The 144179-nt window shown below is 38.8% G+C and overlaps 3 protein-coding genes and 1 non-coding gene across 9 annotated transcripts in view; 3 read left to right on the plus strand and 1 right to left on the minus strand.

The window, feature by feature from the left end:
- Positions 1-7873, plus strand: part of SLC39A6 (solute carrier family 39 member 6) — a 19793-nt gene extending 11920 nt beyond the window's left edge. For all 4 annotated transcript variants that reach the window (XM_028098372.2, XM_028098375.2, XM_028098378.2 and 1 more), the window contains 5 exons: positions 213-318; positions 2579-2956; positions 4194-4274; positions 5372-5562; positions 6656-7873. In XM_028098372.2, the coding sequence (XP_027954173.1) occupies positions 213-318; positions 2579-2956; positions 4194-4274; positions 5372-5562; positions 6656-6808 (909 nt within the window). In that variant the 3' untranslated portion in view covers positions 6809-7873. The remainder of the gene's footprint in view (positions 1-212; positions 319-2578; positions 2957-4193; positions 4275-5371; positions 5563-6655) is intronic.
- A 19879-nt stretch (positions 7874-27752) lies between these two features.
- Positions 27753-100021, plus strand: RPRD1A (regulation of nuclear pre-mRNA domain containing 1A). Of its 3 annotated transcripts, XM_028098357.2 has the most exons (8): positions 27753-28037; positions 55371-55500; positions 58833-58939; positions 59019-59116; positions 62039-62165; positions 62276-62451; positions 96555-96752; positions 99270-100021. In XM_028098357.2, the coding sequence occupies exons 1-7, from the start codon at positions 27887-27889 to the stop codon at positions 96702-96704; spliced, it is 939 nt and encodes a 312-aa protein (XP_027954158.1). In that variant the 5' UTR covers positions 27753-27886; the 3' UTR covers positions 96705-96752; positions 99270-100021. The 3 variants fall into 3 exon arrangements, with proteins under 3 accessions (XP_027954158.1, XP_027954157.1, XP_027954159.1); XM_028098356.2 differs by having other exon boundaries at positions 96555-100021; XM_028098358.2 differs by lacking the exons at positions 96555-96752; positions 99270-100021 and adding an exon at positions 63734-63958.
- Positions 100022-109896: 9875 nt separating this feature from the next.
- On the minus strand, positions 109897-115650 carry RMP24 (ribonuclease MRP subunit p24). The gene is made up of 5 exons (XM_028098408.2): positions 115446-115650; positions 115343-115365; positions 113566-113765; positions 112229-112425; positions 109897-110324 (listed from the first exon to the last, which is right to left on the minus strand). The coding sequence occupies exons 1-5, from the start codon at positions 115520-115522 to the stop codon at positions 110171-110173; spliced, it is 651 nt and encodes a 216-aa protein (XP_027954209.1). The 5' UTR covers positions 115523-115650; the 3' UTR covers positions 109897-110170.
- Positions 115651-118471: 2821 nt separating this feature from the next.
- Positions 118472-118578, plus strand: LOC114205129 (U6 spliceosomal RNA). The gene has a single exon (XR_003608328.2). It is a non-coding gene; the product is annotated as a U6 spliceosomal RNA (small nuclear RNA).
- Positions 118579-144179: the final 25601 nt, after the last annotated feature.

Genomic DNA, 144179 nt, shown 5'->3' on the forward strand with positions numbered 1-144179 from the left:
TCACCTTCCTGAGCAGTTGTTATGCCTAAAACACACAACTAGGTGCTGTGTAAGTTAACTACAGGCCCTGCCTGCCCTTGGAGGAATTTTATCCCAGTAAAGGTCCTTTACTCTGTTGTCTTTCTCTGAGTCTTTTGCATAACTGTTTGTTTATAATTGTACACATAAGCGCATCAATGGTTTTAAAGTGTTGCTTTCCCTTGCCATTTTAGAATCAGAAAAAACCTGAAACTGATGATGATGTGGAGATTAAGAAGCAGCTGTCCAAGTATGAATCTCAACTTTCAACAAATGAGGAGAAAGCAGACGCAGATGATCGTAAGTCTTAACAAATCTGAGGGCTGGGGGAAGTTTATTATTCTGTGATTTGCAGGCAGTTTGGACTATCTGAGAGAGAGGGGACCATGTCCCTCTTTTTATTTTTTTTACTTTTGAAATATTTAATGCCTTTTCTTTTTAATTGCCAGTGAGTAAGTTGTTTATATTATATTTACATTTTTTTCTAATTTTTTATTTTGAAGGAATTCAGAATACAGAAAAGTTTCAAGAGTAGTACAAAGAGGGGTACCAGGGTGGCTCAGACGTTTAAGCATCTGCTTTCAGCTCAGGTCATGATCCCAGGGTCCTGGGAACGAGCCCTGCATCAGGCTCCCTGCTCGGCAGGAAGTCTGCTTCTCCCTCTCCCTCTACTGCTCCCCCTGCTTGTGCTCTCTCGCTCTCTCTGTGTCAAATAAATAAATAAAATCTTAAAAAAAAAAAAGAGTAATACAAAGAATTTGTGTATCTTTCATACAACCCCCAGTTATTTTACTTCCCTTATCATTCTGTTTCTCTCTGAGTACACATACACACACTTTTCTGCTAAACCATTTGAAAGTAAGTTACAGATGAGATGTCTCTTTATCCCTAAATACTCAGTATATGTTTCCTAAGAAAAAAGACATTGTCTTATATAACCAGGGTTCAGTTATTGAAATCAGGAAATTAATGCTGATACCATGTCATTATCTAGTGTCTAGACCTCACTCATGTTTTTCCAGTTGTCTTAATGATTCCTTTATATTTTCCCCCCAGCAAAAGAGAAAATTGGTCCAGAGCATAGCCCAGGATCAAGTTGCGCCTCATTTGGGCTGTTTCTAATCTTTTTTAGGACTAGATTGATCATTTGGGGCAGAAGTACCACAATGTGGTATAGTATCCTCTACAGTGGCGTCATGTGCCACTTGACATGATGCTCTACTGTAAAGTTACTATTTTTCCTGTAGCTTGACTATTAACTTGGCATTGGACGGATTGAGTTAAGATTAAAATTTTAAATCAAACTCCTCACCATGACCTTCATGGTCCGACCCTGCCCTCCACTCTCTCCCACTATTCATTATGTCCAGTCTCACTGGCCTTCTTTTCATCCTGCGAGCACACCAGGTTTATCTCCGAGCCTTGCATGTCTCTGCTCGGAAGCCTCCTATTAGATCTTCACACAAATTCCTGCTCCCATCATTTGGGCTCAGAGGCCTTCCCTGATCACCCAAAGACAAAGGTCTCCCAGTTACTGTCCTTCTCATTACCCTTTTCTGGTTTTCCCCATGCTTTCCAGTACCTCACATGACCTTATTTACACTTGTGTTTCCTTATTACATGTGGCTGTCGCCCCATAAGAACATAACTTGGTTGAAGTTAGAGACTTTGTCATGCTCCCAGGGTACCTGGCCAGAGTAAGTGCTCACGAGATAGTTCCCAGCTAACAAGGGAGAAAAACTGCCTAGTTGCTACTGCCTATCTGTACGCTTTCCTGCCCACCTTTTGTTTTTTGTCCTGCTTTTTTTTCTAAAAAGTAAGTAAAATATTCTTGCTCTTCTTGTGTCTATTCTTTCTTCAACTTTTCTAACAGAGTCCAGTTAAATACTTAACAGTGAGAGGGAACGGCTGCCCTGGGACTAGACCACAGTGTCAGGAATGTGCCCGAGAAAAGTGTGATCAGTGCACAGGACAAAGGGAAAAACAAAACTTTATTGTTGCAATTTACTTTTCTTTGCTTAAGTAGTAGATAATAAATTGTCCTTGGTGATCACTGTATTTCAAATGCTTGTTTTTCCTTGAACTTTACCCTCAAAAAAGAAGTTGGACAACGGGATTATGCGTGTTTTTTGTTTTCAGTATTTTTCTTAAATGTTTTTCTAAAGTAAGCATGTGCTGCTTTTATAATCAGGGGGAAAAGTTATCTTTTAAAATCTAAGGAGGCAGATATTACACTGCATGTTAGCTAAATGGAATTTAAATGAAAACTTGAAAAAGAAAAAAATGTAAGAAGGCAGAGGAAATAAAGGGAGACTCTGGGGGCTAACCTTATTGGAGGTTAAAGTTTAAAATCCATTCTTAATATGTGAGACCATTTAATTTCTAAAATTCATTAAAACCTCCTGATGTTTTGCATCAGCAATACTCTGTTTAGTTCTGTATGTGAGAGACTTACCATGCTCTAAGATCTCTTTTGACTTTGTCAGTGGGAATGTTGAAATGTATCCAAGCACATTAACAAAGCCTTCTGACTTTGACCCAGGGTCCTTTATGTTTGCAGGACCTGAAGGCTATTTACGAACAGACTCCCAGGAGCCCTCCCACTTTGATTCTCAACAGCCAGCAATCTTGGAAGAAGAAGAGGTCATGATAGCTCATGCTCATCCACAAGAAGTCTATAATGAATATGTCCCCCGAGGGTGCAAGAATAAATGCCATTCGCATTTTCATGATACGCTTGGCCAGTCAGACGATCTCATTCACCACCATCATGACTACCATCATATTCTGCATCACCACCACCACCAAAACCACCACCCCCACAGTCACAGTCAGCGCTACTCTCGGGAGGAGCTGAAGGACGCGGGCATCGCCACACTGGCCTGGATGGTGATCATGGGCGACGGCCTGCACAATTTCAGTGATGGCCTTGCAATTGGTACACATCTACGTGTTTGCTTCTTGTTGGCTGACTCTGAAAATGTCACGTTAAACCACCAGTCCCCTCTTAACTAAGAATAGGGTGATTTTGATAAAGCTAATAACTTCTAAGGTTATCAAAATGTTATTTCTTCTGTAGCTACCTCGACAATGAAGTACTTAATGAATGTTACATAAGATTAAGTGCTACAAACTGCCTACCCTATTACCTAAGTGGTAACTCTCAAAAGTTGTTTTAATTTGTAGAGTCTTAAAATCAAACTCTAACGGGGAATGGAGCATGTGTTTTCGTTTTTTTGTTGTTGTTGTTTTTACATTAGAGTTCCCTTATCTGCCATATAAACAATATTAAGGTACAAACACTTTTTTTCATCATCTTTTATACTGAAGGAATCTTGGCATACCTGATAAGTTCAGTTACCAAAAAATTTAGAGAGTTTTTGCTATTAAATTGTTCTGTCATGATCGAGAGATAACAGAACACTTAAAATTTATAGTAACTTGGTTGGAAGGAGCAGTGGAAATCATTACAAGTTAGGCAGTGGAGGCCTGGCCAGGCGAACCACTTGCCCAAGGAGGCAGTACTGTTCTATAATCAGGCGGAGAAGAGCCCAGGCCTTGGCACCCTGGAAACCTGGTGCGCTTCCTCCTCTACGTACTATGCACAGCAGAAGCAACAAAGGAGGACATGCACATGTTCGGTCACACTTTATAAGTGATCCGTCGTATATAGTGTTAGCTTTTAAAATGGGGGGAGCTGTTTGTCTTAGACTTTCCTTATTAGACAGTGAAAGAATGAATGTAAACAAATCTAATTACTTAGTGAATTCTTCTGAGGCCAGTGAAACGTACATAGTTGTACTCTTGGACTGCTGCGTTTTCTTCTAAACCTTTTAAGTCAGTTTATTTTTTACATAAATGTTCTATGTGATAACAGTTACTTCTCAGATCTGTGCTAAGATCCTCTAATCACTCTGAAACATAGTGGAACTTTCCCTTCTTGGTTGTACCTGCTTATGCTCCACTGGGAAATTTAAACCTAATTGAATGTAATCTAAAACTACTTGTAAAGATGCAGAGTGCAGCTGGGAAAGTTCTGTTAATTCATGACCAGGATATAGTTTACTTCTTTTACCTCATTTTGTATGCTGATAAGATTTTTTTTAAAAAGCGCCATTTTTTAAAAAAAGCCATTTTTTAAAAATGTAGCCAAACTTTCTCTGATTTTTACCCAGGCGCTGCTTTTACTGAAGGTTTGTCGAGTGGTTTAAGTACTTCTGTTGCTGTGTTTTGTCACGAGTTGCCTCATGAATTAGGTAAGAGAACCACATAAACAGTATTTTCCAGGGGGATGAAGTATCCTAGTGTCACTGGCATTTGCTATTGATAGTTCCAGCAAGCTTCCTTGTAACTTTCCTGCCTTCTACTAACCTAGCTAGCTTTCTTTTCTGACTGAGTGTAAGTTTGTTTCCAGCCAGAACTCTGACCCTGTGAGTATGATTACACAATTGCCTCTGTGGGATTGCCAGAGAGACACCTGGGCCGCCTCTCTTGTCCTATTACCCTACCAAATGCCTTCTTATACCAGCATACTGGTGACATCAGTGATCATTATCTTCATACCTATAATATGAATAAGACCACGGGATTCAAAGAAATCATCTTCCATTAACAGAAAGAAATTGGCAAAGAGACTCTCATTGGAGCTAAAGAAAAGGGAAGTTGATGAATTGTGCCTTGAATATTTTTCTCCTCTGTCACCAGGATTTAAAAAACCTTCCTAGAGTTGTTCTGGATCCCAGTTCATGTCCTTGTTTTTCTTCTTATAGATTGATATTTGCAACATACCTGTGATGCCATTTTCAATTTTGTTCCTTGGCATGTGTTCTGCCATTCAAAAGGCCTCCCATCTGCCTGCTGGATGCTTATAATCCTCAGCATCTGGTTTATGTTCCACATTCTAGATCCTTCATATTCCATGATGCCTCCCTTAGCTATTCCGATCTTAATTTCTCTTTTTGTCCTTTTATAACTAGAACCTTAGACTCTTTAGCTCTTAATTACAAATTGCCTTTATCATTTGATGATCATTTTATGTGTGTTCTCCACTCTCTTCTTTGTGCCCAGTTACAAGCTTGTTGAAGACCGTGCAAGAGCACAAGTTTAAGTTAATGGCATTTATCATTCACTGACAGTGTGGAAGCCTTAAGAAAAACTTTGGATAAAAAAATACCTTAATTTATAGAGCTATTAGGGTGATTTACACTAACACTGTTACCCCTGGAAATTCTTTGCTGCTTTCTTTTTCCTTCAAAAAAATGAGAGAATTTCCTAAATTGAGAAGCTTCTTAGGTATATGTCTGAAAAGTGATTTCTTTCATTACTTTGTCCCCTTTTTTGTTTTCTGTTAAAGGTGACTTTGCTGTTTTACTAAAGGCTGGCATGACTGTTAAGCAGGCTGTTCTTTATAACGCTTTGTCAGCCATGCTGGCTTATCTTGGAATGGCAACGGGAATCTTCATTGGTCATTATGCTGAAAATGTTTCTATGTGGATATTTGCACTTACTGCTGGCTTATTCATGTATGTTGCTCTGGTTGATATGGTAAGTTTTTAAGAAGTCTAATTACAGTGTTGACTAACAATAAAATAAAGAAAATGTTCAGTGAAACCTCTTAAAAAAAAAAAAAGATTTATTTATTTGAGACAGAGAGTCCCAGGGTGGGGGGAGGAGCAGAAGGAGAGAGAGAATCTCAAGCAGATTCCGAGCCAACATGGGGCTCAATCCCAGGACCCTGAGATCACAACCTTAGCCAAAACCAAGAGTCGGATGATTAACCAACTGAGCCACCCAGGCACCCCCATGAAACCTCATTTCTAAAAGGCTTTAGTTTAGGGGGTGCCTGGCTGGCTCAGTCAGTAGAGCATGTGACTCTTGATCTCAGGGTTGTGAGTTCAAGCCCCACGTTGGGCATAGAGCTTACTTTTTAAATAAATAAATAAATTTTTAAAAGGCTTTAGAGTAAATGCAGTAATAAGTGAGTCTATACTTTATAAGGTAGCATAGAAAATACAGGTTCTTTAGAGTTTATCTTTTTAGATTGTTGATCACAAGCACACCTTATCCTGCCTAATTACAGATACACAGAAATATCTACCCCTTTCTGATGTGTCGTTTTGAGAGTAGACGCTCAGTAATCAGGCATGCAACTGTGCATTGATTTGTTGGAAACCCAGCACAAGCCACATGTTGTTGGCATACTGGGTATACTTCAGAATGCTCATAATTTCCTTATTAATGGACAAAGGAGTTGCTTCTTTTTGTCACCAAAGTCCTCATAACAATCCCAACCAGTCGGATTGCTAAAATTTTATTTTATATGTGAATTTCCATATCTCCGAACTTAGGTAAGCCACATGTTATGTTTGGTTCAGCTACAGGCAGTAACTAAAGCAGAGTAATCAGTATAGCTCTTCGTTTCATAGTGGAGCAAACCGAATAATCATTGTGAATTAAACTGCTGGGAAATGCTGTGTGACATTATTAGCTAGAGTCAGTGTGTATATGGTCCTGTTTTAAGGAGTTGGCTCAGTATATCCAGCTACCTATAAAGCTAATATTACTGCCCTGTAAATTATTCTAAAAACTAATCTGTGGTTCTGAAAACTTAAACATTGCTCTTATTTTTTTCTTTAAGGTACCTGAGATGCTGCACAATGATGCTAGTGACCATGGATGTAGCCGCTGGGGATATTTCTTTTTACAGAATGCTGGGATACTTTTGGGTTTTGGAATTATGTTGCTTATTTCCATATTTGAACATAAAATTGTGTTTCGTATAAATTTCTAATTAGGGCATAAATGCTAGAATAGCTTAAAAAAGTATTGCTGTCTGTAGTTATGAATAGGTCATAGGAAGATGAGAGTTCATATGCTGTGATATGCAGCCTTTACGGTTAGTGGATTTTGTGATTTTTTTTTTATTGAATAGTTCCATTTGTTATGCTCATAAGGTCAGTTATGGTGGTAACACAAAGGTACATTTTAATATTTAAGTTATTCTATTTTGGAATATGAGCTATATGTGCAGTTTACCAATTTTACCAGTTTATTGTATAAACAAGAGATTTGGCATGACATATTCTGTATATTTCAGGAAAAATGTCTTTAATGCTTTTTCTAGAACTAATTTAACACAGCAAGCCCCATGCTGGATTCCAGGCCTCTGAAGAACGGTTGGCATTTAGGAGTAGGGATACACACAAAGCCTGAGATACCAATAAAGCTCATACTGAAGTTTAGCTAAGAAATAAAGAGAAAAAAAGAAGAATCTGTAAGAATTAAGAAGGCACAGATTTCTTACCAAAAAAAAAGTCACAAAACTGGTTACAAAACAGAAGAAAAAATTTAAATTAAAAAGGCAATTTTAGTATAGAGTACCTTCATAAAACATTTTTGTCAGAGTAGAATAAACCACAGTGAGCACTTTTTACTAATTTAGTTGTACATTTAACTTTGTATAATAGAGAAGTCTAAGTATATTTAATGAATTCAAGCAATATATAGCTTAACCAAGAAATTGGAATGTTAAAATATTTGTGTGGAGTTTTACCAGATGAGTATGAGTAAGTCTATGTATGGCCAGAAAACTTGGGTGTTGAATGTTCTGGTTATCTGGTTTACCAAATGTCAGCCTATTAGAGCTTTGAGATAGGCAAGGACATGAAAACCATACTGAGTAAAATCTGGCTCCTTGGATTCAGAAAATACTTTGGTATCTTTCAGTGCTTCAGTGTTGTCGTTATGAGCAATTATCATTTATATGTAGTACTTTAGACATACTAGGGCTGTCTGTGGCATTCTCTAGATGTTGCTTTTCTACAAAATAAATTTCCCATGTCAGCTTGATATCAGATATCCGATTTTCTTTTCTTTTCTTTTTTTTTTTTACATAACTACATAACATAAATAAATAGTTAAGCATACAGCTCATTAGTTTTAAGTATATTCACATTGTTGTGCCATGGATCTCCAGAGCTTTTTCATCTTGCGGAACTGGATCTCTATACCCATTAAACAATGACTCCTCATTTCCTCCTCCCACAGCCCCTTGTAACCACCACTCTACTTTCTGTCTCTGAATTTGAGATGTCTGATTTTCTTAAGTACCATCCAGATTATAGTATACTTACTAATTCACCTGTATTATTGGGTGGTCTTACTCGGTTTTAAATTCTTTACCACAAAGACACTTCAAAAAATATTAATCCACAGTTTGTTCCAAGCTGCCCCTAATTGTTCTTTTATAACAACCTTAAAACTTGAGAAGAAGCATTGATACCCTATATTCTAAAGAGAATTTAAAAAATAAAATGGACAAGACCCTAGACCCCACTGAGGGCCTACCGAGAGTCAACTGGACCAGCACTTCTATTCCCCAAGCCAAGTGAAAGGGATGGATATGGGTAACAAGAGAATGACTTGGATTGAGGGTGCCTCAAAGGATGACCTGACACATCTCCAGATGAACGATGACTCTGCTTCAGAATTCTGCCCACAGACCAACCTTACTGCGGCTAGATCAGTGCAAGATGAGGAAGCTCTGGAAGAGCTGAAATGTTCCTTGAGTTTGGGGAGCACAGACTTGACTTCTCACAGATTCTGAAGGTGGAAGATGTGCTGGACCAACCCACAAAACAGAATGAACTGGAAAGATAGTTCCCACTCCAGGCTGAACTCCATAGTGGACACATTGAAGATTTAAGTAGTTAGTTTACATGGCTTTATATAGGGAGAGACTGGAGATTAGTAGGAGAAAGTGCAGGAGCTGCAGAATATGAACCAAAAGCTGATCTCTAGGAGGGGGAAGAAAACTTAAAAGACTGATAGAAAAAATGCACAACTAATAACTTAGAAGAAAAAAACCTATAGATAGAGGGGCGCCTTGGTGGCTCAGTCGGTTAGGCGTCTGCCTTGGGCTCAGGTAAAGATCCCAGAGTTCTGGGAAGGAGACCTACATCGGGCTCCCTTCAGTGGGGAATCTGCTTCCCCCACTCCTCCCTCTGCCCTGCCCTCTCCCACCGCTCGTGCTTTTTCTCAAATAAATAAAATCTTAAAAAGACCTAGAGATAGAGTAGATGATGTATACTTGAGAACTGTATGGATTAATATTCTGAAAAATATATTTACTAAGAAAAAATAGAAAGTCAATTACTGTTAAAATAATCACATCAAAATTCTTCCCATTCTCTTCCCAAACAAGACACTGTTTGCTGTGTTTTACCAAAACCAAGCAGCACATAAATACCTAGCTTATTTAAATAGTTTCTGGGATTAGAAAAAAAAGAATGTTCATCATGTTAATTGAGGGTAGTGTGATCTTGAAACAAAACCATGCTGGGAAAGGCAATCTACCTCCGACCCTAAGACTCCCTATACATTCTTGCTAGCTATGTCAACAGTGGAGGGCCCTGACCACTCTTTGCTCAGGCCATTTATTAGTCAACAACCTTGAAGGATGAGGTCTGTGACAAATACGAGGCCTTGTGTAAGAGGCGAATTCCCCAAGCTCCGCTGCTGCACAAATTCGCAGCATGTGCAGCACCCACCTGAGACCTTTCACTTTGCTACCGTGGGATTAGGGTCCAGGGGTACTATGCACATGCTGCTCATGCTCCTTGCTGTAGCCTGAGCAATCAAGTCCTTCATATCCCAGGAGCCTCATGTCCTCAGCCATTATCCATGAAACGTAACAGGCTAACTTGCAGCTTCTAAATTGGGTAAAATTTCAGGCCCTCCCAAAAACCTCACAGGATCGCGTAGGAAAAGCAGAAGTGAATACAGATACAAGAATCCTAAATAGCAAGTCAAACTCAGTATATAATATAATCAGGTAAGGTGATCCTAGGAATGCAAGCATGGTTTACCAGAAAACCGATTCCTATAATATACTATGTTAGCCAATTAAAGAGAAAAAAAAGTCATGACTGAATCAAAAATTGAATAATTTGGGATTAAAGGAAAACATTTTAGCATTTTAAAAGTACAACAAACTTTAGAATTCAGGAAGTCTTCTTTTAAAAACTTAGCTCCTTTGTGGTATCCCCACCCTATGAAGTCAAGGGCTTAAGAAAGAGCAGGAGAGGAGGGGAGGGGAAATGTGCAGAGAGGAGGAATTAATGTAGTCCAGAAAGAGAGAAACCACAATTCCATGTAGAACTTGAACTTCCCATATAAAGTGTGATGAAAATTAAAGGAGGTAGCAAATTACAATTTCATAGCTGTCATCATAAGCTCTATGTTATTGATAACCAGATTTTTTCCTTTTAAGAAAAATTGTGGTAAAACATACATAACATAAAATGTACTCTTTTAACCATTTTTAAAGGTACCATTCAGTGGCATTACATGCGTTCGCACGTTGTACAACCATCACCACCATCCGTCTTCAGAATTCTTTCATCATCCCATACTGAATGTCTGTACTTTTTAAACAATAATTCTCCATGCTCCTTCCAGCCCCTAGTAACCACTGGTCCAACTTTTTGTCTCTGTGTTTCTGACTATTCTAGGTATACCATATAAGTGAAATCATACAATTTGTCCTTTTGAGTCTAGCTTATTTCACTGAGAATGTCTTCAAGTTTCATTCATGTTGTAGCATGTGCCAGAATTTCCTTCCTTTTTAAGGCTATTACTTCATTGCATGTATATACCACATTTCATTAATTCATTTATCCATCATTGGACATTTGAGTCGTTTCCACCTTTTGGCTGTTGCAAGTACGTCGCTAGGAACAGGAGTACAAATATCTTTTCTCCTACTCTCAGTTCTTTGGGAGTGTATGCCCAGAAGTGGAATTGCTTGATTGTGTGGGAATTCTAGGTTTAATTTTCTGAGGAACTGCCGTAACACTTTCCACAGCAACTGCACAATTTCACTATTCAACTATCAAGGTACAAGAGTTCCACTTTCTCCACATCCTTACCAACGTTTGTCTTCTGTTTTGTTTGTTTGTTCGTTGTTGCTAATAGCCATCCTCATGGGTGTGAAGTGGTGTCTCACTGTGGTTTTGACTTGCACTTCTCTACTGACTAATCATGAGCATCTTTTTGTGGCTTTTTAGCCATTTGTTTATCTTCTTTGGAGAATGGTCTGTTCAAGTTCTTTGCCCCTGTTTTAATCAGGTTGTTTGGTTTTTGTTCTTGTTGAGTTGTAGATATTGGATATTGACCTCTTATCAGATATGTAATTTCCAAATACTTTCCTCCATCCTATGAGTTTATTACTCTTCATATTGTCCTACAATGCACAAAAATTTTCAATTTTAAGTCCAATTTGTCTATTTTTTCTTTTGTTGTCTGTACCTTTGGTGTCATATCTAGGAAATCATTGCCAAATCCAGTGTCACAAGACTTTTCCTCTGTGCTTTCTTCTGAGAGTTTTATAGTTTTAGCTCTTATTTCTTTGATCCAGTTAATTTTTGTATATGGCATTAGGTAAGGGTACAACTTCATTCTTTCAAATGTGGATGGATATCCAGTTTTGCTAGCACCATTTGTTGAAAAGAGTGTCCTTTCCCCATTGAATAATCTTGAACCTTGTTGAAAATCATTTGACCATATACTCAAGGGTTTGTGTCTGGGCTCTATTCTATTCCATTGGTCTATCCATCTGTCTTTATGCAGTACCACACTGTTTTGACTACTGTAACTTTCTGGCTATATTTATTTGAATCTATTACTGAAGTTTCTATTCTGTCTTGATTACTGAGTTTTCTTTTTTAAGTTTATTTATTTACATAATCTCTACACCCAACGTGGGGCTTGAACTCACAAAATCAAGAGTCTTTTCCTCTTCTGACTGAACCAGACAGGCACCCCTGAATTTTTATAAGTTTGAGATTAGCAAGTCTTGAAATAATGAGATCTCCAATTTTGCTTACTCTTTTCAAAAATATTTAGGATTAAAAAAATGTTTAGGATATTCTAGTCCTTATTTTTCCATAAAGATTTTAGAATCACTTTTTCAATATCCAAAAATATTGTGCTTGGATTTTGATTAGGATCAGGTTAAAACTATAGATAAATTTAGGAAGAATTGACAGCTTAATATTGAGTCTTCTAATCAATGAACAGCAGTACTTATTTATCCACTTATTTAAGTCCTTAAATTTTTCTTTCATCAATGCATAGTGTTTAGCATGCATAATCCTCCACATATTTTGTTAGATTTATGCCTAAGTATTTGACATTTTTGGTGCCATTATGAATCATCCTGGTTTTTTATTTTAATTTCCAATTTATTTCCTAATATACAGAAATGAAATTGATTTTCTGTGTGTTAACCTTATATCCTGCAACCTTGCTAAACTCATTTATTCTAAGAGGTTTTTTTTAAGATTTTTTTTATTTTTCAGTAATCTCCACACCCAACATAGGGCTCAAACTCACAATCCTGAGACCGAGAGTTGCATGCTCCACCAACAAAGCCAGCCAGGCACCCCTATTCTAAGAAATCTTTGTAGATAGTTTGGGATTTTCTATATAATAATGTCACCTATGAGAAGAGCTCATTTTATTCCTTTCTAATCTGTATGCCTTATATTTCTTTTCCCTTTATTATTACACTGGCTAGGACTTCCTGTATGGTGTTGAATAGAGTGGTGAAAATGGACATCGTTGCTTTGGTCTGATCTTAGTGGGAGAGGCATTCAGTGTTTTACCATTAGATATAGTGTTAGTTGTAATTTTTTGTAGATTCCCTTTATCAGATTGAGGAAATCCCTTCTAGTGTGCTAAGAATTTTTATGAATGAATATTGAATTTTGTCAAATGCTTTTTTGGCATCAATTGATATGATCATGTGGTTTTAATATGGTAGATTACATTAATTAATTTTAAATGGTGAACCAGCCTTGCATCCTTAAAATAAATCTCATTGTACATATCTTTTTTGTACATTGCTAGATTCAATATGCTAATAGTTTATTGAATATTTTTGTTTCTATATTTGTTCATGATAGATATTGGTCTATAGCTTTCTTGCACTGTCCTTGTCTGGTGTTAGAATAATGCTGGCTGCATAAAATGAGTAGGAAAGTGTTTTCTCCTCTTTTATTTTCTGGAAGTGATTGTTTTAGAAATGGTATTGGTATTGTTAGAATTCACTGCTGAAATAATCTGAGCCTGGAGTTTTTAATGTCTGTATTCAATTTCTTTAATAGATATAAGAATATTCAGATTATATATTTCATCTTGAGTGAGTTTTGGTACTTTGTGTCTTTCAAGGAATTAGTCCATTTCATCTAAGTTGCAAAATTTATAGGCATAGAGTTGTTCATAGTATTTGCTTATCCTCCTAATAACAGCAGTAGGTTCTGTAGTGATACCATTTCTACTATTGGTAATGTGTCGTTTTTCTCTTTTTTTCTTGATCAGTCTGACTAAGGATTTATCAATCTTAGTGATTTTCACAAAGAATACACTTTTTTGTTTCATTGAGTCTCTATCTTTTCAATTGCATTAATTTCTGTACTTATTTTTATAAGTTTTGGGTTCATTTTGTTCTTTGTTTCCTAATTTATTTAAGTAGAAGCTTAGATTATTGATTTGAAATCTTCTCATCTTCATTTAACCCTACAAATTGCCCTCTAAATACTGCTCTAGCTGCATCCTACAAATTTTAATATGTTGCATTTTCATTTTCAGTTCAAAATAAAAGGATAAAAGAAAACTATATTCACAAAAATTTGGCAACTTAGAACAAATATTTGAACCAATTCCTCAAAAACTACAAATTACCAAATTCGCCCAAGACGAATAAGCAACCTATATAATACCATAACTATTAAAGAAATTGAATTTGTAGTTAAAATCTTCTGAAAACAAATTTTCCAGGCTGAGATCACTTAATTGATGAATTCTCCCAAATATTTAAAGAAGAATAATACCAACAGTAAATGATCTCTCTTAGAAAATAGGAGGGAGGGGCGCCTGGGTGTCTCAGTCGTTAAGTGGCTGCCTTTGGCTCAGGTCATGATCCCAGAGTCCCGGGATCGAGCCCCACGTCGGGCTCCCTGCTCCGCGGGAAGCCTGCTTCTCCCTCTCCCACTCTCCCTGCTTGTGTTCCCTCTCTCACTGTGTCTCTCTCTGTCAAATAAATAAAATCTTTAAAAAAAATAAAAAAAATACTGGCAATATCAATTACTGGCAAAGATACAGAACAACTGGAACTCTGATACATTGCTGGTGGGTAATGCAAAATGGTACAGTCATTATGAAAAACCCTCTAGCAATTGCTTTGAAAGTAAACATGCACCTACATTATGACCCAGCAATCCCTCTCCTGTGTATTTATCTTAGAGTAATTGAAACTTACATTCCACAAAAAGCTGTATGGCAGTTCTATTCATAACTGCAAGAAACTGAAAACCACCCTAATGTCCCTCAAGAGTTGAATGAAAAAACAATACTGTGGTGTTCAATGCAATACTACTCAGTATTAAAAAGAATGAACAATTGATATAGGCAACCACTTCCATGACTTTGAAAGGCATTATGCTAAGCAGAAAAAGAAAGATACAGAAGGTTACATATTGGATGTTACCATTTACATGACGTTCTAGAAAAGAGAGATAAGGAGAAGAGATCAATAGTTTCCCAAAGTTAGTGTTGTGGGGAGGATGTGACTCTGGGGTGGTAGCACAGAGATTTTTGAAGGGACAGAACCGGTCTCTAGTGTGATTCTTGTGGTAGCTACACAAAACTATATATGTATTAAAATTCATAGAATTTTGAAAATTTTAAAAGTAAATTTTCCTGTATGCTAAACATTTTTTTTGTAAAGATTTTATTTTTAAGTAATCTCTACACCCAAGGTGGAGCTCGAGCCTACAATTCAGAGATCAAGAGTTGCACGCTCCACCGACTGAGCCACCCAGGTGCCCCCCCAATTTTTTTTTCCAAAACAAGGAGGAGGTAGACTTTTCTCTCTTGATTTAGTTATATAATTTAAAATATCAAGTTATTTATTTACACAAGGTTGCAGATGTACATTTACAGATTTTGGAAGTACATACAGTAAAGTGGGAATTTTAGTATTCTTTATAAATTTCTCTATTTGTATTTAACTTTCTTTACCATGTCTTTTTTTAATTTGTGGTAAAATATACATAATATAAATTGTACCACCTCAACCATTTTTATGTGGACGGTTCAGTGCCATTAAATACATTCCCACTGTTGTGCAGTCATCACCACTATCTGTCTCCAGAACTTTTTCATCATCCCAAACTGAATGTCTGTACTCACTAAACAATAATTCCCCAGTCACCCTCCCCCAGCCACTGGTAACCACTGTCCTACTTTCTGTGTCTACGTAGTTAACTATTTTAGATATACCGTATGAAGGGAAATCATGTAATATTGGTCCTTTTGAGTCTGGCTTATTTCACTTAGTATGGTGTCTTTAAGGTTCATCTGTGTTGTAGAGTATGTCAGAATTCCCTTCCTTTTTAAGGCTGAATAATATTCCATTGTGTGTGTATACCACATTCTACATTCTACTGATCCATTCATTCACTGATATAGGAGGGTTGCTTCCACATTTTGACACTGTGAATAATGCTGCTAGGAACATGGGTGTACAAATAACTGTTTGGGTCTCTGCCTCATTTCTTTTCACATATATCCAGAAGTGGAATTTTTGAATCATGTCATTAGATGTTCAATATTTTGAAGAGCTGTCATACCTTTTTCTGCAACAACGGCACCATTTTAAATCCCCACCGCCATGGGGTTTTTTTTTAAGCCAAGAGTAAAGATATTTGCACTTGGGCAGAATTATGTAAGTAAATAAACTATGTCTTATGTTTGGTTTAAATGTAAAATTCTATGATTCTGTTACACCTAATTTAATGGTAAGGTTTGTGAACTGATTTATAAAATTAAGCATCATTTGTAAAGTTGTCTCTGGGAGAAAATACCTTCATGGATTCCCTATGTTGGCTTAAAAAAGTTGTTTTATACTTGGGGATGCCAATACTGGGAATAGCTAGAATGTATTTAAATCAGTGCAGTAAGCCCTGTTTAGTGGAACCAGTATGCCACCTTGTGGAATTTTAATGCAACTTACATTTTACAAATTGCAAGGACGACTGTTAACTTAGAAATGATGCTACCTATATTCAACTATTGGGTTTTTTCCCTGTGTCATTTGAAAGAACCAGGTTTATTTAACATATCTGTGCAAGATCTATGTGAAAATAACTTAAAATTCTGCTAATGGAACAAATATTTGAATAAACTTAAAGGAGGAAGGCACAAACACATGACATGAATTGTGGGCTCACAGGAAAAGATTCAAATCATTCTTCATCATATAAAAAATTATATATTGCAAAATTTCTCACTCATGAGGAAAAATACAACTCAAAAATATAACTGTCTACAACATGATGAACCATAATGAAAACATTATGCAAAGTGAAATAAGCCAGACACAAAAGGACACATATCCTTTTTTAACTATATGGTGTTACCATAAAAAAATAAGCTCTCTACTTCCACTTTATCATAGCTGAAAACACTTGGCAAATGGGAAGGGGTTATGAAGTAAAAATGACAGCATTTATCAAAGTCTGTTGTAAGCTTATACATAATTCTCTGAATCCTTATGACAACTCTGCAATATAGACCTGGTGAGTTACAAGTCACAGATGAAGAAGATGAAGTTCAGTTAAAATCACTGGTTTGATGAAAGTCTCAGTGCTACTTAATGCCACAGACTTAAACTCCTATTAGTCTCCAAAGTTGAAGAATTTGGGAGTTTCAGGATGGGCACCCCTATCCTAAAAGAGATTTCCCAATCTGATATCCAATGTCTTTTTTTCTCCATTGCCTTTGAAACGTGTAATTCCATTATTAGAGATGAGGCACACATCCTGAGCTCTATGAAGTTGGCTGGTTGTGGGCTTTTTTTTCTTCAGTTCAGTGGATGTACATGGTGCTGGATAGGGAGGCATGAAATAGCAAGGTAATTGCCTGCCAAACAGGCTGAGCTTACTGGGCTGCACCATAAAATGCAGGCTTTGAACAAAAGAGAACCAGCTTAGTATTTTAGGACTTGCCTAGAACATACTCTAATAGTTCTAGAGAAACATTGCCAAACAAGCATGTTCATAAATGTCAGACCAACATAGCGATGGATCCGAAAACCATTCATTCAACAAATATTTATTGAGCTCCTGCTATGACCGGATGTTGTTCGACGCAGTATTTTGTTAATTAGAAAAACAGATAAAAATCCCCACCCTAATAAAACTTTTATTCTAGTAAGAATAGACAGACAATAAGATAAATAGGCAACGTATACATAGTGTATTAGAAAGTGATATTTTGGGGCACCTGGCTGGCTCATTCAGTGGAGCGTGTGACTCCTGATCTCAGGGTCGTGAGTTCAGGCCCCATGTTGGGTGTAGACCTTACTTAAAAAAAAAGTGATATTTTACCCCCCCCAAAAAAGGGTGGGATAATAGAATCAGATATTCTCATGAAAAGAAAAGAACCCAGGAAGATATTGCTAAATGTAAGAGTCAATTCTCATCCTCATCTTGGTCCATTAGCCACATTTGACATGTGATCATTCCCTCTTTCAAATGCATTATTCGGGGTTTCTAGGATTCCACACTACCAGTGTCCTACTCTCTCAATGGTATTCCTTTGGATATGTTTAGCTTATTTCTTCTCCATTTCCCCACTTCTAAATACTGGTGTGCCCTGAGTTCAGCCTTCACCTTCTCCCACTGGGTTATAACAAGTGCATGGTCTCCCTGCTTGCCCCCACCCCTCACCCAGCCTCTCCTCAACACAGCAGGTAGAGTGGGGTGGTGATTTGTTGTTGTTGTTGTTGTTGTTGTTGTTTTTCATTAAAATGTAAGTTAAGATCATGTCATTTTTCTGCTCAACATTTTCCAGCAATTTTCCATCTCGGAGTGAAAGCTGAAGTCCCTGCGGTGGTCTACAAGGCGCTGTATGCTCGTTCTTCCCTCCTTGGATCTCGGCTTACTCTCTGCCTCCTATTACACTGCTCTCTGATCACTGCCTCCAGCCACAGGAGTTCTTGCTGTTTCTTGAGCCACAGCAGGCACGCTCCTGGCCTAGGGCCTCTGCATTTGCTATTCCCTCTGCTGGGAACACTCTGAAATAGCTGCCTGACTCATTCATGCTTCCTTTCCTTCAGATCTCAAAATATCATCTTAGTAAGGCTTTCCCGGGCTGAGCAATTTAAAAATTCTAACATAAATAAATAAATAAATAAATAAATACAAATTTAAATTTATTAAATTATTTATTGTGATATCTTTGTATTTGAATAATTAATGTATTAATTAATTAGTTAATTAATTAAAATTCTAACACACACTACCCCCACCACCCCCAACCAATTACTTTTGCTCATGGCCCTTACCCCAGCATGCCGTGTATTTACACTTACATACATGGTTCATTCCTTACCTCCATGTAAGCTCTATGAGGGGCAGAGGTTTTTGTCTCTTTCGTTCATTGCTGTATTCCTAGTGCCTGGCTTATATTAGGTGTTCCATCTTTCAATGTCCTCCAGTCGAAGACCAGGAGGAACACGCCAGTAGTTCAAGTTAGGTTTTTGGCTGTTGCAATGAGGGAGATTGTACACTAGGGGGAACCATGGAGCGGTTCAGTTAAGGGATGTTAAGAAGGACTTAACACGTTCCGATTTTTATTAGGTGATTTGGGGGGATGGTTTCAAGGAAGTGAGGCTCTTCTCTTGTTCAAGTATGTGTATTTTTGAATGATTTAATGAATGAATATAATGGTGGTCTTCGTATACCTGAAGGGCTGTCATATGAAACTGACTGAAATTAGGCTCATTTTAAAAGATTTCAGAGGGCGGAGTTGGGACATAAAGTAACAGAGTGAGCAAGTGCCGTAAGAATTTTAACAAAATCAGTCCCTCTGCAGGAAGATGAATCCCAATAATCTGACTTCTCGACAGAGGCTGGAGGAATAATGGACTAAGATATTGTAGAAGTAACTAAGGCACTGAACAGAAGGCTGGACCCAATGGCCTCAGATTTTTGTGAAGTTCTGTGAAGATCTGCCAAAGCTCACGCGGCCTCCCGGCTTTCTTCCTATGACGTTCCCAGGAAGAATCCAACACTGGCAGGGCGCCTGGGTGACACAGTCGGTTAAGTGTCTGACTCTTGGTTTTGGCTTGGGTCAGGATCTCAGGGTCGTGAGATTGAGCCCTGGCAATGGGCTCCACGCTCAATGCACAGTCTGCTTGAGATTCTCTCTCTCCCTCTCCTTCTCCCTCCCCCCCACTCTCTCTCTCTCTCTCTCTCTAAAATAAATAAATCTAAAATAAATAAATAAATCTTTAAAAAAAAAAAAAGAATCAGACACTGGCTACCCTAAGATGAAAAAGAAGCTCTCTATGTTCATTAGGATTTCACAGTTTAGAAGTGAAGACATATATGAAAACAAACATAGGCAATGTAGTTCTTAAGGGCAGTTCTGAAGAGGTTGTTCCCACTGGGGGCAAAGCTGCCCCCATGGGACTTTTGGCAATGTATGGAAACATTTTTGGTTGTCACAAAGGGGAGGGGGGTACTACTTGTATCTAGAAGGAGAGGCCATGGATGATGCTAAGCATCCTGTAATGTACAGGACAGCCCCCACATCAGAAGATTATCTATCTCAAAATATCAATAGTGCCAGTGTTGAGAAACCCTGTTGTAGAGGGAGGGGCAGGGAGTCATAGACACACAGGAGGGGGAAGGGGTCTTGCTAGCTCTAGGAGACATGGAGAAAGGCTTTACAGAGGAGATGATATCTGAGCTGGGTTTTGAGGGAAGAATAGGAATTCCTTGGTAAAGAAATAAGTTATTTTAGAGGAACAGTCTAAATATGTATTGATATTTATTATATCAATAAATATATTTATATATATTATTATGAAATAATCTAATGTCTGGAATTTGCTGCAAAATAATTCAGTGTGTGTGTGGTGGGGGAAGGGTATGAGAAAGGGTAGAAGTTTGGCCAGGAGTTGATAATTGTTGAAACTGTTGATGGGTACATGGAGGTTCATTATAATTTTCCTCTTAATTTTTGTATATTCCTGAAATTTTGTATAATAAAAATTCAAATCAAATTCTTTTCTTTTCTTAGGGTAAAATATACATTATATAAAATTCACAATTTAAAAAAATATTTTATTTATTTATTTAGAGAGAGAGTGCTTGTACAATTGGGGGCGGTGCAGAGGGAGAGAGAGAATCTCAAGCTGACTCTGCACTGAGCATGGAGCCAGACTCAGGGGTAGGGGGCTCAATCCCATGACCCTGGGATCATGACCTGAGCCAAAATCAAGAGTCAGATGCTTAACTGACTGAGCCACCCAGGTGCCCCGTAAAATTTACCATTTTAACCATTTCTTTGGGTATAATTCAGTGGCATCATGTATATTTACAATATTGTGCAACTATCACCACTATTTCCTGAGCTTTTTAATCATCTCAAACAGAAATTCTGTACCCATTAGACAATAACTCCCCATTCCTTCCTCTGCACAGCCCCTGGTAACTTCTATTCTTTTTGTCTCTATGGATTTGCCTACTCTAGGTACCTACTATAAGTGGAATCAGATAGTATTTGTCCTTTTGCGTCTGGCTTATTTCACTTAGCATAGGGTTTCCAAAGTTCACCTGTGTTGTAACATGTATCAGGATTTAATTTCTTTTTATTGGTGAACAATATCCCAGTGTATGTATATACTGCCTTTTGTTTGTACATTCACCTGTTGATTCAATTTTTAAAAGGAAGTTCTTTATTGGGGAAAAGGCAGGCAGTTGCAGGAAGGATATTGTTTGCATGTTTAAATGGATAGAAGGCAGTGGAAAATGGAATTGCATAGGATTTGGGAAATAAATTTGGCACTGCTAGAGGCTCAAGAACATAGAGAAGCTGTGAGCAATGGAGCTTCTGGGAATAGTGGACTCAATTAATCTGAACCTTGTACACGTACTAAGGATAATGATCTTTTTCTTATTGGCAAGGGGAACCAGTGGAGGTCCTTCTCTGGCCCCAATCAACTATATTTCTTCTTTTTCTCGATCCATGCTTGTGGTCAAAAACTCAACCCATACTGAAATATATACATTGTAAAGAAGAAATTACCTGTTTTCTTACCCATAGAGCTAACCACTAATTCACAGTTTGATGTATATCCTATATTAGAGCTCACCAGCTGAAAGACCATAAGAACTACCTGAAGTTAAAGTTGGGGGGGGGGTTGGTAACTTTTTCTTTTTCTTTTTTCCTTTTTTTTGTTTTTTAAAGTAATCTCTACACCCAACATGGGGCTCACACTCATGACCCCAAGATCAAGAGTGGTGTGCTCTCCCGACTAAGCCACCTGCTAAATTTAGGTTTATTTAATTTGCTGCAGCAAGGAAGAGCACTCATCAGAGAAACTGTCGGTGTGTCTTAAGAAAAGAATTGGGAAGGGCTTACTAGAAGGTTTGAGCTTGTGTTGGCCGATTCTGTGGTGGTTTCAGGGAAAGCGGGGGTGTGTCAGGAAGCAGGGGCAATTTGGTGAGTGGGTAGATCTTTGGTAATTTTTATCTACAATGCCAAAGGGTTAAGGTGGGGTTAGAGCTATCAATGGTAAAGGACTTGTAATCAGTTATGTTCGTTATAAGAGGAAGATGTTAGCAATTTCTGTGGTTTCAAAGTGGCCTCCACTCTGTTTTGTTCCACTAAAGTTACAGAATGGCTTTGTCTGATTATTATTTATATCCTGTGAGGGTAGTTGATGATTGGTTAGGAACACTACAGCCTAGCTATCCACTTGCAGGGTTATCTTTTTCCTTTCTCACTTCCCCATTTTAGCAGGGGGCAGATGAAGTCAGCCTGCAGGATATATTGTTCTCTGAAGTTCAGATCCATTGTTAAGATTCCATTCATTGGAAGGTTATTTGGAGAACATCATCTGCTGTTGAACTCAAGTCAGTACTTCACGTTCCTTTGGTTAGAAGATGAGCTGTTGAATCATCTGAAGAGACAATGGCTGTATGGCAGTATTTACACATACGGGAAAATCAGCCGAAGTACCTGATCTCCTAATTTATTTGTTTCCTGGAATAGTTTAGTAATACTAAAGATTTCAGAGAAGTCTGTAGGGATCTAAGTATAGTAGACTCTGAACAAGGCGGGGTTTAAGGGTGCCAAACTCCCTGCACAGTCAAAAATCCATGTATAACTTTTGACTCCCCTAAAACTTAACTACTAATAGCTTACTATTGACTGAGCTTAACCAACAACATAAACAGTTGACTAACACATATTTTGTATGTTATATGTATTATATACTGTATTCTTACAATAAAGTAAGCTAGAGAAAAGAAAATGTTATTACGAAAATCATAAGGAAGGGTCACCTGGGTGGCACAGTTGGTTAAGTATCTGCCTTTGGCTCAGGTCATGATCCCAGAGTCCTGGGATCAAGCCCCACGTCAGGGGCGGGGGGGGGGGTCCCTGCTTAGCGGGGAGCCTGCTTTTCCCTCTCCCTCTGCCTGCAGCTCCCCCTGCTTGTGCATGCGCTCTCTCTCTGTTAAATGAATAAATAAAATCTTAAAAAAAAAAGAAAAAGAAAATCGTAAGGAAGAGAAAATATATTTACAGTACTGTACTATAAAAAAATCCAAGCATAAGTGGACCCATGCAGTTCAAACCCATGTTGCTAAAGGGTCAGCTGTACATTTTTCTTTCTTTTTTTTATTAACATAAAATGTATTATTTGTTTCAGGGGTACATTTTTCTTTTAAGATAGTACATATTGCACCTTGAGAGTCTAATATATCCGGAGCTGCTCTATTTTGATCATTGCCTATCCAAGTTTATGAACTTTTGAGAGGGGTTCTAAGACTTTAGTGGCTTACCATTACCTTTGCTGCTATTTCCTTACCTTACCATGTAAGATCCCCTCCCCCTCAACACACACACACACACACTTTTTGTTGGAGACAGGATTGTCCCTTCATAGTATGACATGATAGGGATTATAGACTTTTGAATATTTTGCCTGTTGTGGTGTAAGCTGTATAAAGACTTGTTAGTGGGGCACCTGGCTGGCTTAGTCGGTAGAGCATGCTATTCTTGATCTTGGGGTCGTGAGTTCAAGCCTCATGTTGGGGGGTAGAGATTACTTAAAAGAAAAAAAAAATGTTAGTAATTGAAGCTAATTAACCAGGAAATCAACTGAATTTTTACAAGGAAAGACACTGGTGGGAACTCAAAGGCAGCCTTTGAGGTGACCCTCAAAGGAAAGTGGATACAAACACAGCAGCCAGCTGGGTGCCAGGGTGGCTAAGTTGGTTAAGCAATTGCCTTCGGCTCAGGTCATGATTCTGGAGTCCCGGGATCGAGTCCTGCATCGGGCTCCCTACTCAGCAGGGAGTCTGCTTCTCCCTCTGACCCTCCCCCCCTCATGTGCTCTCTCTCTCTCTTTCAAATTAATAAATAAATCTTTAAAAAAAAACATAGCAGCTGGTTTTATTATATGTTTTAGCTAAATCATAAAAAATCACACTAGGTATTAGACTCAATACCAATGACTAGAGATAAAAAGAACTGGGGCGCCTGGGTGGCTCAGTCAGTTAAGCGTCCAACTCTTGATTTCGGCTCAGGTCATGATCTCAGGGTCATGAGATCGAGCCATGCATCAGGCTCTTTGCTGGCCATGGAGCCTGCTTAAGATTCTCTCTCTCTCCCTCTGCCCCTCCCCCCCATTCGTTCATGCGTGCGCATATGCACACGCACACACACAGACACACACACACACACTCTCTCTCAAAAAAGAAAAAAAGAAAAAAAGGTAACAATATTAAGAATAGGGCCTTATAGGGGTTGTGCTCAAGAGGTATCAGGTGTCTTAAACCAAAAGAGAAGAAGAAAAATAACTAAAAAATAAAGAACGGGGCACCTGGCTGGCTCAGTCGGTAGAGTATTTGACTCTTGGATTTCAGGGTCATGACTTCGAGCCCCACATTAAGTGGATTGCATTGAAATTGAAGATTGCTTTGAGTAATAATTGCCATATTAACAATACAAGTCTTTCAATCGATGAACAAGGTATATCTATCCATTTATTTAGGTCTTCTTTGATTTCTTTCAATAATATTTTGTAGTTTTCAGTATATACTTGAAAATCTCCTTGGTTACATTTATTCCAAAGTATTTTATTATTTTTCATGTTATTGTAAATGGGGTTATTTTACTAATTTCATTTTCAAATTGTTCATTGCTAGTATGTAGAACTACAACTGATTTTTGTGTATTTATCTGGTATCCTGTTATTTTGCTGAATTAATTTATTAACTCTAGTGCTTTTGTGGATTCCTTAGGATTTCTTTTTTAGGATTTTTTAATGTATAAGATCATGTCTTCTGCAAATAGAGATCATTTTACCTCCTCCTTTCTAATTTGGATACCTTGAATTTCTTTTTATTACCTAATTGCTATGGCTAGAACTTCCAGTATAATGTTCAATAGAAGTGGCAAAGATATATATGCTTGTCTTGTTCCTGATCTTAGGAAGAAAGCCTTCAGTTTTAAATCATTGAATATAATGTTAGCTACGGGCCTTCCCATACACTTTTTTAAAAAATATTTTATTTATTTATTTGACAGAAAGAGAGAGCACAAGCAGAGGGAGTGGCAGGCAGAGGGACAAGGAGAAGCAAGCTTTCTGCCGAACAGGGAGCCCAATGTGGGGCTCGATCTCAGGACCCTGGGACCATGACCTGAGCTGAAGGCAGACACTTAACCAACTGAGCCACCTAGGTGCCTTCCCATACACTTAATATGTTCAAAAAGTTTCCTTTCATTCCTACTTTGGTGAGGGTTTTTTTTTTTTTTATCATGAAATGGTGCTAGATTTTTCTTCATCATTTGAAATGATCATGTGTTTTTTCCTTCATTCTATTAATATGGCATATAATATTGATTGAATTTTGTATTTGAACCACCCTTGCATTCTTGAGATAAATCCCACTTGGTCATGATGCATAATCCTCTTAATAGGAGGCTGGATTGGGTTTGCTAGTATTTTGCTCAGGATTTTTGCATCCATATTCATAAACAATATTGACCTATAGTCTCTTCTTGTAATAGGCTTTTTTTAAGTTGAAGGAGCACATCTCTTTGTTACTTAGTGGTTATTCCAGGAAAGCCAAAGATAGTTTATGGAAAAAATGCATTATTCTGAATTAGAGACCTGTATTTTGAAAGACAAAATCAAGAAGTATAGTCAGAGGATATTATGAAAATAAGTCATAATTATCTAAGGGCAAGGGTGCCAGGGTGGCTCAGTCGGTTAAGCATCTACCTTCGACGCCGGCCATGATCTCAGGGTTCTGGGATTGAGTCCTGCCTTGGGCTCCCTGCTCAGCAGGGAGTCTGCTTCTCCCTCTCCCTCTACCCCTCCCCCTGGCTCATGCGATCTCTCTCTCTTTCTTGAATAAACAAATAAAATCTTTTAAAAAATTATCTAAGGGCATATGCAGTTACAACCAATATTTTGAAAACACAGCAATAATTAACAATGTCAATAAATATAAATCGAACCGTTCCATGTGGAAAGCTGTGTTACACACAAGTACAGAATACTGTGTTAAGTCCATAGCAGGAGCAGACAAATCAGACTGAGGACTAAAACAAACAGAAGAGTTGATGCTTTGGCTGAGTCATTGAGAGCAAAACCTATCTGGGGAGAGAATATATAAACTATATAATTATAAATAACACAGATTAGTAGTGTAAGTGCTAAATAAGGCATTCAAATCAGTAAATGATACAGGAAGAAACTTTTTACATACATTGGACTGGTTGGGAAAGAAAAGGAGGTGGAATTTATGGTGGTCTTTAAATTTCAGGTAGAATTGAGGTAGAGAAGAAGGGAGTGTGAAGAACTGGAATCTTAGGTGAAATTTAGCAATTTTGGTCGCTGCAGGGTTCACGGAAGGGAATAGTGTTGAAGATACATTGAGGTCTCAGAAGACAGATAAGTTAAACTCTAAGTTCAGGCCCAAAACTGGACTAAACAGTTTGGAAAAACAAAAGGATGTACAATAGGGAAGAAGCATGAGGAGACAGGAATAGATATTGGAGGGAGAGGAAGAGAGAGGAGAGTTATTTCACCTCTTGAGATATGCTCTGAACCTCATAGTAACATTAAAAATTGGAATGATAAACTATAATTATAATCAAACAAAAAAACATATTTGCTGCCTACTTGGTGCAAAGTTCTTGAACAGTGCTTCTCAAAAGGTAAGAATTCCTGTGGTTTTTTTATTTATCTTTCTTGAAGTTTATATTAATATTTGGAATGTGACAGTATCTACCTTTCTGCTTCCTTTGTGAACTCATAGTACTATGTTAAAATGTATGGATTTGTCATACATCGTAAGTCATTTGTCACATGTCAAAATGTTGGATTTTTTTAAAAGATCATTTATTTATTTGAGAGAGAAAGAGAGAGCAGAATGGGGTGGGTGGGGGGAGGGGCAGAGGGAAAAGCAGCCTCCCCAGCAAGCAGAGAGCCCTAGGTGGGGCTCGATCCCAGGACAGGATCATGACCTGAGCCAAAGACAGACGCTTAACCAAATGAGCCACCCAGGCACCCAAAATGCTGGATTAATTAGGAGATTTCTGAAATTAATTTTTAATTATATAAGAAATACATGAACCCACTCTTGTAAAAAATAAAAACAATATAAACACGGGTTAAGGGCTCCAATTCTGATCCTGTCTTTGACACCACTATTAAAGTAGTGTGTATTCTTCCAAACTTTTTGCCATGCATTTACATACTTATGAATTCATATACAATATATACTTTTATTTTCTTAAAGATTTTATTTATTTATTTAGAGAGAGAGAGAACATGAGCAGGGAGAGGGGGAGAGGCAGAGGGATTGGGAGAAAAAGAATCCCAAGCCGACTCCTTACTAAGCAGGTAGCCCAGTGGGGAGGCTCAATCCCACAACCCTGAGATCAGGACCTGAGCCAAAATTAAGAGTCTGAGGCTTAACCGACTGAGCCACCCAGGTGCCCCACAATATATACTTTCATAAAACAAATGTTATAACTGTATTTTTCACTCTGAAACTTAAAAAAATCCTCCAACCCACCACTGGATTTATTAATCTTTTGAACTGCTACATATATTCTATAATATGCAGTATCACAATTAATCTAGCATTTACCTTCTGTGAATGTCCCAACTCTTAGGGTTAGTGAGCCAGACCTAACAGCTAGCATACAGCTCCTTGCGCAAACATGCTGCTGTTCCCCTAGCACTGATGGCAGTTAGCCAAATTGCAGGGACATAGGGAAGGTGCAATTTTAAAATGTAATATATCACGCCAAATAGTCTCCCAAATTGGCTGTACCAATTTACACGCCAATGTAGAGATTTTTTTTTTTTTTTTTTTTAGCCAATGTAGAGATTTTTAATCACTCCTTTTTCAGCAGATAGTTTTACCCTAGAAGGCGTCCAGGCTGGGTAAACCCCACCCCTCCCCTGGCCAAAACCCCGGCGGCACGCCCCCATGTGCCTTCCATGCGCCAGTTTTGGCCCCGTCCTTTCGCTCTGAGGTCCCGCCGCTTGGCCTCGCCTCTTCCGAGGGCGGGGCGATGCTGGGTCCTGACGTCACTGCCGGCCAGACGCCATCTTGCTGGTTTGCGGCCGGTCTTGGATGTGGCGGCAGCGGTGGTGAAGGCGTGGGGAAGGGTGGGGTGAGGGGGCGAGGCCGCGGCGCGGGCGGCTAAACTCTCCTCCCCTCAGCCCCACCGCGTGGGACGGCGTGAACGCGGTATCGGAGGGATGTCAGCCTTCTCTGAGGCGGCGCTGGAGAAGAAGCTGTCGGAGTTGAGCAACTCGCAGCAGAGCGTGCAGACCTTGTCCCTGTGGCTCATCCATCACCGCAAGCACTCGCGGCCCATAGTCACCGTGTGGGAGCGGGAGCTGCGTAAAGGTGAGTCGCCCCGCCACCCGGCCTGTTCCCTGGTGCCGCCGGGCCCCCCTCCCTGCCAGCCCCATTCCCCCCGCGACCCCAGCTCCCTGCTGCCCGGCACCGCCCTGCCCGGCGCCCGCCGCGCCCCCGGCTCCCTGGCGTCGGTGGTCCGCGGGCTAGGAGGAGCGGCGTCCACCGCGCTTCCCGCAGAATCTGCGCTTCGTAGGTATTATTGCATAGGGAATGAAGGATTAAAAACAACAAAAACAAAAATAAAAAACCCTTCTGGTTTAACACAGAGGCAGTAGTCAGGGGCTCAGGACTCTGTCCCTGTTTAGAGCCAGAAATTCAGGCAGTCAGGTATTTTTTTACATTCTGTAGATCATAATGGAGGATAGGGGTGGAAAAGGGAAGTGGAAAGGAAAAAAAAAAAGATTGGTGTGGGGATGGGAGTTAATTCCATCATTTCTATAATACATCAACTCAGTCTTGTAAAATTAATAGCGGAATCAGAGTTTTGGAATTGGGGAATCTAAAATTGCATCCATGCATGATGCAATGGAAGAACCCTGAATTTGTAGATTTTAGAGGACTAGGATTCGGCGAATTTGTTAGCAGTTGCCTCACCTCAAAATGAAGTTCGATTGAGTGATCTAAAGTCCTTTCTTGCTGAGTGATTATATACTTCTAGGGCCGCGTGCTTGTTTTGCAAAACATTAGCGCTCCTGTAAATGAAGTTAACTTTTAAGAGCAGTATGTGCTCTCACTAAAATATTTGGAATCATTTCACTTCTGCAGAGCAACTGTATCTGTAAGAACTGATTGTGTGTTAGTGTGACTAAAAATAAAAAAAAATTTCATTTGCTTAGAGTCTGGGTTTGCACCTTAATTCTTCAATTCATTGGGGAGAGAGAATGGGCACTTGTTATTGTTTCAGACATCCTGATGTATCGATATGATGGTTATTTGTTAATTAGGGGTTTTACCAGCTGTTATTAATCAAAATAGATGCTTGTTTTACTGACCCATATGAAATCTCTATGTGTATGAATATGAGAGCTAAAATGTGGCGTTGGCTATAGGGAATGGAGAACTGTGCTTGTGTATTTGCTTGTGGTTAATCTCTTAGGAGAAATTGACTTAGAGTCCTGTTTTTCAGTTCATGTATAAAGTGTATGTGTATTGGCACTCAAGGAGGAATTCTGACCTTCTGAATGGTCAGAAAGGTTTGAGAAACCTAGGTATAAAGGTCTGGAAAATAGCTGTGAACTTTGAAAAGGCAGAGATTGTCTTTGCTCCTCCTATACTTTATTAGATTTCGAAATAAGCAAAAGGCTTATACTTTGGGGTGGAGGGAATTTTAGAAACACATATAATCAATAAAGGATTGGTACCCAGACTATCTTAAGAACTACTACAAATCAATAGAAAAATAGCAATGCTGTTAAAGGCATTTCACATGAGAGAAATACTGAAAGGCCAATAAATGATACTTAATCTTAATAATCAGGAAAAAATAAACCAGTGAGGTACCCCTTCATACCCTTCGGTTTGCAAAAGTAAAAAAGTATGACAATACCAAGAATCAGTGAGGATGAGGAGAAAAATGCAACACTCTTACTTAGTGATCTCTAATGAAGTTGAAGGTACATAGTCTTTCACCTAGCAGTTCTTCTAGGAATGTATCCTAGAAACTAGTACCTGTGCTCAAGAAATTATATTTATTGCAACTTCTTAGTAACAAAATTAGAAAGCGTTTAAACATCTCATTAGTTGGGAGTATGGACAAATATATTGTAATATTCATAGAATATAATACTGACCGACAGTTGTCATGAAACAACATGACTGAATTAAAAAACAACAAACAAGCAAAATGTTGAGCTAAGAAAGCAAGGTGCCATTTGGTAAAGTTTGAAAACATGCAAAAACAATATTCTATTTTGTTCACAGATACCTGTAGTTACAGTTAAAATATGCATAGTGATGATTAACATCATATTGCAAGACAGTGGTTACCATAAGGGAGAGAGGAAGTGAAAATGGATCTGTGTTATCTTATATTTCATACGTTTTTGAAAAATTTGATACACGTGGGAAAATGATAGGATGTTCTGTTTACCGGGTTTGGGGATATTTCCATACATTTAAGTGCTTCATAATTAGAAAAAATTAAAGGCATACAAATAGATGCTTTAGGAGGAGCGTGGTGTTGGGTGATGATGGTGATGGTGGAAGTAGTGGTGGTGATGATCATGCTGCTGCTGCGATTTTGTTTGGTCTTGAATTATCTAACAAAAGTTTCTTTTCCTTGACATAAATGTACCTATGTAGGGCACAGTCTTTGTGTCCCCCCCACCCCCACCTCTACAGTTTTGCTCCTCAACTTTAGGATCCTGCATTACCTGTAGCATAATGATAATGAGAATAATTTACTGAATATCAGGGATTGTTTTAGCCATTTTATGTGATATCGTGAATCTTCACATTATCTCTACAAAATAAGTGTTTATAAAACAAATTGATCAAACTTGAAATAAAGAAGTAAATGAATAAAATAAGTTGAACATTTTATATTAAGCTTGGCCTTCTTTAGTTTCTTGAAATGTTTAAAGAAGACAAAAATGTGACACTAGTAGGAAAAATTACTGTTCAAAATATAAGAATGAGTAGGTAAAATGATAATGTCACATACGGTAATCATTCAGTTTTGAAGATTTCCTTTCTTGTTCTACCTTCCTTGTTTTTGCCTCCTTTAAAGAAAGAGAATTTCTGGAGTGGGGACAAGAAAAAGAGAATTTCTGTTTAGAGGGATATACCCCAAGGCCTTTATGAAGACTAAAGTAGCTATAATTTCCCTGAGAAATGCAATAGAGTGTAACCAAAAACGTGAGGATTTTGTTGTTTTGTAACAGCTTTAAAAAAAAATTTTTTTTTTAAGATTTTATTTATTTGAGAGAGAGATCAGGAGCAGGGGGGAAAGGGCAGAGGGAGAAGCAGACTCACTTGAGCAGGGAGCCCTATGTGGGCCTCAATCCCAGGACCCTGGGATCATGACCTGACCTGAAGGCAGATGCTTAACCAACTGAGCCACCTAGGCACCCTGTAACAGCTTTATTGAGATATAATTAACATATCACACAATCCACTCATTTAAAGTATACAGTTAAGTGGTTTTTAGTGTATCATATAGTTGTGAGTCTGCCACCACAATTTTAGAATGTTTTCATCACCCAAAAAGAAACTGCCTTTAAGCCATCATCCCCCAACCCCTTCCACCTTCCCCAGCCCTAGGCAACCATTAATTTACTTTGTCTCTATAGATTTGCCTATTCTTAGCAATTCATTAAATGGAAGCATGCAGTATGACATCTTTTGTGATTGACTTCCTTTGGTTAGGATGTTTTCCAGGCTCATCCATGTTGTAGCATTTATCAATACTTCATTCCTTTTTTAATATTTATTTATTTTAGAGAGAGAGTGTGGATGGGAGGGGCAGAGGGGGAGAGAGAGAGAGAGAGACAGTCTTAAGCAGACTCCCAGCTGAGTATGGCACCTGATACCGGGCTGGATCTCATGACCTTGAGATCACAACCTGAGCCAAGACCAGGAATCTGACGCTTAACAGACTGTGCCACTCAGGTGCCCCAGTATTTCATTCCTTTTTATGGCCAAACAGTAATCCATTATGTGAATTTTTTTAATCATCAGTTGATAGACATTTGGGTTGTTTCCATGTTTTGCTATAATGAATAGTAGTGCTATGAACATTTGCGTACAAGTTTTTGTGTGGCTGTGTTTTCATATTTTTTGGAAATATACCTATGGGTAGAATTGCTAGGTCATATAGGAACTCTGTGTTTAACCTTTTGAAGAACTGCCAGACTGCTTTCCACAGTGACTATCATACATTCCTACAAGCAGTGTATGAGGATCCAATTTTTCTGCATCTCTGCCAAGACTTATAATCTGTCTTTTTGATTATAGCTACCCTATTGGGTGTAAATTGGTGTATGATTGTGAATTTTATTTGCATTTCCCTGTTAGCAAGAATGTTGAGCACATTTTCATGTGCTTATTGGCCATTTGTATGTTGTCTTTGGAGAAATGTATGTTCAAACCCCCTTCCCCCCTTTTTTGAAGTAGGCTCCACACCCAGCCTGAAGCCCAATGCAGAGCTTGAACTCACCATCCTGAGATCAAGACCTGAGCTGGGATCAAGAGTTGGACACTTAACCAACTGAGCTACCTGGGCGCCCTGATCCTTACCCATTTTCAAATTGGGTTGTCTTTTTATTAATTGAGTTATAAGTGTTCTTTATGTATTCTGGATATGAGTCCCTTATCAGATCCATAACTTGCAAATGTTTTCTCTCATTCAGTGGTTGTTTCTTCACTCTCTTACCTACTGTCTTTTGAATGCAGTTATTTTAATCTCTGACTCAAGTTTGGGGCTGAATTATAAAACTATTAACATATATCACTTATTAAGTTATATTTTACAGTCATTGCTATGGAAATAATGACCATGAACATTACCAGAATTTACAAAACAACACTGATATTTGGGCTCTTTTCTACACACAGAAACAACAAAATTGGGCTCAGTTGGTTAAGCGTTTGACTCTTGGTTTTGGCTGAGGTCATGATCTTGCCATCATGGGATAGAACTCCACATTGGGCTCTGCCCCCAGTGCCGAGTCTGCTTCAGCTTCTCTCTCCCTCTTTTTTTTTTTTTTTTAAGATCTTATTTATTTGACAGAGAGAGAGAAAGCACAAGGAGGCAGAGCAGCAGGCAGAGGGAGAGGGAAAAGCAGGCTCTCCACTGAGCAGGGAGCCAGACGTGGGGCTTGATCCCAGGCCCCGGGATCATGACCTGAGCTGAAGGCAGCCGCTTAACGGACTGAGCCACCCAGGCGCCCCTTCTCTCTCCCTCTTATTCCTGCTCACACTCACTCTCTCTAAAAATAAATAAAATCTTTATTTTTTTAAGATTTTATTTATTTGACAGGGAGACAGTGTACAAACGGGGAGCAGCAGAGGGAGAGGGAGAAGTAGGCTCCCTGATGAGCAGGGAGCCCGATGCGGGACTCCATCCCAGGACCCTGGGATCACGACCTGAGCTGAAGGCAGACACTTAATGGATTGAGCCACCCAGGTGCCCCAAAATAAAAACATTTATTTTTATTTATTTGAGAGAGAGAATGAGAGAGAGAGCGCACAGATGGGGGGGGAGGGTCAGAGAGAGAAGCCGACTCCCCACCTAGCAGGGAGCCCGATGCAGGACTTGATCCTGGGATTCCAGGATCATGACCTGAGCTGAAGGCAGCCGCCCAACCAACTGAGCCACTCAGGCACCCCCCAAAACGAAAACATTTAAAGTATTTACTTAATAATTACTTATTTTAAAACTACAATGCTAAATTGATTTCATGTTAATGTAAAGTAACATAATGAAAGATAACTATTTTCTAAAAATATTAGGGAAAGGAGTGACTTATATTTTTGCAGATCTTCATGTCTGTCTTAACTGAAGCCAGCTGGATTCTCATGTCTGCCTTTGCATTTAGTCTTGCTCTATTGTATATCACATGACCTCTGGAATACACCACTCTACACGTGTGAGAGAACTAGAATGAAAAAGGCAAATAGTGTAAAAAAATAAATGTGAAAATAGTTCTGACTTCATGGACTCTCTGAAAACATCTGGAGGACCCCCAGGCATGCACAAACCATACACTGAGAACTAGACCATTTCCTGTAAATTGGTAGTTAGATCAAATGTCTAGGGGCGCCTGAGTGGCTCATTCGGTTAAGCATCTGCCTTCGCCTCAGGTCATGATTCCCGCGTCCTGGGATCAAGCCCCGCTTCCCGCTCAGTGGGGAGCCTGCTTCTCACGGGGAGCCTGCTTCTCCCTCTCTCTCTGCCTACCTGTGATCTCCCTCTCTCTCTCTGTCAGATAGATAGATAGATAGATAGATAGATAGATAGATAGATAGATAGATAGATAGAAAGAATGAGTCTAGGTTACATTGCATTACCTAAAGCAGACACTGCTTTGCCTTAAGCAGACATATTCTCAGGGCGCCTGGGTGGCTCAGTTGGTTAAGCAGACATATTCTCTCCAAGATATTAATTCCTGTCCTACTCAATGTGAACTTTAACTTAATTTATGAAATTTCCCTTTGTCTTGTAATTTTTTTAGGTTCTCTTTCCTATGACATAAGCTTTTTAAAAAAAATTGTTCATGTGATATTTTTGCTGTTGCAAAATTTTAAGCAAATTACCCTTAAATTTCTTTTTTTTTTTAAATATTTATTCATGAGCGACAGAGAGGCAGAGGGAGAGGCAGGCTCCCCAAGGAGCAGGGAGCCTGATGCGGGACTCTGGGATCATCACCTGAGTTGAAGGCAGACGCTTAACCGACTGAGCCACCCAGGCGCCCTACCCTTAAATTTCTAATAAAAATAAAGGTGTGCTTCAAGATTAAACAAACATAGTATGATAATCCATAATTTTACAGGTGTGTTTTGGATAAAATGAATTTTTGATTTGAAATGTATCAGTAAGTTAATTGTATTGGTTGCCTTTATTCCTCAAATACTTATTAAAGGATCTCCTGCTCTGTTGCTAGACCAAGGATGATTCAGCAGATAAGAGACACATAGCTGTCTTCATGGAACTTACATACCAGTCAGGGAAATGGACTCTACTAAATTAAATTAGTACCAGAACAGTGATACAAAGAAGAAATATAACTGGGAAGCTAGTCTAATTTAGGCAATCAGAGAAAGCGTCTTTGATTTGAGATTTAAAATATGAATAGAATTTGCCAGGAGTTTACAAAATATATAGACAATTTTTACTGTTGCTTTAGTCATTTAAATGTGGTTTTATGTAGAACAAATGTTATTTGACATTGTAACTATAACATTTCAATTCATGATTCCTTTTTGGAATTAGGCAGGATAATAAAGTAAACATTTTAGATAAATTTTTAATGTTCTATGTCACAAAGAACTTTAAGTGATTTAAGATATTTTAAATCTTTTTGTTTGTAAAAGGCATTAAAAAGATTATAATGACTATTTAGTCACCTTGCTGTGATCTAGGTTTTTTGGGCATTTTTTGTTCTGTAGCATAACTTGGCTGCTATCAGGCACCTATTAGTCTTATTCTTCTTTTTATAGCTTTTCCCTAGTCCCTTCTCTAATAACTGAGAAATTAAGTAAAAACTTTACTGCGCTTATGTTAATTGCTTGGACTTCCCAGGTGTATTAAAAAATACACAGCTGTATCTTAGTAATAACATGCCCATAAAGTAAAATTCAAAAGGGAAAAAGGCTATAAAGAGAGTAGGACTCCTTCCCATTATTTTTCCCTACCTTACCTACACATTTTCCCCACCTAGAATCAATTCGTTAATTTATATATTCTTACAGAATTTTCTATGTATAGTCATATATATGTTATAATTTCATTCTCTTGTTTGGACAGATAGTAGAGTATTATATAGACTAACATATAGACTTCTCTGTGCTTTGCTTTTTTCCCTTTTGATATATTTCAGATTGTTACATATTTTTGTATATGGTGTTACCTCATTTAAAAAAATTACAGCAATGGGGTTGCCTGGGTGGCTCTGTTGGTTATGTGTCTGACTCTTGATTTCATTTCAGGTCATAATCTCAGGGTCAGCGTTGAGCCCTGCATGGCTCCACACTCTGTTTGAGGGTTCTCCCCCCACCATCTCTCAAATAAATAAATCTTTTTAAAAAATTACTGCATGTATTCTGTTTTATGGGTGCACCAAAATTTATATAACCATTACTTTATTGATGAACATTTACGATGGGTCTGTTTTTAATCTTAAAATTTATAAATATTCATGTTACTGAGTATTCTAGTTTTTTTTCTTAGTGGTTTCAGCTGACTTAAGAGACCATGATAGAAGTGATAGGCATTAGTGTATCACGCCATTTTTTAAGTTCATTTTTATCCCCACATATTTGAAATGTCTCTTTTATCATAAATTAAGTTTCTATCTGTATTTGGTATATTTCTAGACTGTCATTCTGTTTCATTGGTGTGTCTGTTTATGTACCACTATCACGTATGTTTTCATGTCTGGTAGGACATCTCCCCACCCCTGTCCTTTCTGCCCTGCCCCCTGCAAGTTGTTCTTCTCCCCACCCCAGTTTTCCTGTGTATTCTTACAAGTTGTATGCCCATCAACAGACTTATAATTATTGTTTTATGCATTTGTCTTTTAAATCATATAGGAAACAAAGAGTTAAAAACCAAAACATAAGTTAATACTGGTTTTTATATTTACTTACATAGTTACCTTTATTGATGATCTTTCTATGGCTTCTAGTTATTATCTAATGTCCTTTCATTTCAGCCTTCAGGAGTCCCTTTAGGATTTCTTGTAGGACAAGTCTACTAGTGACAAACTCCCTTAGCTTTTGTTTAGCTTAAAATGTCTTAATTTCTTCAGTATTGAAGGACAGTTTTGCCAGGTTTCTTGCAGTTTTTTGTTTTGTTTTAATATGGCATCCCACTTCCTTTTGGCCTCTATAGTTTTTTTTTTAATTTTTTTAAATTTATTGTTATGTTAATCACCATACATTACATCATTAGTTCTTGATGTAGTGTTCCATGATTCATTGTTTGTGCATAACACCCAGTGCTCCACGCAGAACGTGCCCTCTTTAATACCCATCTCCAGGCTAACCCATCCCCCCATCCCCCTCCCCTCCAGAACCCTCAGTTGGTTTTTCAGAGTCCGTCGTCTCTCACGGTTCGTGGCCTCTATAGTTTTTGATCAGAAGTTGGCTTTTAGTCTTATTGAGCTTTCTTTTGCAAGACAGTGAGTCGTTTCTTGCTTTCAAAATTCTTTGGCTTCTGAAAGTTTTTTTATAATATGTCTCAGTGTGGGTCTCTTTGAGTTTATCCTACTTAAGAGTTCGTTGAGATGCTTGGATTTGTTGATTCATGTCTTTCCTAGATTTGGGGGCATTTTTGGCCATTGTTTCCTCAAATATTCCTTATGCACCTTCCTCTCTTCTGGGATTCCTATAATGTTTATGTTTGTTGTATTGGTGGTGTGCCACAGAGTCCTTTTCTTTATTCTTTTTCTTTCTGCTCTCCAGACTCCATTTCAGTAGTCGTACCTTTAAATTTGCTGAGTCTTTCAACTCTGACATAGTCTGTGGCGTCACCTCCCAAGTACTTTATACTGCTATTGTTATAGCACTTACCATCCAGTATTTTAATGGTTCTGTGTTGAGTTTCTTTCTACTGGAGGACTGAACCTATTCCTTTTTTGCCTCAGAATCTAGCACAAGGTAGATACTCAGGAAATATGTGTTGAATGAGTTAATGAATGAATGTTGGAAAGTATGTAGCATCTGAGACTTTTAGAGCTGGAAGGAGTATTGCAGAATGTTTTGCTGTTTCTTTTAAAGACAGTGCCTGATTTAGGAACTTCTGACATCTTAAGGCAAATAATGAATTCCAGTTACAAACATCTCCCTTATTGAGAAAGACTTGGAAAATTTCCAGCTTTTTCAGTCTGTCATATTGTTCTGTTCTTCCTGTATTTATCAATTCTTAGAGTAGTGTTCTTAAAGTATAGCTGGTGGGTCACCAAGATTCTTTTAGGGAGTGTATGAGTCCACAAGGTGAAAATTACTTTTGTAATACTTCTAAGACATTTTCCCCCTTTTAACTGTTGACATATGCTTTGATAGTGTAAAAGCCAATGTTGAGTGAAAACTGGTAGTACCTAAATATTAGTCAAGGCAGAGGATTCATTGTGTTTGTCACACCACATTCACAACTAAAAATATATCACATTCCTGACTGCTAATCAAAGCAGTTCACATTACTAATTTGTTACATCTTGATCCTTGAGTGCATATCTCTGTGTGTGTGTGTGTGTGTGTGTGTGTGTGTGTGTCTGTGTGTGCGTGTGTGCACGGTGCACCTTTCTTTATTGTAAAGTATATGTGACATAAAATTTAACATTTTAACCTTTTTCCTTGGTCTTTATTGTAGTAAGCTATACGTAATATAAATTTACCATTTTAATCATTTTTAAAATGTGCAGTTCAGTGGCATTATGTACTTTCACATTATTTTGCAACTGGGATCACCATCCATCTCCAGACCTCTTTTCATTTCCCAAACTGAAACTCCATATCCATTAAAAAATAACTCCCCATTCTCTCCTCTCCTGGCCCCTGGTAACCACCCTTCTACACTCTGTGAATTTGACTACTGTAGGTACTTCATATAAGTGAAATCGTGTAATTTAGTGTGTGTGTGTGTGTGTGTGTGTGTGACTGGCTTATTTAACTTCATATGTCTGCAAGTTTCATTCATGTTGTAGCATATGCCAAAATATCTTATCTTTTTAAAGCTGAATAATATTCCATTTTATGTATATAAAATTTTATTTATTTTATGTATATGTACATTTTATTTATTCATCTGTTGATGACATCTGTTGCTTCCGCCTTGTGGCTATTGTGTATAATGGTGTTATGAACATGGGTGTACAAATATCTGTTTCAAAAGCTTCTTTATTTCTCTTTAGTATGTATCCAGAAGTGGAATTGCTAGGTCATACCATAATTCTGTGTTTAATTGTTTGAGGAACCACTATACTGTTTTCCACAGCAACTGCACCATTTTACATTCCCACTTGCAGTGAACCATGGTTCTAACTTCTTTTCCTTTTTTTTTTTTTAAGATGTTACCTATTAGCACAAGGAGGGGAAGTAACAGGCAGAGGGAGAGGCAGACTCCCTGCTGAGCAAGGAGCCCAGTGCAGGACTTGATTCCAGGACCCCGGGATCATGACCTGAGCCGGAGGCAGGTGCTTAACGACTGAGGCACCCAGGCATCCCTCATGGTTCTAATTTTTGCACATCCTTGCCAAAGTTTATTATTTTTTGTGTTGTTTTGTTTGGTTTTGTTTTTGAAAATAATCCTAATGAATGTGGAGTAGTATCTGCTTGGGGTTTTATCTATTTTTTTTTTAATTTTACTTATTTATTTGACAGAGAGAGTGAGCACAAGCAGGGGGAGCAGCAGAGGGAGAGGGAGAAGCAGGCTCCCTGCTGATGCGGGGCTCGATCCCAGGACCCTGGGATCATGACCTGAGCCGAAGGCAGACACTTAACGACTGAGCTACCCAGGTGCTCCTGCTTGGGATTTTAATTTGTATTTCCATAATAATTAGTGATTATTCTATGCATGAGGGTTTATTTCTGGGCTATTTTGTTCCTTTGATTTATTTGCCTGTATTTATGCCTGTACAGTACTATTCCAATTAGTGTAGCTTTCTCGTAAGTTTTGCAGTCAGGATGTACAAGTGTTCCAACTTTGATTTCTTTTCTAAGATTCTTTTGGCCATTTGATATCACTTGAAAATATATATGAGTTTTAGGATGGGTTTTTTATTTCTGCAAAAATGCTGTGGAGAGTTTAATAGGGTTTCCATTTAATCTGTAGGTCACTTTGAGAGGTATTATCTTATCAGTAGTAAGTCTTCCAACCTGTGGACATGGGATCTATTTGAATTTATTTATGTCTTCTTTCATTTCCTTCAGCAATGTTTTGTAGTTTTCAGTGTACAAGTCTTACACCTCCTTGGTTAAATTATTTGTAAGTTATTGTTTTTATCTGATTATAAATGGAATTGTCTTTAGTTTCCTTTTTGGGTTTATTATAATTTATAGAAACTGAATTTTGAGTGCTGATTTTGTATGCTGCAACTTTGCTAAATAGGTTTGTTTTTTGTGGAATCTTTAGGGTTTTCTACAAGTAAAATCATGTCACCTGTGAATAGATTTTTGGAAAACTTGCATGTGTCACCTTGAGCCTAACAACTTCCCAATATTTTTTAAACACTTCTCCAGTGAAATCAGTAATGATATTTACACATGTGACTTTTGATACTGCCTAATGAAATGTTTCAATAGTTGGAATATCTTTATAACCGTGAACTAGTATTTATCAGAAGACCAATGCATGATGTTACAAAATTATGCATGAGTAAAAGATCCATTCAAAGAGCCTGGTAGACAAGGATTTTAATGTAACAGTTTTTAAAGTTGATTGGTATGTTTTAGGATTCTATATTGCAATTTACCATCTTTTAAAAAAATAGAATTTGTTGGGTTTTGTTGTAGTTTCAAAAAGAATATCCACAATTATCTGTAATAGTTATTAAAATACTTGCACTGACTATATCTGGATGAAGCCTGCTTTTGTTCATTGCTTCCACTGAAACAACATTATCATGGCTTAGTTAATAGAGAGCAGATATGAAAATCCATCTGTATTCTGTTGTGCTGAAGATTTGCAAAAATGTAAAACAGGACTCTTCATTTTTAAGTTTGGGAAATACTTTTTTTTTTTTAAAGATTTTATTTATTTGACAGAGAGACACACAGAGAGGGAACATAAGCAGGGGAGTGGGAGAGGGAGAGCAGGCTTCCCGCAGAGCACGGAGCCCAATGCAGGGCTCAATCCCAGGACCCTGGGATCATGACCTGAGCCGAAGGCAGATGCTTAACAACTGAGCTGCCCAGGCGCACCTGGAAATACATTTTTTAAACGTTATGTTAACATCTAATTTTTATTCCTACTTTAAAACGAACTAATACATATTTTAAAGTTATTCTGTTTTAATTTTTAATAAGGTAAGCATTGGTAAATGTAAGCTATGTGAGTAAAATCTCTTTCATGTTCTCAATAATTTGTAAGAGTATGAAGGGGTCCTGAGAGCAGAAAGTTTGAAAACTGCTCTCAGATTAGTAGAGACCGTGAATGTTTTACATTAGTTTTGTTTTATTTATAATCTTGCCTAATTTAACATAATAATTGTTTTAATTTTTAAAGTTTTAGCTTTCAGATCCTTTTGGGGTGAAATCAAAGAAATTGCTATTAATGTCTGTAAATAAGTATGTAAATACCATATGAAGTTTCTTGCAGTTACCTTCTTAATGGGCATTGCTTGCGTTGTGATTCTTTAGCCCTGAAACTAGAGGTATTAATGTGAAATTATAAAAAATACTGTATATTTTTAGATAATTGTAGATTCACATTCATTTGTAAGAAATAATACATCCTGTTTAGCTTTTGCCAGCTTTCCCCAGTGGTAACATCATGCAGAACTAGTTTTTGTAATTTCCAAAAAATAGATATTGAATAAAAAGCCCAGCACAGTTGTGATACTGACATTGTTATAGTCAAGGTAAAGAACATTTCCATCACCACAAGGAATTTTTTTGTTACCCCCTATTGCTATATTCACTTCACTCCCAGCACACCCCCTACTTATCCTCAGTTTATCCAATTTTCTGTTTTGAATTATGCTTTTTATACAAAAAGATTATTTGAGAGAGAGAGAGAAAGTGTGCATGTATGTGAGCCAGGGGGTGGGAGGTCAGAGGTTGAGGAAGAGAAACAGACTCCCTGCTAAGTGTGGAGCCCAGTGCTGGGGTCTATCCCATGACCCCGAGATCACTACGTGAGCCGAAATCAAGAGTCTGGTGCTTAACTGACTGAACTCCCAGGTGCCCCTGCATTATGCTTTTGATGTCCTTTAAGAACCTTGCTTAGCCCTGGATTTTGTTTGGTTTTTTTTTCCCCTATGTTTTGTTCTAAAATGTTTATATAATTTGCCTAAGTCCATGATATGTTTTGAGTCAATTTTTGTATAAGGTGTGAAATTTAGGTCAAGGTTTGGTTTTTGCATGTAGATGTTCAGAATCTCGAGCACTTTGTTCAAAAGCTGTCTTTCTTTCATTGAATTGCTTTTGCACTTTTGCTTAAAATATTTTTTTAAGATTTTATTTATTTATTTGACAGAGAGAGACACAGCAAGAGAGGGAACACAAGCAGGGGGAGGGGAGAGGGAGAAGCAGACCTCCTGCCAAGCAGGGAGCCCGATGCAGGGCTCGATCCCAGGACTGTGGGATCGTGACCTGAGCTGAAGCCAGATGCTTAACGACGAGCCACCCAGGCTCCCCTGCACTTTTGTTTAAATTGACTTGGACTTATTTGTGTGACTCTATTTCTGGGTTCTCTATTCTGTTGATCCATGTGTCTCTCCTTCCGCCAATGAATACCATACATAGTCTTTTTTTTTTTTTTAAGATTTTATTTATTTATTTGACAGAGAGAGAGAGTGAGAGAGCACAAGCAAGGGGAGAAGCAGAGGGAGAGGGAGAAGCATGCTCCCGCTGAGCAGGGAGCCTGATGTAGGGCTCGACCCCAGGACCCTAAGATCATGACTGGAGCCGAAGGTAGATGCTTAACCGACTGAGCCACCCAGGAACCCCACCATACATTGTCTTGATTACTACAACTATGTATCTTGAAATTGAGTAAACTGGTTCCTTCTATATTTTTCAAAATTGTTTTAGCTATTCTAGTTCCTTTGCTCTTCTATACAGACTTTAGAATAATCTCGTCTATATTAATAAAACTTATTTGATGGGATTTTGATAAGGGTTCTTTAATGCTATATGGCAGTTTAGGGAGAATTGACATCTTTATTACTTTGAGTCTTCCGGTCCATAAACATGGCACATCTTTCTGTTTCCTTAGATCTTCTTTGATGTTTATAATCAACATTATGTAGTCCTATATGTGTTTTGTTTTTGCGCTTAAGCATTTTAGCTATTTTGAGCAATTTAAAATGGTATTGTATTTTTAATTTCACTGTCCACATGCTCATTGCTTATATATTCAAATACAAGTGATTTTTAAGTATTTATCTTGTTTTCTGTGACCTTGCTAAACATACTTATTAGTTGTAGGAGTTTTTTGGTAGGTTTCCTTGGGATTTTTCTGTGAAGACAGTCATGTCATTTACAAATGGGTACACTTTTATTTCTTCATCTTTGACCTTTGTGTTTTTCTTTTTCTTACCTTATTGAACTTGCTGGCATTTCAAGCACGGTGTTGAATAAGAATGATGAGAGTGGACATCCTTGTCTTTTTTCTTATTGGGAAAGCAGTCAGTCTTTCACCTTTAGAATGTTAGCTGTAGTTTTATTTTTAGATTCTATATCAAGTTGAGGAAGTTCCTCTATTGCTGGTTTTTGAGAGATTTTAAAGTAAAATGTCTGAATTTTGTCAAGTCTTTTTTCCACCAATTGATCATGTGATTCTTTTCTTTAGCCTCTTAATATGCTGTATTATTGATCAGTTTTCAGATCTTGAGCCAGATGTACCTCCCTACCATAAACCCCACTTGTTTGTGATTGTGAATTCTTTTTACATACTGCTGAATTCTATTTGCTAATATTTTGTTAAGGATATTTACATCTGTATGTATAAGGACTTTTGCTCCACTTTGTGTTTGTGCATCTTATTTTGAAATTAGAGTAGCACTGACTTCATAAGGTGAACTGGGGTGTGTTCCCCTATTTCCTGGAAGAGGTTGTGTAGAATTTTTAAAATTCTTTTAATGTTTGGTAGAATTATTTGGCAGAAACCATCTGGATCTGGAGATTTCTTTTTTGGGAACTTAAAAATTACATATTCAATTTTCTTAAATGTCACAGGACTATTTAGATTCTCTGTATCATACATTGGGTGAGTTGCTGCAGTTTGTATTTTTTTGAGTCAGTGTAGTCCATTTCCCTAAGTTGTCAAATTTATGTGTCTGGGGTTGTTCATTGTATGCCCTTTGTATCCTTATTGTCCTATTGATGTCTATACTGATATTTTTGATACTGAAAATATGTGTTTTCCCTTTTTTCCCTTGTCATTCTTGGTAGAAGTTCATCAGTGCTATCTATATTTTCAAAGAAACAGCTCTTTGATGCTCAACATTACTAATCATTAGGAAAATACAAATCAAAACCACAATGAGGTATCACCTTACACCTGTTAGAATGGTCATCATCAAAAAGATAAGAGATAACAAATGCTGGAGAGGATGTAGAGGAAAGGGAACCCTTGGTGGTGGGATTATAAACTGATAAAATTACTATGGAAAACAGTGTAGAGGATCCTCAAAAAATTAAAAATAGAGCTCCCATATGATGCAGCAGTTCCACTTCTGGTATGTATCCAAAAGAAATGAAAATGCTAACTTGAGAAGGTATCTGCACCCCCATGTTAATATCAGTATTATTTACAATCTCCAGGACATGGAAACTACCTAAATATTCATCCTCAGATGAATGGGTAAAGAAATTACTGTATATATACACACTGGAATATTATTCAGCCATAAAAAATGAGGAAATGCTGCCATTTGTGACATGGGTGGACTGGAGGGCATTATACTAAGTGAAATAAGTCAGAGAAAGACAAGTACTGAATGATCTTATTTATATGTCAAATCTTTAAAAAAAAAAAAAAAACCCTAGGAGCAGAAACTCAGCACAAAGACATCAAACATGTGGTTACCAGAGGAGGGAGGGGGGTTTGGAAGAAGGGGTCAAAAGGTCCAAACTTCCAATTACAAGGTAGATAGGTACTAGGGCTGTAATGTACAACATTGTGACTAGTTTATCTTGCTGTATTATATAAATGAAAGTCGTTAAGAGTAAATCCTGAGTTCTCATCATAAGGAGAAAAAAACTTTTTGTGTCTGTATGAGATGATGGATGTTAAACTTACTGCAGTAAGCATTTCAAAGTATATGTAAGTCAGACCATTATGCTGCACACCTTAAACTTGATGTACAATGATGTATGTCAATTAAATCTCAGTAAAACTTGGGGAGAAAACAGCTTTTTTTCACTGATTTTTTTTCCTCTACTTTTGTTTTAGTTTCATTAACTTTTGCTTTTATTATTTCCTCTTTCTGTTTTCTTCAGTTAATTTTGCTCTTATTCTAGATTTTTGAGGTGGGAGTTTAGATTATTGATTTGAGACTTGTTCATCTTTTCTATTATATGCATTTAGTGCTGAAAATTTCTCAGCCCCGCTTCAGCTTTATTCCACAAATTTTGATAGATTGTATTTTCAGTATATTTGCATATGCTGCTTGAAGCATTCTTATGATGGTTGCCTTAAAATTTTTGTAAGAGAATTCTAATATCTCTGTCACCACAGTGTTAGCATCTATTGATAGTCTTTTTTCATTCGGTTTGAGATCCCTTTGGTTCTTGGTACAATGAGTGATATTTGCTTGATCCATATTTTGTGTGTGTGTTATGTTTGAGAATCTGGACTTTATTTAATATTGTTTTATCTAGATTTCTCTGATACTACTCCATCAGGGTAGGGAGGTACTCTTTGTTACTGTTGAGTGCAAGTGGGAGTTTGGCAGACACCACAAAGTGGGGGTTAGGAATGTGTGGTCTTAGGACTGCTGGGCCATTGTGGAAGTCCTAGCTCTCCACTAGGCCTTCTGTGACACCATCCCAGGGGGCAGTGCCTTCTTACTGCTGGGTGGGAATGGAAGTCCAGGCTTCCCTACCTTTGCCTTCTCTGACACCACTCTTGAGAGGTGTTGGGCTCCACATCACAGCCTGGCTTCTCATTTAGCCTTTGTTTAGTGTGGGTGTGGGTGGGTACAGTTTTTTGTGCTGTTTTATCTTTTTTTTTTTTCCCCCTGTGGTATTTTGCTGGAGTAGACTGGTTATTGTCTAAAAGTTTTCTATCTTTCTAGGTTTCCCTTTTCCTGGTCATTTGGCTAGAATGGAAAGGTTTGTGTTGGAACTTTTTATGTTGGCACCTGTTAGGATTTCTGGGTTGCTGACTTTTTCAACTCCCAATCTAAGAGAAAGGCAAAAAGAAAACTCCAAGAACTCACCTTGTACTATTCTTTGGGTCCCAAGGTCCCTAGCCTATCTGCCTTTGTTTCTTTTCTTATGTTTGTTTTATTTATAATGCCCAGGATTGTAGTTGTACTTTGCAGGAGAAATAGGTAAAACGACATCTTCTCCATCTTCCTGGAAACACAAGTTCTCTACAAACTGGTCTTTATATTGGAACTGGGACACATCATTTGGAACTCTGAGACTAGTATTTTTACTAGTGTTTTCTTGTCTTAGATATTATAAGATACTTTCTGGTTTGCATGTTGTATTAGTACTTTAACAAACTTATTTTAATATAACTATGCTAAACACTTTTAGTTTTTATTGCTTTGAAATACACATTTGTTATAAAATTTAAAATAGCACAGTAATATGTTAAATTCCTAAATAAAAATTCATTGCAAAAAGGCCAGTTATTCCCAGATTAATTTTTAAATTCAGGGCAGTCCAAAAGAAATTTGTTCTTTTACAGGAAATTTAAAGCTAAATCTAGAGGTCATTGGGAAAAGTAAATGTGGAGGAAGAGCAAGGCAATTTTTAATTTTTGTCTTGTAAATTTTGACAATTTTTTAAAAAGATTTTTATTTATTTGACAGAGAGAGAACAAGCAAGGGTAGTGGCAGGGAGAGGGAGAAGCAGACTCCCTGCCGAGCAGGGAGCCCAGTGTGGGGCTCCATCCCAGGACCCTGGGATCATGACCTGAGCTGAAGGCAGACACTCAACTGACTGAGCCACCCAGATGCCCCATGAATTTTGACAGTATTGAAGGGAAAACAGTAAAGGAGATTTTGTGTTCTTTTAGGTATCCACACAGCCTTTAAAGGCATTGAAGTTAGAAGAGTATGATGTCAGTACAGGAATAGGAATATGTATGAAAGGAACAGAGTAGACACTTATGAGGAAACCCATTTTATATAGGCATTTGGTAAATTAGACACTTTATATTCATGGGAGAAGGACTGGAATATTACGAATGATTCTTAGATTTCTACTCAATACCATATGTAAAATCAATCCAGTTAAAGATAGAACACTGAGAAAAATCAACTATGGAATCATATAAGGAAAACACGCATTTATAGTTCTTTCTAGTCTTGCATTGTGGAAAGACTTTCTAAATAAGGCCCCAGCGGTCTTATAAGAAATGCAAGGGGATCATGACCTGAGCCGAAGGCAGATGCATAACCAACTGAGCCACCCAGGTGCCCCTATAGTCATTCTTTTTGATGCTCTTTTGCCAGTGGCAGCCTCTTAGAGGGTCACTCGTGTCCTTTGGATACAACCCCAGTAATTTTTAAAGAGCTTTCTTGCTTTCTACCATGACAAGTTATGCCAGGTTATGCCAGCCTCATCTTACACATTTCTTGCTTTTATTGGCAAAATGTGTAGGGACCACAGTATGGGTCCTGGGATTGCTGATTGATTTCAGTGCATTTTTTTGAATGCATTTTATTACTTTAATAATTATTTCATTGGTAAATAGAGATAATAACTTACCTTGTAGGGTTGTTTTAAAGATTAAATTAGATACACAATAAACTTTCAGAGCAGTGCCTAGTTATAAGAAAATAGTCAATATGTATTTTTTTAATTCAAGTATAATTAGCATACGGTATTATTAGTTTTGGGTGTACAGTATAATTCAGCAATTCTACACAATTCTCAGTGCTCATTGTGGTAAGTGTACTTTTAAACCTCTTTATTTCACCTACCCTCCCACCCACCTCTCCCCAGCAATCACCAGCTTGTTCTCTGTATTTAAGGGTCTGATTTTGTTTGTTTCTTTTTTTCCCTTTGTTTTGTTTCTTAAATTCCATATGAGTGAAATTATATGGTATTTGTCTTTGACTGACTAATTCAGTATTATACCCTGTAGGTCCATCTGTGTTGTTGCAAATGGCAAGATTTTATTCTTCTTTATGGCTGATTAATACTCCACAGTATATCCATCTTTATCCATCAGTGGACACTTGGGTTGCTCCCATATCTTGGCAGTTATTTTTTTATTTTATTTATTTTTTAAAGATTTTATTTATTTATTTGACAGAGAGAGACACAGCGAGAGAGGGAACACAAGCAGGGGGAGTGGGAGAGGGAGAAGCAGGCTTCCCGCAGAGCAGGGAGCCTGATGCGGGGCTTGATCCCAAGACGCTGGGATCACGACCTGAGCTGAAGGCAAATGCTTAACAACTGACTGAGCCACCCAGGTGCCCTGGCAATTACTTTTTTAAAAGATTTATATATATATTTAGAGCATGTGGGAGAGAGGGGGGAGGGGTAGAAGTAGAGGGAGAAAATCTCAAGCAGTCTCCCCGCTGAGCATGGACATGGGGCTCGATTTCATCACCCTGACAGAATGACCTGAGCTGAAATCAAGAGTTGGATGCTCAACCTACTGAGCAACCCAGGTGCCCCCATATCTCGGCTATTGTAAATTATGCTGCAGTAAACATAGGGATGCATCTATCTTTTCGAATTAGTGCTTTCGTTTTCTTTGGGTAAATACCCAGTAGTGGAATTACTAAATCATATAGTAATTCTATTTTTTATTTTTTGAGGGACCTCCATACTGTTTTCCGCAGTGGCTGTGGAAATTCCACATTACTATTTTAAAAATACCATTCTTAAAAGAGCAAAAAAGTTTTAGTCTCAGTCCCACTCTAGAAGTATAATGTGAATAAACCGTATGATGTGTATTCTTCCGGAACTCTTCCAGTTGACAGTGTCTTCTATAGTGGTCTGATGGTCCAGAATGAAGTTTGTTCTTTTCAAGATTTAAAAAATTCATTTGTGGGGCGCTTGGGTGGCTCAGTCGTTAAATGTCTGCCTTCAGCTTAGGTCATGATCCCTGGGTCCTGGGATCGAGTTCCGCGTTGGGCTCCCTGCTCGGCATGAAGCCTGCTTCTCCCTCTCCCACTCCCCCTGCTTGTGTTCCCTCTCTCTCGCTGTGTCTCTCTCTGTCAAATAAATAAAATCTTTTAAAAAAATTAAAATTAAATTAAAAAAATTCATTTGTTGTATATACTAAAACCAAAATTTTTTGAAATTATTTCAGGAACTTGAATTGACTTTGACCTGTTAGACTGGGTAAGATGTCCATTTGCTTGGGTCTAGGTGGAGTTTTTTTTTTTTTTCCAAATAGTGAAATAAGAGAGATCATGTACCTATAGGACAAAGTCAAATTGGAGCATCAGGTGAGCACTACCCAGAAGCCCTCTTCAGCATGTAGGCCCAAGTTATTTATTTAATATGTAACTCATGTGTTTTCCCTTTATTTTATTTTTTTTTTAAGATTTATTTATCTATTTTAGAGAGAGAGTGCATGGGGGCAGACCAGAAAGAGAGGGAGAGAAAGAATCCCAAAAGGACTCCCTGCTGAGCTGGGAGCCTGATGTGGGGCTCAATTCCCATGACACGAGACTGGGACCTGAGCCAAAATCAAGTCAGAACGCTTAACCCACTGAGCTACCCAGGTGCCCCATGTGTTTTCCCTTTATTACTTAAATATTTGTTGGCAAGTCTTGACACACACCCCTCCCCAAATTATTTCTTGATCTTCCCATGAAGTAGGTCTTTCTACTGTGTGTTTGTGTGAATATGTGTAACTTAACACTATGTCTGAGATACATGTCTCAGATACCTTTCCATATCAGTATATAAATTTCTCTTTTTTTTTTTTTTGAGGGGTGGGAGGGGCAGAGGCAGAGAGAGAGAGAATCTCAAGCAGACTCCACACTGAGCGCAGAACCTGACTCGGGGCTCGATCCCATGACCCTGAGATCATGACCTGAGCCAAAATCAAGTTGGACATTTAACTGAGCCACCCAGGTGCCCCTCTGTCTCATTTTTGAACAGCTGTAGAGTATTGGATTGTATGGATACACTATGATTTATTTAGTCGTATCTTGTTATCATGAGTATCCTTAGTGATTGTACAGTTATGATAATATATCCATAGGGTAAATTCCTGGACATGAATTTTGCAGGGTCAAGGGATTTGTGCATTTACATTTTTCATGGGTGTTGCTAAATTAATTTTCTAAGAGGTTTCACTAATATATATATTAACCACCAATGTCTGAAGGTATCTAAAGGTGATAATCCCACCATACTTTTGCCAACTTTAGTGTCAGATTTTCATCTTTCCATTCACACTAGCCCATTTTTCTATAGATTATTGATTTGTGAGAACTCTAGAATGGAGGAGATAAAAATATTTGAATTCAGTACTTCGAAAATAAGATTAGCTAGATCTGTAAGAAAGTTTGTCTTTCATAATCTGAATTTGAAGTTGAGGTTTCTGAGAGCAGTGCAATTTTACATTTTTTCCCCCTTCAGCTGTGCTGGGTGAGGTTAAAACCAGAAGCCAACTTAGTGGAACTAATAATTAAAGGAAAAGTTTTAGGCCAAAAAATTACTGATTTAGTAAATAAGTAAGCAAATTGTGAATCAACTGCTGGGCTTTATGCCATAGATGGGTAGATGAGAGTGACAGTTGTTGCTTTCAATGGAACTTAGTTTAGTTGGGAAGCATTAGGTTAAATAAAAGTAATTATAGTTGGAATAAGTGCTCCATGGGAAAGTATGGGGTGCTATGAGAGCCTATCAGCGTTGCCTAACTTGTGTACCGAGTGGTGAAGGAAAACCAGAAGAACCTGTTTAACTGAGGTGTAAAGGATGGGTAGGAGTTGGGGAAGTTAGAGGATTAGTTGTATTGGGCATGAAGAGAGAGTATTATAGAGGGCAGAGACAGACATTCTTGGGCCTTTGGTTTCTATTAAGGATTTACAATGTTACCTGGAGAATAGTAGAAAATCTTTGAAGGATTTTAAAGCAAGGGATGGTCTGCCAAAAGTCTGAGGCATTGTGGCAGTGGTACGGGAATACAGTGGCTTTATCCATCTCATTTTTCACCCACCTCAGCTATTATGAAGCAGCCAGCTGATTTGACTGAACTCTTGGTCCTGTCCTGGACAGACAGAATCTATTCATGAGTCACCTGGGGATTACGCACTTTCTGTGGCAAAGAGAGTTAAAGCAGTTTCTGCCGTATAACCAACTATTCATTTGTATGAACATGTCTTGTAGTGTACTATAGTGATAATTAGTTTACCAGGGAAATAAATGAGGCTGTCCAGCAGTTTTTAGTAAGTCTTTAATAGGTTTTTGTTTCAAGATAATGGCTTTTCTTCTGATTTCCTCCTATAAGACCTACGGTAGTGTTCATTGGTGTGTGTGTGTGTGTGTGTGTGTGTCTGTGTGTGTATATATTTGTTTATTCAGTTTTTTTGGTCCTTCTCCCACGTAGAAGGCTTCCTCTGTAAAGAGGGTTCCTGTGTTAATAGATAACACAGTAAAATTTTAACTGTTTGTTGTATTTATTGGCATTGTCATCTAGTGTGGTTTTAAATTTCAGTCACCATAAAAACACGGGTGATTAACTTAGATTATGGTATTCTGTATTATATCAAAATAAATAGGCATATATGGTTTGTACAGTTGTAAGAAAATAAGTAATGATGCTCTCACTTTTTTAAAGATTATATTTATTTGTTTGTTTGTTTGTTTATTTATTTTGGAGAGAGTGAGCAAGAATGCGCGCAACTGGGGGAAGGAGCAGAGGGGGAGAGAGTGGGAGGAGGGTAAAGAATCCCAAGCAGACTGTGCTGAGTGTGGGAGTCCAACATTGGGCTCAGTCTCATGACCCCGAGATCATAACCTGAGCCAGAACCCAAGTCAGATGCTCAACCGGCTGAGCTACCGAGGTGCCCCAGTGCTCTCCCTTTCTGATTATGAATAAGTAAAACTAGATTCTGAACTGATCATGAATTGGTGAAACTAGGTAGCATTTATGTAGTCCTTTGAGTGGCAAAGTTTCATATTGTTTATATAAGAGCCCAGTCTCTTTTTGAAACCTTGTAGTTGATATTTTATTTGAATTGTGAATTATTATGTAACTGTCTCTTACTTATGTGATGGACTGAATTTGTATTGCCCTTTGGGGGATATGCTCAACATTTTAGGTAATACTATGTCCTCATATATTATCCAGCCAGATTTTATTATTATTTATTTGTTTTGATTTACCTGTTCACATACAAGGTCCAAGGAAAAGGGGCTATACTTAATACCCACAGTAGCTTAAAATTTTTAGTTCAGAGAGGTGAGATATAAGAAAATGGTTCCTTACAATGTAAATATTGACAGGTCCTTATTTGCTTATACTTTATTAGCACAAAAATAGCAGTATACACATACAGATACATTGGGATATAATATTATATTTATGATTGCTTCCAGTGTTAGTGTGATACATTAGTGGAGAGTGGGAATAAAGAGAACTCACATTTTTAGTGATGTGACCTGTCATGTGCCAGTCTATATAGAGCTTGAAAACTCTTGATTGAACAGGAAAGGTTATTTTTGGTCAGTGCCCAGCATGGTCCCTGGCACATAGCAAACCTTAAATAAATGCTATTTAAATTGAATGGAAGATTTAGAAAATAGCCAGTTTTACAAGGAACCCTGTGACAATAGAAATAAAGGAAGAGATTAGGTCACACCCAGTTTTAAGCATTATATTTTATTACCAACAGAGTTTTTTCTTTAAGGAATTATGAAATGGTTTGCTCTTTCTGTTAATTTTGTATGCTTTAATAGCAATTTATGGCTCTGTTATTATCAAATTATCAAAATTCATTTGAAAATCATTTTTGTGGTTTTCTTTTGGAATTGCTTGTTGTAATTAGTTCCATTAGTTTACTTTTGCTCTACATGAAGATACACATAGTTTTAAATGGAAGTAAGTTTTTTTACTGAAAATTTGGAGAAGGATATACATTATAGCATTTTCTAAGTATTTCTCATATTTAACTTGGGTTCCACAAGGGGAAGAAAATGAAAATAATGTGTTGATATTTGGACCTCATACGAAATCCATGCTGTAGTTTTGGTTTGTTTTTTGGAATATGCTGGGAAATATATTTTGATATCTTGTAAATTTTTGCTTTAATGTACATTATAGAAACCATTCTGAATTATTTTTAAGAGCTGGTAGCCCATGGATTTATAAATATGGTAAAATACACTTTTTAATTTGTGTGGTACGTAACAGAATTTACCATTTTAACCATTTCTAAGTGTTCAGTTTATTGGTATTGAATACATTCACACTATTACACAACCATCATCACCATCCATTTCCAGAATTCTTTTCATCTTCTAAAACGGGAACTCTGTACCTATTAAGCAACTCTCTCTGCCTTTCTCTCTCCAGCGCCTGGCAATCACCATTTAATTTCTGTCTCTATGAATTTAACTATTCTAGGTATTTCATATAAGCAGAACCATATAGTATTTTTTTGTGTGTGTGACTGGCTTGTTTCACTTAGCGTAATATCCTCTAGGTTCATTCATGTTGTAGCATGCATCACGATGTCCTTTCTTTTTAAGGCTGAATCATATTCCATTTGTATGGATTACCACATTTTGTTTATTCATTTATCTGTCAGTGGATACTTGTGTTGCTTCTACCTTTTGCTCTTGTGAATAATGCTGCTAACATTCTAAAGTATTTTGGTTGGGTCACTACTTGATCTTTTCAAAAGGTAACATCCTCTTTCATTTATAACATAGTCGTTAGAGGCATAGTCCAGTTAAGAGGGAAAGCTTAGGAGTTGGACTTTGGATTCAAATCCTGGCTGATCCCTTCCTGGATATCTCAGTATGGACAGATAACCCTTTTGATGCCTATTTGTTAAAACTGCCCAATGAAGGTAATGATGGTACCTTACATTATTTGGATTAAATTAGGTAATATATGTAAAGTGCTTAGAGTAGTGTGTAACACATAGTAAATGTTACCAGTATTTAGGAAAAGGAGCCCATTGATTCAGGTACTCATTTGAAGTACTACAGATGGTCTCCAATTAGATAATAATAAAAATTTGAGTTTTTAAACTCATTTTGATGCTGAGAAGGCAAATACTTGGATTAATTAATATTAACCTCTTCTTTGGGTGGGATTTTCTTTGGGCAGGGATAGGTAAAAAAGAGACAGGTTTGAATATTGGGAAAGTTGCCATTGTGATCATCTTCATGGGAAAGGGTATCTTAACCAGTTATACTGAATGGTTTATCTAACCAGACAAGAGCCAAAAGAATCAGAACAAATTGGTCTTTGTTATTGCCATCTCTTCCATATCTTTATTCTATTCCAGGACTTTCAAAAGCATAGTCGTGAGCCACATCTTTAGACAGGCAAATGAGACTATGCAGTGGATGGCACAGATTTATAAAGACTGGTCGTCTCTGACTCAGTATTTTAGTTTCTTGTAAGCAGGTTGTGTGTCACTAGTTTTTTCTCAAGAAAGACTTGAACTCAGAAGTGGCTTTTAATGTGTTGAATGATTAAACTGAATACTCAAATCTAGAGGGCCCAAAGTAGCCTGCCTGTTTTCGTCTTAAATCCACTAAGATGGCCCACATATATGGTGCACTGGATTATCAGTCTTGACCATAAGTTTCCTATGCCACTGAATGTGGATGCCACAGAGTACAGTGTTTCTGAATATAACTGTGCTACTTTGAATAATTCATATGTAATTCTAGTAAAATTATATTATGAAAATGTCAATATAAAAGATTATGTTCAACCAACTGAATTTTACTTGTATGTATGACTCTTAACTTGAGTTGTACTTAATACTGTACCACTTAACATTGTAATTAGTAAAAATGTATTCTGGCCCACAATTGTTGAAATCTTTTCTGTTTTTTCAGAAGGATGACTACACCCACTGAATATTATGAGAAGAGACATCTTTTTGTCTAGATGAATTCAGCTATTTAAGGCCATGTAATCCAAAGTGGGTGAAAGTCTAAACTTCCCATTTGGTCTCCCTAACATTTACTCTGTCAGCTTGGGAAATATTTATTCATAAACAAAAAGTACATAATTAATCAAAGTGAGGTCTCTTTCAACGTATTTTACATTTCGTACTCTTGTTTTACAATAACTTAATGATAACTGTAAAATAAATGTGGGTATTAAAACAGTCATAAATTCAAGCTTTAAGGTACCATCTTAACATGACCAGTTACCATCTTATTTTAAATGAGCTGTATTTCTTGTAGTGTTTAATAGTTTTAACAAAATTTAGTACAGATTGAGTCACAGCGATGCATTTTTGTAGACCTGAGGATTTTGGTGTATAAAACTACTAATTTGGGAATAGTGATAAGACTAGTAATCAAAGGTAAGTAGTTTGAGCAACTTAGTAAAAGTGCAAGGAAACTAATTATTGACTAGTTCCTCCTTTTTTTTTTCTCACATGCTGCATCTCCAGAAACTATAGAAACCTAGAGTTAAAGAATAGTGACTTGATGAGTTCAGTAGTAGAATGAGAAGCTAGATTTGAACATGATACATAAAGGTTAGTAGGTTTGTTGTAGTTCTCAAACTACTTGAGTCAGATATTGAGAAAGTTTGTCCAAGTTAAAGGAGGATATTTTAAGTAGGTTTTTAATTTTTTTTTTTTTTTTTTCCAGCCAAACCAAACAGGAAGCTTACTTTTCTCTACCTAGCCAATGATGTCATTCAGAACAGCAAAAGGAAGGGACCGGAGTTTACAAAAGATTTTGCACCAGTTATAGTGGAGGCTTTTAAACATGTTTCAAGGTATGGTAATTGAGTACTAGGTAATCTCTTTTAAATGTGCATAATATGTGCTTTTGTTAAAATTTGCTGTAAGCCATTCAAACAAAAAACAGGGAATTTATTTCTTTGAAATTTTCATTTGAAAAGACTTAACTATAAATGGCATTTGTAAATGTGTTAAATACTTTGTGTGAAGGGAAATTTTTGAACTGTTGGAATGGTGGGTATTTGGAATACTTGAATTAACAGCTTTCCTTTAAGACACCAAAAGCAGCTGCCATTTTGGAATGAACTTCATTAAGAATAAATAAAGGTATTGAATTGAAAATTTGTGTGCTTATAAAGTTACCATTTTTCCAACTAATATTTCTGGATAAACGTCATACCTTTTCCTTTCATATTGCTTATAATTTTAAGGGTTTTTTTAGTGTTTGTGTATATATCATAACATTTTAAAATGCTTTGGAAGTATAGAATATTTATTTAGAATAATTATAAGCCTGTTGAAAAATTTTGCTACAGAAAAATTCTGAGGGTAAAGGTCAGTGCTTTGGCTTATGCCCCTTTTAAATGCTTATTTCCAAACGTGAATATTTGATAGATTACTGGGTAAACATTATTGGGGTAGACTACTAAATCAGTCTAAATTATAGAATCCAGGGGTAAATGAAGATCTGTGTTGAATGATTTAAGGATGAGAATATACTCCAGGCATGCCCTGCAACTTTAGTCATAGTGGATGCATTTTTTTCAAAAATTACAGTGCTGTATGTTACTTTCTTAAATGTATATTATTTATCTTTCCTTTTAGATATTGTCTTTTACCATCTTTTCAAAGATTTTGGCATTTCTTAAGAGTTCAGTCCTAAGCCCTCTTTCTGTGGTCATATTCTTCACTTGACCTCTGGGCGATTTTATATATTGCATGTATTTAGTTATTATCCACACCCTAATAACTCACAATCTTACACTCCAATCCAGATGTGTTTTCTTAGTTTTAGACCTGTGTGTCCTGTTGCCTAATGAATTTCTAGTTGTATGCCTCCAGACATCTCAAACGTACTGTCATGTTGAACTCATATTATGTCCTTGCTCCTGTCAGACTTCCTCCTCCTCTAGGTTTCACTCTCTCAGCAGATCCAACTCTATCTATCCAGATGCCCGTATGAGAAATTAGGTGTCAGCTTTAACTTTCTCTGATACTGTGATTTATAGTATATCACATTCCCCTTTCTCTTTCACTCCCTTTGTCCCATGTAGTATATATAGTTCCCACAGTTCTTTAGATTTCTTTCCATTCCAGTTTCCATAATGTCATTTCTTTTTTTTTTTTTTAAGATTTTATTTTTTAGAGATAGAGTGCACGCGAGAGCATGAGCGGGGTGGGGGGAAGGAGGGATGGAAGGAGAGGGAGAAGCAGACTCCCAGCTGAGCAGGGAACCCAAGGCACAGCTCTGTCCCAGGACCCCAAGATAGGACCTGAGCTAACGGCAGACACTTAACGGACTGAGCCACCCAGGTGCCCCCATAATGTCATTTTCTATATAATTGCAGGAGCCTCCAGTATTGTTTAATCCACTTACAAAACTAGCCACAGTTGCAGAGCTGATCATAACGCTCCTTTGCCTTTGAGTTGTTCTCATTTGTTCCAGAGATTAAGTCTAAAGTCCTGAGCAAGACCTAAGGTGTTGCTTCATGGCCCTGTCCACATGTTCAGACTCCTGTCTCACATTTCTTCCACACACACAATTTATAGTCCAAGTTTAAGCTAACTGAACTCACTCTTTTAGATCTTTCTACCTTAAGTTTTTTAAATATGTTGCCTCTCCCGAGGAACTCAATAACGTATTTATTGACTGCCTGCCATGTGCCGGGCCCTGAGGATACTTTAGCGAACAGGATAAGGTTCTGTCCTAGTGGAGCTTGCATTTCAGTGGATGACAAAGGTGATAACTAGATGTGCAGGTGAATATATACTATGCTAGTAGGTAAGTATTGTGAAGAAATAAATTAAGGAACTAAAGGGTAGGAGATTTACATCATGCGATAAAGAATGACTATTTGGGGGAGGTGGCATTTGAACAGAAACTGAAGGAAAAGATGAAATGAGCCACTTGAGCATTCTAGGAGAGGCTTCTATGTAGAGGGAATACTTGGCAGAAATAGCTGTGTGCTGGGCATATTTGAGGATCAGCAAGGAGATTTGTATGGGAGAAGGTTTGGTTTTTTTTTTTTTTAAGATTTTATTTATTTATTTGACAGAGACACAGCAAGAGAGGGAACACAAGCAGGGGAAGTGGGCTCCCTGGGAGCCCAATGTGGGGCTCGATCCCAGGACCCTGGGACCATGACTTGAGCTGAAAGCAGACGCTTAATGACTGAGCCACCCAGGTGCCCCTGTATGGGAGAAGGTATTTAGAGAATGTAGACTGAGAAGTAGCCAGGAAGTAGACATGTCCACCTTGTGGTCCAGCATAAGGATTTTGGTTTTATTCTTGGTATGATTGATAGCTCTTAGGGGATTGAAGAGCCATATGATTTGATTGACATTAGTAGAGCATAGTGAAGAGTAAGAGCCTAAGAGACCAATGAGAAGACCTAAGAAATCCAGGCAAGAGGTAATAGCATCTCAGTCTACAGTGGTAGTGATGAAGGCAGTTAGGATGTGGTTGGGAGTAGTCTGTTTGCCACTACCCTGTTATTCCAGTCATCAGATCTCAAAATATCACTTCCTCAGATCCTTTTTTTAATCTCTGTTGAAGTGGGCCAGGCCTCTGCATTATGCTTGTCTTTAATAACTTGTTCTTTTTTGTGGCCCTTATAAGCAACAGCTGCTATAAAGCTCCATTTGTATCTCCAGTGTCAAAGATAGTGCCTTGATCAATAAGTATTTGTTAAATAAATTTCAAAATCACCTATATGAAATCTTCTTAGCCTCATATTCAGCCGCCATTCAGTTAGGGGCATCTTCTTTGTAAACCCCTAGTAGCCAGTGTGAGCACCTTTACATTTTGTTGTAATTTTTTGTTTAATAATGTGTCTGGGGTACCTGGCTGGCTCAGTCAGTAGAGCGTGTGACTCTTGATCTCGGGGTTGTAAGTCTGAACCCCATTTTGGGTGTAGAGATTACTTAAAAAAATAAAATCTTAAAAAAATACATGTCTGTAAGCTTTTAAAGGAAGCAGGGAGTAAGTCTGCCTTGATCACCTCACCTCTGAACTTCTGGTCACATAGTGGTGCTCAGTAAACATTTGAACAGCTTTTTTCAGGGAATGAGTGTCTGATTGTATTGAAAATAACCATTACCTTCTTAGTAGCTCTATTAATTGTTATTATTTGTATTTTTTCTTTAGTGAAACTGATGAAAGTTGTAAGAAGCACCTTGGAAGGGTATTATCTATTTGGGAAGAAAGGTCTGTTTATGAGAATGATGTATTAGAACAACTTAAGCAAGCTCTGTGTAAGTGTGTAATCTTTTATCATGATCTCTTCGTTAAAATGTTTGCTTTCATTAAAACTTCAGTGTTCTTCCATTTCAGATGGTGATAAGAAGCCTAGGAAGCGAACTTATGAACAGATAAAAGTGGATGAAAATGAAAACTGTTCCTCTCTGGGATCTCCAAGTGAACCACCACAGGTAGAAGTTTTTCTCTGTTGAGGGAGTTTTGCTACTGTTACTTCATGTGGCCACGAAGCTTTATTAATTTTAATGTTTTACTTCTGTAAATTGATTTTTATTATAATTCTGAGTACAAGAAAGAAGCTATGTGAATATCTCTTATTTTCTGATTAACAGATTGCTTATGTTTGATGTATGTTGTATAATGTATATATTAGGCAACTGTATTTTGCATAGAAAGAGGATATCTGATTGCTAAATATGAGGTCTAGGGAGATATCCACCATTTAAATAGTTTCCTTTTAAATAAATAAAACATTATGTGGTAAGACTATTTTGTTATATGATTTAAGTACACTGAAAATGCCATTCCTAGAGATAAACACTGCCCTTTAGAGTATTTTTTCTTTTAAACATGTAAAAATGAGTGTTACAGTAACAAGCATGTATTTATACAGTTCTGTGTAACTATAGAACCATATAGTTCATGGTAAAATAAGATGGATTAGAGTCATTATCTTAAACCCCGTGTCCTCCCAGGTTGGTACAGTATAGCATTCTTTAGCCATCAAATGATTCCAGAAAAACATTTTTAACTTTTAATTAATGTGGGCATTGAGTGTTAAAGCTTCCTCCTTCTATGTTTCAAACATATAGGAGGGACAGATAAAATTTAAAAGGAGAAAATGAAGACATAGCCATACTCATAAAACAAGGTAAATATCTTCTTGGGCTAGAAATGGTACAGAAGCACAATATGTGAGCCAGAGCCTAGTTCTTGCTAAGCTTTGGTCCGGGAGTACATACTGGCTTTCCAGAAATACTAGGGTAATAAGAACTCAAAGTGCTCCATGGGAGTTGGAGGACTGGACCTGAATTCACTGCATGAAACCAGAGGCTGGGTGAAACTCTTTCCCAATGAAAGGAACTTGAAAGAAAGATAAAACCAATCACTGCCTAAAACTGTGGGTGTATTATGTCACTGTTAATACTGGGGAGGCAGAAAGAATCTCAGCTAGGTACTCAGCCAGGACCTGATCCAAACTACTCGTTGACAGGAGGTGCAGAAGCCCACATGATCACCAGGGACAAAAGCTTGAGGAAAAAATAGTAACATTTCAAATAACCAAACACTAAGGTTTATATTTCTTTCTGTTTGGTAATAATTAAAACAAAGCACTTTGTGCTGAGAGCCTTGTTATGATTCCATGAACAGTATTTTACCCAAGTTCTAGATGCAGGGTCTGATCCTCTTGTGTTCTCCCTGATGAAAAGAGTAACCTCAGTTGTACATCTTAGGAGTATCTGTCTGACTCTAATCTAGTACTTAAATAAAATGCTGATGCTTTTCATTTTATAATGACTATTTTCAGATTAGTTGTACTGCTTAATTCTCAGTGGTTCAGCTTTGTAGCTACCATTTTATTTTAAGAATGGCTAAAATTTCTCTTTGTAGGATCCAGTTGAACTCATTTCATTCTCTTCTATTAGAAATTGTAGGCTAGTGTTGTTTTCATACAACTTTGCTTTTTTATCTGATCCTTGACCCAGCACTGGAAACTTAGAATTAACTCATGTGGGAATGTAAAGGTGAGATGAGAGCAGATTGTAGTTAAAGCATGCATATCAAGACCATAAACCCAGATTACTTCTCAGAACTTCAGAAAATTTTAGACTTTCTAAGACTAATTTAAAAATTACTATATAAAAGTTAATTGGGGCACCATAAGAAACAAGCTTCCTGATAATCATCATTGCTCTTAAGCTCACTTTCATTTGTAGGGGGATGTATCTTACATCAAAATTTTGTAAAATATTAGAATATTAAACACATAGTAATGAATTAAAAGCATGTGTGGGATAGTATATTTCATATTAGATTCCATTCATTCTTAATCATGTTTGATATTTACTTTGAGCTAGACCCCAGTGACAGCATTTTTTTGTAAGGCTTAAAGAAAAACCAGTAACGATCTGTCAGTGTCATCTTTAATGTATACACAGAATTGCTTATATCCTATATTTTTCAAGTGTGTGTAATTTCCTGCTGTTCCAGGAACTAGTCTTAGAGATTAAAAAAAGAAAAAAAGAAGGAGGTGAGATGGAAATAGAGACCAGTAAAAAGAAAATGTATTTATTTTTCTCTGGAATAAATTTATAGACATTATGAATTGTGAAGTTACCAGCAAAGGCTTGCTGTTCCCTCCTAATTGTATCTGATATGAAAACAGTGCAAGTAAAATATTCTAATGATAAAATAATTTTTATATTGGCTAAGTGTTTAGGTAAGTATTAGTCATCAGATACATGGAATTTTGTGATATTTTAATGATCTTGTTAACAAACTGTAGAGTAGTTGAAGATATCATATTTAAACATATTCCAAAACTACATTGCTCTTGTACTTTAACTACATCATGTAGAAATACAATTGGTAAGACTCTTCTTTGTTGTAGTAGAACATGATTTGTATCCCCCTGCCCCAAATATCCAATTTAGTATTAAAAAAATTCTGCCCATGTATAATGATAATATAATGAATATGTCATATGTACAACTTGTATTGTCTAAGTTGAAGTTATAGCCTGCTTTTCCTTTTGCCACTGTATGTATTTGGCATATAAATGATGCATGTTACTTTCAGAGTCTGATAATTATTTTTACACTATCTGTCTCTACCACTGGAGTATGACTTCCTCAAGGCTGAGGGCCATGTCTTATTTTAGTTTTCAATTTATATATTTCCAACACTTGACATAGTATAGTTTCTTTTTCTTAATATTTCTTAAAAGAAATGGACTGCCTTCAAAAGTAGTTTATATTTAAAACTTCGAACAGATATATAGCCCATAAGTAGTAAGGAATATGAAATAAATTTTAAGTCTTTTGTATTTGTTTAAGCTTCATTTATTATGGTTCTGAAGTTGTATAACTTTTTAGACTCTAGATCTTGTTAGAGCACTACAAGATCTAGAGAATGCAGCCTCAGGTGATGCAGCAGTTCATCAGAGGATAGCGTCTTTGCCTGTTGAAGTCCAAGAAGTATCCCTACTAGATAAGATAACAGGTAAGAAAGGAAAAATGTGACCTGGAACTTTTTTGGAAGTCAGGGTGAGGGAATGGCATATGGCATTGTTTTTATTGTGTAATAATGTTGTTATTCTGTGCTTTTCTTAGATAAAGAATCTGGAGAAAGGCTTTCTAAAATGGTAGAGGATGCTTGTATGTTGCTGGCAGATTACAATGGCAGATTGGCGGCTGAAATAGATGATAGGAAGCAACTCACTCGAATGTTAGCAGATTTTCTTCGTTGTCAAAAGGAAGCCCTTGCAGAGAAAGAGCATAAATTGGAAGTGCGTAACCTTTTCCTTCTTTAGTGCTTGTTTAATTTATTTCTTGGGTAGGCATTTCAGAATACTCTGTTTCCACACATTTTGCATTTTTTGATATAGACCTTTTTAGACAATGGCCCAGGTAAGCTACTCCTTGCAGGAATGGGTTTCTTTCTACTTGAACCAAGTCAGCAGCCTAAGTAAACTTAGAAATTTAGTATTATGAAAATTGGTTGCTTTATAAAATTATTCATTTGGAATTCCAATAATAGTAATTCATCTGAAAAGCTTAAACTCTTATTTTCAAGAACAGAACTGTGGGAAAATAGCAGTATAAAGTCTGGTGTCAATTACAGTAAATTATGGTTGGATTTCTTGAATTCTTGTTCTGAGTACATGTATGTACTTTTAGGTATACAATCAAAAAATAGTTTTTTTGGCATAGACTTAATTGTGGGTATGCTAGTCCCCCTCTCCCTGTCCCTGTAAAGTTTATCAATTCCGTTCAAGAAGTTAGTCTTCAAGTTAGTCTTTCGTTCCATCCTTGATTCTAATGTTTAACATATTCCCACCTCACTCCTGGCTCATACACAATCTTTTGTAAAGGAAAGTCATCACTCCTTTAAGCTAAGTGGTGACTGATACTGTTGATGAGTCTGGAGGTTCAAGGGTGAGAAACATTTTCCTATTTCCTTTGAGCAGAGTAGCTGTTGTCAGGGGTGGTTGGACCAGAATCTTTTTTGACTAGTTCTTGTTTAAATTGTTTATTGCTCTAGCAATTTCTTATTCTATATGTATATGTAGGAGAATTTCTAACTTGTCTGGATCCCTTTATTTAAGCAGTTCTCTGTAAATTTGTAGGTATGTTATGATACTGCCTCTACTAAGTTGCTTTTATTAGTGTCTAGTTCTTGTTTTAGCGGTCTCTGCCAAAGAGGATCGTCATTTCTACCTGTGAGACCAGTTATTTGATCAAGAGCTCTCCCACCCCAAATTCTCAGCTTTTAATTTAGCATTACCCCTTTACAGTTTGGAGCATAGTTATTGGCACCATGCTCTACCTTGGAGAGAGCATGTACAAAAGGTTTCCCAATTGTACATAGAAAGGAAAAGGTAAAAAATTTTATGAAGATACGTACGATATTTCACTTGGCTAGTTTTTGATCTTGTGATGTAACTTCAGTCTTAAACATATTGTTGCTTGTTTTATTGTTAGCAGAATTAAGGGTAAGTAATGTTATGCAATTTTTGTCCTTAGTCTTTTGGTATGGTTTCTTTAACTTCTATTGAGCTTCTGTTGCAGGTATTGGACATGGGCGTATCTTCTAACGATGTCATCATCATTAGCATATTCTTCCTGCTAAAAATAAATATCAAACTCCAAAGCCTGTATTGTCTCATGTTTTTGAAAATTGAAGACTGAAACTGTTATTCTACTGTATACTACTTTTTCACTTAAGTTGGTTATTTATCACTGGTTACAAAAATAGAATTTATGTTTGAAATGTTAGGAAGTGTAGGAATCAGATGTCACCCTCCAGTTCCCTCTTTTCCCAGTTCCTTTCAGCTAGATTGCCTAGTTGATGGTTATAGGTGGTGAGGCTGATGATCATAATAGCAGTAACATTTACCGTGTGTTAGGTACTATTGTAAGCACTTCACATCTGTCAACTAATTTAATCCTATATAGCAGGAAGAATGATCCCCATTTTACAGGTAAAGAAAACCGAGGCATAGGGACATTAAATAACTTGCCCAAAGTCAGAAAGAGGTAGTGAGTTGTTAAGAATCCAGGAACTCTGCCTCCAAAGGGCACATTTGCTTCCAAGTTTTACTTAAAGAAATTTAAGTTCACAGCAAAAGCTAAAAACTCTCTCTTCTCCAACTCTTTCTGCCTGCTCCCTCCTCAGAGGTAATCACTGTCTTAACTGGTTCTAGGAACGTTTTTGTCTTTCAGCGTGACTGGATATTATCATATTAAAAAGAGACCACCCAAATTATGCTGAACATGTTTTTACAAGTAATAAAAATGTAGATTTCCAATAAATTAGGAAGTCATTCCACAAAACTCTTTGTAAGTTATTATTTATAACTAAGTGATTTCTTTGTCAGAAGATTATGGAAATGATTTGAGATATTTAGACATTTTTTGTATCAAGTAGGTGGCATCACTGAAGTTGAAACTGAGAGGTCAAGATTTATACTTACCATATATATAAGCTGTGATACCATCAGATAGTTTTCAGTTATCTGCATCTTTGAACATCAACTGTCATTGACCAGGTATTGATGAGTCATTTTTTGTTTTTCTTTAAATCGAACATAAATTTAAAGTATTCATTCAGGGATTGTCTATTTCATATTTTTTAGGGAAGTTGCTATTTAAAGCATTTGTAATGAATGAAACCATGAAATTATTTTGGAAATTATGAATCATTTTTAGAACTTGTGACTAACTTTAGCTGGTTATTAAGCAGATAACTGTTAAAATAGACTATTAATCTAATTTATATTTATAAAATGCATGTCACAGATTGCTATAGAAAATCATTTCACCATTCAGAAGTTGAAATTATTGAATAAACTCTTGTTCACCTAGTTTATTATTTTGGAAGGCATTCATGGATAGGGGACTTAAAGTAACATTTTGATTTTGATACTGTTGTGGAGGGGAAAGTACAGAGATCAGCAGTTCTTTCACATTTAATAAGATAATGTCTTTGGTGCTCTGTACAGCTGGTATAAGGAAATATGCTTTTATAAAATCCCTATTTTATGTCATAATATCCGGATGTGTTTTAAATTCCTAGAATTCCATAGAAAATTGGAAATCACAATTTGATGGCTCTTAAGTCAAATTATAGTTCCAAGTTCTAGAAGTCAGGATGGGAAAACTGTCGGAGAGGACTGTGTTTATCTTTTGCAGTCCTACATCAGTATATTCAGATTTAGCTCATTTTTTAAATTGAGGGCGTAGTATTCATTGGGTGTTATTTATTTATTTAAGTCTGTCCCTCTTCTCATGCTATCAGATTGCAGCCACTGAGTTGCTTTTATTAATTTTGTGCATCGTAGGTAGTGTAGCAGAGAACATCCTGGTGAGGCAGGCTTGTATAGTTGTACAAGTATATCTGCAGGATTGATTCTCAGAAGCAGAATAGAATATCTGAGTCCAAGGGAATGTATGTTTATGTGTTGACAGGATACTCAAGTCCACCAAAAGTTTCTGCCTTTTTATTTTTTTAATTTTTTTTTGCTGCATTTATTTGTTTATTTATTTATGAGTATAGTGCACAGTGTTATATTAGTTTCAGGTGTAAATGTTCTTCCTTTTTAAACTCCGTGCAGTATGAGTGCATCTTGTCCTGTACAACCTAGCCCACACGGAGTATCAGTGATTTTTTAAATTTTTGCATTTCTGATAATTTAAAAATTATTTTTTTTGTTCACTCAGATTGGTCATCTTTTAAAAATATTTACTAGCTATTTTTGTTACATATTCCCTATATCCTTTGACTACTTTTCTATTTGGTTCTAAGTTTGCGTGTTAATGTCTGTCTTTTATATATTCTGGGCTTTCTAGATATAGTTAAGATGGTGTTCTCAGTTCATAACTTTAAAAATACTACGCTATTTTTCTGGGGTGTTTTCCTAATTTATCCATTAGGATTTTTTAATTTATGGTGTGACATAGGGATCTAATTGAAAGTGATAGTCAATGTCCTTTGTCATGTATTAATGATTAATGAGTTAATGACTCTGTCTTTTCTTATGTTGTAAAATGCCGTTTCTGTTATACTTAATTCCTATATATGTATACATGGGAATGTAGTCTCTTTTTTATTCTAGTGGCCCATTTGTCTTACCCACCTTTAATTATGCAGTAGATTTTTGTTCGTATTATTTTTGGTATTGTTCATGTCTACAATTTTAACTAATAATGATTGTTGTGTATATGAAGTTTTACTTCCTTTCCACTTACTTTTATATGTATTTGCTTTCATACTTAATATTTCAAATGACATTTTCCTAAGTAGTTATTTCTTACTTTACTTGGCCTTCTCCCTGTTTCTGAACACATTGTTTACTTTTGTTGTCCATCCCCTCTGTCTGCTAGACAGCATTATCCAGGATTTTCAAGAGTGTTACACTTTTCATAAAACTTCGTTTTCCAGAAAGTTCAATTTTCATTTTTTAAATTTTTTATTAAAACACAGGGCTAAGCCTTGTTATTTTATGTCATAGTTATTTGGAACTTGTGACTAACTTTAGCTGGTATTGTGGTTAATTTACTTTTCAAGAATCATAATCTTAATATTTTTTATTCAGTTAAAATTTATCTTAAATTTCGTTTTGCCTGAGACATTTAATGATTAGAAATTCCAAATGTCTGCTCCCGCACTGTAGGAAATAAGAATCTTTTAAATAGCACTGAAAGTGCAGATATAAAAATTTTCCTGAAGGTGTTACCTGCACATAGCTTTTTGGTGGTTATTTATCAAATTTTAGATTTTATTAAGGGTATAGTGGTAAGGATATGGAGAACTGATTATGGAATCTTTCATCTGTAGTTCAGTTATTTCTTATATTTTACTTTTTTTCACTGAAATCATTGATTTAAATTTAGAAATAATTTGATAAGATGCAGCTATATGGATTTTTTTTTAAAGACATTACTAATTGCTTAATGGTTTCTTATTTTTTGAGATCTAAATATCATTAAGTGTAAAATTTTTATGGTTAATTTACTTTTCAAGAATCATAATCTTAATATTTTTTATTATGCAGTTAATCTATTTTCATCATAGGAAAAAAGCTCCTTTTTTTTTTTTAAGATTTTATTTATTTGACAGAGAGACCATGAGAGAGGGAACACAAGCAGTGGGGGAGTGGGAGAGGGAGAAGCAGGCCTCTTACTGAGCAAGGAGCCAGCTGTGGGGCTCGATCCAAGGACCCTGGGATCATGACCCAAGCCAAAGGCAGACGCTTAACAACTGAACCACCCAGGCACCCCAGGAAAAAAACCCCTTGAGCAAAAGGCTTAGCCCTGTGTTTTGGCTCTATATATTTTGCATACTTTTCTTTTCATGTAATATACGTACAACTTACATCACTGTTTTCCTTTTTAATGAATGGCTATATCATAATTTAACAGCTCTGTGTTCTTTGACTGTTTCAGTTGCTTTGATATTATTATAAACAGTATTGCAGTGAACATCTCTTCTAGTATACTCTTGACTCATCTATGTCTTCTTATTTCATGTATGTGATAAATTCCTAAAGATGAAATTGCTGATTCATGTTAAGGACTTAATACATGTTATCAGTCTAACTTTCAGTAAGATTGTACTAGATCATTATCTTTGATGATTCCCAAATATTATTTATAGGTGTTCTGGGCTATTAATTTTCTCCAAAAAAAAAAAAAAATGCATCACATTTGCTGGGTAGATAACATAGGCCATCTGTTTTCAGAACAGTGCCTTACTTTTGTCTGTGATTTGGATCTTCAAATGCAAATCTTTGGCTTGGTTTCTCAATCCTGTCTTTTGGCTCTATATGATAAGATTTTTAACAGACTGATGGAGAGATTTTCAGTTGATCTTAATTGTCAACCTTAAGACTATTACATTTCAAGGAGCTTGGTACCTCAAAGGCCTGAGCCTCTCCAAAGTTCCTCAGGATGAATTATATCACTTTCGGTCATTATTCCTTGTTCCACTTTTTCCATCTTCCAAAAGTTTCTGATAGCTGTGTACTATGAGTCACTTTTCTCCATTCCTTTCAGTTTCCACCTTTATAAATTGTTTTACTATTTTAGTGGCTTTTTGGGAGGGAGTGGAGATAAATATGAGTTCAGTTTATTATAAAAATGGAAGACCATTGTGTCTTGTAAAACAGAACCATAGTCTATGTGTTTTGTAACTTCTGCCAACTACCCTTGTCCAAGTGGTTGTCATACATTTCCTAGATTGTTAACAACTCATCTTCCTGTTCTCTTAATGCCCTATGCAACTGCAGCCTGGTTTTTCTTTTAAGAAGTCAGGGCTCATCATACCCGTTTAAAACTCTTCACTGCTTCCCTTTACACTTAGATCTTATTTAAAACTCCATGATAGCACTAGTCATGAGTCTCCATTTAACCTCATCTTGAACCATCTCAACAGCATCCATTTTACTCTTAAAGCAGGTGAAGCATTTCTCACATCAGATCAGGGTTTCTGCCTTGCTAATCGCTAACAGAGTAGCTGGATGCTCTCACCACCAGATCTTTACTTAGCTGGTGCCTTTTTTCATTTAGATTTATGTTCCTATGTTACCTCTTCAGCAGCGTCCTTCACTGCCCTTTCATTTGGTTCCACCTGCTCTTTTCCCACCCACTGTATTAAACTGTCGTTTTCTTTTTGGCTTTTTATTTATTTTTCCTTCACAGTACGTATCACTCTGAAGATTTAAAATATTGTATATGTACTTATCATCTGTACCTGCCATTAGAATGTGAGCTCTGTGAGAGGAAGAACTTTGTTTTTCATGTTTATTGCCATATCCTAAGCACTTGGAGTAGTAATTTTCTCCTGGTGTTTTTGTTGAATGAATAAATGATTCAAATGATGAATGAGTGAATACCAGTACAAATGTAATTGGCAAGAAGTATATAAATATTTATATTTTAAATTGGTGATTTATTTTGTAATTACATCAGAAAAAGAATGTTGCCTTTAAAAATGATTAATGAGGTTTTTGAAGAAAATTATATCAAGCACAGTAGGTGAACTAATTTTTAACTCACATTAGTCTAGTCCAGTACTTTAAAAGGTGGGCATTGTGTTCAAGAACTGCATCTTCTAGAACTGCGGCTGAGTATTTGAAACAAAGGAGTTAAGTGGCCATTTAAAAATAAAATTATTTTACCAGTTTGCCCTGTTTTTCCTTCACTAGAATAACATGTTAACAATATGTTAGAAAACATGAGTAACAAATGAACAGTACTCATCAGTGAAGAAGCACTGAATGAATGAGTCACAGTGCTACCTGGTAGAAGAACTGGAGCCACAAATGAAATCAGTCTTTTTACATAAAAAGAAAGGAATTTTAAGCTGTTATTGCCTTCTGCTTGCACACTCGTTTAAAGAATATAGCTGATAATAGTAATACCCTCTAAGAGGGGCATTGTGATTAAAGAATTTATGCTTACAAAGCAGTTAGCACTCTCCCTGAAGCCAAGTAAGTGCTCAGTAACTGATAACTTCTACTGCTGTTACTGTAGCAGCTGAGAATTACTAGAAGTGAGGTGAGATTGAAAAATAGTTAGAACCAAATTGTGGAGAGCACTGAAGGTCAGGTGGAGTTGATGGTTGTAGCAGTCCAAAGTTTGGAGAGGAATGGTGGCATTGGCAGTGTTTGCAAGCCTGGTTGAAGTTAACCGAGTGGATTACAGTGGGGGAGAATTTGCAGTTAGAAGACCAGATAGGATTTAATTAGAAAATTTTATATCATGGATAATGAACACCTGAACCATAGTTGATGATAGCAGTGAGAAGGGAATGGGCAGGTATGGGAAACCATTGAATCATAAGAATTTATCAATTGGGTCTGAGGGTAGAGAGGTAGAAGGAATCTATGATAAATGAAATTTTGAAAACCATGGGGCAAATGATTCTGACATTGACTAAAAGGATATTAAATAGGGAACTGGTGGGGTGCCTGGGTGGCTCAGTCGTTAAGCGTCTGCCTTCGGCTCAGGTCATGATCCCAGGGTCCTGGCATCCAGCCCTGCATTGGGCTCCCTGCTCAGCAGGAAGCCTGCTTCTCCCTCTCCCTCTGCCTCTCCCCCTGCTTGTGTTCCCTCTCACTGTGTCTCTGTCAAATAAATAAAATCCTTAAAAAAAATAAAATAAAAAAATAGGGAACTAGTTTTGGTGGGGAGGATGATTTTGGGTTTTAGGTAGATCAAGTTAAACTTTTTCATTTTTATTTTTTGTGCAATGAAGCCTATTTTTATTTTTTCCCAGGTTTTATTGAGATAACTTGACATAATGAGTGAACTATTTTAAAATTCCTTTTTTTTTGCTTTCTTAAAAAATTGAATAGTTGACACTAAAGTTTTTCTAATTGTAAAAGTAGTAAGTGATCCTCATAGTTTAGAAACCCTTCATAAGAACACACAGATACCATCTGTAGTCTCATTACCCCTTAAATACAATTGACAAGATTTAGAAGATGGAATCATATAGTGCATGCTATTTTACATATTGTCTTTTTTACACATTTGTAGTAAACATTTTCTCATTATAAATACTCTCATTATCTAAAATGAAGTATTTCTTTAGCCAGCTGCCTATTGTTTAGTAGTTATTTTTTTCCAGTTTCTTGCTATTGAAAAAACATTGTTTTGAATCACCTTTTAGCTAAATCTTTGCTTATCTGTGATAATTTTTTTCATAAATTCCTAGATGTAGGGGGAAAAATAAAGGAGTGAAGTTAAGTGATTTTCATGCTCAGTCAGCTACAATTTAAGAAAACAAAATGATATCCTGTCTGGTGACAAGGAGGTGGAAGTGGAGATGCTTCTGTTGCATTTTACTGATGTAAATACATGACACAATCTGCGCGAAGACAGTTGGTAATAAAATATCAGAATCCCCGGGGCGCCTGGGTGGCTCAGTTGGTTAAGCAACTGCCTTCGGCTCAGGTCATGATCCTGGAGTCCCGGAATCGAGTCCCGCATCAGGTTCCCTGCTTGGCGGGGAGTCTGCTTCTCCCTCTGACCCTCCCCTCTCTCATGTGCTCTCTCTCTCTCTCTCTCTCATTCTCTCTCTCAAATAGATAAAAATCTTTTTAAAAAAATATCAGAACCCCTGATTTTACATAATTACTTTTTCTGCTTTTATCCTTTTACCAGGTCATTTAAATTGTATAATGCTCTAAAAGTAGCTGGTTAGTAGGGGAAATTCTGGGAGCCATTAAAGTGATGGCATAGTTCTTGCTTTTATATTTTAAAATATTGTAAAAAAACACATTACCTAAAATTGACCATCTTAAGCATTTCTAAGTGGACATTTCAGTACTGTTAAATACATTCTCATTGCTGTGCAACCTATCTCCAGAACCCTTTCATCTTTGAAATCGAAAGTCTGTACCCATTAAACAACTCCCCATTCCCCTCTGTCCCCACCCTGACACCCACCATTCTTTCTGTCTCTGAATTTGACTAGGTACCTAATATAAGTGGAATCATACACTATTTGTCTTTTTGTCACTGGCTTACTTCAGTCAGCATGATGTACTCTTAAGTTTTATTAGTGTTGTAGCATGTACCAGAATTTCCTTTTAAGGCTGAATAATATTCCATGGTGTGTGTGCGTATACCACATTGTTTTCCAGGGCATCTGTTGATGGGCCCTTGGGTTGCTTCCACATTTTGGCTGTTGTGAATAATGTTGCTATGAGCATGGGTTCTTAGCAGATATCTCTCTTGAGTCCTTGCTTTCAAGTCTTTTGGGTTTATACCCAGAAGTGGGATTGCTGGATCATATGGCAATCCTATTTTCAATGCTTTGAGAAAGTGCTGTACCATAGCTTACCATCCATAACAGTTGCACCATTTTATGTTCTTACCAACAATGCACTGAGTTCTAATTTCTTCACTTCCTCAACAACACTTGTTATTTCTGTTTTTGTTGACAGTAGCCATCCTAATTGATTGGCTATTTGTTTATCATCTTGAAGAAATGTCTGTGCATGTCCTTTGTCCATTTTAATTAGGCTGTTTGTTTTGTTGTTGTTACAAAGGGATAATATATATATGGTCTAAGGTTGATGATAACTTATTAACCAGAAAGAGTTTTGGAAGTCATGTAATCCACCAGTGCTGGATTATGCTAGATGTTATTCTAGAACATCTCCCCCAAAATAGCCTCTGCTTGAATGTTTCTGATGTAAAGGGAGCACACTGTTTTGAGAGCAGTCTTTTCCATTTTCTGGAAAATTGCTAGAAACATGTACTTATTTTAAAATTTTCACAAAAGTATTTACTCAAACATACATATTTATGTGTGTGTGTATTTTCACACACACAGATTATACATTGGGGAAAATGGAAAGTATCAAAAGTCTAGAATGGAAGATAAAAACACAGAATCTACTATTGATACTGAAAAATGCACAATTTGAAATAAGAGCCCCTTAGTTTTCCCCTCTTTCCTCCTTATAGACCAGTTTTGTTTATAAGATCTGAGACCCTTTATTGATGTGTAAAGAATCATTTTTCTTATTTTTTTATTGTGTCATTACCATTTTTCATGTATTATTTGTCATTAAAAATTTTAAATGGATAGCTATTTCCGTCAACTATCAAAATAAAGGACAGGTATAGCAGTCATGAAGAGTGACAAAAACAGTGCAAGTACTTGCATGTCTGACAATGGCTTTCCTTTCTGTTCACCCATGAATGACTGCTTGGCTGAATATAGAATTCTTGGGTCATGTCTTTTCTTTTTCTCTTTGTCTTGTTACTGTATTTTTCCTTTCTCTTGCACATTTAACACTTTGCCTAACACATATGTAGGATATTGGTCTTTTGTTAATTTTGCTTGATATTTGATGTTCCCTTTTATTGCAAAGATCTAAGTTGCCTTTTTTTTTTTTCGATTTTTCCGTTTCTCCTTAAATTCCTGTTATGTTGAATCTTCTGAATCTTTACTTGATGATGTTTATCTTTTCTCATTATTTTTCCTCATTTTTGGATTTTTCCTTTAATATTTTCCTTGAGTTTGTTGTTGTTGCTGTTGTCTTTGTTGTATTTGTCCTTACAGTGTGCTTATCTGATGTTGGGAGTTGAGATTGTTTTCTCACATTTTTATGGGATTCTGTTGAAAAAAGGGATTTATTATAGCTTTTAGTGGGGCAGTTCACAGATTCTACAATTCTGGGGCAAGTCAAAAGGAAATCAAAGTCAAAGGAGATGATAGTGCCAGAGTTTTGCGAGTTTGCCAAGTTTGCCCACACCTGACCGGAACCTTGCCTCTGTTTTGCAAGCACACCAGCCACATCATCCAGTACCGGTTTGGTTGTTCTGGTTCCTGAATCTTCATGTGGTTGGGAGTCCCGGCAGGCACAGGTTGCCTTGTGAAAGTGACCCACAGGAGAATCAGCAGTAAAAATGTCCATAACTACTAGAATAGTCATGCCTCCAAGAGCTTGATACCAAGAGTGTTTGGACCTATTTAATGTAAATGTAAAATACTGTTTAGTGATTTTTATAAAACTTAATGTGGTTTATTTTTGTTGGTTATCATTTTATTTATTGCAGCAATGCGTGCTTAAAGCATTTACTCTCCCTGCTTTTAGGTAACTTCCTAATCCATGGGTTTAGGAATTTTGCAATTAAATATTTAGAAGTGTATGTCTGATGCAAGGGCTCTGAGAAAGGATCTAAGGATCATTTCAGTAAACAAAAGTATGTAACTATAGTAAGATCTGTAATGTGTCTATATTTTTTATTTTTTAAATAAAGACTATTTAAGGTCCAGTAAATAAAATTTTTACTATAGTATAACTAGTTTATGACATTTATTTCTCTTGTATATAAGCTTTACTTCTAGGCTCTGGAGTGTGTGTGTGATTTTTTTTTTATGGAGTGTACATATCTTTGACTGGAGCATTGGCATTTTTTTGATCGTGTTAATTTTAGGACTACTTCAAACCTCTTTTATTTTAATATCAGCCCTTCTGAGAGTTGCTCATCAGATTCTTACGTACTTAATTTTTAAAATATATGTCTCTTTATTATATTATTGAGTCAGTGTTTGAGCCCATAGATTTTCTTGAAAACTTGACTTTTGTCATTTCTTATTTTGGCTCTCTTGGCTTGCTTTCTTTTGCAGATTTCTTAAGGATATATTCTGAGTTATAGATAAAATGTTTTTATGTGTTGAAGAGATAAGGCCAGAACATAGGTCTGTCTGTGGTTAGAAATTTTTCTTAGTTGACTTTGGTCTTAGATCAGTGAACACTTTGAGAAGCAGTTCAACTTTGTGATGAAGAGTGGGAACTCTGGAACTGGATTATCTGAGTTTAAATTCTGGCTTTACCATTTACTAGCGCAGTGATACTAGGCAAAACATTTTACCTCTTTGTACATCAGTTTCCTTGTCTGTAAAATAGGAATAATAATTATACCTGCTTTATATGGTTATTATGGGATTTACATGGATTGGGTGTTTAAAACTGCCCAGTGTGTAGTAACTACCTCAGAAGTTCCAGCCCCACACAAGAAAACTTGGAGGTTTTCTAGCTAGCTTATGTCTGTCTGAGATCTATAATCCTCTCAAAAAGAAGTTTTATATTGCTAGTTATATTCTTAGCATCTTAAGGATTGTGCCTGGATTCCTAAGTTCTTTTAAACAATATGTTTAGTCATTTTTTGAGATTTTGGCTTACCTGTATCAAGCTTACTTGTCTGTTGTTTATGGAATCTACCTCTTTAAAATTAGGTACAGTATTTGCCTCATGTTCACCCTTCCAGTTCTTCACGATTTCTTGAAAGTCATTGTCTCAGAAATCAAGTTGGTCTAAAGTGTTTTCTACATTTCACCCCAGTGTTCTGGAATGTAATTGATTATGTGGAGAGACTTGGATTCAAATAAAGTGTTACATTATTTCTTTGATGATTTAGATTTTCATTCTGTTCTGTAGGAAAAAAAAAAACAGGATAGTTGCTTTGACATTCTACTCTTGACTTCTGTTTTAAGATGTTAGAATAAATATATAAAACTTAGTACAGTCTGTATCATACAAGTAATGAAGATGTATATATAGATACCTTACATGTTGTTACATATCTCTTATATAAATACAAAATAAAAAGGTAGATATAATGAGAGGAGAAAAATAAGATGGAAAGCCAGATGAAATAGAGGGGTTGAGGTGAAAGGTATAGAGATACAGAGCTGCATGAATTGTTCAGTAGGTGGCCACCTGTGCTATTTAAGTTAATTAAAATTAAAATATAAAATTTAAATCCTCAGCACTAGCCATATTTCAAATGCTCATCAGTCACATGTGACTTTGGGCCACTTTGTTGGATAGTGTGTATACCCAGCATTTTCATTGTCACAGAGTTCTGTTCATAATGATTGGTCAAGATTGCTTAAAAGATAGGTATTGATACACAGAAAATGAAGAAATTGTATTTACTATATATAATATATGACATAGCTCTGCTCTGATAAAAAGGAAATGATGGGTGCCTCCCAGTATTGTTAGAAGATAGATACAGGAATCGAAGAGAGGAGCCGCATCTTGGCATTTGCTCTAAATGTGGGAACGTTCACACACAGACTCTGTGCCCCACACAGAACACCTAGAAGCAGGAGGTTGGAACGGAGGGTGCTGCAGAGTGGAAACAGTCGGGAGGATCAACTCCAATTCCATCTCCTTTCTTGGGCCAGATTGGAGTGGTGAGGAATCTGTGTCTGTATGGGAGCTTGGAGCAGAGGAAAAGAGCAGTGTTCCTTCTGGCTGGGGAGGCCCAGGAGTGGTGGGGATCATAGATTTTCAAAAAACCAATCACTGCTCTAAGTCCATATTGGATTTTGTCCACTTCACTGACAACCAAAGCAGGTTGCATACAGTCTCTAGTTACATAAAAATAGTAACATCACTGGAACCACAGCGCATTTTCAGAAAGACAGCACATAAGGCAGTAGGCACAGAGGGAAGGAATTTCCCCTAGGAAATAATAGAAAACTCAGCACAGTGATGTACTGAAAATGCCTAAACACCTGTAGATCGCAGCCCACCCCTATCCATCAGAAAAGAGTGTCTTCACAACCATGTTACGAAAAGCTCTGTACTTTTCAACTCTGATTGACAAAGATTTGAATGGTTGGGAATTCTAGGCAAGTAAGGAAACAATATAAGCAACAACATTATAGTCATAATTATGGCTGTAAAATGAGAGCATAAGAGTGAAACAGTGGGACAAGTGAGCTACTTTGTGAGATTGTGGAAAAGTGAGGCTGCTGGTGAAGTTTAAACTTAGTGTTCCATCTTTGCACATAATGCATTCCTAAAAAATGTGAATAAAAATAAATTATAGGACATTTTAGCAACAAAATTACATATTATGAGGGACAGTGTTTTCCCCAGGCAGATTCCTTAAATTAAAAATTACTATAGTTAATATTTTTTAAGTTGTTTTGTTTTGTTTTGAAAGCGTGAGCAGGGGATGGAGGTGCAGAGGGAGAGGAAGAGAGAATCCCAGGCAAGCTCCCTGCTCATTGTGGAGCCCCACACAGTGCTTGATCTTACGACCCTGTGACCCTGAGTTTGTGACCTGATTTGAATGCTTAACCGGCAGAGCCATCCAGGCGCCCCTGTAGTTAATATTTTAAGCCCCTATATGTTATTTGAGATGTAAAATTAATAAGGACATAGATTATTAAAAAGAATGCAATTTTAAATAATATATCATTCTCTTGACTGAATAGGAATAACATTTACTAGTCAGGAAGATCTAATCTTCAAGTTGAAAAGAAGGATTTAGTTTTTAGAGCCTTGAACTAGAACTGGGATGTTGATTTTGACCATAGTTCCATCAACTTTCCTTCAATCTATAAAGCAAAAGATGTGCAACAATTTGCCATCTTCCCTTGTCTTTTCATGAAATGCAAAGAAACAATATCCTCCTCTTTGGATTTATGGAATTCCCTTTGCATTTGGACCACTGGTATTTTTTTATGCTGAATCCCAATTCAGCATTAAAAAATTCTGTTCTCATTTTCCTTTAATATGGAACATATAGCTAACCAGCTGAAGTCCAGGGAATATCTAAATGGACCTAAATATTTGCCACCTTTAGCATGTCTTTCTGTCGTTCTTATCACAAATATTAGTACCCACATAAGTCTCCAGACTGCTGTACAAATTGGAATGACTAGCATCCTTATGGGGTAGCTTTGACTTGTTTGCTATCTATAGTGTGAAACCTGAATTTGGTGTCAAAGCTGTTTAGAATTACCTGTATATTGTGTATATACATAGTGTACATTAGGCGTACTGGTATATATACATTTCAAGCAAAATGAATTTCGTGTGAAAGATGGGAGATGCACTGTAAGTAATGTAGAACTGAAAATTTCACAGTACAGCTGTAAATGATGACAGTGTTAAAGAGTTTCCTTTGACAGGATGAGGCAAAGGAAAAAAAGCAAAGGAGAAAAAAGATGGACAGAAGGAAAACTGGGACAAAGAAGGAAGTTAGGAACAAACAGTACAGCTTGCTTTATGCCTGCCAGAATTTAGTGTTGTGTTCCCATCCAACACTTTGTATCATGTATACCAGGTGACCCTTTTTTCCTCAACTCACCGCCTGTCTTAGAAGTTATCATCTGGGGGCGCCTGGCTGGCTCAGTCGTTTAAGCGTCTGCTTTCGGTTCAGGTCATGATCTCAGGGTCTTGGGATGGATGCGGACTTTCTGCTCAACGGGGAGCCTGCTTTTCCCCCTTTCTCTGCCCCTCTCTCCTGCTCTGCGTACGCACCGCATGCGCTCTCTCTCTCTCTCTCTCCCAAAAAAAAAATTATCTACAGGGAAGAGTGGACCATCTGGATGGCTGGGGCTAGTGAGTTTGAGTTCTAGGTTGTCAGTTTGGGCTTTTCATGCTAGATCACACTCTGCAATCCCTTTCTGACTAATCAGCACCAGTACCTTTCGCTTGAGCTTTGTAATGCAAAAAAAAGAACAAAAGAAACCACATTTATTCAAGAAGCTCTGCTTTTGAGGCCTCTAGTAGCTTATTAGTTTTTGTATAGTCAGAATTATTCAGCCTCTTGAATGAATCTGCCAATAGTGCATAAAGGATATGTTTCCATGAATTCTTTGAGTGAAAAATTACTAGTGTCTTTGTACCTAACCTGAAACCCTACTGTTGCACTTAAACTTCACTGTAGGAGAGAGAATAATTTAAAATTGAAAATTTTATCATAAAATTCTAATAGCATTTACTCTCTGCCAAGGTAGTGTTGTAAGTATTGATCCTATTTTTATTTGTAATTCTATGAAGTAGGTAACTTGTTAACATGTTTTATAACAGAACACTGAAGTCCAGAAATACTAATAAATTACAAATTTGAAAAAACCCATTAAGCTGAATACATTAAAGGCACTTAGCTCCTGATGATATATTTAAAGATTTTGTTTATTTATTTGATAGACAGCTGTAGAGGGAACACAAGCAGGGGGAGTGGGAGAGGGAGAAGCAGATTTCCCGCTAAGCAAGAACCCCAATGCGCGGCTCAATCCCAGGACCCTGGGATCGTGACCTGAGCCAAAGACAGACGCTTAACCAACTGAGCCACCCACGCGCCCCTCCTGATGACATTTTGATATATTCCTTTTATCTTACAATAAAAATCATAGAAAACATCATTGTAAACAGTTATAAATTTTTCTTTGAAAAACAGTTAATAGCCATGCTGTATGTACAAATTTACATTCTACTAGGATAACTTAGTCTTCAGTGAGTATAGAGTATGGACTTAAAATAATGACTGAGAACTTAAGAGTTACAGTTTCTGAAACTTAACTATGTGAACTTGAAATTGTATAATACCAAGCCTGTTCTTTTCTCATCTTTAAAATGTAGATATCAAATCTAATGATTTGTAAGATCTGTTCAAGTTGTAAAATTGAGTGCTCTTGCCTTTTTTCCCCTATTCCTTCCTTATCTCATGCTTGGGAACTTCTAAGTATTTAAGCTTAATTCAACTTAAAGAAGCAATATGTAGAATTTAAAACTTTTTCCTTGCCTTTTTTCCCTAAAACACTCTCCCACCATAAAAACAATACATGCTTATTGTAGAAGATCTGGAAAATAGGGGCGCCTGGCTGGCTCAGTCAGTAGAGCATTCAGCTCTTAATCTCAGGTTGTGAGTTAAAGCCCCACATTGGGTATGGAGCCCACTTAAAAGAAAAAAAATCTGGAAAATACTGAGAAAAATGCAAAACACTCATGAGTTTATACCAACCATTGAAAACAGTTATTAACATTTTGATATATTTTGTTCCACTCTTGTTTTTAAGTAGTTGTGTATATTCACTTTGATTTTTTAATAAATGTATGTGCAAATGACTTTCTAAACTTAACATTTACAGCTGCTGACCAGCATTTATTTTAATTTTTGTTTCCTTCATTTCAGATAGAAGTGGAACTTTAAGGGGGAAAAAAAAAGACCATTTATCTACATTGAGTTAAATAAGTTATACTTCTTGGACTTATTTAAAGAACTAGGTGTCTGTGACAAAACTGGGGAGAGATGTGTACCATCAAGAATTTTTGTTTAAAAAAAATATTTGTTTAATAAAAGTTATTGCCTAAGTCCAATTCCTTCAGTACACTGTTGTAATTTATTAGGGGAGTGGTATTACTGGTGACTATGCCATCTAATTTATCCACTCCTTGCTTTTGAAGTAAGATTTGTGTTAGAAATAGAACAAGTCTTGATAATTTTAGTATCATTGCATACATTGGATTTGTTTAAGTAAAATGTAAACCTCTCACGTAGTTCAGCCAATGAAAATTTTATGGAGAACTGCGTCATTCATACTAACCATCTCATAGAAAGAGTTCTGTCAGACTTTTTTTTAAGATTCTTTTTTTATTTATTTGATAGAGACATATTGAGAGAGGGAACACAAGCAGGGGGGAGTGGGAGAGGGAGAAGCAGGCTTCCCGCTGAGCAGGGAGCTCGATGTGGGGCTTGATCCCAGGACCCTGGGATCATGACCTGAGCTGAAGGCAGATGCTTAACGACTTGAGCCCCCAGGCACCCCCAGACTTAACTTCTTAAAACAAGAATTCTTTGTAAAGCATCTCCTAAATCTGGTCATGTTTAAACCAATTTATGGAGAAATTTAATTGCTTCAGAGCAAAGCCTATTCTTGGAAACTTTCTAAGATCCAGTTATCTGATTCCAGTATGAAGTAATATTCTTGGGAGGTTTTTAGAATTAATAAACAATACATTTTATTTTTTAACTATACATTTTAAAACAATTTACATAACAAAATGTACGGATAGTAAAGCAGCTCATTATCTGTAAACTTGGTAAGTTTGGCAACGTTTTCGATGCTATACCTAACATTATGCCATAGTAATATGTTTTGTATTCTAATTCCTAATGAGATAGTAGTTATCACTTGACTTGTGGGAATATAACTGTGTTTACAGTTTTTTTAATTTAAAAGTGTTCATGAAAATCAGAAAGATTATAGAATACCAGGAGAACATGGACATTCTTAACCTTTTTTGAGTTGCCAGCAGCTTTGAAAAATCCAACATGCACACAGATTTGCTTACAACTTCAGTTTAGGGCCACCTCTGAGACTAATAATGGTTCACAGTTTAATGACCATTGTTCCATGACTAGTGCAAATTGAATGGGGATCTGTGGGAATCTTGCATTGCTTTCTCTGCTTAAAAACTTCCTCCGTCAGTTCCTCCTAAGTTCACTGCATCAGTATGGTCAGGACCTGTCTTGGCATCACTTCATGAGAGGAAGCACTAGTCATGGAGCAGGTAGCATGGTGACAGAGCTGGCTTAAACAGTGTTAAGATACACTGAGTGTTCAGAATATGGCAAGTACATTCTGTTTCACTGGATGCTGGTTCAGTCACTGATGGGTTTCTTACTCAACTCTGGATTCCACGTTAGCAAAAGGAATTAACTGCAGAGGCAGGGGCCAGCATGACAAAGGAAATAGAAACAGTACCTTGGAGGACATTTGAAGGAAAGGGGGATATCAAAGATCAGACTTGGGGACAAGCATAATTTATGTGCTGTCTCCACATGAAACTATCAGAAGATAGTTTGAAAACTCTCAGAAGAGAGGAGTTAGGTTTAGATAAGAGGGTACAACTAGGACCAGTGGATATGTTACAGGTGACAAGACCGTTCTAGTTAGAACTTACTAATGTGAAAGGACTGTTTAATAAAGAACTGAGTTTCAGCTTCTGCCATCCATATCTACAGCAAACACAGCCCATCTCCTGGCCAGGTGAAGGTAAAACCTCACAATAAAGACCCATTTACCTCAGTTCCTGTTACCTGATAATCATGTTCAGCTTTTGAAAAAATTACAAGGCTTGCCAGAAGCCAAGAAACAACCTGAAGAGACAAAACAGATTTGTAGAGCACGACTTTTGGAACTATCAGACCAGGAATTTAACTGATTAATGTGTTAATAACTCTAATGGAAAAGTAGATACCATGCTAGAAATAAAAAACACTGACAAAGGAAGAGTACCTTTGATGGACACCTCAATAGACTGGACACTGCTGAGGAAAGTATCAGTGAGCTTGATAATAGGTCAATAGAAAATTCGAAACTGAAAAGCAAAAAGAAAAAGGGAAAAATCCAACAGAACATTCGGGAATTGTGGGATAATTTGGAAAGATGCCACACGTGCTTGGAACACAAGGAGAACAATTGAAGCAGAAGAAATATTTGAAGATGTAATGACCAAGAGTTTTCAAAATTAATGACTGACATCAAACCACTGATCTAGGAAATTCCAAGAACAAATCCTAGACAGGATACCAAAAAACCTACAGTCTACACTTAGGCATATCTTACCCAAACTGCAGAAAGCCAAAGACAAAACCTTGGAAGAAATAGTAGGGGCAAGGGAGATGTAGGATGAGAATTACAGTGGGTTTATCAGCAGAACCACTCGAGCAAGAAGGGAAGAGGGATGAAAAGTGTTGAAAGAAAAACCTCACCAACCAATGAGGTATCCAATGAAACTACTCTTCAAAAGTGAAGGATAAAGTAGTGAGTTTGCTGTTCAAAGTGGTGAAGAAGAGGTCGAATGACCAGGACAAGAGAAACGTTGGGTCTATTATTTGTATTCTATATATAAACTATTAGCCCTGGGAGGTGGGTAGGATGTATTCAGCAAAAATGTATTTCAGTGATTTTGAGGAATGTTATAAATCAGATTTTGCTCTTGGAGGTTTGCTCTGAACATGAGCATATTAAGGGTGGGAGGGATGTAGCAAAGAAGCTATTTTTGCTCCCAAAAAGCTCAGAACCTCTGACTTGTGATCTGAATGTTAAAACCTTGTGTAACAGTGTTTCATGAGACACCCAATTTGGTAAACACCAGAGTAGCTGATTATGACCCTGAGATAGTGTGATTCTTTAGTAACTGGATAATATGTACTGAGGGAGTGAGGCTGAAAGGTCACACAGAAAATGAAAATAAAGGTAGCATAACTAAATCTACTTCATTTAAATATGAGTAGAATAGAAAAATTAACTTGATTGTTATAGCTCACTGACTAAAATTACTGCTCCCAACTTGATAATTGCTTAATAAACAGAATTAGCTTATATGCTGTTAGCTTCTGGACAACCTCTTCCCCACCAAGATGAAAACTGATAATTAACAGCAGGTTCTGCTTTCCTGGAATATTGGTCATCAGTCCTGAGTAGACTAGCTCCTTTTCTTGTGTCATTTCCCTTGTGTCTTCTCTGTGTTTTTGCTGCTTTTACTATTATTGGTCCTTTTTGTGTTTAAAAAAATTAGTGTTAAGGCCCATATGCTATTCGTGAGAAAAGGACAACTCTCCACTACTGGGAATTCCAGAGATGTTTAAATGGCAGAATTAGACTACCTAATAAAAGTCACAATTTGTTTGTGGGATTTTGTTTTACGGACAGGACTTAGTCCTGCCACTGTAGTGATCCTGTATTTGATGTAAAGTAACTTTAAGTTATTTCCTCAGAATACCTATCCCATTAATAATTCCAAGATATGAAAGGGTGACATAATGGTTAAGCATGAGGATTCTGAACCCAGACTTTCTAGGTTTGAATTCCTTTTTGCTCCTTAATTTCTTGATTTTGTGAGAAGTTTCTTAATCAGTAGTTAATTGTGCTTTAGTTTCATTATATGTAATGCAGGGATAATAATGGTTTTTACCAATGAAGATTAAATGGATCACTTAGAACAATGGTTGGCATTTAGTAAGCACATCAAAATTTTAGTTAGGGTCACGATATGCTAGAATGCATCTAGAAATGTATAAAGCTTATTTATAACAGTATCTACCCGTATTACAAGTTAGCATTGATTTTCCAAAACCTAGTTGATAACCGGGTGGGCATTGGGTTCCTTGCAGAAAAAACAGTCCCTGAGAAAACTGTCTTTTTTCCGCTTGTTAACAATTTAGAAGGCTAATGAACCTTTGTAATTAACAGGAATTACTTATTTCAGGGATATTTTTAAAGTAAAATCTGCCTTTAGAAAACTTATTTAGGAGGATGAGAGTAAGCCTTCAAAGGATGTCAGAAGTTGTGTTAGAGATTATTTACACTAAAGTATTTCCCACTAAATGGTAAAACTTGTGCACATAGTCAAGGAAAAATGGCTTCATCAGATCAGAGAGGAGTGTGATGTGATAGGAAATAAAGGATTTGATAGCTGCATTTATACTTTTTTTTAATTATCAAAAGCAGGTTTAGATCCCAAGCCAAATTTGGGTATTTATGGAAGAAAAGTTAGAACAAACCACTCAATATCTTTATCTGCTTTGCCCTTTCTCCTGGAGACGGCAATAGACTTGACTACTCAGTCTCAGAAAGTTCCTAACATCATGGAATTTTTTTTTAAGTCTTGATCAATACTTCAATTAACTTTTCCTATCCTAGCAGAGAGCCCCAACCCCAGGGTAACCAAAATGAAGTCAATTATAGTGAATCCCGAAAAATAAGAATCAAAGCTTATAGTTGTATTGAAGACAGAGGCTTAAGAAAGATGTGTAAACATTTTAAGAGAGGCAAAGGACATAATGGAATACACGTCAAAGAACAAAACCATTTAGGGGTTTGCAAGAGAACAAATAAAAGGAACCAAGATTGTAAAGATTGGGTTCTATAATATAAAAATTATGTCTCAATACTATTTTGAGTGAAGATAACTAACTTTTCCTTCGACACTAATTTGTTCTTTTCTAACCCAAGAATTTACTTATTTTAATTCTCAAATATTTAGTTAAAATAAAGACTGGTAAGAATGATAAAACATAAATAGAACTGAATCAGATTTCAGACTAAGGATACATATATTGAGATATACAGGGAGAAATTAAATTGCTTAGATATTTGCATAGCTATGCCTTCAGAAATACTTTGGAAATAAGGTGTCATGGAAATACTACACCCCTATTTCCATCGTCAAGAAATACTGTAGGGAAAAGTCTTTAACCATCCTCCTCAGATGGTCCCTGTTTCCTTTGCTGGGAAAAAAAAAATCCTAGCATATATTTTTATTGGGTGTTATCCAGTCCCACCACATTGTTCTTGAACCATAAAAGATTGATTTTACAAATGAAAAGTGAGAGAATGACTTCTCAAAGCCCTGTTTTCAGAGCATTCTAAAACCTGGGCTATGCTCAGATTTGCATCCTGCAAACACTACACAAGGCTTGCTCAGTAGAATCGGGATTGGGCTTGCTGCTTGATGCATTCCTCCTACTACAGCAGCTCTCAGAAAGTGGATAGGAGAAAGGAGCTGTAATGTGGTAGGCCTGAGGCTTGCAGTTGCCCAGTTTTTAATGACCACATGCGGATGCAGTTGAAATTCTCCTAAGTCTTTTTTAAAAAGTCACTGTCAAGTATGACCTGAGAGTGGAATTATTAGTAGCATCTGCAAGAAAACAGCCATATAAATATTTAAATTCAGAAATACTTAAAACATTTATTTAAAGCAATTGGAATTTTAGACAAAGGTATCTGGGTCAGCCTTAAAATAAGTAAGAACTCCAAAGTTTGGAATATTTATTTTCTTTGCTCTTCTTAGTGCAAGATGGTTCTGGTACCATCCCAGAATGATAACCACAAATTATATAGCACTTCATAATTTGAAAACTTGGATGTTAACTTCTTTAATCCTCACATCCCTATTAAAATAGGTATCCCTATTTTATAAAGAAAACACCTGAGGCTTAGATAATCTTAGGGAGTCCTTGCTTAAAATCACATAGGTAGTAAATTGAGGAGGCTTGCACCCAGATCTTCTGACTTCATGCGCAGAAGTATTGCCTAGGAACTTGTTCATAGCTAGTGCTCTGCTAGACACAAAGTGTGTTTCACCTGGATATGAAGACTAGGAAACAGTATAATAGTATTTAAGTTCAGAAATAACTAATAGTAGTGGTTCACAGGAAGTTAGTGTGAGGCTAAAGTAGAAGAAGTTTCTGTGGCAGTGTCTGGTCTTAAGGTAGGTTTTCTAAAATGGAGAGGATTAGACAATATACGCTCAGTTGTAAAGAAAGGGTTTTCCAAAGGTAGTTCGTATTTCAAGCTAGCCTCTAATCCGCTTTCAGTGCGCACAAGACATCACACCTAATTCATTAATGTTGAAGTACATGGTAATACAAAGTTTTCAGCCCTTGGGATGGAGACACAACGTGTGTATCTGTAAATGAAACCACATACAGTTTTCAGCAAATAAAGGACAGAAATACAGGCCTTGTTAAATGAGGGAAATAGTGAAGGAGATGTAAAGTGACTCGTGAACAGTTGATGGGAGTGAGGTAAAGTTTTTGTTCCAAGTGCTACTCCTGCCAGAGTGCTGCCTGAGAACATTTATTCTAGTAGTAATTTTAGTGTGTGAGTGAAATTCCAAGTAGCACAACAAAGCTGTGATTATATGGATGTTGTTTCTTAGAATGAAGCTCTTAAAAAGTGAGTTGATTTAACAGCATAGTAACTTGTGAAGAAATAAAAGGTGGCAATTAGCTAATTGAAGTTTGGGAAATCGTGATTAAAAGTTGGGAGAGGTGATTTGAGGAAGCCTGGGGTTCTGAAAAGCCTATTTCTTGTAGACTTGGATATATAACCCATACTCTACTCAAAGTATAGTATGTACGTAATAGTTACGGACTTACGGGGTCCCTGGCTGGCTCAGTCAGTGGAGTGGGTGACTCTTGATCTTGGGGTCATGAATTCGAACCCCACATTGGGCATAGAGACTACTTTTATAAAAATAGTTATGGATTTATGATGTGTTTCATTTAAAATATTGTAAATAGCTTGGCTAAACGGGTGGTGAAGATTGAAAAGTTGGTTCTCTAGTTAATTTAAATATCATTTGTTCCTAGTAGAAAAGCACTCAGGTAAATTTTTCATTTGATTTATATCCTCTTTTCAAAAATAATTTTTGGGGCGCCTGGGTGGCTTATTCAGTTGAGCAGCTGACTCTTGATTTTGGCTCTGGTCATGATCTCAGGGTTGTGAGGTCAGGCTGCATCAGGCCCAGCCCTTGTCAGGCTCTGCCACTCAGTGGGGAGTCTGCTTAAGGATTCTCTCCCTCTGCCCTCCTCCACCCCAAAATAAATTTTTTAAAAAAAGGTTGTAGCTAAACCATTAATGAAGAAAAGATCTGTATTTTCTTATGAATGTTGCATTTCTTAAGAAATATAAGTGTGTGAAAGGACTTTAGCTATTCAGATGACTAGAATTGTTTTCTGTTATTTTTTGGTGTTCTCAGTGTTCAACTTTCTAGTGTATCCTATATGTGTAGTATGTGAATAGTCAGTAGGATGTCAGAGCAGGATGTTGAGTGATCAGGTAGTAGTGAAAGTTCAGTGTGGGAGAAGTAATCAGGGTAAGATCATTTGGAGTGCTTGGGATTTAAGCTGGCACTTGCAGGATGGATAGAAATTGGATGCAGATCCTGGGCAGGTAAAAGGGATAATTTGGACAAAGAATTCTGAAGAGAAATTTGTATCATTTTTGGCTGCACAAAAATTTTGTGTACAGAGCAGGTTTAATACTACAGAATTCTCATTATTTGTTAGTAAACTTAGTGTATTGCTTTAATATGTTATTTGGAGTCTGAAATTGCAGATCATTCTGCAATATTCTTAACAAATCTGCATCAGAATATGGATAATTTAATATAAATGGTATTCTACAAAACATCTTGAATAGTTTTTGATTGTATCATCTTTTTGAATGGTGATTGTTGTAGCATTTGGCCGAGAATAACTAAGATCTCTATTAGTTTACTATTCATTAATTTTGACAAATGATATTAAATAAAATATGTTGTGTGACTGGCGTCAGGCATTTCTAACGAGCAATTTATGCTTCGTTTTCTAAATCTCAGTTTTCTCATCTGTAAAACAGGGATAGTGATACCTCTGTTGCAGGATTTTTGTGATGATTAAGAATGTATGCAGAGTGGCTTCAATAATCTGGGGAAATGTTTAATTTGTCCATTAGATTTTTTTTAAATAAACTTTTTATTTTAGACAATTTTAAGTTCACAGAAAATCTATGAAGATAGTACAGAGAGTTCCCATTATACCTCATATCCAGTTTCCCCTGTTAATATTTTATGTTAGTATGGTATGTGTCACAATTAGTGAGCCAATTTTTATTAACTAAATTCCATACTTTATTCAGATCTTTAAAAGTTTTACCTAATGTCCTTTTTCTGTTCTAGGATCCCATCTGGGTTATCACATTACATTTATTTGTCATGTCTCCTTAGACTCTTGGCTGTGACACTTTTTGACTTTCCTTGTGTTTGATGATCTTGATAGTTTTGGGGAATATTGCTCAGGGATTTCGTGACATGTCCCTCAGTTGGAATTTGTCTGATGTTTTTCTCAAAATTAGAATAGAAGGAAGGAAGAGAGGAGGGAAGGAGAAAGGAAGGCAAGAAGGGAGGGAGGGAGGAAGACAGGAAGACGCAGAGGTCAAGTGCCATTTTCATCACATTTTATCACGGTACTTCCTATCAAATGACCTATCAGTGTTGATGTGCCCTTGATCGCCTTGCTGAAGCATTGTTAGGCTTCTCCACTGTAAAGTTAGTTGATTTTTTCCCCTTTTCATACTCTACTCTTTGGAAATAAGTTACCGTGTGCAGCCTACGCTTAAGAAGTAGGAATCCATTAAACTTTTCAAATATGAAATGCTTTAAGTGGACCTTTTTGAAATCTCAAATTACACCGATTTGTATTGAATTCTCTCATAAGAACTTGGAGAGCAGATATTGAGTTGGTTAAGGATGATTACTGAGTTCTCCAGATAATGGATGTGAATGGTATATTGTTCTTCTGAGGGTTGGATAGTCATAGTGCCAAAGGAATCTGTTGGGAAAATTAGTATTTTCCTAAGAGAAAAAGTTCAAACCTTTCCACGTATAGGCCTTCCTGATTAACTTTCACTGCTTTTTTTAGTCCTTTTTAATACTAGGAACATTTCTGCCTTCTGTCATTAGCCTACTTCTCTTTCTGGTATGTCTCTTTCCCAACCAGGAATGGGAGGGGACATGCCATATTTTGGTGTACATTAGAATCATAAGGATGTGCTGTGGTATGATGGATAATTCATTAAATCAGGTTCAGTATACATTTATTTTTTCCTGAAACCACGAAAAGCAAAGTTTGACAATATATTGGCTGATGGTAGATATATATATATATATATGTAGATATATATAGAGTGGGGGAAGGGTGAAGCAAAATGGCTTAAGATGGCTCAGAAGCATTTCTGTACATACACTCAAACAGGCCTAATGGGCTCCTGCACGTTTCATGGTTTATAGATAGATTTTTATTTGCTGCCTCTGAAGCCCAAATCTCACTTCCAGCTCAGAATGCTAGAACCACATTTCCAAGTGCCTTCTACTAGAAGTCCCAAGGATAACACACTTCACATGCTGAAAATTGAACTGTTTACTTCCCCAAAGGAGTTTCTACCCATCTTTGCAATCTCAGATAATAGCACCTCCATCCAACCATTCATCAAGCGTAAAACCGCATCATTCTTCACATCAGAACTACAACCAGTCCTGCTGATTTTTCTTAGTACAGATTGTTTTTGTCTTTTGAGTTAAGGTATTGTGTGCATACAGTGTAGTTTGTAAAGTGCATTGCTGCTTGACATACGGTGTAATTTGTGAAGTGCCCTACTCTGTCTTTCTTAGACATTTGCAGTAAACTCCTAATTGGCTTTCTTCCTTAGGTTCATCCTCTTAAATGTGACTGTATTTGGTAATGTAATTAATTTCTTCACTTTGCACCATGCTCTGTGGTGGTAGTGAATTGGCTTGCTCATATCATGCTCTTTATCCTCACTGCCCTGTTATCTTGCTGTTCCCATGTCCTATTATGTTCTACTCACCCCTCCTCAGTTCTGAAAACCTTCCCTGAACTCTGCAGCATGGCAAAGTCCTCCATCCTCCAGTTCTGGTATGTCACAGAAAGTGTTTTTTGCCTCTCATGGAATACATCATACTTTATTGTAATTACTCATTTGTTTGCATGCCGATTAAATTGTGTATTCTTCTAGGTAAGGATTATGATTCATCTTTGTGTTCCCAGCAAAGTGACTGGTACCTTCTATAGTAGATACTCAAGAAATGTTTAACTGAAGTATGGAGTAGATCAGTTGAGACCTTCGAATTCAATATCAAATAACAGAATGATGCATTTGTTTGAAAAATGAAAATGAAAATAATATGCAGTAAGAGCTAGAATCTCAAGTCAGAAGACTGTCAAACTGACATCTAAAATGTTGGTATGTAAATTAGTAGGTGTTATGAGTTACAGGTGATGTATAGAAAGCAGTTATTATAAACAGTGTCTGTGTATTTTCTATGGCATTGCTTTTGTTTGACCCTTTTGACCATCACTCATGTTCATCACTGGTTTTTATATAATATTTGCATGAAAAGAATGGTCTCTCCAAGAAATCAGGTTGGAATTTGGTGGAGAGTATATTGTATGAGCTTGGCATTTACTGCACCTGGAATAACAGGCTCACCCTTATCCTTGAATGTTTTTCTTTTTTAAGTGAATTTCTTAGTAGAGTAACAGAACTTGGAATTCATTTCCCATTAAAAACAATACTATTTGGGGGTGCCTTAGTGGCTCAGTCGGTTAAGCATCCGACCCTTGATTGCGGCTCAAGTCATGATCTCAGCATCAGGAGATCAAGCCCCACATCGGGCTCCGAGTTCAGCACAGAGTCTGCTTGTCCCTCTCCCTCTGCTCCTCCCCATGAGCGTGATCTCTCTTTCTCTCTCTCTCTAATAAGTAAAATCTTCTTAAAAAAAGAAACAATACTGTTTGTGGCACTGAGGTTCTCAGACTCACAAAGCCTTTTTTCCCTCCCTTTAATATTTTTATTGAGATGTAATTCACATACCATGTAACAATGTACAGGTTTGTTTTTTTTAAGATTTTATTTTTAAGTAATCTCTATACCCAACAGGGAGCTCCAACTTATAACCCCCAAATCAAGAGTTAGATGCTCTACTGACTGAGTCTACCAGGCATTCCTACAGTGTACAGTTTTTAAATATATTTATAGGATTTTGCAGCCATCACTACGATCTATAATTTCAGATCATTTTTATCCACCCTAAAGGAAACCTCTTAACCATTTCCACTTCATCCCACCCCAAGCCCTAAGCTTGGCTCTATATTTGGCTCTTCTGGAGATTTCATATAAATGGAACCATACAGTATATAGTCTATTAGCTAGCTTCTTTAACTTAGCATGTTTTCAAGGGTCTTTCATGTTGTAGCATATATCAATACTTTGGTTTTTTTTTTATGGCCAAATAATACTACATGGTAGAAATATATCATGTTTTGTTTCTCTGTTCAACTGAAGGATATTTGAATTTTTTCCTACTTTTTGGCTATTATGAATTACTATGAACATTCATATTAAAATTTTTGTGTGGCCATACATTTTCATTTCTCATATATTCCTAGGAGCAGAATTGCTGGGTTATATGGTAACTATATTTTTTTAGGAATTGCCAGACCACTTTACATTTCCCCCAGCAGTGTATGAGGGTTCCAGTTTCTTCACATGTTTGTCAGCACCTGTTATAGTCTGTTTTTTGTTGGTGGTGTTTATTTATTTGAGAGAAAGAGAATGAGCACACATGCATGAGTGGGGGTGGGGGAGGGGCAGAGGAAGAGAGGAAAAGAATCTGTAGCAGACTCCGCACTTAGTGTGGAGCCCGATGTCCGGGCTTGATCTCACGACCTGGAGATCATGACCTGAGCCAAAGTCAAGAGTCTGATGCTTAACCGACTGAGCCACTCAGGTGCCCCTTGTCTGTCTTTTTTATTATAGCCATAATTGTAGGTGTAAAGTACTATCTTTGTGGTTTTCATTTGCATCAAGTTTTTCATACTGGCAGAATAAACAATACTATACATTTGCAGTAAAAGCAGTATATATCAGCTCAGTATTGCTAAGGGAAGGGGCTTAATTTCTTAATGGTTTTGCTCGGGGAATTTTTTATCTTAAATTTTCTTCTCTTTGGAGCTAGAACAGAATTGAATTTATTTAGGGAAAAAAGTTAAGTTGGAACATAAAATAAATTTTTTGAAAGCTATTTTTGCAAAATGCATGTTTAGTTAGTAAAGAATGAGAAGATTATGAAAGGGATTTAAAAAACTGGTATTGGCTTTACTTATTGACTGACTTATCAGGTTGAATTTCCCGATACAGTACATGTGTGTCACTGGACCCACAATTTTCGTTTTCTCTTTCATGCTTAGGGTTTTTTGTGGCGTTTTTTTGTGGGGTGGGGGCAGGGTCAGTGTTGGTTTACTAATAGAATAAGGAGAGATTTGTTTTTCTCAGCTTTACTGAAGTAAAATGGACAGATAAAATTGTATAGTGATGATTTGACACATGTCTACTTTGTTGAAATGATCACCACAATCAGGGTAATTAACACATCCATCATGTCACATAGTTGTGTGTGTGTGTGTGTGTGTGTGTGTGGTGAGAACACTTAGGTCTCCTCTCAGCAAATGTCAAATACACAACACAGTATTATTAAATATAGTCAACATGCTGTACATTAGATCTCCAGAGCTTATTCATCTTGTAACTGAAGGCTGGTACCCTTTGGCCAGCATCTCCCCATCTCCCCCTGCCACCCCAGCTTTGGTAACCACCATTCTACTGTTTCTATTGAGTCACTTTTTTTTTTTTTTAAGATTCCACATGTAAGTGAGATTATACGATGTTCATCTTTCTCTGACTGATTTCACTTAGCTTAATGTCCTCTAGGTTTATCCATTTGCAAATGTCAGAATTATCTTTTTTCTTACAGCTGAATAATATTCCATTGTATATATGTATGTACCACATCATCTTTATCCTTTCATTTGTTGACAGAAACTTAGTAGTTTCCATATCTTGGCTGCAGTGAACATGGTGTGCAGATATCTCTTGGAGATAACTGATTTTCTTTCTGAGGTCAGTGTTAGATATCTGTTCTGACACCAGGAAGTCACCTTCAGCTATCTTTTTCCCTACTTCTTTCCTGCAAATTAGTTGACCTACAGTTTAGCTCCTATTATGAATCTTTTAATTGCTTTTCACCATAGTCTCCACTGTTCTTGACAGTACCCTTAGGCTTGAACTTCTTGCTTTGTTGTTGTAACTAAAATGTGAAGAGATTAGGTTCTCAGCTTTCCCTTTCTGATTAGACCATCACCCCCTGAGTCGTGGGCAAGGCTTGTCGGTGCCCCAGGATTCTTGGCTTGCCACATATAAGGTAGAGCCTCTGTTTCACCAATGGGGGCTGAGTGAAGGGCCTCTGTGAGGCAGCCTTAGCAACAGGTGGCTGGGGATAGGATGACAAATGCTGATGCCTTGCCCTTCTCAGGAAGAAAGCCCTCTGACTGGGAGATGCCAGAGAGTAATCCTTGTGTTCTTGCAGTGGTCTGAGGGTTCTGGAATAGATGTTTCTTCATATGTTCTTTACCTTTAGGATCATTTCCAGAAGATTTAAATGGCTAGTACGGTTTTTAAAAAGTTTTCACCAGGAAGTGGGTCAGTTGAACTCTTCACACTGTCATGCTGGAAGTGAGTCTCTAGGTCACTGGTTCTGAAAGAACATTTTGAGTCTTTAATTCCCTCTTAACTCTCCCCCACATTACTCCATCTTATTCTCCTTTTGCCCAACTTTATTTTCTTCATTGTATTTATATCTGAAATAATATTTATATGTTTTTTATGTTTCCTTCCTCCTGAAATGTTAGCTTTGTGGAGGCAGGAGACCTCATCTGTTTGTTTTTTTTTAATGCTGTATCTCCATTACTTAATAAATATACACTTGGCATATGCCAGGGACTGCTGCGATAGCATTTCTCCATAAGTGCTGTGAGCATTGAAGGTGCTGTGATGATTTTGATTTGAGAGAAGTACTGTTCATTACTGTACATCAGAATCAAAGTAGTAATACAGCCTCTTGTAAACATTGTTGCCATAAGAAACCAACCTGAGGAATCTTGGAGCCTTTTTCTAGACCACCTAGTCAAGTAATTTAAGACTTTCAGGGCTATGGCCTGGTTCACGTTATCAGGTAGTTACCAGGTTTCATCCGTTTCTTCAGGCTCACATGAGACAGCTTGCCACAGCTCCTTAAATCTTCTGGGTAGGAGATCCTGCCTGTGGTAGTAAGCAGAAAGCTTTTGACTACTACATACTTTTGTTTCTATTTGGGAAAGTATGACTTCACATGCTTATGAAAGATAACCCTTCTCATGGGATTATTGAGATGATTTCATATTTTAATGCCTGGCATATAATGGACATTCAGTAAATGGCAGCTTTTGTTTATATTTGCCAATTTTTTGTTTGCAGTAGATACCAATTGGCTGAAGGCTTTTAGCTGCCAATATCATTTGAATCAAATCGTAATTGAAGAACAGTTATCTGGATGCTAGAAACTAGAAATTAGGGTGAGCAGTAATGACTACTAAAGGCATATATGACATTTTTCAAAAAATATTCTCTAGCAGAGAATAATTGTTTTTGAACATGTTTGAACAGCATCTGAATATATCATGCTGACCCCAGAGTGTTTTATGTATTATTTATTCAAGAATGATTCAGCTAAGAACAGTGGGACAGATGGAGATAAGTGTTTGCCCCCCCATACCAGTGTGTTTTGAGGAAGAAACGTGCTAAATGTGGACATGAGTAATGAGATCCTACTGAGAAGTATGCATCTAGAATGTGAAATATTCTGGTGTTAATCTTTTGTATGCCACTCAGAGCTATTATACTGAAACTTACTTGGTGTTCCAGTGTGTATCACTGATGTAGGAGATAGGGGAAGGGGAAAATCATGCCTTGAGATTCTAGATTTCTGTTAAACTCTCTTTTACTCCATATTGATCTTCATGATAAATTAGAGATGCAGGGACATGAGACATGGCAAGAATTGACACCTCTCCTATGTGCCCAAAGCTGTCCTTGAACTTTTCCAGCCTTGCCCACTTTGCCTGCTACTGTGTGCCCAGTTCCCCGTGCTTCAGAATTCTCCTCTCTCCCATTCCCTTAGAGCAGTTGAGTTTTAGTAATTCTTACAAATTCCTTTCCCCACATGTGGTTATTCTTTAAAGGAGGAGGCTCAATCATGCAAAGGAACCTCACAAGTTGATTTCATTTAGGCAGAAAAACTAAAAAAGTGGCCCACAACTCTGTATTAGCATTCTTTTGGGAACTTCTACAAAATCCATGAACTCTGGACCCACTTCCAGAGATTATTCTTATTTAATTGCTCCGTAGTAGGACTGAAGTTCTCTTGAAAAAAATCTGTTTATTCAAAAATTTCTTAGCTGATTCTGATGTACAGAGTTGAGAAACACTAAAGAAGAAGGGCTTTTTGTGGATAGGCCTCCTGCCCAAAATGAAAGCTTATCAGTCAACTTTTCTGTCTTGTTTTTGAGATCAGCCTTGGTTATTGGTTAGAGGGAGGGAGAAAGTTTCTAGTCTTTTCTGGAAGAAAGAATACCCATTTTCTAGATTCCCCCTTTCACATCCCACCTCCACTAGGTGATGGAGCGTAGAAGGATCCTCTCTCTCCATGTGGAAGTCTGGCTACTGCAGTTAAAAGGAGATATTCCCAGTGTAGAGAATGGGCTGTTTCCCTCTAAGCCAAATACGATCTTGATTGTTTTCCAGTCTCTGAGTCTTTGGGCTAATGTTGGCAGGGTTTCCTAAACTTTTGGGGGCCATTGGAACCATTTAGTGGTCTGGTGAAGCTTTGGACCGCTTTGAAGTTCAGTATTTTAATGTAGAAAGTAAAATGCATAGCATTACAAAGGAAACAAATTATATATAAAATACAGTTGTTGACATAGTAAAATTTGTATAATAATATATGCTTCTTTACTGACAGATTATATAACATTTAGTTGGTCTAATAACTACCATAATTTCAAAGTCATGATAAATGTAAACAATATTGGGACGCCTGGGTGACTCAGTCAGTTAAGTGTCTGCCTTTGGCTCAGGGTCCTGGGATCAAGTCCCGCACCAGGCTCCCTGCTCCGCGGGAAGCCTGCTTCTCCCTCTGCCGCTCCCCCAGCTTGTTCTCTCTCTCTCTTTCTCTCTGACAAATAAATAAATAAATAAACAATATTTCAAGATAGCTTAAAAAAACTATAATGTAATATTATAGCAACTTGTTTCTATTGGAGACAAACTCAAAGGTACTGATAATACTCCTGTGGTTTGTTGCCAACATTCACAATTGAAAATAATGCTAATACTCAGTTTAGTTTTGTGAAAACAGATACGTAAGTTTTCTTATCCAAGCTCAAGGATGCCTGAAAATCTTATATGTTGAGGTTAAGTATATTAATCTGTTAGTCTTCTTTTCACAGATGTGTCACAACAGTGCCAGAACACAGATGTGGGTGGCTTAGTTAAGCATCGGACTCTTGATTTCAGCTCAGGTCATGATCTCAGGGTTGTGAGATCGAGCCACGCCCAGCATGGAGCCTGCTTAAGATTCTCTCCCTCTGCCCCTCACCCCCTCCTGCTTGTGCTCACACTCTTTCAAAAAAAGAAAAAGATTGTGGTTTTTCATAATAATAGAGTTTACCTAGCAGTATATTTCCAAAGTCCCTCCTTTGATCCTAATGCTAACATTGTAATCATCCTTTTTTATTTAGCATTAACTGAGTGTAATACCAGATTTTATGCAGAGTATTAGATAGTTCTTCTCTCAACTCCAAGAATGTTAATGAAGGTGGTTTGATGTTACAGGAATACAAGCGGAAGTTAGCCAGAGTTTCCCTGGTGCGCAAAGAACTCAGGTCCCGGATCCAGAGCCTGCCAGACTTATCCCGATTGCCCAATGTCACTGGAAGCCACATGCACCTGCCCTTTGCGGGGGACATCTACAGTGAAGATTGATGACCAGTCTCTTTCCAGGGCCCAGGACTTTGCAAGAAATGGAGACAGGTTAGGTGGACAGTCCTGTAGCGTTATTTTTGTATATGGTTGAGAGAATGACTAACAAAAGTGACAAGTAATTTATAAAATTGTTTAAAATGTTGGTTTGTTTACTATTTTATTGGTAAGTTAACATGACTTAGTTTAAACAAAGTGATGATCTCTGTGTATTAATAAGCTCACAGATAGTGATTATTTTCAAAAGATCTTTTTGTAAATTTTTTTGATCCAGGGCCTTGTGAGAAATTCCATGTTTCTATTTCTTCGTGTATTTTCAAATAGTTTTCTTTATTTTCTTCGGTATCTAATCACTGTAAAGTATGTAATTCCTAAAGGGTGAGAACTAATCAAGAGTTGGTAGAGACTTTATTATGGTATAGTTAGGACTTGATTGTAGAAGTGACTAAATGTTCCAACTTAAGCTTCACCCTTCTCCCTGACCAAAATATCAGTTCTGTGCCTCTTTAATGCCTTTGATTCCTTATTCCCTAGAGGTCAGTAATTTAACACTAAAGGGTCAGATTAAAGCTTGGAGAACTTTTCCACAATAGTACTGTAGGGGTTCCATTGCAGCTGCCAGTGTAGAATAAAAGGAGTGTTAAATAGGGACCCCCTTGATCAAACTGTTTAGAATTATTTGAGTAGGTTAATACGAAAATGCTTTGGAAATGTTGTAAAACGTGACCTTCTACCAAGAAGACAACTTTGATTCTGAAACTGATTGCTATTTTCAAATCAGTCTCTTTTTAACATAATCGATCCCTTTAACATAAAGCCATCTAGGGGATTAAAAGAAACATAAAATAATGGTACTTTTATTATTCGCTTAGCCATTTAACTTGAAAAACAATAGTATTTTTAGCTCTAAAATCTCAACACAATATTTCTTGAATTTCAGTAAAGTAACCTGGAACATTTTTAATGTTTCATTAAGGTTTTTGAATGACTGTATATTTGGAAATTAAGCAGTGCTACACTACAGGGTAGATCTGGCAAATGCTATATTTGTATATTTAGAATTACCAAAACAAATGTACTTTTACCTTTTATTTCTAACCCTGTGTGTTAGAGCAGTTGCATGCTCTTCTGCTTTCTTTTTAAATCACATTGTTAAGCTGTGGATTTGTACTCAATAATGACTTAGGATAAACATTATTTTCATTCATCACATATTAGACATTTTTCTTTTCCTTGTAAGCAGATTCAAACTAGGTAGTCAATAAAACATCTTTAAATCCCACAAGCCAATTATGTCTCACTAGTCTGAATGGCTTCACTCTTTTGTTCTCATTATTAGGAATTATAGTTAAAATGAATTTATATGTGAAGGAGAAGGCAAGTATTTATTTTCAGTACCCAATAGTTCTGGAAACAGTGCTTTTAACAGTTTGACCTCTCTCCAAAACATAGACACATATTAGTAGTCCCCATCCATATGTGGCTTATATTCCAAAGTCTTTTAGTCAACTTTTGGGCCTCTGGGCACATTTTCTCACAGAAACAATAGTAGTTAGGTTCCCTATAAATACTACCACAGAAAGCTCATCTGGGAACCTAATCCACTTAACCATGAATGTACTTAACTTGTAATGTGGTTGACAAATTACTAACAGACCCTGACCAGCATTTGTAACATCACTGTAACTAAGGAAATGGTGTGCAGCAGCCAGACTCACGCACTGGGGTGTCTGTCTGTCTTGTGTACCTCTGTCCCTAGGTGTAGGATATGTAAGAAGATTCAGCATGGGGGTGGTGGGGTAACCAATGCACAATTATAAAAACCTAGTTATACCTGTTATAAAAGTATACCATGTAAGTTAGTTTTTCTTGTTAAAGTGAAAGCAAAAACTTGTATATTAATTTATTTTCAATGTCTTGATCTTATTTATGATCTGCTAAAGTGGTGACTTACCCATTCAAAATATATTTTTTCCATTTAAAACTAATTTATAAACTATGTACTCCTGGGAAGATTTGAATTATTAGAAGTTTGTTGAAATATTTTCACCACTTAAGACAGACTTCTGACGTAGATACTGATTTTAATGCCAGTATCTGTTCTAAATATTTATGATAAAAATGCATTATTTTTTTAAAGAGCTTGATGCGATTTGTGATAAGTGATAGTACTCAACCTAAATCCTACCCCCAGTCCCACCCTTTGACCAATCCTCCACAAACCTTTAGCTGTTGGTTAATTCACTAACTGTAAACACAAATTAATATGGTCTGGTTTAGAAGTTATCTTTTCAGCCTTATGATAGTTAACATGGTAAGCCTTAGCAGCAAATAGTCTTCCTTTCTAAAAGGTAGACTTAGATTTCCTCAAGAAATGGGGTAAGATGGGGTACTATAATACCAAATTCTAAATCATGAGCATTTTCTCCACTGTGTATGTACATGAGGCAAATCATGCATCTTTGAGTGCAGTTTGGCCTGGCCCCTCAAGAGAAAAGCATGTCACCACACTTGCAGTAGGGGTACTGTGGTTTGAATGGACACCATCACTCTTTTCTCCACAAACAGTGCAGACAGCTGTCTGGAGTGGCAATTTGAACAGATTCCCTGGCGTTCCCTCTGCTCCTTCCATCACTACAGTAAGTAAAAGAACCACCTGGGGGAACCCGGGAGTCTGAGAAAATAAATCAGCTATGCTCAATAGCCAAACTCCCCCTCTAGGAAAACCAGTCCAGACGCAGCTATTTTGGTACCTCTTCTCACATGCACTCTGAATCAGGGTTTTTCTATAAGAATTCCTTCAGAATCAGCAAAAGCTGGGATGACCTGGTTATCTTGATTTGCAAAATTAAAAGAACAAAACTAGGTTGTCATTTGTCACTGTAGATGAGCAGATAGTCTATTAAAGTATAGTTCTTGAACTGGCTCTGAGAAATCTTTAGAAAGAAAAAACTCAAAAGTACAAATTAATTGGGAAAGTTAGAATGCCTGTTCTGAATTTTCCATTCTAAAAATTTGTATTATATGAAATAATATAAAGCTACAAAACTGCTTTGTATTCTATTAAGAAATAGCTCCTAAAGATGTAGTCTTGTTTCATAGTTGTTGCACTATATCAAAGCTTTTTAAAGTGTAAACCCAGTTCTTCTCTGTATAGAAAGGGAGCATTGTGTTACTGAATTTATTTATACAGAGCATTTGTTGCCGTCTGTAATTCCAGCCATCCGCACACAAGTCTGTTCTGAGGTGGCAATAGCACATGGGAAGATGAAGTTTCCCTGTTTATTTACCCCTTTTTCTTTGGCTGTATCTGATGACAATATAAGATGTTCTTAATAAAGTTTTATGTTGTTTTTGAAATGTGTGGATGATTTCTGTGAATCTGATTAATTAGATGTGGGATGGGAGGGGAGAGATTAATGAACTGAGAAGGAAGCAGAGTACTGGAAGTATTCAGTGACTTATGGTGGAGAAACTGTTGAAGGAGATTCCTTTGGCTTGGCCAGTGGTTCCCAAACTTGAGCGAACATCAGAATCACCTGGAGGGCGATTAAACTACTGATTACTGGGCCCCCGCTCCCAGAGCTTCTGGGGGAAGGCCTAATAGTTTCGATTTTTAACAATTTGATGCTGATGCCACTGAGTTGAGGGACCACATTTTTGACAACCACGACTCTAGACCAACTTTAAAGTCCATGATGTGCTTCACAATTTGTAATTCCAGGTAATGAGATAATAAAGTATGGGTTTTTTTTTTTTAAAGATTTTATTTATTTATTTGAGAGAGAGAGAGAATGAGAGATAGAAAGCACGAGAAGGAAGAGGGTCAGAGGGAGAAGCAGACTCCCTGCCGAGCAGGGAGCCCGATGCGGGACTCGATCCCGGGACTCCAGGATCATGACCCGAGCCGAAGGCTGTCGCTCAACCAACTGAGCCACCCAGGCGCCCTAAAGTATGGGTTTTAAGCTCATTCTTCAGCAGGTTCCTTATGGGGAGAGAACAAGATCCCCTCTTCTTTTGTGACCTACCGCACAGTAATGCCAAAGTGCTTTTGAGTGAACAGGTACAGTTGGTACCTTGCACTTCTGGAGCACAAACCCTCACCACATCTTGAATCTAAAGCAGAACTGCAAGTACTAAAAATCTGTGAGAATCTCTAGGGCATGTTTGCCAAACTTCTTTGATAAGACTCACTTGGGACATTTTCAGAAAGGGCACCTACCTACTGAATCAGAATTTTGTGTGATTCTTATCGTCTAGAAAGTTGAGGAAATGTCTTCCTCTGGTCACTTTATCTGAATCCAGGTGCTCCCCACTCCCACCCCAGTTTTCCCCCTTTGCAGTAGCCGGTTTTATACAGTGGAGCCTATAACCAAAGATGCTCTTTCTGGAGATTTGGGATCCAGAAGTCTGCATTTTAAGCAAGGTACGCAGATGATTTTGATGCACTTTGAGAAAGACGGCACTTTGAGAAACAGTGCCCTACAAAGCAAATTATAGTCTATACTAAACAATAGTGGTAGTTCACACGTATATGGTACTTAACTGTGCATTGGGAACTGTCCTAAGCACTTCATATATCCTTTGCAATAGATACTCTGATTATCCACTTCTACATACTAGGAACTAAGACAGTGTAAATTCTTTGTGACCCTGAACAGGTGAAATGGTGAAGCTGGGATTCAGACCGAGCTGCAAGTTCAGCCCTGAGCCTGTGCTTCTTAACCACTACACGATGATGCCTATTACATGGATATGTAGTGTAGCAGCTCCATGATTACCAAATCCACGTTTTGCATCACATGTCAAGTTAAGAGTGAAATTATAACATTATGCAAGTATGCAAGTTAAAAACCAGCACTACTGGAGGGGGCTTATCAAAGGATGTTACACCCAGGTTTGTTTTTGTTTTTGTTTTTATTGAGGTAAAATACATGTAACAAAAATAAAAAACACATAACAAAAAATTTATCATTTTTTAGTGTACTCTGGCATTAAGTACATTGATGATTAACATTGTTGTGCAGCCATCACCACCATGAATCTTTAGATTTTTCATCTTCCCCAATGGAAACTCTACCCATTAAACAATAACTGCCTATTCCCCAGCCCCTTGCAAGCGCCATTCTACTTTCTGTCTCTGTGAATTTGACTTCCCTAGGTACCTCATATAAGTGGGATTAAAAATATTTGTCCTTTTGTGACTGGCTTATTTCACTTAGCATAGCGTCTTCTGGGTTCATCCATGTTGTATCGTGTCCTTTTTAAGACTGAATGGTATTCCATTGTATGGATGTGCCACATTTTTTTTATCCATTTGTCTGTTGATGGACACTTGGATTACTTCCACATTTTGTTGTGAATAATACTGCTATGAACATGGGTGTACAAATACTGTGCAAGTTCCTGCTTTGATTTCCATTTGTTTTTTTTTCAAAGCAGTACTTATATTCACATCAACAAAGTAGAGTTAGAATGAACTATTGATAAGGATATTCTAGACAGTTGATGTCCAATCTTTTGAGATATACAGAGATTATTCAACTGCATGTTTTCTCTCAATGAGTTTACAATCCAGTGGGAGTGAAATACAGTGATAACTTTTAGAATTTCCCAAAGCTTACTTTCATTTTTAAACGGCATATTTCTCCTAAGTTAGTGGTTCCGTAGGCCAGCAGTATTAGCCTTAGCTGAGAACTTGTTACCAGTGCAAATTCTTGGGCTCCAGATTGAATCTGAAAAATCAGAGGATTGGTACCAGCAATATATCTTTTTAACAAGCCCTCTAGGTAATTCCAACCCACACTCAGGTTCCAGGTTTGCTTTGTGCATCACTGTTCCAGGCATCCAACACTTTACCTCAGAGAGATTTGTGAGAAACCGTTAGAGGGAGTGAGGATTTACTACAACAAACGCAACTGTTAAAAAAAAAAAAAAAAAAGTGTGCTTTCTTGACAAGCCAAGAAATGCTTTTCATCTGTCTTCTTTCAAGTCTTAATGAGCCCCACTCTCTACCCTGGCAAATTCTTCCATATTTCCTTATTTCATTTCTCTGTCTAGTGCATGTCTTGCAATTCTTCAAAGGTACATAGAGTGAAGGAGAAACTAAAATGCAGTCTGGGGTCTGGCCGTCATCTACTGGATCTAAAAGACTCACTAGCCTTTGGAGTAGTTAAACCACCACGGGTTTAGCCATTTTTGCTGCTGAAATCCCTGTGATTTTATTTCCAACTGTTCAATTGCATCAAAAATGGAAACTATTTTTAGTAGCTTGTGGTAAAGATAATAATTATCTTAATAATAATTGACTTAAAATGGAATATGAAATGAGTTTTAGAATTATACATTTCACATTTGAATTCCATGCACCATGGAAAAGGTACAAAACTGAAAATTTGAGTTTAAGTGAAATTGTTAATGCAGAGCCATTAGCTAATTCAGATAGTCTAGAAAAATTCAGTTGTACTGGTATTGTTTGGTTAAATTTATCATCTTTTTAAAGCCCTGTTTCTTTGTTCAGGAAAAAGTTCCATTTTACTCATGGAAATACAAGCCAAATGAGAGATTTTAAGAGGTTTTAAATCATGCATTAATACAGTGTATTTATGGTCTCCTTTTTCCAGCTCTTGATATTTAAATTAGAAAGTCTTGTACTTTTGTGCGATCAAGTTTGAATTCTTCTTAAAATCTCTTTGTATTAATAATAAAAATAAATAAATGTGGGGGGAAAAATCTTTGTGTAATCCAGTTATAACGGCCCTAAGGTGGGAAGTGGTGCCTTGGTTATATACTGCAGCTGGAATGTGCTTAGTGGAGGGAAATTAAACTGTTTTCATTCTTCTTTTTGAGCTGGTGTTTGAGCTACGCAGGATCTCAGGTAAGCTTCATGCCCAGTTCCTTTTCCTATCTAGCTGGTAGCGCTAAATACTCTAGCCTGAACAAATGTCATTATTAGGGCTTGGCTTAACATTCTCCGTGTTTGAATTGCTAGTCTCCATGTCTTGGCTAGAATGGTGAAAAAAGATCTAGTTCCTTTATCTTTGGTTTCTTGCTTTTATATCCATTGATGGACAGAACAGTTACAGTTGTGGTGAAATTTTACATCAATAGCATAAAGCTCTTTCTTTTTTCCAGTTGGGTGTAGTTTTTCCCCACCAGGAACCAATAAAAAGCTAACTGCTAGTGATTGAGCTTATTGACTGGTTAAAGCATAATTTTTTCTTACGGCATAGACTTTTTCGTTGTTTTTTCTCTTTAAGGTTAATATCTTTCAAAGCATGTGACTTGAAAATAATATTTAAACAGAAAACCTATCTTTTTTTTAAAGATTTTATTTGAGAGAGAGAGAGAAAGTGTTAGAACACCAAACCGCCTTGAACTGAATATGAACTTAAACAATTACACTGAAGATATATTAAGACAAGTGTTGATATCATTAAAGAAAAATATTATTCTAACACTTGTCAAAAGGGTAAGAAAGACTTTATTCAGGACTTTTGTGATATGTATGAAAACTATCCCAATAGGGGAGAGAGATGGGGCTCAACTCTGAAGATGTCAAAGACAGTTTGGGATTTATAGCCAAGGAACAGAGTGAGGGAGTCAATGGAGTGGGAAATTACTAAGAGGAGACATCAAAGGTGAGGGGATTCTTGCTGAAGGCAGGCCAGGGTGATCAGATGTCAAGGGTGGGGGAATTCTCCCTAAACTGACCTAGCAGGATTCTTGCTAAATCTAGGCTAGGCAGGTGGAAGACAGAGCCCAAGGAGGACACCTAGTCAAAACTGGGGTTCAGAAAAGCCTGTGTAAAGTTTGGTCAAGAAGAGAGTCTTTGTCAATATAATCGCAACAATTTTTTTACAAATCAGTTCAAAGGACAGCCACCCTAGGGTGATGCTAGATCTTATTCTTCTGGTGGTTTTTTTTTTATTAGTGTTGATATTCATATTTTATAGATTTTGGGGGATCAATTATGATAATAGGACAAATTGCTTGAGCACTTTCAATATGCCATCTACTCTTCTGGGTGTTTTTCCTGTACCATCTCCTTGAGTCCTCACGGCATCCTTTATCAGGTAAGTGCTATTATTATTGTCACTTTGCATAGAAAGACACAGACTCTCAGGAATTAAGAAAGCCAAAAATTATATAGTTAATTAAATATCATAGTCTACCACAAAGATGACAGTCTTAACCAGTAGGCTGTACTGCCTCCCAAACGGGTCATTTTTGGTCAGAATTAAGAATTATAATTAAAGGAATAGTAGTATGGTTTATCACATTATAAAGAATACTGTCATTGGGTTGAAGGGTTAGAACATTCAAGTGGACGTTTGGTAATGTGAGAGGTAAATTTTAAATAGGAGAACTCAGGATTTTTAAGAATTCATCTTTTCCAGATCTTACTCTGGAGGAGTCTGGTAGCAGTACCATTACTATCCGTCAGTAAAAATATCCCCAACATCCTGTCTCTGGCATCACTACTTTCTGCTTGAAACTAGCAGGGTTTCTTGGAGAGTGGAAGCTTCCATGTCTTAGGCCTGAGAGAATGAAGATGGTCCTGGAACTTTCTTTGTAAGAAAGCAAGAAGGATGCTTTCAGAGTTCTCATGGGGTCATAAGAATAAAGCCAACTTAAAAGGAGCTCTCACTGGCCAAGATATAACAATTTAATCATCCAAATAGAAAATAAAAATTGTTTGGGGCGCCCGGGTGGCTTAGTTGGTTAAGCAGCCAACTCAGGTTTAGATTTAGGCTCAGGTCATGATCTCAGGGTCCTGGGATTGAGTCCCATGCCGGGCTCTGCACTCATTGGGAAGTCTGCTTGATGATTCTCTCTCTCCCTCTGCCTCTGTCCCTGTCTCTGCTCATGTTCTCTCTCTCAAATAAATCTTAAAAAAAAAGAAAAGAGAAAAATTGTACTTAATTAAAGCACGTAGTCTCTGGAAAAATTGTCTCCATAGTGTCTTTTAAAAGAAAAATTGGTATTTTCTTTTTTGTAAAGATTTTATTTATTTGACAGAGACACAGCGAGAGCGGGAACACAAGCAGGGACAGTGGGAGAGGGAGAAGCAGGCTTCTTGCTGAGCAGGGAGCCCGATGCGGGACTTGATCCCAGGACCCTGGGACCATGACCTGAGCCAAAGGCAGACACTTAACTACTGAGCCGCCCAGGCGCCCCTAAATTGGTATTTTTTTCCAAATAACTAATATTATTATACAAATTTATTTTTATTCCTAAAAATTCCTGTTTATACTTAATTGTAAGTTTAGTCCCAGGTTAGATAGAAGCATATTGAACACTTTCTACCTGAATTATACCCTGGGGTTGCAGCCCCCCCAGAGTTCAGACTGGGAGGCACACAGGTACAAGTCTCTCCAGGCCTCTGTGTGAGAAGAGCTGTGTGCACGCAGGAAGGGCACCTTACAAGTCCAGCAGAGGCATCTGACCCAGGCTTGTGGTCAGAGCTTTGAGCATTTCTCTGTGGGTGTTACACTTCAATAAATGGCTTACTGAATGAAGAAAAAGTGGGGAAGGCTAGGATCCAGGAGAGGAAGAAGCTGAGGATGAAGGAAAAGGCAGGACTATTCCACTGACCTGAGTCAGAGCAGGTGTGGCATCCAGGCTAGATGGGCAGACTGGCCCATTGGCTAGGAGGAAGGCTGGCTCCTCTAACGAGAGAGAACTCAGCTTTGAAGCAGAGTGATGTCTCAAATGTGCAATTGCATTTTGAGCCCGGTTAATTCACTGGCACTGTCCCTCTCGGGTGAACCACCTAGGAATATTACTCAGAGTTCTAAAATCTGAGTAGTGGTCACTATTAAAAGTCACCATTGTGCTTTCTGCAAATAAGTCCAAGGGGCTGTGCTGAGGGAGAGAACAGAGGCCTACAGATTGTCATCAACTATGTGACACCAAAGTTCTTTGTGACACGAATGAGGCAATCATTAGATCTATGCTCTCTTGCCCCCTTCCCACCCATTCCTGATTAGGTTTTCTTCCTCAGTGTTCTGCCCACCCCATCCCTCTCTGGATGGTGAGGGCCTCTTTTTCATCGTCATAATGGCTGCCTTTAGCATAGGGTTGCTGCAGCCCCCAGGGTCAGTGGTGCTCTGGTCACGTGTCCCAGGCTCCATATCCCATGACTGGACAAAGAGCCCAGAGCTAAGTGGACCTGTTTTCAGGAAGCACCCCAGTAAATACATCAGTGTATGAACAAGCCCTATGGCGATGGGATGGATGTCCATGAGTTAGAGCTCTACAAATGCATGTTTGCTGCTTCTCTTTATGAGGCTATCATTTTCATTTAATCCTGAGAATCTACACTGTAATCTGTTCAGGAAATGTTTCATTTTCATTTTTTTAAGAACAGCTTTACTGAGGTAAAATTCGCATACCACAAAATTCACCCTTTAAAGTGTAGACTTTAGTGGTTTTTAGTATTCAGAGTTGTGTGGCCATTGCTAATTCCAGAACATTTTCATCACCCTAAAGAAACTCCATACTCATTAGCAGTTATTCCCTGTCCCCCCTGCCAGCCTCAGGCAGCCACTAATCTATTTCTATGTATTTTCCTATTCTGAGCATTCCTTATAAATTGAATCATACATTATGTGGCCTTTTGTGTCTACTTTCTTTCAATTAACATATTTTCAAGGTACATCCGTGTTCTAGCATGTATCACTAATTCACTTTTATGGCTGAATGATATTCTACTATATGGATATATCATATTTAGGTATCCATTCAGTAGTTAGGTTGACATTTGGGTTGTTTCCACTTTTTGGCTATTACAAATAATGTTGCTATGAATATTCATAAACAAGATTTTGTTTTCAGTACCGTTGGGTATATAACTAGGAGTGGTATTGTGGATCACATGGTAATGCTATGCTCAACTTCTTTTTTTTTTTTTTAAAGATTTTATTTATTTATTTGAGAGAGAGAGAGAGAATGAGAGATAGAGAGCACGAGAGGGAAGAGGGTCAGAGAGAGAAGCAGACTCCCCGCTGAGCAAGGAGCCCGACGCAGGACTTGATCCTGGGACTCCAGGATCATGACCTGAGCCGAAGGCAGTCGCTTAACCAACTGAGCCACCCAGGCGCCCGCTATGCTCAACTTCTTGAGGAACTGTCAAATTCTTACAACATGGTTGCACAAATTTTACAATCCCAGAAGCAATGTGTCAGAGTTCCAATTTCACCACATTCTCAACACTTGTTACTGTCTGTGATTCTAGCCATCCTAGTGGGTATGCAGTGGTAGCTCATTGTTTTGATTTGCACTTCCCTAATGACTAATATTAGATGTAAGATGTTGAGCATCTTTTATGTGCTTATTGGCCATTTGTTTCTTTGGGGAATCGTCTGCTCAGAATCTTTGTCGGTGCTTTGTCTTTTTATTACTGATTTTTAAGTTTTTCCTACTCCTGGATATAGGCCTCTTAAGAGACACATGATTTGCAAACATTTTGTCCCACTCAGTGGGTTATCTCTTCATTTTCTTGATGCTGTCCTCATTTGAAACACACGTTTTTAATTTTGAAGTCCAATTTATCTATTTTTTCTTTTGTTGCTTGTGATTTTGGTGTCATAGGTAAGAAACCATTGCTTAATCCGAGGTTATGAAGACTTAGTTCTAGGTTTTCTTCTGAGTTTTATGTCCACAGTATTATTTTAGTATTCTCTTTAAAGATGCCGAAAGACCCTTCTGCCAAACAGAAAAGAAAGTCAAGAATCCATGGTATTTTTCATTTGCCACTGAGGTAATGTAATTTCCCACTCGTAAGTTCTTGCTTTTACTACTGTTTATCCATTTCCCAGTCAGGTCGCCGAAAGGACCTTAGTTCTAAATCTGGTATGTAACAAGTGGGCTAAGGAATTCAAATGTAAATGTAGTGGTTTAGGGATATTTGCAGAGCTTGTGCTCTGTGCTGGGCCACAGCAAATGAGATCCTGCAGGCCTGCAAAGAGCTCACAGGCAGTTGGGGACACAATCAGAAGCAGGAAACTACAGGGTCACCAGCACTTTGATAAAAGAGTGGCCCTTCATAATGCAGTAGGGTTGGAGTGGAGGGCAGTCTGCAAAACCATGCAAAGGCCCAAACTGGCAAGAAAATGGTATATCCTAAGAACTATAAAGAGGTCACTATGGGTGATAAGGGAGAGTGGTAAGGAAACAGAAGAGCAAGAAGAAAAACCGATATTCCAGTGAGAAGTTAGCCAGAAAGGTAAGGTACCATGACCAAAGTATTGTGCTAGATGCCCTGGACACAAACGGAAGGCCCAGCTCCCTCACCTATGGCTCACAGGCTAAAGAAGTTCAGAATGATGACTCTTGCCATCCCTCTCTAATGCTGGCACTGTTAGTATTATTTCACTTCATAGAACTACAAGACCAACTCGTTAATAACCTTGGCCTTTCACAATTTGCCAAGCCCTAATGGGAGAAGTTTAAGTTTTAAATTTTTAAACAGCAGAGAGAGCTTGGAAACAGTTTATAGTTTAAAGTATCTAAATTAAAGGAATTTTTAAAAGACAGGTTGAATACAACCCTAGCCTATCATTTTAGTGTATTTATGTTCCAGAGAAGATTTAACATAGCTAAACTGTTCCTATGTTGTATTCTGCTCTAAATTTTAGACCTAGAAATGTCTTCACCAGAGCAAATGAAATGCCACTTGTGATAAAATATTACTAGGAACAACAGAAAGTTGTGAAAATGAAATCTGGGGTATCGGAATGATTTACAGTTAAGAATGCTCCATATATTTACTTTTGCATGCAAAATAGGAATAATGTTCAGCTTTTACTAATAGTTATGCAGCTGACTGGAAAAACAAGAACGCATACGTGATCCTTTTTCTGAATTAGCAATAAAGCAGAAGACACCTAGAAAGGAGTGAGCAGGCCCTCATTAAGGTTTCAATTTCCTTATGAAAGAAAATGACATAATGCAAACTGCTAATTAAGGGAAGATAAAATAATATGACCACTCAATGTCCATAATAGCTTTGCTACTTACAAGGACCTCTCCTATAGTTTTGATCCTCACAACCACCTGTGAGGTAGGCAGGTTTCATTTATTCATTTTCATGAGGTATTCTCTCCATAAACACTGAAAAATGCCCAGAAAAGTTTGTTCTTGGACCCCAGGTTCCATGTACTTAAAGAATAAATAAATGTTTTTTTGAGTTTTTTTTAAAGATTTTATTTATTTATTTGAGAGTGAGCAAGGGAGAGAGAGAGCACAAGCTGGGGGAGGTAGAAGCAGACTCCCTGCTGAGCAGGGAGCCCAACGTGGGGCTCCATCCTTAGAACCCTGGGATCATGACCGGAGCCAAAGGCAGAGGCTTATCTGACTGAGCCAACCCGGTACCCCAGAATAAATAAAAGTTTTAAGAAAGATGTTTTTCTGACTAACTTTAGTTTCAGAAATTGCATTAAACATTTATTTTCACAGCCCATCCTTTACAAAGATAGTAAGAAATTTCTGAAGTCCATCTTTGAATTCTTTTGGGATTCACTCTGACTAAGCAACATTTTTAGTTGAGAGAAGCGTTTCTTTGTTTTGCTCACATTCTTTGAGGAGCAAGTGGGTGCTGACTGTCCAGATGTAGGTGTCCTGAAAAACATAAAACCACACTTAGGTATACTGATAAGTTTAAAAAGTGCTTTTCCTGCTTAGCCTAAATAATTGCTACTAGAATCCTTTTCTACTCTTGTGTATTATGGCCATAAATGAGCAGTGGCTGAACCCAGCATTCATTCCCATTTTGTTAAAAATCTCCTTACTACATAGGCTTTAGGCAACATTCAGGAGGTAACTGGGTGGTTCTGGAAGTTTCTATCACACCTGAAGAAGGTTAAAGGTAAAGTGTCATCAGGCCTGAGTTCCCTTTAAGTCTGACATCAAGATTCATGACAATTCTAAGGACTTTAAAAACCTATTTCTTCATGGCTCAAAACCACTTCCTCTCTCAAAAATGAAGAATTTCAACCTACACATGCAGGTGCCACTCCACTGTATCTCCCCACCTAGAACGTGAACTCCATAGGGCAGACTTTATACTACTAATTGTATATTCCACTGCTTCTTAACAGTGCCAGGCAAAGAAAGGCCTTCTAAAAATATTCACTGGATAAATGATTCCCCAGCTGCTATGTGTGTATTTCTGTTTCCTTCTATTTCATGCCCTCCAATTGTGTTCCACACCCACAAAAGTTTATTAGGGTTTGTCAAGTCTGATCCCTCTTCTATTCCCCATCTGTACAATAAATATGAAATATCTTTCTCATTCCTGCATATATCTAAGAAGCAGTCTGGTCTAAATGCAAGTGAATTATTTTAAATATGCCAAATTCTTTTTTATCTACATTTAATCCAATAAGGTAGAAACTTCTATGAATTCCTATCATGCCAAATATCAAAATAATTAAATCAAAATATAGAGAAAACTAGACTTGAAATTTTAGTTCTTATCCAATTTTATAAATGTCAACCCAATATAAAAAACTCAATGCAGTAAACAGATAATTCAGTCCTTGCTGAATTTTGCTGTTTATGTTCAAGAAACTACCAGACTCAGTTTCTCTTTTGGTATAAAATGTTCAAAAATTCCTTTTCCCGTTTCTATGAAACTAAATTTACTATCACATTGCATAAAGTACTGTGAACTACAGCACAGTGCTCAGTCATATAGTTAACCTAGTAGCAGCTGACAAATCCCTATTCAGTGAGATTTCCACAGGAATTTCTGACAGAGGAAATACCAAGAACAAAGGTTTAGAGCAGGAAAGTAAACTGAGTTTACTTCAGTTCAGTTTTGCTAACATATAGGATGAATTAAGGCAAAGTAAGAAGGCAGATGCACTGGTGCCAGGTAGGAAGGGCTGGGAAGCCATGCGGGAACATTTGATCTACATGCTGTAGCATGAGATGGTAAAGGCTTCTAATCAGAGCTGTGCTTTAGGGAAATTACCAGACTAGAAGAGTTTGAAACTAGAAGAAATGTACTGCAGTAGTCCCAGCAAAAGGTGAATACAGCCTGCATACAGCAGGAGGAAAAAAGGAGAACAGATGCAAACCCCATGGAGGAAGGACAGACAGAAACTGGCGACTAACTGGACAAGAACCAAGGGAATAGTTGTCTACTCTACCACCATTTCAGGTCAGACTGTCTACAAGGGCATGTTCAGGGACAGAAGAAGGAACTTAGGAGGATGAACAGGTTTGAGCAGTCAGCTGTGGGGACATGTTGGGGGGATAAAATGGATATATGTAGCAGCAGCTGGGAACAGGCAAAGGGAGAAGCTGGAAGTAGAGGAAGAGAGCTGGAAGTTAGAAGCAGAGGTGAGAATGAAAGATATACGCGCATATAACATTAAAGAAAGGGGTATGGAGGGGAAAAAAATGGGGGCCAAGGCCTGAACTGTGTGGCAAATTTAGGGAGTATATCTTAAACAGAGGAAAGCAGAAGAAATAAGAGTTCACACCAGCAATGCAAATAGTTTAACGAACTAAGATACCTGAATATCAAGGCTGGGCTCTTGCCTTTGGAACCACACTTCTGATTCAAGTCTGCAGAACTCGGAGTCTTTCTCTCTGGTGTCTTCAGGCTGAGCTTGCTCGTAGGAGTGGTAGGACTGCTCCTCAGTGCTGAGAGAAAGCTTCTACTTTTACCATGATGTTTAACTGTTCTGTTGCATGTTTTACAAGTAGTCAACTACCGTAAAAAGAAGAAATATTGGGCCTGATTGCTCTTATAATTTAATCCAATAAATTACATGTTCATTAAATTCTTGTATGTAAGGGACTACACTAGGTACAAGCAGGTAAGACAGGCTGCCCTCAGGGAGCCTGTAATCTAGCAGCGACGATCAGACAAGATACAAATATAAAATGAGAAAATCTACAATTAAAAGTGACTGGCTAAACATTCATATTTAATTTAAAACACATTTTTATTTTTATTTATTTTAAAGATTTTAAGTAATCTGTACACCCAATGTGGGGCTTGAACTCATGACCCCAAGATCAAGTCACATGCTCCACCAACTGAGCCAGCCAGGTGCCCCTACAACACCTTTTTATAAATAACAAACTCTCTACTTTTTCAGTGTAAAACCATGTTTGCGGGGAATAAAGGGAACTGTGACTGATACCCTTTAACGTCTGGAAGAGTGTTCTTTATAACAGCGTTGACATTTAACTTTTGTCTCAGAACTCCAAGCTGTTTTCCAATAAAACATGGCAAATTATCCCTGAGAATCTAAGTGACCCCTTCAAACCCTTAGTGATTCTATATTCTATAAATATAGGTCTAAATCAAGTTATAAAACCATCAAATGAATTCTCACACCTCTTTACTTCATTAATTCCAGAGGCTGACTTATGGTCGGAATTTCATAATGTATATAATTGTCAAATCACGGTGTGTAAACTTGAAAATAACGTATCAACTATACATCAACAAAAAGTTTTTTAAAAATAAGTTTTACGGGGCGCCTGGGTGGCTCAGTCATTAAATGGCTGCCTTCGGCTCAGGTCATGATCCCAGGGTCCTGGGATCAGGCCCCGCATCGGGCTCCCTGCTCAGCAGGGAGCCTGCTTCTCCCTCTCCCACTCCCTCTGCTTGTGTTCCCTCTCTCCCTGTCTCTCTGTCAAATAAATAAAATCTTTAAAAAAAATAAGTTTTACTTTTGATGAAACACCAATTACTAAAAAAAAACTTATGTATATATATTGACAATCTATGTATACTATCACAAACCTTTGAGTTGTATGTAGTCTGATCCTTAATCAACCTCATTTTAAGTAAAAGAAAATTCTTGTTTATATATACATACTGGAATTGAAATCTTACCAATACACTTTTGGAGTCTTTGTATTTTTTCACAATTTTTGCTTCTTTAAAACTGAGCGTATAATTTCTTGCCTCTCGGTTAAGAAGTTTCTGTATTTTGGGTGTCAGTTTGGACTTGGGTTTGAGGCGCACTCGAGAGTTATCCAAAACCAGCAACTGGAAACAGTATGGACATGTTCCTTCAAAAGTTATGTTATCATCTGAAATTATACAAATGAAACTCATGATTCAGCAAATCAGAAAATTTTGTTACCTCAAACAGCCAATATTCTGTGATAAAGTATACTATGTAATATGAACAGATATATATTCTCTTTAAGCAAACTCAAAATATGAGAACTTGCAAAAAAGACAAATTGGCATTAATTTATTTTGCAAAACACTGTAATTCTATCAATTCACTCCTTTTAGCAGCAGACAGGTTAAGTCCCCACTCTTTGCTACCTTACTCATTACTTGTTATTAAGTAAAAAAAGCTGTCTCACCAATTTTACAAACATATTTATCACAAATCAATAAATTACACTGTCATTTTCTTTTTTAAGCAATCAGCACAATTTTGTGATCTGTGGGCCAGGCTTTCTGCAGGTAGCTCTCAGTACAAGGTAACAGAACAGACTTGCCCCCAGATTGTCTATGCAGTCAAGACAGCCATCTACCATGTCAGGCTGAGGAGTCATAAGTAAGGAGTAAAAGAGCTGCTATCTTTAAATAACTCACATTCTAGGGGAGCCCTAAGCAAACAAAAATAAGACTGGTGACAAATGTAACAGAATATGATTAAAATGCCCTGGAAACTATTAAACTCTGTATGGACCAGCCAGAAACACTCCAAAGCAGTGGCTTGACAAAGGTCAAATACTCCAAACATCTGTACTTGGAGATGGCATCCATTACTGGTAAAGGGCTTTCAGGCGGAAGTACAGTGAAAAAGAAAGCACAGCTATTAGGGAAAGGTGTGGGTGTGGGGGTGATGCAGCTGGAAAGGAAGGTAGGCACACCGTGGATTTATTCAACAATTATTTGTTAGTGTAAGTATACAACTAAGTATACAACAACTAAGGACCATGCTTGTAACTCACTTCTGCCAAATGTTAAATTCATTCATGTGAATGACTGTCAAGTGCCAGGCACAGTTCTGGGTACAAGAGACAGAACAGTGAATAAAGGACAATTCATGTAGAGAGAAAGTAAATACAGCAACACCAGATGTGCAGCGCTGGGAAGAAAAGAAGGCAGGGATAGAGAGTTGCAATGGAGCTGCCCTGGTCTTAATTAAGGTAGCCAGCGAAGGCTTTGTGGAGTGGCATTGTAGAGAGCAGAAGGGAACAAGGAAGGAATGCGGGCAGGAACGCGAGGTAAGAGTTCCAGGCAGAGAAAGGGCACTCTAAGGATGGAATTACCATTTACTGAATTGGGAAGAACTGGAGAAGGGCTGTGTTGGGGGGTAAAGCTCGAGTTCTGGCCTGACAGACATTCAAAAGAAGGTGTCAAGAAGACTTCTGGCTAGGAGCCTAGAATGGGGAGACGTCCTGGTTGGGGGTATAAATTTGGAAGCCATGAGACTGGATGAAAAGCCGTCACCAAGGAAGTGAGTGTAACTAGAAAAGAGGTCCAGGGAATTTGGAGTTTGCACGAAACAGAAGCCACTGGGGGGGGTTTTAGGAGAGCAGTGGCTCCGTGAGATTCCTCTTTTGCGTCATCCTGAGCGCCGCGCGGAATGGAGGGGAGCGGGGCGACGAGAGCCTGACCCAGAAGCGTCGGACGTTCTCCCTACCGTGTGACGAACTGTAGGCCCAGCTGGAAAGGAGAAGGCGACTGGTGAGGCAGGAGGGCAGACCCCGCCGCCTCCCGCCTCCCCTCTCCCGCCCCTTTCTTACAGGAGATAGCGGGCCTGGCCCGGGCAGCTATCGTGTAGTTGCCGCGCCGCAGCCTCAAGGTAGTGCTTCTGCCTCATCCTTACCGCCACCTCCACGCCGCTAAGACGAGCGACAAGAGGAGTCACCGGAAGCCAGAGTCGCAGCCTGCCGGACTTGGAGCTCGGAATCCAAGCTCCTTCCGGAAACCGGCGCCCGCTGCTGAAGAGTTCCGGTTTCCCTCGCGTCCCGCCCCGCGCGCATGCCGACCTTCTCCCCGCCTCTGGCCCTGCCCCCTAGGCTCGGCCCAGCCCCCTAGGCTCCGCCCCGTCCCGCCGGCCCGAGCGTACCCGCCGCAGACCTGCACCTGAGCGGAGCAGTGTGACTCACCCGGGGTGGCCACGTCCGCCCGAGGCGGTTCGGCCAGCCTCTCTTTCTCGCTTCTGATAGCGTCTTCTGTGGTACCCCTGTTGTCATTTCCTCAGCCCACGTCGCCTTCTAGATTCTCCATCCGGGGTGTTGATTGGGGCCGGCCAGGCGGTGTGCGGCCCGCAAGGAGGCCACCGTTGGCGCGGCCGCGGACCTGGGAGGGAAGAGCAGGGCTGTCAGTGCACGAGCCAGCTTACCTTCTTTCCCCGTTCTTCATGGAACACGGCAGAAAGTTAACAGTTCGGTGTTGCGCAAACACCACTGTTACCGAGTTTGGAAACATTTCTATCGTCCAGAAGGAGATCCCATCCCCATTTAGCAGTTGCTTCCCATTCTCCCCTCCCTCCCAGCCCCTGGCGACCACTAGTCAGCTTTCTGGCTCTATGGGCTTACTCTGGACATTTCTTGAAAATGGAATCATAGGTATGATCTTTTGTGTCTGGCTTCTTCCACTTAGTATAATGTTTTTTAGGTACATCCACCTTATAGCTTTTTTAAAACTTAATTCCCTTTTATGACTGAAAATTACATTGTATGCATACCAACTATTGTTTATCCATTCATCCATGATGGACATTTGGGTTATTTCTACCTTTTGGCTGTTGTGAGTATTGCTGCTAGGAACATGTCTGTTTTCTGGGGTTTTTTTGGATAAACACCTAGGAGTGAAAATGCTGGGTCATATGGTAATTCCATGTTTAACAAGGATTCCAATTTCTCCACATCTTCCCCAACCCTCATTTTCCACCTTTGTTTATTTTTTTAAATTTATTTTTTATTCTAACCATCCTAGTGAGTGTGACTGTAGTTCTGATTTGCATTTCCTAGTGAATAATGAGTTGAGCATTCTTTCGTGTGTTTGTTGACAACCTGTATATTTTCTTTGGAGAAATGTCTATTGAAGTCCTTTGCCCGTTTTAAAAGTGGGTTGTTTGCCGTTTGTTGTTGAGTTGTTAGAGTTTCAAAAAATAAATTCTGGAGACTAGGCCCTTATTTATCCTTCATTTTCAATATCCGAAAGGCCTCAAATTGAGATAGGGAAACTGAAAAGGATTCCATTTTTAGAAAGGCTCCATCTCTGCTGTTTATCTGCAAGGCCCCGTTTGCTCATTATATTTCACCTTTCCTCTGAATAAACCAAAGAAGCTATGTTCCCACTCCAAGGGGGAGGCAAGAAAGTTAATCATTCTTTGAGTTTTGTCCTAGGCATCCAAATACCTGATAACATCTAAGAAGAACTGCATCTCCAACATGTTCCAGGACATTAGGTTCGAACAAACCTCACCCAACACTGACATCAATACCCCCACCTTCAATGACTTATGAAATAACACCTGTTACTCACCTGTCACTCACCTTTGAATTCGACCCTACCCTGGATTCCTGAAGGAACATGTACCCTGGACCGCCTTCCAATATGAACCCCTAACCCCAAGTGATGAAGAGGCTCACTCTCCTTTCAGAGTCTCCCAGACTCTCCGTCTGCTGTCCTCTGTCACTTACACTATTCCATAAACTCTGCTTTCACCTCCCACTTCCTGATTGCTCTCCTGCACAAAGCCAAGGAGCCTCTGGGTCCTCAGACCTGGCCTGTCTACGTCAAAATGGTACAGAAGTTTGTAAAGAGAAAAATATATTTACGTCTGTATAGACATATTTTAATTTTTCAAAAGAAAAGTTATTATTTCCACTCTCCCCACCTTCCCATCCTACTTCTCTGACTGATCAGCATTTAGTAGTTGGGTATCTTCTCCTCCATGTCCACATGTAAGTAAACGGATGAGTGTGTATAAATCCCCTCTCACCACACACACACACACACACACACACACACACTAAAAAGCCAAAACATACACAAAAAAAGCTAAACCAAAAATAGAAAGTCCCTTACTATGTAACTTGCCTTTTTCCTTAACCACAGACCTTTCCAGGTCAGTACGTATATTTTTGCAACAGCAAAAAATCTTGTATATTCTGGTGCTTTTTTATTTCTTTTGTCTGAATTCCTGAAAGAGAAATTACAGAGTGGAATGATGTGCACATTTTACTTGCCAGCTCCAAAATAGGTTGTAGCAATGTGCACTCCCAGCATCAATATCTGAGAAGGCTGGGTCAGAAGATGTGATGGCCATCGGTTCACATAAATACTAGTCAGATAAAGTCTCTTTTCACATATTCCTTGATGCTTTGCATTTTCTCCCATGAAGAGAAATCTTCTGTTGGGTTTATCAGTTTCTAGGCGATCTTTGTGTCTTGGGGAAATTTATCCTCTTCTTGTCATATATAATGCAATACTTTCTTACCTCTTATCTTTGGCATGGTTTATAGCATTTTTGCCATATAGGATTTTGTGTGTGGTAAATGTTTTTCATTATTGGGTCTGGGTTTCCTGTATAGCTTTAAAGATTTTATTTATTTATTTGACAGAGAGAGAGAGAGGGAGACCACAAGCAGGGGGAGGGGCAGAGTGAGAGGGAGAAGCAGACTTGCCACTGAGCAGGGAGCCCAATGTGGGACTCCATCCCAGGACCCTGGGATCATGACCTGAGTTGAAGACAACCAATTAACCAACTGAGCCACCCAGGCACCCCTCCTGTGTAGCTTTAAAAAAGCCTCATGTAGCGCTTGCTTTGGCAGCACATATACTAAAATTGGAAGGATACAGAGCAGATTAGCATGGCCCCTGTGCCAGGATGACATGCAAATTTGTAAAGCTCTTAAAAAAAATTTAAAAAATAATAAAATAAAAAAGCCTCATTTATGCCAAGACTAGATAACTAACTATTCATCCAAATCTTTTTCTCATACTCTTCTAGTTTAATTTCTTCCATGCATATCTTTAATTAATACGAAATGTATTTTTACTTAAGTATAGGGTAGAGATCTGACACATTTTTCTAGATGGTTAGCAAGTTATGTGGATATCTCTTAGTAGGTAAATTACTCTTTTGCAGGGCGCTGGGTGGCTCAGTCGTTAAGCGTCTGCCTTCAGCTCAGGTCATGATCCCAGGGTCCTCCCTGCTTGTGTTCCCTCTCTCGCTGTCTCTCTCTCTCTCTGCCGAATAAATAAAATCTTAAAAAAAAAATTACTCTTTTGCTATTGGAATTGAAGTTTAAAAAAATGTAACGAACACTGAATATGTGCCAGGCACTTTCCTAAGCATCTAACTTGTAGCTCATACAGTCTTCATAACCCCACAGCATAGATGAAATGCCAGTTTATCACATAGAAGCTTTTTAACATCACTGCATCTGTTTCTGGATTCTTTATCTGCTTCCGTAACCAATACAGCAGAAAAGAGGAGAGATGCACTGTATGTGCACGTGCGCCTACTTCCCCTGCCCCCCAGCACACTTTCTTTCAGTTCTCTCGCCTCAACACCACACTCCTATATCCAGATGCCTCCTCAGCATCTCTGCTTGCATTGCAACTTGTCTTCTCTGACGCAGTGCGGCCCAGACAGCACTCGTGATTTCCCCCACCAACCTGCCCAGCCACCCAGTCTTCCTCTGTCTCAGCCCCACCCCCAGTGCCATTTCTGCCTCCGCTTCCTACCCCTGCGGCCAGCCTGCCCTGGGCTGCCACCTCCCCATGAGGAGCAGATCTGCTCACTTCTCTGCACACCTTGGCCATTCTTTCCTCTTGCCTGCACCCCTGCCATGGCCCCCGACATTTTCTCATCCTGCATCCTCTCACGTCTGCTTCCTCTCTCCCAGTCCATTCTTCATGGAGCAAAGTGGACTTCTTAAAATGTAAGTCATTTTTTTGGGACAGGGAGTATCCTTGCTCAGAGTCTCCGGGCTCCTCATTGCACCTGGAACACAATCGCCTGGTTGTGTTCTGCAGGTTCCTGCATAGGTGGTTGCTGCCTCACTTCAGACCTCACCTTGTCTCACCTGCCCACCCTCACCCTGAGCCCTGCTACACTGGCCTTCTCTGTCACTCAATATGTCCTGCTCAGACCTACCGCAGGACCTTTGCTGTTCTCTGCTTTGAGTGAGGATCCTTCCCATGGCTGCTTTTCCTTATCATTCCAAGATTACCTCAAATATCACCCCCTCAAGAGGCCTTCCTTCACTACTGGAATGAACTCTCCCCCAATACATACACCCTTGCCCATCAAGTCACTCTCTGCCATAATTGGTTTTTATTATTGTCATTGTAACCTCACTCTCTGAAATTATTATTCATTCACCATTTACCTGTTCTCCTCCTGAATGTGACCACCTGGCAGCAGGACTTGTTGGCTGCCACAGAGCAGGGGCTCAATAAGGGTTTGCTGCAAAATCATACTAGAAGGAGAGGAAGTTGAAGGGGTCAAAAATAAAACTAGAGGGACGCTTGTGTGGCTCAGTCGTTGAGCGTCTGCCTTCGGCTCGGGTCGTGATCTCAGGGTCCTGGGATGGAGCCCCGCATCGGGCTCCCTGCTCAGCGGGAAGCCTGCTTCTCCCTCTCCCACTCCCCCTGCTTGTGTTCCCACTCTCGCTGTGTCTCTCTCTGTTGAATAAATAAATAAAATCTTTAAAAAACAAACTAGATTGACCATGAGTTAGCAATTGTTAGCAGTGAGTTTGGATGTTGAATTTTGTCAAATGCTTTTTTTTCTTTTTTGAATCAATTGAGATATAGTTTTTTCCTTTATTACCTAAATATAGGGTGTTATACTGGTTGATTTTGTCATACCAACTCTGTATTCCTGGGATAAAATCCATTTTCTCATGATGCATTTGTGTATTGTTGGATTTGATTCACTTACATATATTTTTTAAATTTTTTTAAAGTTTTATTTATTTAAGTCATCTCTGCACCCAACATGGAGCTCGAACCCATGACCTCAAGATCAAGAGTCTCATGCTCCTCTGACCGAGCCTGCCAGGCACCCCAATTCACTTATATTTTATGAATGTTTTTTGTATTTGTGTCATGTAAGGTTTAGTGTCAGAGATAAGCCAGTCTCACAAAACAAGTTGAAAAGCATGCCTTTCTCCTTCGTATTCCAAAAGAGGATTTTTAAAAAAGATTTATTTATTTACTTTCGAAAGAGAGAGTGTTCAGGGGAGAGTCAGAGAGAGATGGAGAGAGAAAAATCCAAGCAGACTCCCTGCTGAGTTCAACCCTGAAATCATGACCTGAGCCAAAATCGAGAGTCGGATACTTAACTGACTGAGCCACCCAGGTGCCCCCTGAAAGAATTTTTTGTAAGATTGCTATTATTTCTGCCCTAAATGTTTGAGAGAATTCACTAGTGAAACCATTTTGGGCTGGGGTATTCTGGAAGGTTTTTTGATAACTAATTCAATTTCTTTAATAAATCTAAAGCTATTCTATTTCTTTTTGTGTTAGTTTCGGTAAACTGTATTCTTAAGAAATTTGTCTATGTCATCTAAACTGTCAAATTTATTGGCATAAAATTTGTAATATTCTCTATTGTCTTTTTCATGTCTGTAAGAGCTGTAGTGATATCCCCTCTTTAATCTCTTATTGGGGTTCTTGTTCAGGGTAAGAATGGAGCAAGCACACTCCATCCTGCCTCTCGCACTGACTGTAATCATTAAACCCAGGTGGACTGCATGGAGCACCCATAGGAAGACTGAAAAGTAAATAGTAGCAGGTTGAATGAAAAGAGGACTTAAAGTGCCCGTAAACTAGAGGTAAGTTTACCACTACTGTTCCTTTGATATCTGCTGGCCTGAATGCAATGCAGCCTGAAGTGGGAAGTGGGATGTGTGTAGGGAGAGCTCCAGGAGAAGCCCTTGAGTTCTGGCTGAGTAGCTGGACACACCTAACCCTCAGAGAGAGGGTGTGGAATTCTCCATTTTTTTGTTTTTTGTTTTTTGTTTTTTTCTTCTCCCCATTTCTTGAGCCTTGGCCAGCAAGCCGTCCCTTGTTGGCCACAGCAAAGGCCACAACAGGAGCCAGCAGGAGCCGAATTCTGAGGAAGGGGAACATTCCTTTCCAGCCAACCAATCTCTCTTGCTTTCCTCTCGCTCTCTTTCTGCGTCCTGCCACTTGGCCAAAGATGGGAGTAGTCACAGAGGAACACAATGATGGAGTAACTTTCTAGCCCCAGCTTTCTGGTCACAGAACCAGAAAGGGGCATTGTAGGAAAGTACTGGAAAGTACTGGGGAGATTATGGAGAAAGAAGAGCTCTTTCTTAACTTTATAGGAAAATCCCATTAAGTTGTATGAGAACTTCCAAGCTTACTGAGCTGTGCACACACGGATCTGATCAGTTTAGCAGTGACTTTGAGAACAGAACTAACAGACTATCGATCAGGTTCCAGATGACCACTGGGTGGTACACATTTAGGATCTACCCTAATGGTATGGCAAAAGCTTTAGAAGCTGAACCTAAATTTGAACAACTCACAGAAAGCAGGTTGAACTTGTAGTATGAACCTAAGCAGGTCTATTGCCTAAAACAAAAATAAGTGCATTCTCCACAGGATTTAAAAAAGACCTGGGGTCTCATTACATTATATCCAAAATTTCCAGGAGACAATCCAAAATTACTTGTCATATGAAAAACCAAGAAAATCTCAACTCACATGGGAAAAAAAAAATCAATAGACACCAACAGCAAAATTGACAGAGATGTTGGAATTATCTGACAAAGACTTCAAAGCAGCTATTGTACGATAGCTCTACCAGTCAGTCACCCTCTTGAAATGAGTAGAGTTAGCAAACTTTTCCCACAGAGGGCTTGGTACTAAGTATTTGAGGCTTTGCAAGGCATGTGGTTTCTGTTGCATCTACTCAATTCTGTGAAAGCAGCCACATACAGATAGCCATCACTAATATATAAACAAGTGAGTATGGCCATTTCCCAGTAAACCTTTATTCATGGGATTTGGCCCATAGACTACAGTTCACCAATCCCTGAACTATAGTGTTTTTTAGATATTTTATTGATTTTTCTGTGTTTACTTGTTCTAAATATTATCAAGAGCATGGTCTTAAAATCTTTCACTGTGATTTTGGACTTGCTTATTTCTCCCCTTAGTTCTTTTAGTTTTTCTTAAGCTATTTTGAAGCTCTGATATTAGGTGCATAAATACTTTCATTGTTATGTTTTCCTGATGCAATGACCCCTTTATCATTTTGAAATTTCCCACTTTATCTCTAATAATGTTCTGCCTGAAAGTCTATTTTGTCAAATATTAATATAGTCACTTCTGATTCCTTTTTTAAAATATTCTATTTATTTATTTCTTTGAGAGAGAGAGAGCACGAGCAGGGGAGAGGCAGAGGCAGAGGGAGAAGCAGGCTTCCCGCTGAACAGGAGGCCCCATGTGCAGCTTGATCTCAGGACTCTGGGATCATGACCTGAGCCGAAGGCAGATGCTTAACCAACTGAGCCACCCAGGCGCCCCAGATTTCTTTCTTTCTTTCTTTCTTTTAATTGAGGTAAAAAAACACATAACATTAAATTCACCATCTTCCCCATTTTTAAGTGTCCAGTTTGGTAGTGTTATGTATCCCCCCACTGTTGCGCTACAAATCTTTAGAACTGTTTCATATTGTTAAACTGAGACTCCTTAACCTTCAACACTAGTTTATCCTCCTTACTCTCCCCAGCCCTTGGAAACCACTTTCTATGTTCTATTTCTATCATTTTGACTACTTTAGATACTTCATAGGAGTGGAATCATACTGATTTTGTCCTTTTGTGACTGGCTGATTTCAATTAGCATAACGTCCTTGAGGCTCATCCCTGTTGTAGCATGTGACAGGATTTCATTTGTTTTAAAGGCAGCATGATATTCCCTTGTGTGTATATACTAGATTTTCTTCATCCATTCACCTGTCAACGGACATTTGGGTTGCATCCACGTCTTGGCTACTTTGAATACTGCTGCGATGGACATGGGTATGCAAAATTCTTTTTGAGATCCTGCTTTAAATTCTTTTATTTATTTATTTATTTTTAAAAGATTTTATTTATTTGCAGAGAGAGAGATAGCGAGAGAGGGAACACAAGCAGGGGGAGTGGGGGAGGGAGAAGCAGGCTTCTGGAGGAGCAGGGAGCCCGATGCGGGGCTTGATCCCAAGACCCTGGGATCATGACCCGAGCCAAAGGCAGTCGCTTAACGACTGAGCCACCCAGGCACCCCTGCTTTAAATTCTTTTAGCTAAATACCCAGGAGTGGGATTGCTGGATTATATGGTCATTCTATTTTTAAATTTTTGAGGCACCTCCATACTGTTTTCCATAACGGTTGTACCTTTTCATAGTCCTGCCACCAGCGCATGAGCATTCCGATTTCTCCCACCCTCACCGACACTTGTTATTGCATGGCTTGCTTGTTTGTTCAGTAGTGACTATCTTCATAGATATGAGATATCTCACTGTGGTTTTGATTTGCGTTTCTCTTATGATTAGTGATGTTGAGCATCTTTTCATGTTTGCTGGTTACTTCAGATTTTTTATTCTTCCTCTCTGCCTGGTGTAACTCTTTCTATTCTTTTACTTTCTTTTTTCTTTTTATTTATTACTATTTTTTAAATTATTTATTTATTTGAGAGAGAGAGCATGCATGCAAGAGCATGAGTGGGGGCCAGAGGGAGAAGCAGGCTCCCCTCTGAGCAGGGAGCTCAATCCCAGGACCTTGAGATCATGATCTGAGCCGAAGGCAGATGCTTAAATACTGAGCCACCCAGGCGCCCCTATCCCTTTACTTTCACCCTCTTCGTGTATTTGTATTCAAAGTGCATTTTATTTATTTATTTATTTATTTTGGCATATAGCATGCAATTTTGGGTCTATCAGACTCTGGTAGGCTGCATAATGGCCCCCTGAAGTTGTCCATGTCCTAATCACCAGAATGTGTGAATATGGTTGTTGTACCTGGCGAGAGGCATTTTGCACATGTGATGAAGGTTACTGACCTTAAAATGGGGAGGTTATCCTGGATAATCTGGGTGGGCCCAATCTACTCACATGATTCTTAAAAGCAGGAAACCTTTCCCAGGTGGGTCAGAGAGATGAGACAGAAAAAAAGGAGGACAGATTTGAAGCATAAAAGGGACTCGACCCAAAGTTGTGGGCTTTGGAGATGGAGGAAGGAAGCCTCAAGTCATGGAATGTGCCCGGTGGGAGCTGGGAATGATGCTCAGCTGACAGCCAGCAAGAAGGCAGGACACTCGGTCATAGATCTCAAGGAACTGAATTCTGTCAACAACCTGAGTGGGCAGAAAATGCATTCTCCCCTCCAGCCTCTGCAAAAGAACACAGGCTGTGAACATGTTGACTTTGGCCTGGTGAGACCTCTTCAGGACCTCTGACCTCCAGAAGTAAGATAATAAATCTGTGTTGTTTTAAGCCACTAAGCTTGTGGTAATTTGTCATGGCAGCAATGGAAAACCAATACAGCACATACTTAGGCATTTGTCCTCTGCACGGCTTCCTCCCTGGATTACCCCTCTAACTTTCCAGTTCTCCTACTGGCCTCAAACTGTTTTCTGTCCCCTCCCAGCCAGTTAGGCTGTGGCTTTCTGCAGTAGGAGCAGCTCCTGGTTTGGGGGGCTACCCTCGGGGGTGGAAAAGCCACCAACTCATAAATCTCAACAATTTCTGTTCATCTTTCAAGGCTGCTCTCCTATCCAGTTTCTGCCTTCATTTGGTCATTCACCAAGGCCTTCAAATGCTGCTTTTAAATGTTTTGCTCAGCTTTTATAATCGTCATCTGCAGGAAGATTAGTCCACCGTTACCAAAAGCTGGGACCTCATTATACTCTTCTGCCTCATGATACTCTTTTACATTTGCAATTTTCCTTGGAAATAAATTGTTAAAAATTAGTTTGTGCCATGTCTTAATTTTTCTCATTCTCATTAATCTGAAGGTTCAAATGGAGTTGCCTTGTCTTAGTATGGCACTTAAAAAAATGAATAAAAGGCAAGTTTTCTGACTTTTGATGGGGGTGGGAGGTGGAAAGGACCCCAACCTTAGCCCCCAGGAGGGAAGGAAACTCGGTGCCAGGTTTGTCCCACCACATGCAGTTCCCCACAATCACCAGCAGGGGGAAAATTAGTTCTCTGTTGCCGATGGATCACCGCGCCTCGCCGCTAATTCCCTAACGAAAGGAAAAGGGAAGAGCGCCGGGGAGGTCTCGGTCAGTGTTCGGAGGGAACTGGCTTCGAGGGGTGCCTGAGAACGCCAAGACCCCGCGAAAGAGGGTGTACCTATTCCCAGCAGCCGTGTCTTTCGAGGCACACGGAGAAGTTGGCTGGACCTCCCCGCCGACCGCGCGGGCAGGGCTGCAGCGGCGCAGAGCCGCCTCCAGAGCGGCCGCAGCATCGCGGGCGGGACGCGAACCCAGGTGCGGCCGCGCGGTTCCGCGGCGACCAGGTGAGCCCGCGGTGACCAGGTGAGCCCGCGCCGGGGTCTGATAGTGATCCAGGTGAGTCCGCAAGCGAGCCAGTGAGTCCGCGCCCGGCTCCGCGGCGGATCCAGGTGAGCCCTCGTCCACCACTCCAGCGTCTTGGTAGGAGTCCGGTGCTAGGACTTGAGCCGTCGGCGGGCAAAATGGGTTGAAGCGGCGAGTGCCGCGGGCTGGTGATTCAGGATCCACATCTGGGCACGGTTGCGGCTCCCGGGGCTGGGGTCACGAGATCTGAAAGCACCTTCCACTAAGTGGGTTCATAGTATTTTAGCCTTAAAAACAAATCATGCAAATGAGATGATGTGTATGGGAGAGACGACTGAGTGGTTCTTTTATTCGTGCTGATGATTAATCATTCCCCTGAGGACCTTGGCTAAAATGCTTCTTTTGTAACCGGTGGTACAGCCTGGGTCTGTGCCCCTGAGTTTTGAGTAACTGCGTGGGTAAATCACGAGCTGCAGACGGGAAGAAACAGCCACCACTTTAAGGGGTGTTTTAAGATTGAAAGTCAGTGGATGCTGAAGCAGTGAGAGAGATTGGAAGAGGAAAGCAAAGAACAGAAAGATAAGAAGCAAAGATACGGGAAGTAAAAGCAAAGCAAAGCAAAACAAACAAAAAACCGCCTGGAAACAGCCTAGTGGATCCCATAGCTCGGTGAGGCGCGCAGGTGAGCAGCAGGAGAGTTGTGTGGGTTGCCGGGGGGGGGGGGGGGGGGGGGGCGGGGCATGACCCTGAACAGGGTGTCAGAGGAGGTCTCTGGTGAAGAAAACGTTGGTTACGCTGGGATTTTAAAGTTACCAGGGGAGGTATAGAAACGGATGCAACATGTAGGCAACAAGTTTTCCTTTGACAAATTATCAAATGATAAGGTATAAACATGTAATTGTATTAGTAGATAAATCACAAGGTGCTGTGTTTTTCTATACCTTGATGAACATTCAAAGAGGAATCTCTAGAAAAGCATTTAGTGTAAATAGAGTTTAGGATCAAAGTGTTACAAAACAGCACAACAAATTATTATTTCAGGTCTCAATTGCCTATGGCAGCAGAACTTTCTTTTTCTATTTTTATTTTTTAAAGATTTAATTTATTTATTTGACAGAGGGAGACAGCGAGAGAGGGAACACAAGCAGGGGAAGTGGGAGAGGGAGAAGCAGGCTTCCCGCCGAGCAGGGAGCCCGATGTGGGGCTCCATCCCAGGACCCTGGGATCATGACCTAAGCCGAAGGCAGACGCTTAACGACTGAGGCACCCAGGTGCCCCCAGGACTTTATCTTTAAATGTATTTCAAGAATATGCCCATTTGGGGCACCTGGGTGGCTCAGTCGTTAAGCGTCTGCCTTCGGCTCAGGTCATTGTCCCAGAGTCCTGGGATCGAGCCCAGCAGCAGCCCCACATCGGGCTCCCTGCTCCGCAGGAGGCCGGCTTCTCCCTCTCCCACTCCCCCTGCTTGTGTTCCCTCTCTCGCTGTGTCTCAGTCAAAAAAATAAATAAAATCCTTAAAAAAGAGAGATAAAAAGAATGTGTCCGTTTGTTTTAGATAGCTAACTACTAGTTTAAAATAGATGAGAATATAAAATATTCCAATACTTTGAAATATACACAAAAGTCAATTAAACAGTTGCCAAACTCTACATGAAAATTAGTGAAATAATAAAATAGCCAGTTCAGCTACTTTTCTTTCTTTTCTTTCTTTCTTTCTTTCTTTCTTTCTTTCTTTCTTTCTTTCTTTCTTTCTTTCTTTCTTTCTTTTTCTTTTTAAGCTATTTTTCAAAAGATAGGTATTATGCTTGGATGCTGCCATTTCCTCTGCTCTTGTATTTGAGGGCTGAGGGGATGTTTGTCATTGCAGACTTACATCTGTGTGCCCATCAGGCCTGTAATACCTAAATGGCCTTCCCACTTTTCAGTTTAGCAGTCCTAGAGTCTTCCTAGGCACATCTTTTTTCTTTTTTTTTTTTTTAAATTCTATTCTTGTGTTATAAAACTTGGCTATTTGTTTGATGTTTTAAAAATTTTGAAAGGGTAGAGAAAAGGCAGGTTACATATCCATGAATCAGAAATGAGGGGAGGGAGGGTATGGTAATACTATTTGAACTTTGCATACTATTTCTTCCTAAGTGGTAAGGAGTTCAGAACAGGCACTCAGGCTTAGTTTTGGCTGAAAGACATTTAAAGTATTTTTCTTAGGCAGTGTTTATATGAGGAGTTTCTTAGCATAAGCTCCCAGGGATTGCCTCCTAGTACCTTAGACGCAAGGTACTTGTCACTAAATTGTTACTTTAAATCTTGCTTTAGTATATCTTTTTTTTTTTAAGATTTTATTTATTTATTCATGTAAGACAGAGAGAGAGGCAGAGGGAGAAGCAGGCTCCCAAGGAGCAGGGAGCCCAAAGCGGGACTCGATCCCAGGACCCTGGGATCACGACCTGAGCCGAAGGCAGACGCTTAACCATCTGAGCCACCCAGGCGCCCATAAATCTTGCTTTAGTATATCTTATATGGCTCTAATGGAACTTAACAATCAGAATATGTACTATTAGTTTTTTTTAAACAGGAAATGAGTGTGGGCTATTTGATTCCTTCTGTTAATTATTCACATTTGAGCCTGTGTCCACTGGAAAAAACAACCGTTGCCTAAGTAAGATATGTATGTATGTATTATTTTTTTAATGTGTAGACATTCTGGAAGGAGAGGCAGTCCTTGGCTGGTGTAGCAGCTCCTCTCTCTCATCTAGAACCTAATCTCCTTTTCTCTTTCTTTCTGCTATCCTCAGTGTGTAGCTTCTATCTTCCAGGTAACCTCATGGTTGCAAGATGACTGCTGAAGTTCTGGTCATCACACCCACATTCTAGACAGGAACACAGAGGAAAGGGAGAAGGGCAGAAGGGCACCTGGTAGCTGAGTAATATTTAGCAGCTTCCACTTATGTTTTGGGGTAGATTGCAGAGATAGCTGCCAGTAATTCTTGCTTATGTCACTTTTCCCATCAAGGAGTGGAATTTCTTTTCTTCCTGAGTTAGGGCTGGCCCTGTGACTTGCTTTGACCGATAGAATGCATTGGAAGGCCTTACTAGGTCTTGCTACTTCTGTTTTTGCCCTCTTGGGATCTAGCTGCCATGTAAAGAAGCTTGCCCAAGACTACTGAATAATGAACAACCATGTGAGAGAGGTCTAGCCCTCTCCACCTGAGGTAGCAGTCATGTGTGTGAAGCCATCTTGGATGTGCCAGCCCCAGCTGAGCACCAGTAGGCACCACGTGGAACACAAGAACTCCCCAGGTAAGCACTGTCAACTTATAGAATTGTCAAGGAGAATAAATCATTGCCAAATTGAGCTGAAACATGACCAATTGGCCCCCTTTCTCCAAATGCCAGGATGTCCAAGAAGTGAGGTTCATTAGTGGTGTCCTTGGCTGCACTGGACATGGTAGAAATTCGTACAACATCCCAGCAAGCCCCCTGGGATGGTTACCCACATGCTTGGCATTGATGGGATTGGGTCACCCACCCAGGCTGTGTCCTGGGTTCAGCTTCAGCCATTCTTCTCTGCTCTGAAGCTTCTGTGCCTGCATCGCCTCAGGTGGCCCTGAGCCCTCTCTGGGCACACTGTGAGCTCTCAGCTTCCTGCTGCTGCCAGGTCGCCTAGCTCTTGTTCTCAGAGTGGAAGCCTGATTGGATCAGATCACTTTACAACCAGCCCATGGCGAGGCCATTGCTGTGCTCTGGATTCGCTGCCCATCCCTAGTCAGCCCTGCCAGGAGAGGGACGTGGTCCTTGAGCTCTGAAGGCGGATCAAGTTCTGGCCACATGCCTTCCTGGCTATGAGACTTGAGCAGGCTTGATCATTTTTTGCCTCGGTTTTCTTATCTGTAAAGTGGGACTAAGGGTACCCACTTCGCAGGGTTATTATGAAGATTAAGGCCAGAGTGCCTGTAAACACATGGTGTGTGGTCAGTAAATGGTGGCCATGACTATTCATGTTTTATTGTAACTTACACAGCAACTATGTGCTCCCTTTGTGGAATCCATGATCTTGAAAAGTCAGCTGTCTGTCAAGTGATACTTTCCTATAGATGTCTTCATAAAATGAGAATGTTTTTCCCCACTGTAAAGTTTATTTTCAACCATGTTACTACATTTAAGTTTCTTTTAAAATACTGCAAAACTTTTTTCAAAATCATCAATTAAGAAGAACATTATCTAATAATATACTTAAAGATAATCAGAAGTCTTTGCCTATCATATACCACTGGTTTTGCTCTGTCTGGGGTGAGTAGGGAGGTTGAAAACATGAGGTGTCCCTCCGAGTTCTGTGTCCCCCCCTGCAGCTTTTGGGTGGGACTTACACTGCTCCCCTGGGACAGAGGCAATTGAAGAGAAAAACCAGGGACATCTAGGCACTTTTGAAGACATACTTTCGATTTGTTCTAGGCTGTGCCTTAACCCAATGTACATATGAGCTTCCGTGCAGGAAGAGTTTAAAAATTTTTGTCAAGTGGATTCTCTCTCATAATTGCTTATTTAATAGCTACAGCCAGAGATGATGCACCCTGTTCATGCATTTATTTGATTTTTTTTTTGTAGGTGTTTATAGTGAGGACAGGTTTGCCATTCTGTTTGTGATGCACCTTTAAAATTACTGCTTGCATTATATATTACTTCCGTAAAGACAAATCCCTCAAAGGGGACTTTTTGCCCTTCTTAGACTGTAAAGCACTATATAAATGTGGGTATCCCTATAATTCTTTAAGCTGGGCACACCCTAACTTGGTTGTAACATTTCTTTTTGTAATAACACTGGAGGACTACGGGGGTGCCTTATGTAGAAAATGATGGTTGATTTTGTGAGCTTGAGCGTGGTGTGGGCTTTATAACCACTGGTCAGAGTATACACTCACATCTCAGTGCGTCTATGAGACGTCCCCTCTACCCTCAGAGGTAAGCAGCCACTGCTAAGAGTCTCTTATCCTTCTTATAGCAATTTTCTGTACATTAATAAACATGTAGTCACATGGTTTGCTTCTATTTCAACACAAATGGTATCTCACTGTATGTGTTGTTAATGGCATCTTTTCTTTACATATCTCTAGGGCTGGAATGTATTTCCACTGCAGCGTCTACATTCCTTTTTATTCTTAACTGCTCCAAAACATCTCCTTAAATGACAGGACCAAGATCAAACCAATCCCATGTGATGATCATTTCCAAATAGGCTATATCTAAAACTAAATACTTTACTAGAATTTTTCAAAATCATTAAATCAATTTTTAATAGGCTTTATTTTTTAGAGCAGTTTTAGATTTACAGGAAAACCAAGCAGAAAGTACAGAGATTTCCCATCTACCCCCTGCCTCAACACATGCCTCACCTCCCTGCTATCAAGATCCCCATCAGAGAGTGGGACATTTGTTATAATCCATGAACCTACATTGACATATCATTATCATCAGCAGTTTATAGTTTACATTAGAGTTCGTCCTTGTGTTGTATGCTCTATGGGTTTTGACAAGTATAATGATATGTATCCACCATTATGGTATCAGAGTAGTTTCACTGCCCTAAAAATCCTCTGTGCTCCACCTGTTCATTCCTGCTGCACCCCACCCTTGGCCATCATTGATCGTTTTACTCTCTTCATAGTTTTGCCTTTTCCAGAATGTTCTATAGCTGGAATCATGCAGTATGTAGCCTTTTCAGTTTGGCTTCTTTCACTTAGTAATGTGCATATAAGTTCCCTCCAGGTCGCTTCATGGCTTGATATCTCATTTCTCTTTTGTGCTGAATAATATTCCATTGCGGGGATATACCACAGTTTATGCATCCATTCACCTACTGAAGGGCATCTTGGTTGCTTTCAAGTTTAAGCAATTATGAATAAAGCTGCTATAAACATCCCTGTGCAGATTTTTGTGTGGGCATAAGTTTTCAACTCATTTGGGAAAATACCAAGGAGTGTGATTGCTAGATCATATGGTAAGAGTATATTTAGTGTTGTAAGAAACTGCCAAACTGTCTTCCAAAGTAGCCGTACCATTTTGCATTCCCACCAGCAGCAAATGAGAGTTCCTGTTGCTCTGCATCTTTGCCAACATTTGGTGTTGTCAGTATTTTGGATTCTGGTCATTCTAATAAGGATATAGCAGTGTCTCATTGTTGTTTTAATTTGCATTTCCCTAATCACATATGATGCTGAACATCTTTTCATATGCTTATTTGCCATTTTTATATCTTTTTTGGTGAGATATCTGTTCAGATCTTTTGCTTATTTTTTTAATCAGGTTTTTAGTTTTCTTATTGTTGTTTTAAGAGTTCCTTTTTTTTTTTTTTTAAGATTTTATTTATTTGACAGAGAGAGACACAGCGAGAGAGGGAACACAAGCAGGGGGAGTGGGAGAGGGAGAAGCAGGCTTCCCGCCCAGCAGGGAGCCCAATGCAGGGCTCGATCCCAGGACCCTGGGATCATGACCTGAGCCGAAGGCAGATGCTTAATGACTGAGGAACCCAGGCACCCCAAGAGTTCCTTTTTTTTAAGATTTTCTTTTTTATTTATTTGAGAGAGAGAGCATGAGTGGGGAGGAGGAGCAGAGGGAGAGGGAGAAGCCGACTTTCTGCTGCTGAGCAGGGAGCCCAATGTGGGGCTCAATTCCAGGACCCCAGGATCATGACCTGAGCTGAAGGCAGATGCTTAACTGACTGAGCCACCCAGATGCCCCAAGAGTTCTTTTTAACACTCCTGTATCAGCTATATTTTTGGCAAATATTTTCTCCCAGTTTGTGACTTGTCTTCTCGTTCTCTTGACTTGATTTTTTTCTAACTACTGAAAAAAAAAAAAAGCATGCCCATTGTGGCAAGTCTAACAAAGCAAAGATGAATTAAGAAAAATACAATAATCTTCTCTTTCCCTCTGATTGTACCCTTTGAGGCAACTAAATCTGAATAGTTTGATTTGTAACCTTCTGTATCTTTCTCTGCTCAAATGCTCATTTTTGTCTTTATCTTTTGTCTAAAAATAAGCTCCTTTATATATTTATCCATAACTTTCTTTTTTTTTTTAAAGTAAACCCAATGTGGGGCTCAAGCTCATGCCCTGAGATCAAGACTCACATGTTCTATTGACTGAGCCAGGCAGTTGCCCCCATAATTTTCTTTTATACATTCCCTCTATATAATATATCACTGGTATATTCCTAGGCAGATATGTATAAATGTAACATTCTTTTTCATGGCTGTGCAATATTTCTTGGTACAGATATCATATTCTAGTCGGTTGTTCCTTAATTGTGAATATTTAGGTTGTTTCCAAATTTATTTTCCTTTTCTATTTTAAACAATGATGGTGCTTTTATTCCTGTAGGAGAAATCTCCCAAAGTGGGACTCCTGGGTCCAAGGTGATATGTATTTCTAATTTTTTTTATTTTATTATGTTATGTTAATCACCATACATTACATCATTAGTTTTTGATGCAGTGTTCCATGATTCATTGTTTGCACATAACACCCAGTGCTCCATTCAATACGTGCCCTCTTTAATACCCATCACCAGGCTAACCTATCCCCCACCCCCCCTTGTATTTCTAATTTTAATAGGTATTGCCAAATTATTTTCCAAAAGATTGTAATAATTCATACTCCCATCAGCACTGTAAGAGGTGTGCATTTCCCTGCGTTCTCATCAGTGCTGGCTGTTAGCAGTCTTTAAAATGTTTACCCATCTATTAGTATTGTTTTTTTTTAAAGATTTTATTTATTTGAGAGAGAGAGAGAGCATGAGCCAGGGGGGAGGGGCAGAGGGAGAGGGAGAAGCAGGCTGCCCTCCAGGGAGCCCGATGGGCACTCGATCCTAGGACCCCAGGATCATGACCTGAGCCGAAGGCAGATGCTTAACCGACTGAGCCACCCAGCCGCCCTCTGTTAGTATTGTTTTTTGTTTTGTTTTTTTTTAAGGCTCCAGATTTTGTCCTTTTTTTTAAATGTTTTATTTATTTATTCATGAGAGGCAGAGAGAGAGAGAGAGAGAGAGGCAGAGGCAGAGGAAGAAGCAGGCTCCCCATCTAGCTGGGAGCCCGATGTGGGGCTCGATCCCAGGACTCTGGGATCATGACCTGAGCCGAAGGCAGATGCTTAACCATCTGAGCCACCCAGGCTCCCCTGTTAGTATTGTTTTAATTTGTATTGTTTTTACAACCAGTGGCACTGGGCATCTTTTTGCAGCCATGAGTGTTGGTGCTTTATATCTTTGCCCATGTGTCTATTAGGTTTAAATGTGGTAGCCTTTTAAAGGCTAGAGTAGGACACAGCAGAACCAGGCACCAGGTTTGTGGTGGGCAGGGTGTCGGGGTCCGCCCTCCGGGCATCTGCTGTCCTCACAATAGGCTGGCGATGCTCACCAGTGATGCCCCTCCCCACCCATCTGTGTGTCCACTTGCAGAGTTGCACGTAACCTCCGTGCATGTCTGTTTGCCATCCTTTTAGACTCTAAACTTACTACACTTTGATCCTCAATGCCTAGTATCATGCTTGGTGCATAATTAGGCCTCCAAAGTGTTGGCTGATTGAATGAATAAAAGCGTCTGCAAGAGCTGACAGGCCTCAGGAGGCGGTGTGTGTGCGTGTGAGCGCGTGTGCGTGCGTGCGTGAAACGTCAGGCACTCAAGGGCAATGCAAGGCAGCCCTTGGGTAGGGGCTGCTGTCAGGAAGCTCAACCCGGGCACAGAGGAGGGGTGCTCAGCAGGTGGGAGCCCCTTGCTTTCTACTTTCTTCTACCCACTTCACTTGGCTTCTCTGCTGTCCCTCTCTCTGCAGCTTGAAGTAGGAGTCACTGTCCTTTCCTGAGAACTCCCTCCCACCCACAGCTTGAGGGGCCTTTCCACACCAGGGCAAGGAGATTGTTAGATGAAGCCAATTACTCCCCAGAATATTCCTCCCCGAGAAGGTGGATTCTACACCCTAACCATTTGCCTTGTGTGTGGCTCGAAAGGAACTGGCTGAACCCCAAAGACAGAGCTCAGAAAAATCATGACCAGCTATTACTGATTAAAGGAACTAAGTGTAGCGGGTAGGAGTGTGTATGGAGGGGGGAGTCGGAGATCAAGGTGAATGGGGCGGGGATGGGGAAAGGAAATTGAATGGACAATAAAAGCCATTTTATTGATCAATTTTCTCCCATTCATTCTTATAACAGATTTTAAACAGGTTCAGGATTCACAAACTTTTGAGGTCAACAAATTCTCTGAGTATCTGGAGAACGCCATTGATAACTTCTCTCACAGAAGCATAGGTTATATGCAGAAAAGTTTTGCATACAATTTGGGGGGACCTCGCTGATCGCCTGAGACCTCTAAGCTCCTTGGTTCTTTGTCTGTAGCCTCAGAGGACAGATATCCTAGAGGTAGCTGACTTCTTAAAGGACTATTACCACATTATAATTACTTTTTCCCCCCAAAAGCTAATTAAAGCACCCACAAAGCATTAAAATTTTCTTAGTTGGATTGAGTCACAGTGGAACAGTAAGGAGATGGGATAGAAACGTCTGTTGCCAAAAGCACATGAATGCCAGGTGAAGATTAGAAAAGCCTCATAAGAAAGATAAAAGGCATAGTTTTCACTTTGAACTTGAAAAACATCCACTCTGCACAGAAGCAAGTAGCCAAAGTTGAACGTGACAAAAACAAACAACAGGGTTCAGAGCCGTAATCATAGGCATTTAGAGCTGTGGGGACTCTTTAGAAGATGCATCATGCATTTACCCTCAGGGCGTTTTTATACATTTATTGCGTAATTTTGTCATAGTTTCCTGTTCTAAACCTCAATGTCATCTCTATCATCACTTAATAGGAAAAAGCCTTGCAGGGTAGGTAGCCCGGGCCAGGGGCCACGGTGTCCTCATGTGACTGTGGACGAGGCAGGAGTGGTGCAGCCACAGGGCTTGGAAAGGAAGCCCGGAAGTGGAGGGGAGGCCTCCTCCTCCATGGAGGGGCCGAGATTTCAATCCTGAGGTCTTCGAAAGGTCCTCACCCTCTCAGGCATTGGCTGTGAGTGCAAATGTCACAGAGGTCCTTTCCCTAGGATTTGCTGATTTCCTTTTCTCAATTGCCAGCAACACCCTGACTATCCTGGGACTTGGAACATGAGTCACGTCCTATATCTTTTAACAGAAATCATTCCAAAAACATAACACATGGTTTGACCTTACTCAGCTGAAAGGACCATTTTGTTTTGGAGGGATGGGGAGAGAGCCCACCAGTGGTTAATGCCCTGGGAGGGACTGCATGTGGGCTCACACAAGTTCCCAGTACTGGCCTGCTTTGCAGGTACTTTCCAGAGGACAGAGGAGAATGTGGGGCTACAGACCTGGAGGCAGTAGAATGAGGCTGCTTTCTTCAAAATTAATGAGTTCCAAGCAGAAGCAATCCTTTCCCACAACGCACAATGCTTTCTTAAATGCCAGAAAACTCCACTTTTTCCCTTTGTCTCCGCCATCATCCTGCCCTTTGATTTTCCAGTGGCGTCCCAAGTGGTGTCTACTGCTTATGCATCTCTAGCACAATGCGGCTCTTCAGCCAACCTTCTACCTCACTGATGGTGAGGTTGCTTAAATATGCAGGAGATGCATCCCTCACTGTCTTCAGGTTTTATCCAAAGCCCACCTTCTGAGCTGAGTGCACTTTTGCCAACATAACAGGAGGCTGCAATTCCTCTCTAGCTTCCTTGATATTCTACCTGTTCACTAAATTCCAAGCACAGGAAATATTTGAAAATCACAGCTTTCGTATTCTGAGGCTAGAAGTCTTGGTGAGTGCTGCACCATTCATTATGCTGTTGTCTCTTGGCTGCAAACCCATCGTTCTCTGCTCTGTGCGGCTGAGCTGGGACTGGGCAAACCTCATGTTTCCTTCCAGCCCACACCCAGCTGGGCTCTGCCCGGAGGGGGTGCTCGATGGAAACTGAGGCTACAGGAGGAGGGGATTTTCTCCGGCCCCCTTCTCCCAGTTTGTGGGTTCCTGTGACCATCACTCCAATAATGGCTCACCCCTGTAGCAGCTGGAACCTATCTGATCCTGTTTGTAGTTTTTCCAACACTCGTGAAGCCAGATTCACCAACCTCCTCTGAGCGACTGCAGCCACATCTACCCATTGCCTCCTCCTAGACTTCTGAGTTCTAGGCACGGCAGTCTTCTGTCCAAGCTCAGATGCCTCAGCACCCACCGGCCAGTGCCTCCTCCTCACGTCTCTGGGTCCCAGGTCTGGACGGATGTCGTCTTTCTCTGGGCAGCTCAGAAACACCAGCGTCCCGAGAAGCAGCTTGCCCTCTTGTGTCTGGAGAAACGAGGCTTCCCTTGCTGGAGAACTTTCTTGTGAAATGTCTCATGAAATGAAATTCTTTAATAACATTTTATTTTCTGAATAATGTCTTGAATTGTTGAGGTAAGAGGGATGGTAGAAAAAAACTAAACTTGGACTCTCCTTGCTCACCACCTTGTCTAGCAGTAGATTCATTTGCTGTCCTCAGGCAAACGCCTGGCTCTGTAGTGACCATTGGATACAGTTGCATAGATACAACACAATCAGGAAAGGTCTCTTTCTCAGTGCACGGCTCACAATTGGCGAGCAGCTGGTAAAAATCGAGAGCTTGAGGAAGATTAGATTTCTTTCTTTCTTCCTTTCTTTCTTTTATTTCTCTTTCTTTTCTTTTTCTTTCTTTCTTTCTTTCTTGCTTTCTTTCTTTTAACATTAACATTAACAACATTAGTGTTGACACTTTGACCCTTTAATATGGATAAGCTGAAATGGTTTGGCTAATGTCAGTGTTCAGATAATATGAATTATGTAAAAATTAAGCTTTTTCTTTCTTTTACCTTGGCTGCCAGGATGCTCTGAGCAAAACTGTATGTTTCTGTATAATGATTATACTTCATTACTGTTTTCTGATATATCCATTTTTCCCCTCTGGATATTTAATTTGTCTTTTAATTATCCTAATATGTAGGGTTTTTTAAATTGTAAGCTCACCCGAATCCTCTTAGGGCAGGGTATAAGTAGAAAACAGTGCATGAATTATTGGATGTCATTGTCCCATGAAAATATACAGTTATTGTTGGTTGGTCTTTTTGAGCATAATACTTTTTAAAGCCAGGATTGATTGATTTTTTTTTTTTTTTTTGAGAGAGAGAGAGAGAGAGCATGCGTGCATGTGAGCAGGGAGGGGCAGAAGGAGAGGGAGAGAGAGAATCAATATGCAGAGCTTGACACAGGGCTTGATCTCACAACCCTGAGATCATGATCCTGGGATCATGACCCTGATATCATGACTTGAGCCGAAATCAAGAGTTGGACGCTTAACCAACTGAGCCACCCAGGCGCTCCATCAAAGCCAAGATTTCTAAAGCCTGTTACACAAGATGTTGGTTGTTTCCATTTTATTAACTGTTTAGTTATTCAGAAGACGTGGTATTTTAGTTAGGGTGTTTTTGGTTACAGGTTACTGAAAATCCCATTTAATTCACAGTCTTGAACATCAGAGGAGATTCACTGGGATTTGTCACCCAGGTGCTTGATGAGCTCCAGGAATGCTTTGATCAGTGTTGTGTTTCTGGCTCTATTTCTCTTAGTTTCTCCTAGCTTGGCTCTCCTTTGTGTTGGCTCTTTCTTGAGACTGGCTTCCCTTGGCAGGGGTTGGGGCGGGGGAGTACCAGCTCCCTCCGATGAAGGCCCTGTGCTTCGCTCTGCTCGGGCCACGCTGGGGAAGCTCATCCCTGAACCAGACACCACAGCCAGGGGAACGGGAGTGCTTTGACTGGGCAAGACTCATCAGACCCTGCCTGTAGCTATGACCCCACAAAGTCCCCAGGTGCCACACAGTTGGCTGGGGGGGTGAGTTGAAGAATGAGAGGGAGGTTTATTGCCATCTCCATCTAACAGGGCGAATGAAAGAACATGGGAAGGATTTTGACCCACCAAGAGGAGAGCTACTATAAAACCATGCATTTGCCTTTATTTGCCATGGACAATGCCAGATTATGCCTTGATGGGCCTTGTAGGTTCTATCAAAACACTCACTTTTTTGTTGGCCTGTGGAAAGAATTTGCCTTGGGGCACCTGGGTGGCTCAGGTCATGATCCCAGGGTCCTGGGATCAAGCCCCACATCAGGCTCCCTGCTCAGCGGGGGTCCTGCTTCTCCCTCAGCCTGCCATTCCCCCTGCTTGTGCTCTCTCTCTCACAAATAAATACATAAAATCTTAAAAAAAAAAAAAATGCGCTCTAGACACTTAGTGCTCCTACTTAACCGAGGAATGTCCTAATTCTTTTAAGAAAATAACCCATTTCTTTCCCAGTTGCTGCATTTTCCTATATCTAGTTATAATTTATGTTGCAGGAAGCATTTAGTAGAGGGCTTCCAGAATCTATGGGAAAGAAGATGCCCAGAGAGCGCATGCGCACATATGCTTGCACACGCTTACATCCAGCCACACAGCGACCGCGTCCTTTGCCTCGGGCATGTTTTTCTTTGCTGGACTAATCGTAGGACAATGGTCTCTGTCAAATGCCTTTTCCTGGAAGAGTACTGTGGCTTTCACGTTCCTTTGCAGAGCTGTGGCTTGGCCATAGGCCGCAGCATAGACAGCGTTGGGTTTGTGAGTAAAATGATCCAGGGCGGAAGAATGAGTATATTGGCTGGGTGAGGATGGAACATGCCCCGGGAGACCACCTTTGCCATTTCTGTTCCCTGACTCAGATGTCCTGAGAGCCTGTCCTCTGCTGGGTGAGGCCAGGGTGCCTGTATCTCACCAGGGCTGGGAATGAACTACGAACCTTTGTGGCTTTGTCCTCAGTGAGGAAAACCAGGCCAACGTAGACTGAGATTCTCTTTATAACCGGAAAGGTGCTGTGTATTCCAGGGGGTGTGGCCATCTTTTTGGTAATTACTGTCAGCTGCTTAACACCTCTCCCCACCTGTCTTCATTTCTCCCTAAAAAAGCAAGAGTGAAGAAATCAGAAAGGCCATTTGTTGAATCCACTGTGTTTTTGGTGATGGTATGAGACACCTAAGTCAGCAGGACTGATTCTTGCTCTGGGAAACATTGCTGCTGCGAATCTCCATCCAAACGGAGCCCGTGGTGGAGATGTACGCAGGTGCTTCTGTGAGCACAGCCGTAGGGGTGCTGAGGAGGACAAAGGAAGGGTCAGTCAGGGCTGGGGAACCAGACCAGCTAGAGGGCTCACCCTTAAAGAAATGGTTAACCATTCAAACTAAAGGTTCCAAGGATTGTGGGTAGCTCTGGATTGTTCTGACAGGGACATGAAGCTCCGGTTCTTGGGGCCCAGCCTGCTGATCAGGTCCCTGATGCAGAAGCCTCATCATGTGAATGTTGTGCAGATTGGGATTTCTAGGAAGTCCCTCAGGTAGGCTCTGGGAGAACACTTTCCAACTCACCACAGTCTGGTCCTTAGCAAAAGTCTGGAAGATTACTCAAAGGCTATGTCCCCAGCTCCACCTCCTGGGGATTAAACTGGGAATGCGGGAATGCTGGTCCCTGGGCTCTGACTGGGCCCAGTGTCTGCAGAACTGCTCACTTAATTGCAGTCTCAAGGTCTAAGCCATGACCCTGCTGTTGATGAGGACATTCACTGTGTGACACAGTCTTTGCTTCCTGGGCACCCTCAGGAGAAATGTGACCTACTTGAAGAAGAGGAAACGGCCCTTCTCAGCATGAGACTTATTTTTATCTTAAGGACACTGTGAACTAAGGAAGCGTCTCTTGGGTGCTGGAATTTCTTAAAGCCAAATGGGAGTATTAAACCTGTTTATAGGGCTTTATTGTATGCATTTTTGTATTTACTAATTCCTGGCTCCATTTTATACCTTTAGCCTTGTGTCATTCCTTCTTTTTCACCTACTTTTTGCTTTTGTTGCCCTCTTGCATTTTATATATCCTTTTAGTCTGCCTTCCAGGGCTGTGCTAGAACCATTGCGGTTGTTAAATACTGTGTTCAGGAATTTTATGATCCCCTTGTTAAACAGTTGATGGCTTGAAATCAGCCAGGGTGGGAGTATTTACACCATGGATATAGGCAGACACTACAAAATAGATCTTTCTTTTTCTTCCAGAGAACTAGTGTACCAGCATACTACTATCTCTATCTTATCTAGAAAAGATAGTCTTAGTAAATATGTTTTTAAAGTATGATTTTTTTTAAAAGTATTATGAAAATATCTATCTTATTTAAATATTTATGTGGTTGGTTTTTTTTATTTTTTTTAAGTAAGTAAGTTGTACTCCCATTGTAGGCCTCGAGCTCACAACCCCAAGGTCAGGAGTTGAATGCTTTACTGACTAAGCCAGCCAGGCACCCCTTATATGTGTTTTTAAGTCTTAAGAACAGTGGCCCTGTTTTGGGTCCAAAAATGTTTCAAGGGTAAATAAATTTATGAGATTGCTTTTTATCGATGACAAGAGAAAAATGGAATTGATCCAAAATGTGCCTTCCAGTCAACTTGGCTATCATGCAGCTCTTCTATAAAGGAGCATATTTATGTATGTGGATGTGGTGAAAGCTGTTTACATTTCTGTTTATCACAGTTTATGTTATACTCTGGAAGAGCTAAGTTTTTGGTAAATCTAGCAGTATTAGAAGCAAGTTGATATCCCATTCAGTGTGTGATGGTTGCTAAGGGACCATTCAATGCAAATTAGAAGTAATAATAGCTCTGGTTTAAAAGGGCAGAGAATTAGGACAGGGAAGGGAACATGAGTCCCTACAGAAGACAAAGGTTTTGCAGTGACAAATGTGGATGTCTGCTACACAATCTTCTTTCTGCGCTGTCCGGTGACAGAGAGCCAAGGAGGAATGGGGACAGCACAGGGACGAGGAAAGCCACAGTCACTCCTGGCAGGGGCCCAGGCTACTCTGGTCTTGGCTTACCTTGGAATAGGTGCAAATTACTACAGAAAGCATGGTCGTTACCCAGAGCTGGAAGCTCAGCAATTGCGAACTTCGGCAACAGCATGAAAGAGAAGAGAAAAAAACCTCTGGCAGTAAAATTGTAACTCCTGGGCCACAAACAACCAAACCAAAGGCAGCTGGAAAGTGCCCCAAACCTGAAGAGCCCCCAAAGGCATTGTAGTGGGGCGGTTCGTTGCCTGGGAAAGAGCTAACAATGATTGCACGTTTGCTGCAGGACTGCCCTATAAACACTTTCCTGGTCTTAACCCATTTAATGCTCACAACAGACAAAGAAACTGAAGCATGGATGGGTAAAGTCCCTGCCCGAGTTGCTCAGTGAATAAGGGGAGCTAGGATTTGAGCCTCTGCTCAGATCAAGCAGAAAGAAGGACGCGTGTGGATGGTGGTGGTCTGAGCTGCAGTGATCAGGGCAGGGTGGCAAGTGAGGATGTAAGGAGCCTGACAATAGTAAGAGAGAGAGGCTGATGGCAGATTGAGGGGTGGGGACGACACAGGGCCCAGCTCAGGAGGTCTGCAGGCTGAACCAGAGGAAGACAAAACCTACTTCCAACACCTAGACAGTCTGCTATCTTCTGGCCAAATCTCACGATGTCCTGAGGCCATCGCGGAGCCCCCCCTACTGTTAAGGGCAGCTCCAAGTGGGGGATTTGAGGGGTTGGAGCAGTCAGTGAAAGGGCCAGCCAAGGCTTGCTCTCTTCTTCTCTTTGGTAGTTCAGCATTGAGAGAGAGGCCGGGCAGTTTCTAGAGGGGACTGTGCTGAGCTGCATGTTGGGAGTGGTGACCTATAATCCAAGGGGTGCATTACTATCACCTTATTGGGCTGGGGATTGGGACAGAGATTCAAGCTCCTGAGACCGTCAGGAGCAAACCCAAAACTGAGCTAAACCTTAGGGGAGAAAATGGGAATCTCCGTGTCTTTGGAATAGAGTGAGCACCACAAATTGGTTGGATGAACACAGCCTTGGTTCTTCCTTGTGAACTCCATCTATTTATCCGTGAAGCCCACTACTGCTTATCAAAGAGCACCAGACACCATATTCATCCTGATGCTGGCAGGAGTTGCATCAGGGGGTCACAGAACCAGCCAGGAGGGTCCTTGGCTTTGCAAAGGATGGAAATCAAACATGAGCCAGCAGTAAGTGAGAACAGTTTATTGAAGACATAGGTAGAGCAGATACAGATGGAACATCAGGGAGACTCAGAAAAGAAAGGAGCCTGAGTCTTATCTTTGTTCGGGGCCTGGGGATTTTACTGAGGACAGTGACCTGGTGTATATGTCCTCTCAGGCATCCAGGGACCGGTTAGAACAAAGATAAGGGGCCCAGGGGTTATTTCTTGGAGCCAGGGGTTCTTGGCGCTGAGATGTCTAGCCCCGGTGTTTTGAAATGCGTCTATGTGGGGCGCCTGGGTGGCTCAGGCGTTAAGCATCTGCCTTCGGCTCAGGCCATGATCCCAGGGTCCTGGATCGAGCCCCGCATCCGCCTCCCTGCTCAGCGAGAAGCCTGCTTCTCCCTCTCCCGCTCCCCCTGCTTGTGTTCCCTCTCTCGCTCTGTCTCTCTCCGTCAAATAAATAAATAAAATCTTTAAAAAAAAAAAAAAGAAATACGTCTATGATAGATTCATCTGGTCATTCTCACCAGGTCCTTCCTTAGATATTACCTACTCTAGAGAAACCATTAACTCCTGTCCCACTTACAAGGAGGATAATGCTATGTAATGCTATTTGCATTACAAGGCATGTGTAGGGTGGGGTGGGCGTGCAGGTCCTAGCAAGAAAAGAAGCAGGACAAGGAGCAAAAAGCAGATTTTTATGGAGTCCTTCAGTTTCTGTCTCATTATTAGCTGATGAAAACTTTTTGTGGATTACCGGTCAAGTAATTACAGATCAAACCACCATACAAACACACCAGGGGCTAGACCTTCTGTTTGAGGAGCTCCTGCGGCTCATTTTTACAGACCCCTGATTTCTCAGGT

This window comes from Eumetopias jubatus, unplaced genomic scaffold (genome assembly GCF_037043125.1).
Source record: "Eumetopias jubatus isolate StellerSeaLion01/CBP00866 unplaced genomic scaffold, mEumJub1_p1.0 scaffold_16, whole genome shotgun sequence".
Lineage (NCBI taxonomy): Eukaryota > Metazoa > Chordata > Mammalia > Carnivora > Otariidae > Eumetopias > Eumetopias jubatus.

Coding starts and splice junctions, on each gene's coding strand:
- RMP24 (XM_028098408.2), bottom strand. CDS start 115,522: ATGAGGCAGAAGCACTACCTTGAGGCTGCGGCGCGGCAACTACACGAT. Junction 115,366..115,445: donor GGCCAGGCCCGCTATCTCCT/GTAAGAAAGGGG, acceptor TCTCCTTTCCAG/CTGGGCCTACAGTTCGTCAC. Junction 113,766..115,342: donor GGCCTACAGTTCGTCACACG/GTAGGGAGAACG, acceptor GTATAATTTCAG/ATGATAACATAACTTTTGAA.
- RPRD1A (XM_028098356.2), top strand. CDS start 27,887: ATGTCAGCCTTCTCTGAGGCGGCGCTGGAGAAGAAGCTGTCGGAGTTG. Junction 59,117..62,038: donor CTCCAAGTGAACCACCACAG/GTAGAAGTTTTT, acceptor ATAACTTTTTAG/ACTCTAGATCTTGTTAGAGC. Junction 62,452..96,554: donor AGAAAGAGCATAAATTGGAA/GTGCGTAACCTT, acceptor TTGATGTTACAG/GAATACAAGCGGAAGTTAGC.